General features: G+C 47.3%; 26 protein-coding genes and 2 pseudogenes across 37 annotated transcripts in view; 14 read left to right on the top strand and 14 right to left on the bottom strand.

The window, feature by feature from the left end:
* Nucleotides 1–246: 246 nt before the first annotated feature.
* Nucleotides 247–4,043, top strand: LOC112887144 (peroxisomal membrane protein PEX14-like). Of its 4 annotated transcripts, none has more exons than XM_025953241.1 (11): nucleotides 247–419; nucleotides 543–751; nucleotides 847–898; nucleotides 1,017–1,192; nucleotides 1,279–1,462; nucleotides 1,534–1,704; nucleotides 1,900–1,931; nucleotides 2,025–2,067; nucleotides 2,160–2,227; nucleotides 3,138–3,182; nucleotides 3,287–4,043. In XM_025953241.1, exons 1-11 carry the CDS (start codon nucleotides 362–364, stop codon nucleotides 3,722–3,724), a joined length of 1,476 nt encoding a protein of 491 aa, XP_025809026.1. In that variant the 5' UTR covers nucleotides 247–361; the 3' UTR covers nucleotides 3,725–4,043. The 4 variants fall into 4 exon arrangements, with proteins under 4 accessions (XP_025809026.1, XP_025809027.1, XP_025809025.1 ...); XM_025953242.1 differs by having other exon boundaries at nucleotides 248–419; nucleotides 546–751; XM_025953240.1 differs by having other exon boundaries at nucleotides 248–419; nucleotides 546–751; nucleotides 2,157–2,227.
* Nucleotides 4,044–4,461: 418 nt separating this feature from the next.
* LOC112887145 lies at nucleotides 4,462–6,098 on the bottom strand. Its single transcript, XM_025953243.1, has one exon. It carries the CDS (start codon nucleotides 5,849–5,851, stop codon nucleotides 4,730–4,732), a length of 1,122 nt encoding a protein of 373 aa, XP_025809028.1. The 5' UTR covers nucleotides 5,852–6,098; the 3' UTR covers nucleotides 4,462–4,729.
* A 203-nt stretch (nucleotides 6,099–6,301) lies between these two features.
* On the bottom strand, nucleotides 6,302–9,043 carry LOC112887143 (abscisic acid 8'-hydroxylase 4-like). The gene is made up of 7 exons (XM_025953237.1): nucleotides 7,664–9,043; nucleotides 7,475–7,554; nucleotides 7,274–7,360; nucleotides 7,092–7,170; nucleotides 6,917–7,023; nucleotides 6,701–6,825; nucleotides 6,302–6,578 (listed from the first exon to the last, which is right to left on the bottom strand). Exons 1-7 carry the CDS (start codon nucleotides 8,745–8,747, stop codon nucleotides 6,485–6,487), a joined length of 1,656 nt encoding a protein of 551 aa, XP_025809022.1. The 5' UTR covers nucleotides 8,748–9,043; the 3' UTR covers nucleotides 6,302–6,484.
* A 566-nt stretch (nucleotides 9,044–9,609) lies between these two features.
* LOC112887146 (SNF1-related protein kinase regulatory subunit beta-3) lies at nucleotides 9,610–13,288 on the bottom strand. 2 transcript variants are annotated; one of them, XM_025953244.1, is made up of 4 exons: nucleotides 13,036–13,288; nucleotides 12,696–12,754; nucleotides 10,320–10,364; nucleotides 9,610–10,244 (listed from the first exon to the last, which is right to left on the bottom strand). In XM_025953244.1, the coding sequence occupies exons 1-4, from the start codon at nucleotides 13,271–13,273 to the stop codon at nucleotides 9,936–9,938; spliced, it is 651 nt and encodes a 216-aa protein (XP_025809029.1). In that variant the 5' UTR covers nucleotides 13,274–13,288; the 3' UTR covers nucleotides 9,610–9,935. The 2 variants fall into 2 exon arrangements, with proteins under 2 accessions (XP_025809029.1, XP_025809030.1); XM_025953245.1 differs by having other exon boundaries at nucleotides 10,320–10,369; nucleotides 13,036–13,142.
* Nucleotides 13,289–13,585: 297 nt separating this feature from the next.
* LOC112887236 lies at nucleotides 13,586–19,301 on the bottom strand. Its single transcript, XM_025953363.1, has 7 exons — nucleotides 19,182–19,301; nucleotides 18,952–19,002; nucleotides 17,364–17,489; nucleotides 17,204–17,262; nucleotides 15,329–17,101; nucleotides 14,507–14,648; nucleotides 13,586–14,418 (listed from the first exon to the last, which is right to left on the bottom strand). The coding sequence occupies exons 3-7, from the start codon at nucleotides 17,479–17,481 to the stop codon at nucleotides 13,727–13,729; spliced, it is 2,784 nt and encodes a 927-aa protein (XP_025809148.1). The 5' UTR covers nucleotides 17,482–17,489; nucleotides 18,952–19,002; nucleotides 19,182–19,301; the 3' UTR covers nucleotides 13,586–13,726.
* Nucleotides 19,302–19,788: 487 nt separating this feature from the next.
* Nucleotides 19,789–25,481, bottom strand: LOC112887396. The gene is made up of 7 exons (XM_025953556.1): nucleotides 25,366–25,481; nucleotides 25,136–25,189; nucleotides 23,548–23,673; nucleotides 23,388–23,446; nucleotides 21,513–23,285; nucleotides 20,702–20,843; nucleotides 19,789–20,612 (listed from the first exon to the last, which is right to left on the bottom strand). Exons 3-7 carry the CDS (start codon nucleotides 23,663–23,665, stop codon nucleotides 19,921–19,923), a joined length of 2,784 nt encoding a protein of 927 aa, XP_025809341.1. The 5' UTR covers nucleotides 23,666–23,673; nucleotides 25,136–25,189; nucleotides 25,366–25,481; the 3' UTR covers nucleotides 19,789–19,920.
* Nucleotides 25,482–27,595: 2,114 nt separating this feature from the next.
* Nucleotides 27,596–29,282, bottom strand: LOC112884200 (annotated as a pseudogene).
* A 6,116-nt stretch (nucleotides 29,283–35,398) lies between these two features.
* On the top strand, nucleotides 35,399–37,126 carry LOC112884201 (protein NEN4). The gene is made up of 2 exons (XM_025949565.1): nucleotides 35,399–36,005; nucleotides 36,134–37,126. Exons 1-2 carry the CDS (start codon nucleotides 35,738–35,740, stop codon nucleotides 36,757–36,759), a joined length of 894 nt encoding a protein of 297 aa, XP_025805350.1. The 5' UTR covers nucleotides 35,399–35,737; the 3' UTR covers nucleotides 36,760–37,126.
* A 537-nt stretch (nucleotides 37,127–37,663) lies between these two features.
* Nucleotides 37,664–39,799, bottom strand: LOC112886148. Its single transcript, XM_025951945.1, has 4 exons — nucleotides 39,657–39,799; nucleotides 39,208–39,445; nucleotides 38,390–38,450; nucleotides 37,664–38,280 (listed from the first exon to the last, which is right to left on the bottom strand). Exons 2-4 carry the CDS (start codon nucleotides 39,411–39,413, stop codon nucleotides 38,008–38,010), a joined length of 540 nt encoding a protein of 179 aa, XP_025807730.1. The 5' UTR covers nucleotides 39,414–39,445; nucleotides 39,657–39,799; the 3' UTR covers nucleotides 37,664–38,007.
* A 3,242-nt stretch (nucleotides 39,800–43,041) lies between these two features.
* On the top strand, nucleotides 43,042–47,703 carry LOC112884547 (E3 ubiquitin-protein ligase ORTHRUS 2-like). The gene is made up of 9 exons (XM_025949954.1): nucleotides 43,042–43,682; nucleotides 44,755–45,287; nucleotides 45,383–45,508; nucleotides 45,721–45,820; nucleotides 45,936–46,000; nucleotides 46,101–46,203; nucleotides 46,283–46,421; nucleotides 46,516–46,730; nucleotides 46,828–47,703. The coding sequence occupies exons 1-9, from the start codon at nucleotides 43,257–43,259 to the stop codon at nucleotides 47,398–47,400; spliced, it is 2,280 nt and encodes a 759-aa protein (XP_025805739.1). The 5' UTR covers nucleotides 43,042–43,256; the 3' UTR covers nucleotides 47,401–47,703.
* A 330-nt stretch (nucleotides 47,704–48,033) lies between these two features.
* LOC112884545 (protein MEI2-like 3) lies at nucleotides 48,034–55,497 on the bottom strand. Of its 5 annotated transcripts, none has more exons than XM_025949948.1 (15): nucleotides 54,958–55,497; nucleotides 53,685–53,899; nucleotides 53,539–53,584; nucleotides 52,559–52,918; nucleotides 52,027–52,421; nucleotides 51,766–51,924; nucleotides 51,488–51,604; nucleotides 51,262–51,413; nucleotides 50,645–50,724; nucleotides 50,175–50,552; nucleotides 49,308–49,902; nucleotides 49,125–49,209; nucleotides 48,968–49,036; nucleotides 48,669–48,848; nucleotides 48,034–48,540 (listed from the first exon to the last, which is right to left on the bottom strand). In XM_025949948.1, the coding sequence occupies exons 2-15, from the start codon at nucleotides 53,790–53,792 to the stop codon at nucleotides 48,436–48,438; spliced, it is 2,829 nt and encodes a 942-aa protein (XP_025805733.1). In that variant the 5' UTR covers nucleotides 53,793–53,899; nucleotides 54,958–55,497; the 3' UTR covers nucleotides 48,034–48,435. The 5 variants fall into 5 exon arrangements, with proteins under 5 accessions (XP_025805733.1, XP_025805738.1, XP_025805735.1 ...); XM_025949953.1 differs by having other exon boundaries at nucleotides 52,559–52,819; nucleotides 54,958–55,493; XM_025949950.1 differs by having other exon boundaries at nucleotides 52,559–52,882; nucleotides 54,958–55,490.
* Nucleotides 55,498–58,613: 3,116 nt separating this feature from the next.
* Nucleotides 58,614–61,425, top strand: LOC112887498 (vacuolar protein sorting-associated protein 60.2-like). The gene is made up of 7 exons (XM_025953679.1): nucleotides 58,614–58,930; nucleotides 59,015–59,166; nucleotides 59,738–59,831; nucleotides 59,927–59,998; nucleotides 60,125–60,236; nucleotides 60,375–60,511; nucleotides 61,003–61,425. The coding sequence occupies exons 1-7, from the start codon at nucleotides 58,862–58,864 to the stop codon at nucleotides 61,051–61,053; spliced, it is 687 nt and encodes a 228-aa protein (XP_025809464.1). The 5' UTR covers nucleotides 58,614–58,861; the 3' UTR covers nucleotides 61,054–61,425.
* Nucleotides 61,426–61,711: 286 nt separating this feature from the next.
* LOC112887499 (translocon-associated protein subunit beta-like) lies at nucleotides 61,712–64,011 on the bottom strand. Its single transcript, XM_025953680.1, has 6 exons — nucleotides 63,786–64,011; nucleotides 62,944–63,042; nucleotides 62,745–62,853; nucleotides 62,301–62,372; nucleotides 62,154–62,159; nucleotides 61,712–62,065 (listed from the first exon to the last, which is right to left on the bottom strand). Exons 1-6 carry the CDS (start codon nucleotides 63,962–63,964, stop codon nucleotides 61,946–61,948), a joined length of 585 nt encoding a protein of 194 aa, XP_025809465.1. The 5' UTR covers nucleotides 63,965–64,011; the 3' UTR covers nucleotides 61,712–61,945.
* Nucleotides 64,012–65,428: 1,417 nt separating this feature from the next.
* Nucleotides 65,429–68,148, top strand: LOC112886460 (photosynthetic NDH subunit of lumenal location 5, chloroplastic-like). The gene is made up of 7 exons (XM_025952362.1): nucleotides 65,429–65,565; nucleotides 65,649–65,852; nucleotides 66,343–66,493; nucleotides 66,594–66,682; nucleotides 67,362–67,416; nucleotides 67,506–67,591; nucleotides 67,716–68,148. The coding sequence occupies exons 1-7, from the start codon at nucleotides 65,533–65,535 to the stop codon at nucleotides 67,866–67,868; spliced, it is 771 nt and encodes a 256-aa protein (XP_025808147.1). The 5' UTR covers nucleotides 65,429–65,532; the 3' UTR covers nucleotides 67,869–68,148.
* Nucleotides 68,149–68,776: 628 nt separating this feature from the next.
* Nucleotides 68,777–69,597, top strand: LOC112885149 (zein-beta-like). The gene is made up of 2 exons (XM_025950815.1): nucleotides 68,777–68,799; nucleotides 69,012–69,597. Exons 1-2 carry the CDS (start codon nucleotides 68,777–68,779, stop codon nucleotides 69,595–69,597), a joined length of 609 nt encoding a protein of 202 aa, XP_025806600.1.
* A 2,283-nt stretch (nucleotides 69,598–71,880) lies between these two features.
* LOC112885009 lies at nucleotides 71,881–72,483 on the top strand. Its single transcript, XM_025950674.1, has one exon. The coding sequence runs from the start codon at nucleotides 71,882–71,884 to the stop codon at nucleotides 72,251–72,253; it is 372 nt and encodes a 123-aa protein (XP_025806459.1). The 5' UTR covers nucleotide 71,881; the 3' UTR covers nucleotides 72,254–72,483.
* Nucleotides 72,484–75,139: 2,656 nt separating this feature from the next.
* Nucleotides 75,140–75,993, top strand: LOC112885010. The gene has a single exon (XM_025950675.1). It carries the CDS (start codon nucleotides 75,456–75,458, stop codon nucleotides 75,678–75,680), a length of 225 nt encoding a protein of 74 aa, XP_025806460.1. The 5' UTR covers nucleotides 75,140–75,455; the 3' UTR covers nucleotides 75,681–75,993.
* Nucleotides 75,994–78,624: 2,631 nt separating this feature from the next.
* Nucleotides 78,625–80,184, bottom strand: LOC112885008 (leiomodin-2). Its single transcript, XM_025950673.1, has 2 exons — nucleotides 79,958–80,184; nucleotides 78,625–79,558 (listed from the first exon to the last, which is right to left on the bottom strand). The coding sequence occupies exon 2, from the start codon at nucleotides 79,542–79,544 to the stop codon at nucleotides 78,972–78,974; it is 573 nt and encodes a 190-aa protein (XP_025806458.1). The 5' UTR covers nucleotides 79,545–79,558; nucleotides 79,958–80,184; the 3' UTR covers nucleotides 78,625–78,971.
* A 527-nt stretch (nucleotides 80,185–80,711) lies between these two features.
* Nucleotides 80,712–84,875, bottom strand: LOC112883950 (tankyrase). 2 transcript variants are annotated; one of them, XM_025949224.1, is made up of 14 exons: nucleotides 84,732–84,875; nucleotides 84,565–84,627; nucleotides 84,315–84,488; nucleotides 84,075–84,206; nucleotides 83,849–83,988; nucleotides 83,179–83,265; nucleotides 82,703–82,828; nucleotides 82,134–82,286; nucleotides 81,970–82,023; nucleotides 81,645–81,746; nucleotides 81,346–81,516; nucleotides 81,169–81,248; nucleotides 80,995–81,060; nucleotides 80,712–80,915 (listed from the first exon to the last, which is right to left on the bottom strand). In XM_025949224.1, the coding sequence occupies exons 1-13, from the start codon at nucleotides 84,757–84,759 to the stop codon at nucleotides 81,000–81,002; spliced, it is 1,371 nt and encodes a 456-aa protein (XP_025805009.1). In that variant the 5' UTR covers nucleotides 84,760–84,875; the 3' UTR covers nucleotides 80,712–80,915; nucleotides 80,995–80,999. The 2 variants fall into 2 exon arrangements, with proteins under 2 accessions (XP_025805009.1, XP_025805008.1); XM_025949223.1 differs by having other exon boundaries at nucleotides 80,712–81,060; nucleotides 84,732–84,874.
* Nucleotides 84,876–85,106: 231 nt separating this feature from the next.
* LOC112886240 (casein kinase 1-like protein HD16) lies at nucleotides 85,107–92,518 on the top strand. Of its 2 annotated transcripts, XM_025952067.1 has the most exons (17): nucleotides 85,107–85,477; nucleotides 86,752–86,886; nucleotides 86,969–87,042; nucleotides 87,157–87,226; nucleotides 88,017–88,072; nucleotides 88,157–88,228; nucleotides 88,314–88,408; nucleotides 88,528–88,594; nucleotides 88,702–88,831; nucleotides 88,925–89,143; nucleotides 89,319–89,461; nucleotides 89,531–89,705; nucleotides 90,278–90,368; nucleotides 91,376–91,533; nucleotides 91,655–91,843; nucleotides 91,923–91,983; nucleotides 92,068–92,518. In XM_025952067.1, exons 1-16 carry the CDS (start codon nucleotides 85,388–85,390, stop codon nucleotides 91,980–91,982), a joined length of 1,824 nt encoding a protein of 607 aa, XP_025807852.1. In that variant the 5' UTR covers nucleotides 85,107–85,387; the 3' UTR covers nucleotide 91,983; nucleotides 92,068–92,518. The 2 variants fall into 2 exon arrangements, with proteins under 2 accessions (XP_025807852.1, XP_025807853.1); XM_025952068.1 differs by lacking the exons at nucleotides 85,107–85,477; nucleotides 86,752–86,886 and having other exon boundaries at nucleotides 86,968–87,042; nucleotides 88,925–89,022; nucleotides 89,109–89,143.
* A 1,062-nt stretch (nucleotides 92,519–93,580) lies between these two features.
* On the bottom strand, nucleotides 93,581–95,254 carry LOC112885148. Its single transcript, XM_025950814.1, has 8 exons — nucleotides 95,183–95,254; nucleotides 94,983–95,092; nucleotides 94,723–94,858; nucleotides 94,578–94,646; nucleotides 94,255–94,297; nucleotides 94,079–94,161; nucleotides 93,910–93,957; nucleotides 93,581–93,742 (listed from the first exon to the last, which is right to left on the bottom strand). Exons 1-8 carry the CDS (start codon nucleotides 95,252–95,254, stop codon nucleotides 93,581–93,583), a joined length of 723 nt encoding a protein of 240 aa, XP_025806599.1.
* Nucleotides 95,255–97,464: 2,210 nt separating this feature from the next.
* Nucleotides 97,465–101,951, bottom strand: LOC112887547 (cytochrome P450 90D2-like). The gene is made up of 6 exons (XM_025953738.1): nucleotides 101,020–101,951; nucleotides 98,976–99,125; nucleotides 98,611–98,883; nucleotides 98,410–98,499; nucleotides 97,977–98,293; nucleotides 97,465–97,864 (listed from the first exon to the last, which is right to left on the bottom strand). The coding sequence occupies exons 1-6, from the start codon at nucleotides 101,626–101,628 to the stop codon at nucleotides 97,777–97,779; spliced, it is 1,527 nt and encodes a 508-aa protein (XP_025809523.1). The 5' UTR covers nucleotides 101,629–101,951; the 3' UTR covers nucleotides 97,465–97,776.
* A 3,042-nt stretch (nucleotides 101,952–104,993) lies between these two features.
* LOC112888166 lies at nucleotides 104,994–105,617 on the top strand (annotated as a pseudogene).
* Nucleotides 105,618–105,769: 152 nt separating this feature from the next.
* On the top strand, nucleotides 105,770–107,051 carry LOC112887317 (PRA1 family protein F3-like). Its single transcript, XM_025953458.1, has one exon. The coding sequence runs from the start codon at nucleotides 106,018–106,020 to the stop codon at nucleotides 106,291–106,293; it is 276 nt and encodes a 91-aa protein (XP_025809243.1). The 5' UTR covers nucleotides 105,770–106,017; the 3' UTR covers nucleotides 106,294–107,051.
* Nucleotides 107,052–108,352: 1,301 nt separating this feature from the next.
* LOC112885894 (PRA1 family protein F2-like) lies at nucleotides 108,353–109,317 on the top strand. The gene has a single exon (XM_025951587.1). The coding sequence runs from the start codon at nucleotides 108,494–108,496 to the stop codon at nucleotides 109,085–109,087; it is 594 nt and encodes a 197-aa protein (XP_025807372.1). The 5' UTR covers nucleotides 108,353–108,493; the 3' UTR covers nucleotides 109,088–109,317.
* Nucleotides 109,318–111,540: 2,223 nt separating this feature from the next.
* LOC112885893 (thioredoxin-like 2, chloroplastic) lies at nucleotides 111,541–115,043 on the top strand. The gene is made up of 4 exons (XM_025951586.1): nucleotides 111,541–111,938; nucleotides 112,641–112,826; nucleotides 114,159–114,323; nucleotides 114,618–115,043. Exons 1-4 carry the CDS (start codon nucleotides 111,753–111,755, stop codon nucleotides 114,753–114,755), a joined length of 675 nt encoding a protein of 224 aa, XP_025807371.1. The 5' UTR covers nucleotides 111,541–111,752; the 3' UTR covers nucleotides 114,756–115,043.
* Nucleotides 115,044–116,249: 1,206 nt separating this feature from the next.
* On the bottom strand, nucleotides 116,250–118,581 carry LOC112887539 (putative transcription factor bHLH041). 2 transcript variants are annotated; one of them, XM_025953727.1, is made up of 5 exons: nucleotides 118,434–118,581; nucleotides 118,270–118,354; nucleotides 117,575–118,090; nucleotides 117,137–117,493; nucleotides 116,250–116,614 (listed from the first exon to the last, which is right to left on the bottom strand). In XM_025953727.1, exons 1-5 carry the CDS (start codon nucleotides 118,493–118,495, stop codon nucleotides 116,495–116,497), a joined length of 1,140 nt encoding a protein of 379 aa, XP_025809512.1. In that variant the 5' UTR covers nucleotides 118,496–118,581; the 3' UTR covers nucleotides 116,250–116,494. The 2 variants fall into 2 exon arrangements, with proteins under 2 accessions (XP_025809512.1, XP_025809513.1); XM_025953728.1 differs by having other exon boundaries at nucleotides 118,270–118,345.
* A 1,146-nt stretch (nucleotides 118,582–119,727) lies between these two features.
* LOC112884000 (probable beta-1,3-galactosyltransferase 12) overlaps nucleotides 119,728–121,896 on the top strand; it is a 4,740-nt gene continuing 2,571 nt past the window's right edge. Inside the window, exon 1 of the mRNA XM_025949281.1 lies at nucleotides 119,728–120,276. Coding sequence (XP_025805066.1) covers nucleotides 119,831–120,276 — 446 coding nt within the window. The 5' untranslated portion in view covers nucleotides 119,728–119,830. The remainder of the gene's footprint in view (nucleotides 120,277–121,896) is intronic.

Here is a 121,896-nt window from a genome sequence, read left to right as displayed (position 1 = left end):
AAACATTATAACAGAAAACTAATTATGAAAATGTAATGGAGTATCCAAACATAGATTTATTTATTATTAGTACACTGCATTACAAAAGGCACACAGAAATTTTTTTTTTCGTTTGTAAAGGAGTAGTTTATTTTCCCGTGCCAAAAATATTTGTTGCGAACAGCAAGATAATGTTGGGGGGGAAATGCACGCGCCCACACAGCGGCACGGCGACCCGTTTCCGTTTTGGAGTCCACGACTGAAGTCTGAAGCAGCAGATGAGGACATGAGGTGATTGAAGTAGTTGAGAAGCACAAGGAAACGACGGCTTCCCCGTCCCGTTCCGTTCCCGACGACTCCCGCGAGAGGCGTGGGCGAGGCCATGGCCTCCGCCACCGGCTCCGGCTCCGGCTCCGGCCAGCAGCAATCCCCAAGCACATGTACCTGTCTCTCTCCAATTCGATCATCTTCCCTCCTCTTAGTGTTCGATTCGACTCAATTCCCAACTCTAGAAGGGTTTGGGATCCTGATTGATGCCTGATTGGATGGGATCCTCGCCCTAGCAGCAGCAGATGCTGACCCGGGAGCTGGGGCCGAGAAGCTCGTGTTCGAGGCGCCGCCGCAGCCCATGAGGGAGGACTACGTCGAGAACGCGGTCAAGTTCCTCTCCCACCCCAAGGTCAGGGGCTCCCCCGTCGTCTACAGGCGGTCCTTCCTCGAGAAGAAGGGCCTCACCACCCAGGAGATCGACGAGGCCTTCCGAAGAGTCCCTGTAAGATACCACGCACCGCCTCCTTGGATCCACTCCGATAAAGGCCGCAAGCAGCTTTACTCATGCCCTCTCACCTGCTTCTGATTCTGCTGCAGGATCCGCAACCAAGTGCTACTACTGCGACTGCTTCACAACCACAGCAGCAGGGTAAGTAAAACTACTAGTTAAATTGGTCGGTCCCTCTTGTTTGTCTCATACTCTCATCTCAACAGGTTGATTTCAGTCACTAACGAGCTTGCCTTGTGTCGCTTTGCCTGCTTTTCAGCAAACATCCAGAATCAATCCACTGGAGTCCAAACTTACACACCAGTGCAGTCTCTGCAGCCAGGAACTGCTGGCCCTGTAGTCCTACGTAGGCAGCCCAGGTTCAGCTGGTACCGAGCATTCCTTGCTGCAGGGCTGTTGCTTGGTTTTGGTGCCAGTGCTGCTGTCTTTGTCAAGGTATTTCTCATTGCTGCCCAGAGTCCCAGACTACTCTAAACGTTTCCAACTTTCTGGCTGACTAAGCGAGGCATGTTTGCTTGTAGAAACTGTTCCTTCCCAGGCTCAAGTCTTGGATACGCAAAGTTGTAGCAGAAGGCGATGAAACTCAAGGCAACCAACTTAAGGCCAAGATTGATGAGGAAACGGCAGAGGCTGTAAAGGCTTCTGCATCTGCTGTTTCTGCTATTGCTAAAACGAACCAACAACTGCTTGCTTCAAAGGATGAAGGTTTCACTCCACTTGCTCATGTTTTGCTTCTTCTTTGTTGCCAATAATGTTTATTGTATTCTTGTTGGCAGAAAAGAAGATACTTGTGACATTAACACAAGCTCTAGATTCCCAAGCCAAGGAGTTAAAATCTTTGAGTGAGTCACTCAATCATAGCAGGGAGTCCATAAACATTACCAGGGAGGATAGGTTTTCTCAGTACCGTCCACTGGAAGAGCATGCCTCTCCTGCTATAAGGAATGGTCAGTGTCGACAGTTGATGTTGCCTTTCATGCTTCAGTGCTTGGCTCTGTTATCAGAACAATACCTCGTGCTGTGTAAACTTATCTGCATGCAGGCCATAAATTAGAAAATTTTGCTTTGTTGTTCCAATATAATTGCTGACCCTTATCTATGAGAATCTAACAACACTACTGTTTGTTTGATTGCAATTCCAGGGCCAGTTAACAGTTCATGGAGAGCTTCTCAGGTGTGCACTTAGAATGTCCATCCCGTATTCCTGTTCCACAAGCATGCTCTTGCTTTGAATCGGTGTCCTATTTCTAACTTTCCCTTTTTGTAGCAAACTAACATGTATGGCGCATCAAACGGCGACTTTGGCTCTGGTTGGTATCTTTTCCGATATCCTTTTTCTTTCTTTGCCTTCGGAGTGTGGTGTTTCCTTGTTTCTTTACCTACCGTTGGGTTTTTTTAGCAGGGAGGTCTTCATTTGCGCCAGCACCTATCGAACCTATGTCTGGGTCATTTTCAAGATCATATGCGGAGGTAAGGAGCTGACCAGTTTATATTTGACATACTGTGCAACCATAGATAAATTCAGCTGGTTAGCCCAAAGGTGTGTGTACTCATGAGTCCTGAGACCTGAGGTTGATCCCCAGGTGGAGAAACAACCCAGTCAAAAGAAGCAAAACTAAGTGGCATCCATATAACATCTGTAAAATTAGTTGGATTGACTTGCGCACAGTCTGAGGTGAGGTGGCACATCCAGTCTAATCAACTATCTGAAGCATATAGTATTTGCTGGCCGCCAGCCTTCTTTCAAGTTTCTGAACAGTTTAAAACTTAGTTGGTCAGCTCCAGAAAATTTTGCATCTTGCTAATCAGTTCGATATGATTGTGTACCAAAGAATTGTTTGCAAATCCATCATACACAAATGCTTGCTTCTGTATTTTTCTTAGACATTATCTGATCAGATCTAAAATAGTTTATTTGATAAGATTACATGGCTGAAATTTAAAAGATATGTCATTCCTTTCTAACCAGGTATATAGAGGTTCATGTTCTTGACAAAGCTGGTCCTTTTAGAATATATTGGCTATTATCTTCTCAATATACATGTTGCTTGATCTCCCAAATACGTTTATTCGTGAGATGTGCATATGGTTTAACATATTTTCTTCTACGATTTCTTTATTGATCAGTTGAAAGCTATTCAGCTCTGTCACGATGTCATCTGTTTCTATAATTTTGTGGAACTCTTAGCTAAATATATGCACCTGCATAATTGATAAATATCTCACATATTTGTATTATTGACCATTCTCGCATCTATAACTGTAATGCATAACAGCATGTACTTTATCATCGACCATTTAACTTATCAGTTGTCACTGAAAGCATGTGCCCTACTATGACTTAACTACTACCCTGATTGTATCTGTGTGCTTTGAGCAGACAATGTCCACTGCGCAACGAGGGGATAGGTCTTCTGGCAGTAAGGTGAGGAGATGTCCTGTGTCTGTTGCATTTACTGACAGAATGATGTCTTCGAGTTGAACTGACTTCCACATCATTTGTGTTTTTTCCCTGAAAAAAAATTACAGCCATGGGAGATGCAGCAGTATTCACAGCAGAGGCCTGGTTATGGATCCAACTCCCAGTTGAGTGATGATGGATCATACACTGATGCCCAGGAGAGCTATCCTCCTTCCTATCACCAGAATGGAAAGGCCCCTGATTTTCAAGCAGATGAGCCAAGGCCTTTGACCTACAACCCTGGGGTTGAGGAAAGGCCTCTGCCTCAGCGCCGCTGGGTGCCCCCTCAGCCTCCAGGTGTTGTCATGCCAGAAGCAGTGGCTGCCATACGTCAACCAAAGACCCTTCCTAAGCAGCCATCCAGCATCGTCTCTGAGACAGCTAGTGAGATGCAGGTGAATGGTGCTTCAAGTGCGTCGGCTGTTGTCACCGAGGTGCCTGTTAATGGAGCTGCTGCAAGTGATGCTGGACGTAGCGAGATCGAAGAACAATCAGAGGCCATCTAAGTAAAAGTGAGGTCCACCAAGAACCGAGAAGCAATCTAATCTAGATCCGGGTACATCTGGGAGTTTGTCATATATTCCTGAATAATATCTGTATCAGAACAACAGCACAGCAGCGGAAGATGGATACCCATAATTCAAGAACTTACAAATAGTTTCTATATTTAGGTTAATGCTACTTTGTACACAGAAAACGTATCAATAAGATTATATGGTTGTGCATTTGGGGGTTCTTACAAAATGTGCTTGTGAATTGTTGTCTTTGGATCGTGGGATCTGTTATTAGCACCATAATGAATAAAATGGAGATGCTTGTTTGTTCGTTTGCTGTTTGCCATTCAGGTGAGCTGTTATCTTTCTTGGTCTTCCAAGGTTGAGCACGACTGACGTGCACATGGATAGTCATCGTCAGTTCATGCTCTCCTCAGACCCCCGTCCAGCACGTATCATTTAGATTCAGTTGGGCATTTCTGTTGTGCATGCATCATATCATAGGATTTTTTTTTTCAAAAGGCATACCCATCTCATTTCAGTGGGAATTGCACGGAAGGATTCAATTGTTTGATAATTACCGTTAGCCTGCTAAAAGCTTCCCAAATACATGCTTATTCTTTTCTTTAGACGAAAAAACACGTGCTTATTCGATTCTTGTCTTTAATTTTGGACTAGATGGGAACAAAAAGCAAAGGGATTAGGGATATTACCCTGAAAATGGATGATAAAGATATATATATAGCAGAGTCTAGTACAAGTTACCACTAAATGGAGCAGCGATGCGTGCAGCAGTTTTACCATTTACACGACTAAATGAGATGATGACAACTAGTATTGCAGCTGCTGAAATGGACCTCAGGATCTACACTACAACTACCAAAGACTGACGATCAGCAGCTAGAAAGAACAGGGGTCAGTACAAGAACCTAGCAAGGGGTGGTCAGGCAGAGATGCACGGCAACCATACATGCTTCTGGAGTGCCGGGTGCTGATTGCTGACTTGCTGAGCTGAGCCTAATGGTGATGACGGCCGGTAGCAGAACGACCCTGCAGCATCTTGTCAACCTTGGCCAGAAGACCTTGCATTTCTCCCACAAGGTTGCCCATGGCCGGCACCGCTTCTTCAGGTCCTCGTCGGTTCAAGGACGCGATCATCTTCTCAAGGTTACTCCTGATGTCTGTGAGCGGGAGCTTCGGGACGGGCGGCGGCGCGCCGCGAACGGTGGGAGGGAGGTCCTGGAGGCTTGGCACCGCAGATGGAGGTCCGAACGCGCCGAGAGCTCCCGCGCAGCTGAAGGCGGCCTCCGCTTCAGCCCTGGTGGCGAACGCCACGCGCGCGCTGTGCTTGTCCTGGGCAATGGCGGTCTCGGAGTCGATCACGGAGCCGAACCTGCGGAACGTGGAGACGAGGTCCTCCTTGGAGGGCAGAGGAGTTCCCGCTGCGAAGTCGAGGACAAGTGCCACGGGGTTCCCGAAGTGCTGCTGCTCGTGCCCAGCGCTCCTCATCCTTTTCTTGTACTTCTTCTTCTTCGCTGGCGGAGAAGGATTAGCGAGACCATTTGCTGCATTGACAGCAAAACCAGCCGATTTGGGTGCCCGAATCTGTCCATCGGCAGTTTTTCCAACGGCAGGAGGAGCTTGGGGATTCTTCTTCGTCTTGGCTGGGGCTGGGGATCCATCACCAGGCCTGGGCATGGCAGGGCCTGCACTGAGGTTGGCCATCGTGTGGCCGCCGCCGCCACCACCAGCAGCAGCAGGTGATGGGGGCTTGTTGCTACCACCGCCGGCGGCGGCACGGGAACCGGGGTGAGTGTCGAAGGTGAGGGTGGTGGCCCTGTTCCTGTTCCTGTACAGGGTCAGGAAGCGGAGGGCCTCCGGATCCACCCCCTGCCCCTGCTCCTGCCGAAGCGCGGCGGTTAGGACAGCGGACAGCGCCTCCGCGGCGGAGACATTGGGCGGCGGCCCCTCCCCGGCGACCTCCTCCTCCCGGACATCCGTGTCGGTGTAGGGAGGGGAGAGGTACCTGCTCCTCTTGCGCGCGCGCTTGGTGAGCGCCAGTGCCACCTCGTCGACGTCCTTGGCGGGAGGTGGTAGGGCCAGCGGGCGCGGGCTGCCGCCAATGCCAACCCCCTCCATTGAAACGGGCGGCAGCCGGGGGGCCGGGGCGCCGACGGTGAGGGAGAAGAAGCTCCGGCTCAACGGCAGCGAGGCAGGGTGGCGTGGACTCCTCGACTGTGGACTTGGAAGTGGAGGGTGGGACCCGCCACTCCTGGGAATAGTTAATGATGCGCTCTACCTCCCTTCCACGTGTACGCCATGCTCCGGCTGCCAACAGACACTCCGTGTCACTTGGCGTACATTGTTCCTCCCCGCTGATCGCGATTATTTTCAGAGAGGTCCAGAAATGAAATGAAATGAAATGCGGTTGGATCATTTCGCCATTACAAGCTAAGCTAGCTCCTTTGGTCGTGGGCATAGTTTTGATGACACGGAGGCAGAGATCGAAGTCCATTTTGGGAAGTCGGCCGGGGCTGTTGTTTTTGTTGAATGGGATCATTTAGGAGTATGTACATGAGCATGCCATTCTTTCCCATACAGATTTAGCAGCGTGCTTGATTTGTTCATTCATCCCATGAGCGCGACTCTAACACGGTCTGATGAGCGATGATGATCTACTAGCTCCAGGCCATATATGAGAAACAAAACCTTACAGGAGACCCATTCCTATTTCCTACCCCCAAGTTATTATCCGATCCGATCCATAGTTCATCATATGGGCGTAAGGTGAATGGGGCATCCGTTCTTGAGCCTAGGGAACATTGCCCACTTCTCAAGGCTTGTGTCCTCGTCTGCCATCTCCCATCTGCAACAATACCCAGTAGCATCGGTTAGCCTTCCTGAATTCAGTCCCTCCTGTCCTGTTGATCGGCTAAACAGATTTCGATCATTCGCCGTCGTCAGCAAGTACTGCTAAATGGTCTGAACCTGAAGGTCGTAACAAGCCGGTGCAGGAAGATGAGCATCATGATCTTGGCGAGGCTCATCCCCAAGCAGGTTCTCCCGCCTGCTCCGAACACCAGGAAGCTGTACGGCGGCTTCGTATCCTCCCCCTGTTCAGTCCAATGCGCACACGTGTTAATCTGCCAAAACTAAACTGGCTCTATCTAGTTGCCTTCTTCAGTTCATCTTAGGCTTACGCACGTTGAACCTCGAAGGATCAAACATGGTGGGGTTGTCGTAGATCGTCGGATCGTAGTGCAGGGACCTCGCATCGACGTTCACAATCCAGCCCTTGCTGATCTGAAACCCTGTTGCGATACGTTCAGTATTCTACTTTCAGACCGATGGCTTTCAGAAGTTCGAGCAGATCGAGTACCTGCAACCTGGCAGTCCTCGAGTGCTACCCTTGGGAACCAGGAAACTATGCTGGCCATCCTCAGTGATTCTTTCACCGTCTAGCATGCGCAGTGCAAGAACACCCAGATTATTCCAGTGCATACTGCTGATGGCATCAGAAAATTCAGATGGGCAGCTGTGATGGATGCTCAGGATTCAGACCTTGTATGCAAGCTCCATGCTGCTGAGATGTTGGAGCGTAAGGGGGGAATCCTGGTGCTGCTTGGGTGCCAGCTCCAGCTGAACCGACTGCATACATTACATACACATCAGTATCAACAAGAAATTCGTCAGGCACCTTGAATAAGATCCAGACGAATCGGATTCGGATTGGTGGACTGACGGACTGGCTGATTGACCCACCCTTAAGGTTTCTTGGAAGTCTCTGCTGTCAGCAAGATACTTGACCATCCATGTGACTGCGGTCGCTGTTGTTACCTGGCCTGTAATCAGCACAAGCAGGCAGTATATATAGACGTCCTCTGAGAATTATGATACGTTGCAGCACAGCAGGTGTGCTCAGCTCGAGCATGTCGGATCTCAGGCACATACCGGCGATGATGAGCGTCAGGATGTTGTCGAGGATCTGCTCGTCCGTGAGGAGCGCCTCGTCGTCGGTGCCCGCTTGCTGCTGCTGGCTCCGGAGGAGAAGGCTTTGCAGGAAGTCCATGTCGTCGCCGCCGTGATCACCACGCTGCCGCAGCGAGCCGTCCCGCCGTCTGGAGGCGATCTCTCGCCTGAGCACCTCCATGATCCGCTTCCGTGCCTGGAGGCCCGCGTGGAACCTCGTGCCCGGCAGCCTGAGCGGGAACGCCAGCATGGCCCGCGTCACGGCCAGCACGTCGCCCTGGAGCTGCCTCTTGGCGTCGCGCGGCAGCGTGGCCACGAGCATGTCACAGATCGCCTCGAAGGTTACGCCGAGCGCGGCGTCGAGCACGACGACGGCGGCGGAGCGGCCCGAGGTGGAGGCCCAGTCCCGCATGAGCCGGAGCGTGAGGGCGTCGAAGGCGGCGGCGAAGGACGCGGTGGCCCGGGCGTTGAAGAGGGGCGCGACGGCGCGGCGCAGGGAGCGGTGCGCGGCGTGGGAGGCGCAGAGGAGGCTGTGCTCGCCGAGGAGGTCCGCGACGGTGCGCACGTAGCGCTTGGAGAAGCCGGCGGGCTCGGCGGCGAGGAGCGACCTGGCGGCGTCGGGCGAGGAGACGAAGACGTGGGTGGCGCCGAAGAGCGCGGTGCGGAAGCAGGGGGGCCCGTGCCGGCGGTGGCGCGCGTGGACGAAGCTGTAGAAGCCCTTGCCGCTGCCGTTGGCGGCCACGAAGGCCAGCGTCTCCACGACGGACCACCACCAGCCGCTCCCCCTTCCCGGCGGCTCCGGCGGTCGTGCATTATCGTCCTGATGCCGCCGGTTCTTCTTCTCCTTGGAAATCCTGCCTTTGAGCTTGAGGAGGAGGCTTTCATTATTAGATGAGATGATCACGACACAGAAGCAGTAGATCGCCGACGAAGCGGCCAAGAGAAAGAGGCAGACGGCGGCGACCAAGGAGATGCCGCAGGAACTGGCGCCAGCAGGGGGAGGAAGAAGACTCTGGCTTTGGCATGCTGCTGCTTCGAGCTGGTGGTGGCGCATGCCGCCGTCCATGGATACGACGGTGAAGAACTTGGCTTCCCCAGTGCTCGTCCGAAACAGCTCAAGTTAAAGCCTGCCTAGACCCTCGAGTCCGTCAAGTGGCGGCACAGTGGGGTGACTTGTCAGGTCAGGATCAGGAGGTCAGCTCGGCCACTACTGAAGAAGATAGATGCTCCTTGTTTCTTCGATCGGTAGCCCATGGTCTCGCCGCCTGGTGTCAGTCAATCACGTTGATGCAGGTTGCAGGGCACGACAGGCCAGCCACCAGCCGCGAAAGTTGCGGCGCGCGTGCCGGAGTTGAACCGCGACAGTCCCCGGCCCCGACATGGATCGACCTGCTGAGCAGTGATCGAGCACTAGCAACCGGGGCACCTAAACCCTATTGATCCACCATCCATCCATCGTTGACGTCAAGCAGCAGGAGAGCCGGCCGAGAGTGGTGGTGCTTTCCGTCTCGCCATGGCACACGTCTCCTCGATCGATGTGTGGATATGATGTGATGTGACAAGCAGCATCATCACTCCCGCGACAGATGTTTCCAGTGCGCGCGCCTTTGCTTGGATGTCGTCGATCATGCGTTTCCGATTGCTTGCTTGCTTTATAGCTGCACCTGGAGGGTGCAGTGGAGGCCACCTTGCCAAGCCTTTCGATCCTCACCATCACGAATCTAGCTAGTCCGCACAAGATCGGACCATCATGTTGACCGCCACATGGAAGTAGCATCTAGCTAGTCTGCACAAGACTACTGCCAAACAGCACTACTAGCAGCAGCTGGTGCCTAAAATGCACTCTCGATTGAGCTTCCAGGTTTCTGCCCACAGGCCACACTGCTGAAACCATATCGAGGGGAAAAAGTTTCAGTCACACACCCACGTACATCACCAGACAGATTCTCACTATTTTGTCAACGACACAACACTGAGTTAAGCTGCGCAGATCATAACTACAACAGGACCATCATTGCCACCACCAACAGCCAATTAAGTACACGGCTAATCATTCGAAAATGACGGGCAGCCTAGGTTTCTTGCATGTTTCTGCACCGACTACAACAGGGGTTTCTTCTGTTTATGCAGAATCTGCACAACTACAACAGGAGAGGGGTTCTATTTGTTTCGGTGGGTCCCAACCCAAGCGTGTTTAATTACCATTCCTGAGCAGAGAAATGGAAGCAGGAGCAAGGCACAGAATAGCCACACCCTACCGCCTCAGCACTGGCTTGTAAAGAACAACTGTCACAAACTTCGCCCTGAACCGGTGTGTGATCCCCAGAGCAACCACGGATCTTGTGTTCTCTTTCTCGATGTAAAGGTGGTTGAGCACAACGGTCTGGGGTTGAGGTAGGGGGCTTGATTCATCTTGGCTTGGTGGGAAGCTCAGTACCGTATGCTGGAGATGAGGAGGGACCAATGGGGGCTCCCGACCTTCATCTTCATTTCCAGGAACAGGGTTGTTGTAGCTAGCATCCGGTGAAGGTGGGACTTCAAATCCAACAACATGGACCCCTTCCTGCATCATGGTTAGCCATCATAAGCGAGGAAGTAATTGGGAACCTATGCAAGGTTATATTCTGATAGTTCTTACATGGTCATCCCTGCCATGTTGGTCCATATTCCAACAGCTTGTTGCCTACACTGGAGAAATAATAGAAGATGTTCATGTTAGTAAAGAATTTAAAGAAGTAATCTGCACAGGGACATTAGAAAATACAATCCAAATGCCATGATCATACTAACTACAAGATTTCAAGTAACAATATGGAGCTAAATGCTATTCCCAGAGATCAATTTTGGACTAAAGTTCTTGGGAAAAGATCATGGTCATATCATATACTAGTTAAATATTAAAAGGTACTAAAACCCTGTAAACGGTGCTCCCTCTCACACTTGATCTTGTAGTGAGCACAGGAATCATCCTTGCAAGTTGTAACTGATTTTTCTCTTTGAATTGAAGTTATGTCTATTTATATACCATAAAAGATATGTAATGTATCACTCTTGATGATAGAAACTTAGGAATTGTCAACAATGGCATCTAAGACAAACGGCGCAGTCATAAATCATCTCAGCTACTTGAGCACTCCTGGATCATGCAACCAAGCCGTAGTAGCCTGTGAAATACCCTTCAAACTTAAAGTAATCAGGACCCCATGGAAATGACCCCTTTTGGCTAATAGTTCAGTTATTAGAACACTGATTTCAAGTAAACACATGAACCAATTGGTAATTCGTATTATCCTTGGCCAAATTTGACTTGGAACTATGGCAATAGGAATAGGCAGGAACCAACGAGTTAAATTATTTTAATTGAACACATTAAGTCAAATTGGGTAACCACCTGCAACAGATAGAAGGGAGCAAAATAACTGCCTGTGGTTGCCGGAAATTAGGTGAATCAATATTCAACGCATGTCAATAGAGAGCGAAAACAAGACAAATTGAAGGAAACATCATCAATGTAGCCGGAAATAACTTTATTAGAATCCAAGAAACCTCTTAGCCTAAAAAAGTAGGAAAAAGACAGATGAAGTAAACTATTATATGAAATCTACATCAACACTCAGCAATTGGAAGAACCATCAAAGTATTTAGAGTTTAGAGGTTTGTAGTATTGAAATGATAACCAAACTCAAAACCTAACGGATTCACAGAAAACATTATTACTAAGGAAAAAAAAAAGCCAAAGTTACTCACATTCTGCACCAACATCTTACAGGGTATGCTAGTATAACTAAGAAAAAGTGCCAAAGTACTCACAATCAGCACCATCATTCATTAACTTAGGAGGTCTACTAGTTTAGAAGCTACAGATTTTATGGAAGATAATTTTTGTAGCTAATTTTTGTTGTGGGGCAACAGCACAGGAGTTATTTGTAGCTTCTAAACTAGTAGAACTAAGTTAAGTTTTGTAATTTTACCTGCAAAACAATTGGTTCAGTCGGATTGAATTTTAGGGTGGACCTCAAGGGGCGGTGGCCAAATCATCTCTCCACACAGCTCTCCAATAGCATAGAGAATTTGGTAAAATAACAACTGATTGTTTCCAAAACTCTTCTAAAATTGAGCGATCAACCTAAACCTACAATTGTGGACAACCACTTGCAGAAACGTGGGAACTTGTTCCTCAATTGAGCTGTTAATTATGTCTGTAAGCAAGCGATTTTTGTCCTTAGCAATATGCACAAGTGGAAAAAAAGGCTCTCCTCATGAGAAGTTGTTCTACACAGCGCCGGCTATCATTGTGGAAAATGAACCTAGGTTTCAACCCTAATTTTCTCTTTCAGATAAGGGACCGTAGCAGGATGCAAGTGGGTACCCAATAGTGTTTTTAGGGTCAGCTAATTAATTATGATGGCATGCCACTTTATTTCATTTCTCCTCCCAAATTATTTACGCAGAATGCCATTCTAATTCATTTTATCAACTTTTTGGGTCGACCCAATGACCCAAAATATATATAATTTGCATCCCTAACCGTAGGTGACAGGTGGTCTATGGCACAAACTGCATCTATGCACATTGTAGCAACAACTCTAGCAGCCTGACCAATAATTTTGCACCGCTTGACAGCCAAATCATCCATCTAAAACATTTTAACCAATGATAAATTGCAATTAGAAATTGACAGATACAAATCAAAATCACATATGAAAGGAAAAACAGCCTCAGAACTCATCCACGTTGTGTATTTAGCATGAAGTTCAGTTAAGATTGGAATAATTCAGATAAGCTTAGAGTTATAGCCAGGATTTGACAACTCCCTCCTATGAAAAAGGCATCATGACAATATTACTTTGCAGTTTTTTTTTGCGACAAACTCATGCAACTAAGTATGTTCGAGTGCTCAAAACTGGTATGTTCGAGTGCTCAAACTTTATACTACTAACAACTGGTATGTTCGAGTGCTCAAACTGGAGAGTGCAGCGAACGCCTGGTATATGAGGAATCCAGCAGGGCATACCTTGTTGCTCCGGAGGGGATTGCGATTTGCGAGGCCTCCTTGCTGGCGGTACACCGGATCTGCAGCAAGAGGAAGAAAAAGTCAGGATGGGGAGGATCTGGGCGGTCGGAGGAGGGCCAACCCTAGTCTCCATGCGCCATGGGCGGACCCAGTGTACACCAGGGGCGGACCCAGCATAGGACATGGGTGTACACATGTACACCGATAACTTTCGCAAACGAAATCGAAGTTAGTAGGTAATAGATTGCAACTGGATCAGATCCGAATACAAATAGTTTTGTTAGGGTTTGGAGTGCTCCGTCTCGAACAGCAGAAGGAAAGAGAAGGGGGGCGGGCATACATGGTGGATACTCGTCGCCGGCAAAGGGGTGGGCGAAGACGTGGCGAATGGCGCCGCCGCTCGCCCAGTCGTCGCCGCCAGGGAAGGAAGACCAAGGGAGCAGAGAGTCAGAGAGAAGGGAAAGGGGGGAGAAACAGAGATGAGCCTGAAGCCCTGAGCCCTGAGTGGGGAGGGCTGTCAATGAGCCGAGCTCGAGCGAGCCTGCCACCTCAAGCTGGATGCTGGAGCCCGATAGCATCCCGAGCCGAGGTCGATGTGAGCCTGAGTTCCCGCCGAGCCTACAGGGTTTGAACTGTCGGCGAGCCCATGAAAGATCTGATGGCGCTTGCAACGGTCGAGTTGTGCAGGCCACATTATTCCGACAGCTACAGGTCCATCGCAATGCGCCACAACGTGGGAGGCGCAATGGTTGCAGCATACGCAGGCAAGTTTCGCATTGAACTAGCACAGTAGAAATGGTCATCGAGTTACGGAAGACAGAGGTAAAATCTTCAGGAGCCATGCCAAGCAGAAGCAGGGGAAGCACATTCAGTAATCGAGCTGAAAGCGATCCATGAACTGTCTATGCAACAGGGTAAATAATAACATTTATCACTGAATTGAACAACAGGTCTGGGTTGACAGAATAAATGGGAGGATACGTAACAACTGAACGAAACAAAATTACAGAGCAAAAGCTACAGCATTCATCTCAAATTACAAATTTACACTCCTGCCGTCGTCTCACGGCCATGTCGCCGATCACCTCGTCGAGCAGGGAGCTCAGTATCTCGCTCTCCACCTCCTCGCCGGCCTCAAACGCCTCCACCCGGAAATCGACCCACGTGCCCAGCCCGCTGCTCATGTCCTTGTCGACAAGCTCATCCTCCACCCATTCCCCCATGCTCTTCCAGCTGGTGATCTCGTTGCAGACTTCGGTCTCTACGCCCCCGCTCAGCGATGCCACCCCTTTGCTCCATGCTGCATATCCTGCCCGGAAGTAGGTACCGCGTCTTGTCTCCAGGCACTCATTTACGCAGTCGAACAACAGCCGCCGGTAGCCTCGACGACCAAGAGGCTCTTTCCCTTGTGTATATACATGCATATTCTCCACTTTCTCAAAGAGGAGCGGGTCCAAAGCTGATCCATCCTGATTGACAAAGAGTGACGCTAGTTCATCTGTTGTCAAGTTGACGCTGCTTAGCACATCTTCAACATACTCCAGCTCTGTGTGTCTTGATTTCTTCGAACATTGGGTGACATCTGAGATATCTGAAGTATCTACTGATGCGGAAGAGGCTGAGTCTGTAGTCTTTGCCTCAATGTTAACTGATGGTGGATTCATTAAGAAATTCACTGGGATAGTCTTAACTTCAGAATAAGATGAATACGCCACCTTACTCCCTGATATAAATAAAATGAATACTCTTCAGGGGTAAACAATGTCAACAGTTCAATTAGAAATTGCAGAATTCCATGCTAGGTGAATTACCATCGCTGCTGACTGAACACTCGGAAGACCAGCAACTCTCGCTTAGAAAGGTGGGTTCAAGCACGGAGAGGGGACTCAGATCTTCATGCTCCTGTTCCTTCCTTGCATTAGTTATACTGCAGCATTCTTCTGGTTCCTCAACCTAAATCAAAGAGAAATATGCATTAGAACTGCAACTACGCTAGAATGTGGCACATAAGGAGTCATGCAACTAAGAGAACACTAGAACTGATTACTTGCCACAGTACACGTCCAATGTTACCAAGAAACCTTTAGCCTGTCCAACCATAAAAGAAAGAAAACTGAGGACTCCTGCCATTTCTATCATTTCACATATTATTTATTCCTCATTGCTGGAATCAACAGAGCGCATCTCCTGCATATTAATTATAAGCATTCTTCACAGAAGCTAAAACGCAAGCATCACAAAAAGAAAATTTATATTATCCAACCACCAGAAAGTGTAACAGTGCAGAAAGTTCAAGAGAAACTTATTCATGCTGAAGCTTGGTGTCATGTCATGATTATGTCAAACACAACATATTGATGAAATCCAATTCCAGATAATGAAGTTGACTTTAGAGTAGCCCAACAGAGAAGCTACTCATGTGCCTTTACTCATTTCACAAGAAGGTTTTAGTAATAACACTTTGCCACAAACAGTATGTGCAGTGAGCAAGTACATGAGGTATACAATTCTATTATGACATAAAATCTTTTCCAAGCTCCACTACTGAAAGAAATAACGTGTGAAATGTAGAACTGTTGTTGTGCAATCATGTTATTTACAAAAGATCATGGGGAACTCAAACAGATATTTACCTTTAATTTACTGCCACGAAAAATCTGGCCTTTCGTAGATGACTGGGCTGATGGGCAATAATCATATTGAGAAGGTTTGACTTCAGAAGGGCTACAGTCAAATACTCCGCTTTCTGAGCCCCAATTGCTGCAGGAAGAGCTTGGTGCTTCCTCCAAGTTAAAAGTAGCAGCCGTAAATGTGTCACCCCTAGTGAAGGTGATGGATGGATCAATTTTTGATGTTAGCTCCTTCAGCTTCTTTTCTAGGAGAAGGCTCAAGGCATCACCATTTACAAAGTTCAGACCCACAGATGACGGCCCTTCAGTCTTACTATCTGAATCATCTTTATCACATCCTGCATCCAGATTGAAATTGCTTCTTGAGTCCCATTTACCCGCCAACCTGGAGGGTCCTGCTGATGGTTTGACCAAGGGTGAGGTAAAGGTAAATGACACAACATCTGTAGTGTCTTTACTTTCCTTGTCCCACTTAATGTGCTCATCCATAACAACATTAGGTTGAACCTGCTTCTGAAGTTTACCCACTGTTTTTTCAGGAACAAATGTACCCTTCTCATTGGTGGAGTTCCTCTCGATCAAACGTTTCTTTTGTGGGAAGTCCTTGTTGTTTGATGATGATCCTTCCCTATCGCCAGTTATGCTTTCCACAATGTCTTTTCTCCCACCACCTTTAGATACCTTGCTTCCATTCTTGATCTTCCCAGAAAACGAATCTCCTGCCATCACCTTTCTGCCTTGCTGCGTTGAGACAGATTTGTTCGGTGCTACCTTGCCTCTGGTCACTAGAGAATTCTGTTTCTGACTATTTTGCCGAAGGACAGGGGACGAAGTGCCAGATGATGATGCCTTCTTTTGCTGCTTGTTTCTCTGGTGATTAGACTGACTCCTAAAAGGTTGGTTTGTTCTATGGTCATCATGCTCTTTCTGTACTCCTGAATTCCTCCCAGAACTTGCGCCTTCCCTCTTCTGCACATTGTTCTTTGCTTGGACTGCCAAAGAAATAGACTTTCCCTTGTTGTTCTTTGAACAACTAGGATTGTTAATCTCATAAGAATCAATCGATGGTCTGAATATGACAATATCTTCTTCACTGTTCCAGCTCCGGCTCATCTGCTGCCCTCTGGAGAACCTCACATCTGGCAGCTCAGGAGTGTTCCTGGACGACTGTGCTCTCTGAGATACAGTCCTCTGAGAAGCAGATATGCTTTCTCTTGGCTCCGAAACCCTCAAAGGAATTCGAGCTGGGCTGAATGAGCAGATTTTCTCCCTAGAACTGGATTGCGCCCTGGGCTGAAGAATCTTGGCTGCTTCCTCCATGATCTGAGCAGCATTCCTCGCTGAACTGAATCCTGGATTCTTGATGGGAGACAACAGTCTGTGATGAGACATTGGTAGGGGCTTTGCGGACCTCGGTGGCAATGCTTCTATCTGGAACCTTTCAATCGGGCTGCTTGGCATCTTCTGTGCTCTGAAATCTAATGGCTTCCTCATATAACCATCAACTCTTCGAGGAACATAACTGAACTGGTCATTCATGGAGTACTCAGGACTCCTCTTGAGGCTTTGGTTGTCCCTGAACGATCTTGTGTCACGGAATGGTGTGCAGTATGGTTCTGGAACACCTGAGGTGGGCAGGGCGTCCAAGCCCATGAGCCTGGCCACCACACCAGGCGCCTTCATCTCACGCCCTTCCTCATCTGTCACTGAAGAAGCACAGCTGTAGTCACTGCTCCCCTTGAAGCTTGTGACACCAATCCCCTCGTCGTCATCAACCTAAAATTTATCCAGCAAACGTAGGTGAATACAAGCCCCTGCACCAGCGCAACATCATCGAATCGTTCGTGGCGACGAGCGAGACCTAGAAATATCACTCACCAACTGGAGACGCCCGGATGGCAAGGTTTCTTCACTTCTCCTGACCAGCTTGGCGCCCTCTGCAAACAGATAACACGAACAAGATAAGAAAGCATAAATCAGAGGGACAACAGCTCTGCCGGGAAGGTTCAGTGAGAGAGGATTTCTTACAAACACCTACCTGGCGAGTTGGAGAACAGCTTCTTGCGCGACTTGCGCTTCCAGTCGAACAGGTTGAAGATCCCACCAGCACCTCCGCCGCCGCCAATAACCTTCGTTCCACCCTTCTCCGACCCCATCGGCCCACCTGCAACAGATAGAAGATAGCAAAATAACTGTCTGCGGTTGTCGGAAATTAGGTGAATCAATATTCAACGCATGTCAACGGAAAGCAACAACAAGACAAATTGAAGGAAACCCCATTAATGTAGTAGGAAATATCTTTATTAGAATCCAAGAAACCTCTTAGGATAAAAAGGTAGAAAAAAGACAGATGAAGTAAACTATTACATGTAAACTACATCAACACTCAGCAGCTGGAACCATCAAAGTATTTAGAGTTCAGAGGTTTGTAGTATTGAAACGACAACCAAACTTAAAACCTAATGGATTCACAGAAAACGTACTAATGCAACAAAATAAGCCAAAGTCACTCACATTCTACACCAACATCTTACAGGGTATGCTAGTATAACCAAGAAAAGGCGCAAAAGTACTCACATTCAGCACCATCATTCATTAACTTAGGAGGTCTACTAGTTTAGAAGCTACAGATTTTATGGAAGGTAATTTTTGTAGCTAATTTTTGTTTTGGGGCAACAGCATGGGAGTTATTTGTAGCTTCTAAACTAGTAGAACTAAGTTAATTTTTGTAATTTTACCTGCAAAACAAATGGTTCAGTCGGATTGAATTTTAGGGTGGACCTCAAGGGATGGCGGCCGTATCATCTCTCTCCACACAGCTCTCCAATAGCATAGAGAATTTGGTGACATAACGACTGTTTGTTTCCAAAACTCTTCTAAAATTAAGCTATATCAACCTAAACCTACAATTGTGGACAACCACTTGCAGGAACATGGGAACCTGTTCCTCAATTGAGCTGTTAATTATGTCTGTAAGCAAGCGGTTTTTGTCCTAAGCAGTGTGCACAAGTAGAAAAAAGGGGCTCTCCTCATGAGAAGTTGTTCTACACAGTGCTGGTTATCATTGTGGAAAATGAACCTAAGGTTTGGATCCTAATTTTGTCTCTTTCAGCTAAGGGACCCTAGGTGACAGGTGGTCTGTGGCACAAACTGCGTCTATGCACATTGTAGCAAAAACTCTAGCAGACTGACCAATAATTTTGCACCGCTTGACAGCCAAATCATCCATCTAAACGTTTTAACCAATGATAAATTGCAATTAGAAATTTGACAGATACAAATCAAAAGCACATATGAAAGGAAAAACAGCCTCAGAAGTCAGAACTCATCCATGTAGTCTATTTAGCATAAGGTTCAGTTAAGATTGGAAATAATTCAGATAAGCTTAGAGTTATAGCCAGGATTTGAGAACTCCCTCGTATGAAAAAGGCATCATGATAATATACTTTGCAGTTTTTTTTTTTTTGCGACAAACTCATGCAACTAAGTACTACTGAGCTAATAAATAACCAAACCAATAATGCTATAAACAACTAACTTTATACTACTAAGAACTGGTATGTTCGAGTGCTCAAACTGGAGAGTGCAGCGAGCGCCTGGTATATGAGGAACCGAGCAGGGCATACCTTGCCTTCCGGAGGGGCTTCCGAGGCCTCCTTGCTGGCGGTACAGCGGGTCTGCTGCAAGAGGAAGAAAAAGTCAGGATGGGGAGGATCTGGGCTAGCAGGGCATACTACGAAATCGAGGCTAGCAGGTAATAAATTGCAACTGGATCAGATCCGAATACAAATAGTTTTGTTAGGGCTTGGGGTGCTCCGTCTCGCACAGCAGGAGGAAAGAGAAGGGGCGGGCATACCTGGTGGATGCTCGTCGCCGGCGAACGGCTGGGCGAGGACGAGACGAAAGGCCCCGCCGCTCGCCCAGTCGTCGCCGCCAGGGAAGGAAGACAAGGGAGGAGAGAGTGTTTTTTGAAATGGAGGGAGGAGAGAGTGTTTTTTTTTTTTTTTGAAATGAAGGGAAAGGGGGAAGAAGCAGAGATGAGCCTGAAGCCCTGAGCCCTTGAGGGGGCTGGGCTGTCAACGAGCCGAGCTCGAGCGAGCCTGCCACCTCAAGCTGGATGCTGGAGTTCGATAGCATCCCGAGCCGAGGTCGATCTGAGCCTGAGATCCCGCCGAGCCTACAGGGTTTGAACTGTCGGCGAGCCCATGAAAGATATGATCGCGCTATAATAGTGCAACGGTCGAGTTGTGCAGGCCACATTATTCCGACAGCTACAGGTCCATCGGAATGCGCCACAACGTGGGAGGCGCAATGGTTGCAGCATACGCAGGCAAGTTTTGCATTGAACTAGCACAGTAGAAATGGTCATGGAGTTACGGAAGACAGGTAAAATCTTCAGGAGCCATGCCAAGCAGAAGCAGGGGAAGCACATTCAGTAATCGAGCTGAAAGCGATCCATGAACTGTCTATGCAACAGGGTAAATAATAACATTTATCACTGATTTGAACAGCAGGTCTGGGTTGACAGAATAAATGGGGCGATATGTAACAACTGAACGAAACAAAATTACAGAGCAAAAGCTACAGCATTCATCTCAAATTACAAATTTACACTCCTGCGGCCGTCTCACGGCCATGTCGCCGATCACCTCGTCGAGCAGGGAGCTCAGTATCTCGCTCTCCACCTCCTCGCCGGCCTCAAACGCCTCCACCCGGAAATCGACCCACGTGCCCAGCCCGCTGCTCATGTCCTTGTCGACAAGCTCATCCTCCACCCATTCCCCCATGCTCTTCCAGCTGGTGATCTCGTTGCAGACTTCGGTCTCTACGCCCCTGCTCAGCGATGCCACCCCTTTGCTCCATGCTGCATATCCTGCCCGGAAGTAGGTACCGCGTCTTGTCTCCAGGCACTCATTTACGCAGTCGAACAACAGCCGCCGGTAGCCTCGACGACCAAGAGGCTCTTTCCCTTGTGTATATACATGCATATTCTCCACTTTCTCAAAGAGGAGCGGGTCCAAGGCTGATCCATCCTGATTGACAAAGAGTGACGCTAGTTCATCTGTTGTCAAGTTGACGTTGCTTAGCACATCTTCAACATACTCCAGCTCTGTGCGTCTTGATTTCTTCGAACATTGGGTGACATCTGAGATATCTGAAGTATCTACTGATGCGGAAGAGGCTGAGTCTGTAGTCTTTGCCTCAATGTCAACTGATGGTGGATTCATCAAGAAATTCCGTGGGATAGTCTTAACTTCAGAAGAAGATGAATACACCACCTTACTTCCTGTTATAAATAAAATGAATACTCTTCAGGGGTAAATAAATGTCAACAGTTCAATTAGAAATTGCAGAATTTCATGCTGGGTGAATTACCATCGCTGCTGCCTAAACACTCGGAAGACCAGCAACTTTCGCTTAGAAAGGTGGGTTCAAGCACGGAGAGGGGACTCAAATCTTCATGCTCCTGTTCCTTCCTTGCATTACTTATACTGCTGCATTCTTCTGGTTCCTCAACCTAAATCAAAGAGAAATCTGCATAAGAACTGCAACTACGCTAGAATGTGGCATATAGAACTCATGCTACTAAGAGAACGCTAGAACAGATTACTTGCCACAGTACAAGTAGCATGTCCAACCATAAAAGAAAGTAAACTGAGGACTCCCTGCCATTTTTATCATTTCACATATTATTTATTCCTCGTTGCTGGAATCAACAGAGAGCATCTCGTGCATATTTATTACAAGCATTCTTTACAGAAGCTAAAAAGCAAGCATCACAAAAAAATATATATATTATCCAACCACCAGAAAGTGCAACAGTGCAGAAAGTTCAAGAGAAACTTAAAATTCATGCTGAAGCTTGGTGCCAGGTCATGATTATTGCAAACACAACATATTGATGAAATCCAATTCCAGATCATGAAGTTGACATTAGAGTAGCCCAACAGAGAAAAGCTACTGATGTGCCTTTAGCCCTTTACTCATTTCACAAGAAGGCTTTGGTAATAACATTTTGCCATAAACAGTTTGTGTAGTGAGCAAGTACATGAGGTATACTATTCTATTATGACATAAAATCCTTTCCAAGCTCCACTACAGAAAGAAATAACGTGTGAAATGTAAAAATTTTGTTGTGCTATCATGTTATTTACAAAAGATAATGGGGAAGCAAACAGATATGTACCTTTAATTTACTGCCACGAAAAATCTGGCCTTTCGTAGATGACTGGGCTGATGGGCAATAATCATATTGAGAAGGTTTGACTTCAGAAGGGCTACAGTCAAATACTCCGCTTTCTGAGCCCCAATTGCTGCAGGAAGAGCTTGGTGCTTCCTCCAAGTTAAAAGTAGCAGCCGTAAATGTGTCACCCCTAGTGAAGGTGATGGATGGATCAATTTTTGATGTTAGCTCCTTCAGCTTCTTTTCTAGGAGAAGGCTCAAGGCATCACCATTTACAAAGTTCAGACCCACAGATGACGGCCCTTCAGTCTTACTATCTGAATCATCTTTATCACATCCTGCATCCAGATTGAAATTGCTTCTTGAGTCCCATTTACCCGCCAACCTGGAGGGTCCTGCTGATGGTTTGACCAAGGGTGAGGTAAAGGTAAATGACACAACATCTGTAGTGTCTTTACTTTCCTTGTCCCACTTAATGTGCTCATCCATAACAACATTAGGTTGAACCTGCTTCTGAAGTTTACCCACTGTTTTTTCAGGAACAAATGTACCCTTCTCATTGGTGGAGTTCCTCTCGATCAAACGTTTCTTTTGTGGGAAGTCCTTGTTGTTTGATGATGATCCTTCCCTATCGCCAGTTATGCTTTCCACAATGTCTTTTCTCCCACCACCTTTAGATACCTTGCTTCCATTCTTGATCTTCCCAGAAAACGAATCTCCTGCCATCACCTTTCTGCCTTGCTGCGTTGAGACAGATTTGTTCGGTGCTACCTTGCCTCTGGTCACTAGAGAATTCTGTTTCTGACTATTTTGCCGAAGGACAGGGGACGAAGTGCCAGATGATGATGCCTTCTTTTGCTGCTTGTTTCTCTGGTGATTAGACTGACTCCTAAAAGGTTGGTTTGTTCTATGGTCATCATGCTCTTTCTGTACTCCTGAATTCCTCCCAGAACTTGCGCCTTCCCTCTTCTGCACATTGTTCTTTGCTTGGACTGCCAAAGAAATAGACTTTCCCTTGTTGTTCTTTGAACAACTAGGATTGTTAATCTCATAAGAATCAATCGATGGTCTGAATATGACAATATCTTCTTCACTGTTCCAGCTCCGGCTCATCTGCTGCCCTCTGGAGAACCTCACATCTGGCAGCTCAGGAGTGTTCCTGGACGACTGTGCTCTCTGAGATACAGTCCTCTGAGAAGCAGATATGCTTTCTCTTGGCTCCGAAACCCTCAAAGGAATTCGAGCTGGGCTGAATGAGCAGATTTTCTCCCTAGAACTGGATTGCGCCCTGGGCTGAAGAATCTTGGCTGCTTCCTCCATGATCTGAGCAGCATTCCTCGCTGAACTGAATCCTGGATTCTTGATGGGAGACAACAGTCTGTGATGAGACATTGGTAGGGGCTTTGCGGACCTCGGTGGCAATGCTTCTATCTGGAACCTTTCAATCGGGCTGCTTGGCATCTTCTGTGCTCTGAAATCTAATGGCTTCCTCATATAACCATCAACTCTTCGAGGAACATAACTGAACTGGTCATTCATGGAGTACTCAGGACTCCTCTTGAGGCTTTGGTTGTCCCTGAACGATCTTGTGTCACGGAATGGTGTGCAGTATGGTTCTGGAACACCTGAGGTGGGCAGGGCGTCCAAGCCCATGAGCCTGGCCACCACACCAGGCGCCTTCATCTCACGCCCTTCCTCATCTGTCACTGAAGAAGCACAGCTGTAGTCACTGCTCCCCTTGAAGCTTGTGACACCAATCCCCTCGTCGTCATCAACCTAAAATTTATCCAGCAAACGTAGGTGAATACAAGCCCCTGCACCAGCGCAACATCATCGAATCGTTCGTGGCGACGAGCGAGACCTAGAAATATCACTCACCAACTGGAGACGCCCGGATGGCAAGGTTTCTTCACTTCTCCTGACCAGCTTGGCGCCCTCTGCAAACAGATAACACGAACAAGATAAGAAAGCATAAATCAGAGGGACAACAGCTCTGCCGGGAAGGTTCAGTGAGAGAGGATTTCTTACAAACACCTACCTGGCGAGTTGGAGAACAGCTTCTTGCGCGACTTGCGCTTCCAGTCGAACAGGTTGAAGATCCCACCAGCACCTCCGCCGCCGCCAATAACCTTCGTTCCACCCTTCTCCGACCCCATCGGCCCACCTGCAACAGATAGAAGATAGCAAAATAACTGTCTGCGGTTGTCGGAAATTAGGTGAATCAATATTCAACGCATGTCAACGGAAAGCAACAACAAGACAAATTGAAGGAAACCCCATTAATGTAGTAGGAAATATCTTTATTAGAATCCAAGAAACCTCTTAGGATAAAAAGGTAGAAAAAAGACAGATGAAGTAAACTATTACATGTAAACTACATCAACACTCAGCAGCTGGAACCATCAAAGTATTTAGAGTTCAGAGGTTTGTAGTATTGAAACGACAACCAAACTTAAAACCTAATGGATTCACAGAAAACGTACTAATGCAACAAAATAAGCCAAAGTCACTCACATTCTACACCAACATCTTACAGGGTATGCTAGTATAACCAAGAAAAGGCGCAAAAGTACTCACATTCAGCACCATCATTCATTAACTTAGGAGGTCTACTAGTTTAGAAGCTACAGATTTTATGGAAGGTAATTTTTGTAGCTAATTTTTGTTTTGGGGCAACAGCATGGGAGTTATTTGTAGCTTCTAAACTAGTAGAACTAAGTTAATTTTTGTAATTTTACCTGCAAAACAATTGGTTCAGTCGGATTGAATTTTAGGGTGGACCTCAAGGGATGGCGGCCGTATCATCTCTCTCCACACAGCTCTCCAATAGCATAGAGAATTTGGTGACATAACGACTGTTTGTTTCCAAAACTCTTCTAAAATTAAGCTATATCAACCTAAACCTACAATTGTGGACAACCACTTGCAGGAACATGGGAACCTGTTCCTCAATTGAGCTGTTAATTATGTCTGTAAGCAAGCGGTTTTTGTCCTAAGCAGTGTGCACAAGTAGAAAAAAGGGGCTCTCCTCATGAGAAGTTGTTCTACACAGTGCTGGTTATCATTGTGGAAAATGAACCTAAGGTTTGGATCCTAATTTTGTCTCTTTCAGCTAAGGGACCCTAGGTGACAGGTGGTCTGTGGCACAAACTGCGTCTATGCACATTGTAGCAAAAACTCTAGCAGACTGACCAATAATTTTGCACCGCTTGACAGCCAAATCATCCATCTAAACGTTTTAACCAATGATAAATTGCAATTAGAAATTTGACAGATACAAATCAAAAGCACATATGAAAGGAAAAACAGCCTCAGAAGTCAGAACTCATCCATGTAGTCTATTTAGCATAAGGTTCAGTTAAGATTGGAAATAATTCAGATAAGCTTCGAGTTATAGCCAGGATTTGAGAACTCCCTCGTATGAAAAAGGCATCATGATAATATACTTTGCAGTTTTTTTTTTTTTGCGACAAACTCATGCAACTAAGTACTACTGAGCTAATAAATAACCAAACCAATAATGCTATAAACAACTAACTTTATACTACTAAGAACTGGTATGTTCGAGTGCTCAAACTGGAGAGTGCAGCGAGCGCCTGGTATATGAGGAACCGAGCAGGGCATACCTTGCCTTCCGGAGGGGCTTCCGAGGCCTCCTTGCTGGCGGTACAGCGGGTCTGCTGCAAGAGGAAGAAAAAGTCAGGATGGGGAGGATCTGGGCTAGCAGGGCATACTACGAAATCGAGGCTAGCAGGTAATAAATTGCAACTGGATCAGATCCGAATACAAATAGTTTTGTTAGGGCTTGGGGTGCTCCGTCTCGCACAGCAGGAGGAAAGAGAAGGGGCGGGCATACCTGGTGGATGCTCGTCGCCGGCGAAGGGCTGGGCGAGGACGAGACGAATGGCGCCGCCGCTCGCCCAGGCGCCGCCGCCAGGGAAGGAAGACAAGGGAGGAGAGAGTGTTTTTTGAAATGGAGGGAGGAGAGAGTGTTTTTTTTTTTTGAAATGAAGGGAAAGGGGGAAGAAGCAGTGATGAGCCTGAAGCCCTGAGCCCTTGAGGGGGCTGGGCTGTCAACGAGCCGAGCTCGAGCGAGCCTGCCACCTCAAGCTGGATGCTGGAGGTCGATTGCATGCCGAGCCGAGGTCGATGTGAGTAGTGAGCCTGAGATCCCGCCGGGCCTACAGGCAAGGTCGAACTCGGTTCGCGATAGGCTGGCCAAGTCTCGAGCTCCACTTGATATTTCTGATTATAATCGGACGTGGAGATTATGATGCATCAACACTGCAGAAGAAATGGCCGAATTTGTTACCCTGTGAAATGCGCGGCAGAACGTCCAGTTCAATGATCATCCAAGCATGCATGATCACCTGGAAATTCAATGGACGACTTCAATCTCAGCATACAAACTCCAAGGAAGGAACATTTTGCTCTTTTGTTGCCAACTCAATATGGCAAGCGCGCGCTGAAGGGAAACACAGGTTCTTCATCGTATGTTATAGTTGAAGAAAAAATGGCCCAAAATTTTAATTCAGTCTATTGCGGTATGGCACATAAATCTCAGCTTAATATTTGAACTTTCAAGCTGCAAAAACTTAAAAATTAAAGAGAAAACTAAACATTTACACAGTGGTAAGACAACCTCCTAAACCAGCCAACTCTTTACTCCACTGCGTCGACGTGTATGGGTCAAATCCCAAACACACAAATCCAAGCCATAATATCATATCAAGACGTAGCTCTAGACGGCATATTTAAGGTTTTCTTTGCGCAGCTTCGTGGATAGCTTTATGGAAAGCTTCATTTAAAGATATGCCAAACGGGTATTTTTCTAGCAGCTTCATCCACGAAGCACCTGGTGAAGCTGTTTCCAGCTTACACCGGGGAAGAGGAGCCGGACATCGTAGCTTCGCCTAACTTCTCCCGCAGATCCACCTTTCGCCAAACGATTTCGAAAACAACTCCACCTTCATCAGAGAACTTGCTTCACCAGAAAAGCCGCTTCAGGAGCCATTTTAGGAGAAGCTGAAGCTACGCCAAACAGGATCTAAGTCGTGAGAAGATCTTAGCCCAGATCCAACAGTCGATGTGATACTCCCACCATATTATTTTCTTAGATCTTCTTTACTTGCATGGTGAACGAGATGGTGACAACCATAAGTAAGCACACGTCTTAGCGGAGAGTTGCACTCCACAGGAGCCTACTCATGTACACACATGTGCGTGGGGAACTCATAGCGGTGCCTATTTTTTAATTATACAGTACAACTCAGATACCACAATGTATATACTTATCTCTATATACTCATCTCTATAAACACACGTACTTAAATCATATCTCTATAAATATCTTCAAAAACTAAGCTGGCATATCTACCCTTGACAGCGGAAAAACCTCACACGGTGGAAAAAGCTCATGGTGTTTCCCTTGACAGCAGCAAGCCAGCAGCGTTACACGACAAGCACGTGGAAAAAAAGCTCCGACATGGGAATGACGTTGCCGATCCTTATGTTCGTATGCATTGACGAGGACTTCAACAGTAATGGAGGCGCACGCGAGGTAGTGCCTTCTTTTAACATTTTCTATTAGTATTTCAATTATCAAATCATCTTCCTATCAGTACAATGGAGAAAGCATGATGCAGCAAATAATGATGCTAGTTTACAATAAAGTGGGTGCTCGCGTTCTAGCACCTCCCGCTCGTGGTATATGTAAGAAATCTATTCATAGAGACAAAAAAAATCAATATACTTCATATAAATTAAATAATAATGATACACTGTTTTGAATATATATATAATGTTTCTAAACTTTAATTTGATGGCACATCACGAATGAGAAATAAAAGATGAAGGAATACGCAGTCGTGCAACATCAAAGATAGTTAATAAGAGAGCGGAGCGTATCATGCATGAAGGGAGGTCGGAGTGTAGGTATCACGTCTTTTTAGAAAAAAAGTGTAGGTACCACGTCCCCCACCCCCACCCTCTCCTCTTGCTGCCCAGGCCACAGCCATCGGTTGCCACGGCGAAGCCGCTCCACATGCGATCCGCCACCGCCTCGTCATCATGTTCTACCCTAATCAAATTCAGGCGCGCCCTCATAACCTACCCTTCCACCTAGATATCTCCCCCTGCTTGACCATTGGTGCTCCGCCACCTCATTTCAGCTGCCCAACTCGCCGCTACCGCAAACCAACCATAAGCCTCTAACGCCGGATTCGAACCCCGACACCAAATTGCGGACGACCGTGATAGAGAAAGAAGACGCGCGGAGGAGGAAGGAAAACAGTGGAAGAAGAGCCGATAATATGGGACCCACCAATAGGAGAGAGAGCGAAAAGGATGGGCGGAGGCGCGTTTTCTCACGCATGGGCGGACTATAGTATTGCCCGCAGGGGGAGCTAGCTAGTAGCGTTGTTTCTTCTCGAGGACGAGGAAGACGTTGGTGACGTCATCCTTGTTCCTGGTAGACTTCCTGCGGTAGTATGCCTCGAGCAGGAGGCGGTACTTGCAGAAGAGCCCGTCCATGGCGGCCCAGCCGAAGTGGGTCCGCAGCATAGGCTCTACGACTGCCCTGACGGTAGGTGCCCGCCGTCTCCGCGGCCAGCCACCGCGGAAACTCATCGTCGTCATCGCCGTCGCTAGTTGGGTGAGAGGGGCCGAGCAGGCGGCGGCGCGTGGTGTCGAAGAGCTGCATGGTCCTGAGGGCGAAGGAGCCCTCCTTGGCGATGACCCTGGCGAGGTCGTCGGGGCAGGGTGCGTAGTAGGGCGCGTTGAAGGAATGGACCTTCTCCTCGTCGACGAGCCCGGCCGCGGCCATGTCCATGAGAGCGTCGGCGAGGAGGTCCCAGAGGTAGCAGTCGTGCGCGGTGGGGCGCGCGTCCCTCCTGGCGACGAAGGTGAGGAGGAGGAGGCCCCGGGCCCGCGTCTCGGCGGCGCGGCAGCTGAGGAAGGCGAGGAAGTCGGCGTGGAACTGCGCCCGGTACGCGTCCAGCACCGCCGCCGGGCCGGCCTCCGTCACGTGCACGCGCCCCCGGTTCAGATGCTCCGTCGCCATCGACGGCGCCTGCACATCATGCATGACAGGGGCAGTGAGTAGCCAGCATGCATGGTAGAAAGACGATCGAAGCTGTGTGGCAATACCAGTACGCGTGGTACCTTTGAGAGGAAGTGGAGGCTGGAGGAGGAGACGACGTAGTCCAGGCTCGCGTCCGGGAAGACGCGGCGGTAGAAGGAGCCCGGCCAGGCCGAAACGAGGCAGCCGGTGCCGGCGAGCGGCGACGACGGCAGGAGGCGGAAGACGGCGTTGAAGTCGTTGGCAGGGAGGTCGTTGAGGAAGACGTGCAGCTGGGGCGCCCCCTCGTCCCCGCCGCTCTTGCTCTCCGCCAGCACGGCGTCGACGGCGTCGGATACCATGAGCAGCGCGTTGGGCCCCGTGGCGCAGCCCAGGTCGGCGATGGCCAGGGAGGCCGGGCGGCCCCGGGCGCGGTACAGCGCGGCGGCCATGTCCCGCCTGGCCTTCCTGGTGACGGAGGCGATGAGCTGCTGGAAGTTGGAGTTGTCGGCGTAGCTCGTATTGCCCTCGCCGCCGCCGTTCATGCTCACGACCGCCGACGACGAGCTGGCCAGCAGCACCACCTCGTCCTCCATTACTAGCTATAGAGAGAGAGAGAGATATTGTTAATTCCTGATGAGATGAGGATGAGCTGAATGGTCGTGCGGAGGAAGGAAGCTATGCATGCATATGGGTGATGAATAGTCGTCGTTCCCCACAGCAATGCAAGAGGAGAAAGATCGAGTGACGAGAGTGGCCGTCCGTGTGGTAGACAGTAGATACTCGTGCCCTGTTAGTTCCATCGGTGGGTGTCTCGCCGTTGCGCGTCCTATCTTCTTTTTTAAACGTGCCGTAGCACGTGTTTCATTAAGAAAAGACGTTGAATACAAATGCCCGGTTTCAACGTCCCCGTCATTGTGCTAATGCAGCACTAGTACCTGGCCATCAGCACATACAGTGATCCATGCGTGAGCATTCGTTTTCTCCGCAGAGTGTGTTTTAGATCCGTCTGGCGCCCTACCGTGCCAAGGAATTAAATCTAAAAAGATAGTATACTCAAAATAGTATACTTGTACACAGCACACCCATGCATAGCACTAATGCACGTCACTGCCTACTTTACTACGCCGGCCAGTTCAAATCCTAGCTAGGATGCCAATTTCAAGCGAGCTGATCGATAATGGCCCGGGACTAATAAGGAAATGCAGTTCAAATTCTAGCTAGGCAGCCGATTTCAAGCGAGCTGAGAGCCTGAGAATGACCTGGGCCTAATAAGGAAACGCAATGCCAGAAGAAAAATCTATCTATCAAGAACGACGAATTGAAAAGATTATAAACATATGGATGAACAATAATGCAAGGCACTGCTCTTTTCATTCCAAATTATAAGTCGTTTTGGTATTCTTTTTACGCACCTGGATATATTTTTAGTTTGGAACGGAGGGAGTGCTTCGCGTTTGCACAAACTCCGCTTAGTTCCTACACGTATACATTCTTCCTGCTGCCTGGGGCATGCATGTATATATATTTGTATATAATATATATAATTCTTCTCAAGTTAAAAGATAATAGAGAGACAACAGCTGTCCGTTGTGGAAAGGATCGATAATCAGAATCACGCGTGCCTACGTGGACACGGTTAGCTAGCTACATCGCCGTGAAGGCGTGAACACGTACATACGGGATGGACGATCGATGTGGACTCATCCAACGCCATGGACGGGGATACTTTCTTCTCTAGTGCTTGCTTATTATTTCCTGCGTGCAGCCACACAGCCAGCAGAGGAGCTTTCGGCCGAGATGGTTCCACGCGTACTACACCACCAGTAGCACGTGGCTCCAATTTTTTGTGGAAGGAGCGAGTATGACGCATCAGCATCAAGAATCGTTTTATTCTTGCAACGAGTAAATCTTTTTCCTTCCAGATCGAGTATAGTAGTCACCACTGGTCACCGAAATTGTGAACCTTGCTCACCAGTCACCAGGCCGAGTAAACTAAAGACAAAAATAGATGAAGACCAATTCGTATTATTTCAGTTTGGCCATCATAATAGACATATGGCCATTATTAGCCCTAGAGGTGCAAATTGGTGATCCTCAGGGCACCTCCAACCTTTTTTAAAATAGGATCTTATTTTAGAAAAATATTTGAACTAAAATTGGTTGAAGGGTTAAAGGTGTTTCTAAAGGTCACCAATTTGCACCCCTAATTAGCTCCAATTTAGCCATACAATATTTGGACGACATGGAGTAAGCTTCATCGTATATGCCTATATGGTCATCCAACGTGGCCAAATCGTGGCACGCACAGAGTTTTTTCCCTTTTTTTTCTTTGCACCATGTACAATTAGTGAACAATTACCTCTCATCAAAAATAGCGAACGCTTATACGGGTTAAACGATCCGAAACATAGTTAGATTTGATATTTAGTCGTATATCCATTCATGGCTCTGGTCCACAGTCCACTAATTGCTCTTTGAGTCTCTTCTATCTTCTTGTCTTCTTTTCCTCTATAATTTTCTTGTCCATGCATGATGGAGAGTAGCGGCAAAACGGACCTCAAGCTATGGCGATGGGTTCGGAGAACGTGGGTATGCGGATGTATATTGGTGGGCTTCGCAAGCTCATGCTGCTTCGGCCTTTGCGGATGCAGGGTGAACTTCACTGGTGAGGCGAGCTTGTACAAAGCAAAATCCTTACTGCTGACAAGCTGGTTGCCAGAAACACTGGCCTTGTGATACTAATTGTGCCTTGTGTGATCAGGTCTTTGAAACAGCTGCACACCTCTGTTTTGCATGGCCCCTTTGCTAGGCAGGTTTGGCTTGCGATGAGCAACCGGGCAGCACGTGTGATACAGGTACCGGTTGATCCAGAGGAGGGCGTCGATCCAGGAGTGGTGGAAGAGAAGCTTAGCGCTGCTTCCTGCAGCACAGAAGCGTTCAGCTGCAGCCATCTTGATGTACACTAGCTGGAATCTGTGGAAGGAGCGGAACAGGAGAATTTTTTAACAAAAATGCTTGCAGCCGCACCAAGTCATCCAGCTGATCAAGGAGGAAGTTAACTTGAGGAGGGTGGCCTGTGGGACACTCGTGGTGTGTTCTAATTTAGTCCCCATGTTTAGAGGAGTTTTAAAGTCTTTATGTAAGGCTAATTACAATGGAGGGTTTTATATCCCTGTTTTCAAGAACACCACATCAGCTTAGTGAATGAATGAAACACTATGCCTCAATGGAGAGTTTCATTTCACTGTTTTCAAAGCTAACCAGTGTAATTAAATACTAGTTGATCTATTGGCGCACGGGATCCCCCATGAAACAATAGTGGTCACAGGGGTCGTTTCACGCTATTTCCAACATCTTGGAAACGAGTTAGCAGAGTGTCATGGGGATGAAAATGGTTCTTTCTCTTCCCTCATTAAATTAGTGCCACATCATCAAAAATGCTGATGTGTCATGGTAATTAATGTCATGAAACTCGCCATAAAACCCCCACTGTGATTAGTCTAATACTAACTGTTCTTGAACTGAACTTGCTTGCTTCCTTCTTAAATGCATCGGCAGCTCTCCTGCCTAATTTTTTTTTAAAAAAAAGACATGAGCGAGTTGCAGGAATTGATAGTGGGTGTATTAGTGTATATGGCAACTGGCTGGGTAATTAAGGAAACAACATCAAGGTGCATTTATTAGTTGTTGAGTTAGGCGGTAGCAGTGTTGGAGAATGTGCAGTCTGTAAAAGCAATGCGATTAGCTAGGTGTCTTTGTTCATGTTGTGACATGCCAGGGTGATGTTTGAATGATTCGGTCATAGTATCCAAATAGAAGGAGACTATAGAGGACTGGGATAGATACAAGAGCTAGGGAAGGGGAATAATTGCAAAATTAAAATAATTGTGGAAGGAAGCGTGTTTGGCCATCTTGGACCGCTAGTCTTTATACTGACAACACATTTACTGTACTGAACCTCAGTCATTACATGCACTGATGTACACCACATCATCCAAATATATCATGCTTGGATCTTCACATTAGCCAGCTAATTTATAATAACTTTTTAGCTAGCTAAACTTAGCTAACTAATCTTTTGATGCTACCCCTATGTTGGGGGTAATATGGTCTTTTGATGTTTTAGCTGGGATTAGCTGGGTTCAACCGGCTAATGAGATAATAATATTTCAATTAGCCAATCCATTAGCTGATATGTTTGGATCCATAGTAGCTGAATTTAGCTAGCTAACCATTAGCTAGAGGATCCAAACATAATCTATATAGAATTATATGTAGGGCTAATAATGGCCGCTGCGACGTGATCGCACAATTTTCATTTGTTCCCGTAAGTACCATGACCAAATTGAAACACCCAAGTACAGCAACGCATTTAACCTTTATTGATTCTTTTTTCAAATAGGGCACTGTGTATAATACTTACCAGCAATGGCATGTATGAGCAACATGTTCAAAATAGTTAATTGCCATCCTATCAAAGGAAATAAATAAACTCACAACTGTTAGTTTGTAGCATCATAGCTACAGTAATGAATAACTGTTGCCTTAATGAGAAAAATGAATCTCCAAAGGCACTTTCGAAGCCAAGCATATCAATTTAAGAAAGAAAGCGACACTAAAATGGAATGTGCGCACATAGGCCTTACTTACTCAAGTTTGAGTAATATAGTGGACCCACCTTTTCATAAAATAGGACTGTTGGCCTGGTAATGGCATTTCTTTACCCCCGAATACCACGGCAGGTGTGAATACTGTGTATGGGCAGTCATCTACTGATAAAACTTATTAGCTAATTGTTGCTAATGCTGTGGACGTGTAAGGATTTCAAAAGATTGTCTGATACAGGAGATCAAGTAACTACTCACTAACAGTTTGCCTTAAGTTTTCTTTTTTTCAACTGAACACCTGTTTTCACATATTTCCCTACTTTTCCCAGTTTTTATTCCTTTTCGCCCCTCGATCATGCCTGTTCCACGTCAGTTGGAGGCGTAGGATATTTAGAAACACGTGAAACTTGCAGGAGTAGTACCGTAAGGAAGCTAGTGAGGTCATCAGCCTGGGTATTAACAAGCCCCTACTTATATTATTAGCTTGCAGGTGGGGATTTTGCGAAAAAAATCAAAAATTGACCTATCTAGACACATATCCCATACCCTTGCAGAGCTACGTACTTTCATTCTCTTTAATTTAATTAATTACGTGGCCGGAAGCAAAGAAGCCCTGCTTGGTCAAATTCTCACAAGTTTATTATATCGGCAGCGAGGGTTAAGCAAGAAGCATGCATGGTTTATACATCAATCAGCCACGGCGGGCAGGTTGCGTGGGTAGAACGGCGACCCATGCACTCACGGAAGCAAATACTCGCTCCCTCCCTCTCCTCCTAATAAAGTTTGCTTGCTTTCCTTCCATCCCTTCCCTTGCCATGGCGGAGGAGAAGAGAATATTCCTGTCCTCCCTCCTGCTGACTTATCCCCTGCATGCATCGACCTGAATTGAAGTCGTGTGGATCGGAGATCCAAGCCGCCGCCTGTAACCGCGCCTTGCTTGCGCAGGCAACAAGCAAAGCAAAATTAGAGCAACAGATCGATCGATGATGATCTATGACGAAAGTAATTATTAACGGTAAGCGCTGCACGGTGGAACCTCGCTTCACAACACAAAACATATCGCATCGACGTCGTCCCGGCCGTGCCGTGTTGAAATATAATTATATATATACACGTATTTGTACCTACTCTTATATATATATATATATATCATGATGCAGGACGTATCTGATCCAACAAATAGCATGTACGTGAAGCATGTAATCATACTTAGAACATGTATAATAATATATATACTGGGGATGTGACCATACATACAATATGTGGATATACTAATTTTATATACTAGTACTAAGGTATAATTATAATATATTTAGAAAATAGGGGTGCTTTTAAAATTTTTGTATATTATCTTAGAATTAGTATATGAACATACGCACAGTGGTATACTAATGGTGAGAGTAGCTATATGCGAGTGTAGATAAAACTTGTTATATATAGAGAGAGATAGATAGGAAAAATCCATTTTACATACGCTTGTAGCTACTCCTATATATATATATCTTATGCATGTGTAGGGCGTATCTAGCCCAATGAAATGCATGTACGAGGTGTATGTGATCATATTAGACCATACATGGAGCATATGGACATACTTATTTTTATATACTAGTATAATTATGATATATTTAAAAAATAGGGATGCTTAATTTTTCGTACGTATCCCTTTGAAGTATCTTAGAATTAGTATATGAACATACTTTCAAAATGAGTATGTGGATATACGCACGGTGGTATACTGATGGTACAGCGAGTGTAGATAAAACTTGTATATATATATATATATATATCCTATTTTCCCAAGCGACTTGATGATAAGTAAAGCGCGGATTTTTTTTTGATCGGACGATTGCCCATCGTTGGGAGTTGCTGATTTTTTTGGTCTAGAAATCGTCAGCGAAGCATGATGCTCCACGACTTGATGATCGATGATGAAGCATGATTTTTTTGGTCTGCCAGCTGGGACAGAACGCCGCCAGCCGGGGACTGCAGGCTTGCCGGCGATCTAGGGCATGTAGCCGCATGCCGGTTGCGTCGCTCCATGGGTTTAGCTTTTGGGTTTGCTTGGGCCTTGCTTGCACGCACTGTTAGCTAGCTATCGGAGCGCATTGCAATTGTTGGGAGGACTCCGCCGCCGATTGAAATTGGCAACAGAGCAAGCAAGCAAGGGAAGCACACGAAATGAATGAGGCAATGCACGCAAGTCCGCCGCCAGAGAATTGAGAGCACAACTTGAGCTGCAAGCGAGCCAAGGCGGGCAGTAACCCCCCTCCACTGCTAACCTTCACCACCGACGCAAATATTCGCATCCCCTCTCCTACCGTCGGCTTCGATGATATATATATGTATCTATATATGCAACGGTACAACGAAAGAACACGGAGATCAATCAACCGACAACCCATTTCCATCCAGGGATCGATCGATATAGCGGCTAGATCATAGGGACACCAACAAGGAAGCAACGAACTCGTGCGTCCCAGATTAGACCAGCTTCTAGATCTTCTTCCTTCCTTCCTTCCTTCGATTCCTAGACGACGTTCGTTGCATCCGATCGATCCATGAACGGTTGCGGTAACAGGAGGATGAGCGAGATCGTCTTCTTCGACGTCGAGACGACGGCGCCGTCGCCGGCGGGCCGGTGGTGTCTGCTCGAGTTCGGCGCCATCCTCGTGTGCCCCAGGAAGCTCGTCGAGGTGGCCAGCTACGACACGCTCATCCGCCCGGGGGACCTCTCCGCCGTCTCCAGGCGCTTCACGGACGTCGAGGCCATCGCCTCCGCGCCCACGTTCCGGGAGGTGGCCGACAAGATATTCGACATCCTCGACGGTACGCGCGCCTCTTCTTCTTCTTCCATTGGTCGTCGGGCAACCATGCCTGATCATATTGCTGAGTCGACGACATGAGCTTCGCTTATTAGCTTTCCTTTGACGCACGAAACCTGCTGCCGGACACAGGCCGCGTGTGGGCCGGCCACAACATCCAGCGCTTCGACTGCCCGCGCCTCCGGGAGGCCTTCGCCGATATCGGCCGCCCCGCCCCGGAGCCTGCCGGCGTGATCGACTCTCTCAACGTGCTGGCCGCCGAGTTCGGCCGCCGCGCCGGCGACCTCAAGATGGCCACTCTGGCGACCTACTTCGGCATCGGCAAGCAGAAGCACCGCAGCCTGGATGACGCGCGCATGAACCTCGAGGTGCTCAAGCACTGCGCCACCGTCCTGCTGCTCGAGTCCAGCCTGCCGCACGCGATGCAGCTCGCCGGCCGCGATGGCGCCGTCACCAGGAGGAGCTCCACCGCCTCCGCGCCTGCCGCCGCTCACCGCCACCGGCCCGCCATGTCGCAGACCAAGCTGCCATTCACCCCTGTGAAGGCCGTGCCGGCGCCGGCGGCTGGCACTCCTCACAAGAGCGGCGGCAAGCGGGATAGCCTGGGCAAGCCGGTGGGGAGGGCCAACGCCACCAGCAATAAGCCGGCGGCGGAAGCTTCTGCTCCAGCAGCATTGAGCGCCAGGCCGCCCAGGCGCCCAACGGTGGTGACGCCCTTCCACATGATCCTCAGGCACTCCAGGGCCATCCTCAGATGATGCTCTACCACATGATGTTTGCAAGCGTGCATTGCTTTGGGGAAAACATGGAGCTGACAGATTTGAGCTCGGTTCATCTTCTCCCCAGCTCTTAGCTTACTAAATCGAAGATCGATTCGGTCGCAACCGGTCCATCGACTAATTGGATTCATTTGTACAGATCATTGATTCGTTTCATCCAAGCACCTGATTCAGTTACCTGTTCTGTTCATGTGTATATGTATGTGCAAGCAGCAAGCTAGTTGAATGACTCAGATTCAGGTTCATGTTCTTGTATTGGTTCATTTGTAAATTGACATGGCACGCCATTCTTTATTCCATTTGTAAATCCCTTCCCATGTCCAGCACCATTGGCTGTTGTAAATTACGTACAACTATATTGTTGCAAAATGCTCTCTGCTTGCGTCCTAGGAATTTCAGGAAAAACGTACCATACCTGCTGATGACACCAAGGGACAAGGGTTAACAGTAGTAACTTCTTGTCTTCCCTGCGCACGCACATTACTTTTACTCGGAATTCTTTCACATGATCGATAGGGACAAAAGCTAGCTCTGTACGGGGGGCTGGGCCGGCAGAGATTCTTCTTTACTTCCGGCACGTTTTTCAAAAGGAAAAACTTTTTTGCTTTTGCACAAAATCATACCGTACACAGATACAATACTGTTTTAATAAGGTCCATACCAACTTGCATGATATAAGCAGCTGCGAAGCCCAAACTAGCAAAACACCAGGAACGAACATTTTGTATTTTGCCAATCCCAGACCAGGAAATCAGAACGCGCATCTGGCATCTCTAACAGAGCCACACTTCAGAGCCACATAAAACAGAGACATTCAGAACTATTGTTGCAGCAGCATCACGATGCTCATGATTCATAACCAATGAAGAGCACGCCAACAGAATAAGATAAATTTCATATTTCAACTTAAATCCAAATGTACCACGGTATTTACAGACACCGACACATGGACCCAACCTTACTGCATCTACTAGACACATACAACATCTACTAGGTACAACGAACAACTCATATGTACATTCGAAACCTCTGCTCCCTGCGATTGTGCAGTTTCAAAAGCCACAACCGCAAGGGCATCAGGCACTGGACTCAAGACTCTGACTCAGCTCTTGAATGAGCAGCTAGCAGCTTATAGAAAGAAACTAGTTATATCCTCAGGTGGGCCAGACAATGTACAGGTTGTGAGGGTGCAAAACAGCGTTAGGGTCAATGGGGATCATCAAATGCTCAGGCAAATGTAACTGCACAGTTGGTGGGCTCTTTGTTCCCGCAAGCAAAACCTTCGATTCTTACTTTTGGGCTGCTCGCCCCGCAAGACGGAGAACCTACTTCGACTCTTCCAACTCCCATTTTGCCGAAAGAGCTCCCTAGAGGAGAAAAGGATGGTGTTTTCTTACCAAACAGGGGGTCGTGGATAACAGGGTTGTTAGTGCGCACAGGAGGTGAGCCGCAGAAAAAGCCCGCCTGGCTGCTTGAATCAGTATCCACATCAGGGTCATTCTGAAACAGGGGAGAGCAAGTTGTCCATCACTCTAGATATCCAGAAGAATACAATAGTGCCAAAAACATGCAGTCTCTAAATTTTCAATACCAAGAAAACCACTTATACCTTGTTAAGGATGAGGTCAAGGATATCACAAGTGGAGTCCGTTCTATACAGTGGGAGTGCCCTGCCATCACAGAACACACACTGTCAGCAAAAGGGCCAGTCTTTTGCTTGGCTACTGCAACTGTCAAGCATCCAAAGTTTGCCAATCCTATATTCAGCGATCTGGAACGTACCATGCAAAATACAAAATCCTATCCATTGGTTATTACCTACTTTACCAGTACATGTAACCGCACCCAACATTTCCAGTTTGCCTAACTAATAAATGTGCACGATTGCAATCGTGACTTTGCAACGTACAGCAGTCTATCAGCAGGTATATTGAGTAGCATGTGCAACACTACATAAAGTAAATCGCCTGATTTTTGTTGCTAAATAAATGCAAATGCTGCTGACAAGAGCTTGTAACGGACATGTGTGAAATCCTGCCTGAATGAGTACCCTTTGTCGCCACATGTAACCCTATCCGCACGCAGCTAATGTGAACGTATCTCACACCATTTGTCGCGTTATACTGCATCATAAATTTGAACTTTTGAAGCAAGCTTGCATATCTATAATAATACTATATCTGCTGTCCTCGCTATCAGCATACGCAACTAACGCCCAACCAATTGGCGTTCAAAATCTAGCAGGTGCGCAAGCATGCAACCTATGCCCTACCAATCGGCGCTAAAAATCATTACACAAACATGCAGCCTATGGCCTATCCAGCAGGTGCCACAATTTCAGATAAATCAACTAACAGTAACCTAGAATTAAAAAATCCAAGGTTCATGCAAGTACGTGGTGGGTAGAGGAGACAGGAAAGAACTAACCCGTTAGGCTTGGGGCTGGGTCTATTGAGCGAGTCCATGAGGAAGGGCGGGCGGGAGGCGCGGCGAGGCTGAGGGCAGATGAGGTCTATTCGAGCCCCAGGCTGCGCATCCATCTGCCAAAACCTCGACCTTCGGTCAGGTATCGGCTCTACCCTGGAGAGCTGCTGGCCGCCCCCCGTGCCGAGCCTCATCATGTAGTGCTCCATGCCCCCAGCGGACTCCTGAAGTAGAGTGGCTCCTGAAACAGAGGCGAGATGAAATCGTTCAGCGGCTGGATCGACGAGCACCAGGTGCGGTATAGATCGTATTAACGTAGCGAAAAGCGCCAGACAGTAAGATCAGGGGCGGATCTTGCAGCTGGGTCAGATCCGAATAAAAACAGCTGACATTAGGGTTTGGGGAGCTCGGTTTCGCGCGGGGGGAGGGGGTGGGACGGAAGGGCGGCGTACCTGGTGGATACTCGTCGCCGGTGCCGGGCCCGACGAAGACCTGGCCGAGGATGGCGCCGCTCGCCCGCGCAGCCGTCGCCGCAAGGAAGGGAAGGCCGGAGCCCGGAGAGATAGAGAGGGAATGAACGGGAGAGACGAGAGAACAGGTCGGGTCAGGTGCTACGAGCACCTCAGGGGCGGTGCGGCCGTGTTGCCGTCCAGCCACGGCCACACGATGCGGAAACAACGGACCAGATCGATGCGGTGGGAGTTCTCAGGATATTTTGCATCGAGCCCCTTGAAGAAAACCCTCGATCCCATTTTAGTACTGACGTTGGCGCATTTCCTTCTCCGCACCTTGGACGGTTCGCAATGTCAGCGGTCAGCCAGCATTGCAAACCGTTCTCTTGCGGTCTTCCTCAAGGACCTGGACAAACAAGATCCAGCCTCCAAGGCAAACCGAAACAAAGTGTACAATTATTTTTCCAACAAATAGGAACCAAAGTCACTCGGGAACTAATTAAATTGAGCTTAGAAAGCGACTTCAACGTGTCAACATCCATACTAATATAGTATAACGACTTCTCCAAGGTTTGTGATGGTGTTTGAGATTTGATCCCGCTATATTCTAATCTTATACTCTCTCTGTCCCAAATTATAATTCATTTTAGCTCTTTTAGATACATATATTTTGCTATACACCTAGAAATTCCAAAACGAATGTAATTTGGGATGGAGTATTAGGGAGGATCCACACGACCAAGAGACTCGGAATTCTAGGTAGTCTATTATGATAATTTATGATTCGTTGGTACGTGCATTATGAAAAGTGTTATAGGTGCCACGAAATGTAAATTGTTAGACTATGGGATAGGTGAAACATTTCATTTTATCAACCTTTTGGATTTTTTTATGATCCAATTTTTTTGCATAATCCAGCGGGTCAGCGCACAAATAAGTCCCTATTTGCTGCATGAATGACCTAGTAGACATTTTTCTTCTTTCAATAATATTTTATCTCAATGGTTGTTCCCTATTGGCAATTGATTATTAAGCAGACAAGCTATAAAATAAACTAGATCGCTAGGTTACTCGTTGGCGTATGAAATTATCTGGCTGTGGATGAAAAATCTGCCTATAATTTAATCTATCACATCAAAAGAGTTTTAAAAGATTGCCACGATAGGAAATTCATCTCTTTTCCCTTCCATGCCATACGAGATAGTAGCACTAGATTTTGCCCTCATAATTTTTGATGCAGTGTGCACGTTCATATAAAAGATGAACAGTAAGAGAATGAATATGAAAAGTCTCCTGGTGTTTCTTCTCTTTTCCCTTTTCCCTTAGTATATCTCCGTTGGTTGGGTTGGGAATCCTTAAGGCAACATCATGTCTCCTTTTCTCTCCATTTTCCATTTCTCTATACATGAAAAAAAAGCAGGGAAGGAATTCGCTAGCTTATGCATGTATACTTTTAGATTGCATGGTATCTACTACAAATAGCAGTAATCATCAAATGGCTGATTCTACACGGAGGCGAGTGATTTTATCTTTTGAAAGGCCTATTGATACAACAAATTTGATATAGAGAGAGAGAGAGAGAGAGAGAGAGAGAGAGAGAGATGGAATCTCTCCAATACAAAAGTTGGAGAAGAATAGATAAGAGGAATAGGTTCAAATGCATAAAAAGAGGACTTTCTGCCAAGATAGTACAGGGAGAGAAAATGCCTCTGTTGTTGCTATCATCACTTCAACATATCGAAAGGCAACATTTAGAAAAGAATTTGGCAATGCCACTGTCCACCGCAGCTGCTTACCTGAATGGCATGGCAAGCACAGATTCAAGCTGGGCTAACATAAGATGAAGCAAATTATTTAAGGGGATGTTTGGATCTAGAAATTTAGTCTGGATCATATCGGATGTCAATAGAAGGATTAAATATGAGCTAACTATAAAACTAATATACTAACTGCATATGCTGGTGTTAATTCATGAGATGAATCTATTAAATCTAATTAATCCATCATTAGTATATTTTTACTATAGCATAATATGGTCAAATTATGAACTAATTAGACTTAATAGATTCATCTCGCGAATTAGTCTCTATTTATGCAATTGGTTTTGTACTTAGACTATATTTAATAATTCTAATTGATATTCAGACATCCGATAAGACATCCGATATGATATGATGAGACTAAAATTTAGTTCCGAGGAACCATGCAATTCTTGAGCTTGAGGTTGAGGACCTGACCGGTCAAGAGAGAGGGGACACTGTACACTGTCGTCATGTGATTTCGAAGCCTGTCACCCCCTGCGCGGGCTCCCCTGTTTCCTATTGATGACTCTTGGATCTTGCCAAGTGTCAACTGAAAAGCTTTTTAAAGAGAAAAAAGATTTGACCTTTTATATTGAAAAGCCTAACATACGTCTGATACATGATCCGTTTGAAATTATAAGATTTATTCGTTTCATTAGGATAAGTCTTTGACTAACAATTGCTTTAGTAATAAACCATTTTTGTGGTAACAAAAACAGCTCCGTCTCCCGCTAAAGCCGTTTCCAAAAAATTTGGCAAAACGGCTTCTTCAGTTCAGCTTTGTCTCCACCAAGATGGAAGCTGTTCATGAAGCTGCCACGACTTCATAATAGAAGCTGTTTCCGGTTTCATGGATGGCTTTAGACAAAACCAGTTTTCGAGCCGTTTTTAAAATCCTGCTAAAGAGGCTCTTACTATTTTCCACACATGCATATAATACCCTTAATACTTGTGGGTTACTTGTGTTAGAAAAGGAAAGAGTTGAGTAAATATTCGCTCGACGGTTTCTTACATATTTGCTATATGTTGAACTAAAAGTTAAATTATTAGAAAAATGATCTTTTGTACTGATGATTTTTTTGGCACGATCAAAATCTATAATGAATATTGAATGATTTATGACTAACCGTTTCAAACTGATTGAGGTGCCCTTTTCTTAAAAAAACATTTTCTATGCCATCGCCCGGGTGCGAGCATTTTTCGGTTTGACTCAAATTGAAAGGGGCGCGGACAAGAGTGTTCGGAGTATGCGAGAAATCAAATCAAATCAGGAGGAGGGGCAAAGGCGTCACTCCACGAAGCCGCCCAACGACTCTCCCCACTCCCCGTCTTTCCAATTGGCGCTCCCTTCCCGAAAGGCTCCGAAAACTTCTTTCACGGTCCGCACAGCGACTTCACATCCACTGAGCGGTGGGTCCGAACCTAAACAGGACCCGCTGGCAGTCAGAACACTGGCGAGTTTTACCGGAGAGATGCGGGCAGGAGGGTGCGACGTTTAGTGGGCCCCACCACCTCTCCCCCTCTTCCCTGCCGGGCCACCCATCTCATTTCCCCTTGCGCGTCGCAGCAGGGGGAGGAAGTGGCGGGGGGAATTGGAGAAATTGGAGAGCCGCCGCGCCCGCCCGCCCAGCGGCAAACCCAAAAATTTGAACCCGCCCCTCCCATCGCCTCCTCCCCTCCTCCTCATCTCCTCCCCCACTCCTCCCCGCAATCCCCACTCCGCATTCCGCCCGCGCAAAACCCTAGCTCCACCACCCCCGCGAACCCTCTCTCTCTCGCAGCCGCCGCCACCTCCACCATGCCCAACCTCCCCTGCGACGGCGATGGCGTCTGCATGGTCTGCCGCGTCGCCTCCCCGCCCGAGGTCGACCTCCTCCGCTGCTCCACCTGCGCCACCCCGTGGCACTCCCCGTGCCTCTCCAAGCCCCCCGCCCTCGCCGACGCCGCCAGCTGGAGCTGCCCCGACTGCTCCCCCGACTCCTCCCCGGCCCCGGCTCCCGCCGGCCCCGGGAACGACCTCGTCGCCGCCATACGCGCCATCGAGGCCGACCAGACCCTCTCCGACCAGGAGAAGGCGCGCCACCGCCAGGCCCTCCTCGCCGGCTCCGCCCCCGCGGCCGCCGATGAAGATGACGACGACGACGCGGCGGACGACGCCCTCGAGATCGTGGGGAAGAACTTCAGCTGCGTCTTCTGTATGAAGCTTCCTGAACGCCCCGTCACGGTAAGTTTCCATTCCGATTTCGTTCACCCACGCCTCTTCTCTAGTACCAGATCATCTTGCTGCTGAATGTCACACTGCGACTGCTCAGATCACATGCCCGTAGTGCTGATCAACGGAGTCATCTTCCGCATTCCTTTTACTTTTGCCCTTAGATCTTCTCCATTCCGATTCGATTCGGCCTGTTCACATCAAAATGCTCCTTCCGTATGTTCACGCCGTCTATTATTTATTTATTTCAGATGTGAGGATATGTTCCTAGTGTTTTTACCGTCACGTTGTATTTCCGTCTATTCTGCACATATATTCCGCTTTCCAAGCTAGAGCTACTGTGAGTGGAGTGGCATTAATCCCACGTTTGCTTAAATCTGATACAGAGAACGTTTTCTTAAATTTAGCATCTCTTTTATTTCCCACGTTTAGCTGCTCACCTATGTCGCTTGCTCACTTCCCATCATAATGTTGTTTGCTTAAATGTAGCATCTGTTTTTATTTCCTACGTTTATCTTAAAATCTTTCAAAAACGTCACCTGCTTGACAATGTTGTTTGCTAACTTCCCATATGAAATAGACTTGTTCGTCAGCATTCAGAAACATTAGCTGCCCACAGAGTTTGGAAACTTTCTGTAAATAAATAGGCTGTCCTTGAAAGTTAGCTGTTTGACAGTGCTGTTTGCTATCTTTCCATAACAAATAGGTCGCAGTCTCCTATCTTTGCTACATACTGCTAACTTTTGTTCAGAGCAACATTTCTTTATTTAGCATGCTTGTTCATTGGTAATGGTTTATTGCGCTTCCTACTCTCAAACTTACCGGGTAGCACGAGACATTCATAACCTGTTAGCTGTCATCATCAAACCATTCATTGTTTTCATTGTTCTTTAATTGGTAACTTATTGTCAGGATCTTTAGAAGATGACTAACATTGCAGTTTGAGAGTTTTTAACCCTTTGTTCTATACACATTCTTTGTATATTTCACTTTGTAAAACATAGTATGAATGCAACGTTTTATGTACCATCTATTCAATAATTGCTTGTGCCATTTCTAATCTACATACACTTGTCTTTTGCAGACACCATGTGGCCATAACTTCTGCCTGAAATGCTTCCAGAAGTGGATTCAGAATGGGAAAAGGACGTGTGGGAAATGTCGGGCGCATATTCCGGCCAAAATGGCTGAGCAACCAAGAATTAACTCTGCACTAGTTGAAGTTATCCGGATGGCCAAGATTTCAAAGAATCCTAACTCATCAGGCTCTACAGCTCCATATCACTATATTCGGAATGATGATAGGCCTGACAAGGCATTTACAACTGACAGGGCTAAGAAGGCTGGGAAAGCAAACGCTTCTAGTGGCCAGATCTTTGTGACCATTGCACCTGATCATTTTGGCCCCATTCTTGCAGAAAATGACCCCCGAAGGAATATTGGTGTTCGAGTTGGGGAAACATGGGAAGACCGTCTTGAGTGCAGGCAATGGGGTGCCCATTTTCCTCATGTAGCTGGTATTGCTGGCCAGTCTACATATGGTGCACAATCAGTAGCCCTCTCAGGAGGGTATCAAGATGATGAAGACCATGGAGAGTGGTTTCTTTACACCGGAAGGTAATAATAAAATTTTACCACTTGTTCTTTTTCATGAGGATCCCAGATGTGCTCTCCTTATTGAAACATCTGCAAAATTATATCTACTAATGCAGTGGTGGAAGGGATCTAAGCGGGAACAAGCGGACAAACAAGGAGCAATCATCGGATCAGAAATTTGAGAAGCTGAATGCTGCTTTACGCATTAGTTGCTTGAGGGGCTACCCTGTCAGGGTTGTGCGGTATGCTTCCTTTTGCCATTCTTACACTCGAAACTGTGATGTGGAGATATGACTGTAGAGCCCTGCCTGTGCTCAATAATGCCAATGGTCTTTCCTCTGTCCATTTCTTAGTTTCCTTAATTGTTAAATCCTGAGGTTTCTAATTTTACAGTCTATATTACTCCGTATCCTACAATCTTTGAAATTTTGTCTCGCTACATTCTCTTAAATAGGTCGCACAAAGAGAAGCGTTCCTCGTATGCTCCTGAATCTGGTGTGAGGTATGATGGAATTTACAGAATTGAGAAATGTTGGAGGAAGATTGGTATTCAGGTAATTTTGTTCTCCTGTGTACAGAGTGCAGATGTAGCTCCATGCTTGCATACCATGAGCTGACAAATCGAATAAATATATTGAAATGTAATGAATACTCTGTCTTTTGCCATAGGGTAAGTTCAAGGTCTGCAGGTATCTCTTTGTACGCTGTGATAATGAACCTGCTCCATGGACCAGGTTTGATGAAATACCGTGCCTTGTGGCTACCAGACTATAGCTCCTGATCTTAAGGAAAAGGGGCATGTTCTTGCTGACATCTTATGCTTTGGCTTTTAAGCGATGATCATGGTGACCGTCCAAGGCCATTGCCGAAGATAAAAGAGCTGCAAGGTGCAACTGATATAACAGAGAGGAAAGGACGCCCTTCATGGGACTATGTTGTATGTACCTCTGTCTCTTCTTCCAATGTTGCTGACTTACTGTACCATGTTATGAACTGCTTATATTTCATTGTGATAGGAGAAAGAAGGCTGGAAATGGGTGGTGCCTCCGCCAATCAGCAAGAAGCCCGTTCTCTCTGGGGATCCTGAGACTGACAAACGAATCCGGAGAGCAACAAAGCGTGCTCATATGTCTGTGGCTGAGAGGCTACTGAAAGGTTTGTGTCCTTCTGTTTGACCTATTTTGAGGTGACTCTTATGATGTTGTGAAAGCATTATCTCAGAATTAGTTTACATCCTCTGGTCCTGCAGAGTTTGCTTGTTCTATCTGCCGGGTGGTGATTAAAGAACCCCTTACTACTCCTTGTGCTCACAACTTTTGCAAGGCTTGTTTGCTTGGGGCATATGATAGCCAGGCGTCTATGAGGGAAAGAAGCCGTGGTGGTCGGACCTTAAGGGCACAGAAGATTGTGAAGAAATGCCCTTCCTGCCCAACCGACATCTGTGACTTCCTAGAAAATCCCCAGGTATGATGAAATATAAGTTTGTTGAGAGGCATATATGGTGCACAGATGGTAGAGTTGGTCACATGCTTTGCTTTGTGATGTTTTTTTTTTGTTTCAGATCAACCGAGAAATGATGGAGCTGATCGAGTCTTTGCAACGCAAGGCTGTTGAAGAAGGTGACACCAAGGTGGCTTCAGATGATCCTGAGGAATGTGGTGATGGCGAGTCAGAGGGAAATGATGGTGCTTTGGCAAAGGAAGAGGATGAAAGCAGCATGAATGAGGATGAGCAAGACAGTGCTGATGCTGATGGCTCTGTGAAAATTGTGGTTGAAATCAAGGAGGAAGGAAAAGATGATAAGAAGACCAAGATGGATGTGACTGAAGTGGTGGATGTGTTAGTTGAAGAAAAGGCTGTGAAAGAGACAAAGAAGCGCAAGGGTGATGTTGAGACTGGCACAGATGGTGCCCCTGCTAAAAGGATGAAGAAGAACATTGCTGCTGTGGAAGAGGCTACTTGCACTCCAGTGAAACGGATCAGGAAGAGTGGTGATGTGGATAGTGAAGGTAATGGTAGTCCTGTTGTGAGCAGTGGCCGCAGGGTGACTCGGAGCAGTGCAAATGCTAGTGAAGCTGATGATAGTCCGGCAAGGAGGACCAGAAGCCGTACCAGAGCTGATGCTGGTTGCTGATGGTGACGGATGCAGGGAAGTGCGGAAGCTGGTGGCCTGGAGCCGGATGATGTTGAAGGGAGGCTCCATTTTTTGGGGAGGTTGTATATAGTCTGGGAAGTTTGCTTTCTTTTGGTTGGGGTGATTGCTGCGCTTGTGGGGAACTGGATTGCGTGCAGCGCTGCATCTTGTTTCTTTTGGTTTGGTTTGGGGAAACCAATTGCCGCCTTGGGGATTCCCTGGTCGCGCCTCCTGGAATCCGGATGATTGTTTATCCAATATGCTTATAACCTATCTAAGTTACCAGCTCCATTGGACGTACAATTCCTGTGTATGCCTATGCCTTGTTTTTTGCGCGTTTGGTTTTTATCAAATTTGCTCGTTCGTTGCAACTTGCAAGTGCTGATGAGCTCCCTTCGAGCATGCATCATCACATTTCCCAGTCTCCTGCAACTAGAGGATCCCTGAGTTTGCTTGGGCCCGTAGATATCGCTATCGGTGGGGTTGCCGTAGATACACGAAGCAACCAGCAATCTTCAGGAACAGTACAAAGGACCAAAACACTAGGAATCAAACGTTTGGTCCACGACAATTCTTTACACACCGAAAGCATGCACGGATGAAATGAATGCAAGGGATGACAGCATGGCAAAATGAACCATAAAACAAACAATTCAAATCGATTAGCGTTTCACAATCTCAATAATTCTGCTGTACAAACTCATTTTCACCCGCCTGTCCGCCTGAAACACAGCACACCTCTCTACCATTTCTGCTCTTCACCTGCTTGCTCTTCTCCGTACATATAGGTTGCTCGATGATAAGGCAAAACTGAGGCATAATTTAGGGTGAATCTTCAGCAGGCCCATGCAGAGCAGAGTTCTTGTTAATCGTCGAACTCATGTCACAGCCTTGCCGATGAGGACAAAAAGAAAGAGAAAGAAATCAAAACAGGGAATGGTTTATTACAGGTTCTTCAGCCTCCAGTTAGTGATCAAACATTACTTATCCCCAGTTGGGAGCCGACTTGAACTGGGCTCTCTTGCTATGGTTTTCTTAGTTAGGTGAGGTCGATGGACTTCCCTCTTTAGTGTCTGAACCAGTGAGCGGTCTGTTTCTCCCAGAGCGAGTCCGGACATTGTTCCCCACAGGGAAAGGCTCCTGAACAGAATGCGTAAAGTTAAGGATTGTTAATCTTAATGTGGGACTGACCCATGGACACAATATGGTATTCACTACTTGTAATCTGGAGGTTTACAGCGATGACAACAGCAGCAAGATATACGCACCTGATCTCCAGCATTTGGACCATCTTTGTGGAAAAGCATAGGACGGCACCATTTTTCTTCATTCATCAGGCTAGAATTCTGAAAATGGGAAATCAAAGCATTCCTTCCTTGGATCCTGGCGTATGCAAGTGATGCCACTTTCTCACTATTGAACTTCTCCCATTTCTTGCCATTGAATGTCTGCACAAAATTATCAAGCTCCAATTACTTCCTCCCAACATATGTTCAATCCAAAAGGTGAGTTAAACTGGCGAATGCAAGTGAGTTATCTAGTAAGGCCTGAGGACATAGCCATATACCTTGTAGAATGGAACTATGTGCTGTGGATCAGTCATATTGATGAAAGCATAGCCCACATTACACTTGTTCTGAGGAAGGCAGACATTGCAAGAGTCAGTGCCTGGAATCTTACTGCAAGTTTCAACCTTCATATTTGGGGGAAAAAGAATAACATACCTTAAAATCAATTGGAAGATAGATGAAATCATATGTTCCTCGGTGATTCTCGTCAATGACAGCCAAAAGTAGCTTACAGTTGTACCTGTTGATAGCATCGAGGGTAGTAAGTCCAGGGAAGAAAGAAGGCCAAAATGATACAGGTAACACGGAATTAAAAAATGGCACAAGGTGTACACAAACTTGTTAGGAATGTTTTTGATCATCAGTGTGGTGCGCGAGTCTTCACCCTTCGCAATCCGGTCAAGGTCAAGGTCAAATTGCTTCTTGTTTTCAGATTGGGCAGCATTTCCATCATGCCTGCGGCTCCTGATCCGATCATTAGTGGCATCATATGAAGTAGAAACACGCATCATTGGACCCCTTCCGTTGGTTGCATGAAATATTTGTTGAAGTGATGGAAACCCAGCATTTACAGGGGAGAACATGGTCTCCCTGTAATTTCCTCTGGCAGGTGCAAATACAGAGATATCTGATGGATAGAGTTGAGGGCTACCAGGAAACCCTACGTTTTCAAGTGATCCTGGATGAAAGGAATGTACATTTGCAAAACCACCAACATTGCTTGGAGCTGAACCCAGGTGATGTTGGTCCATAGGATGAGCACCAGTGTTCCGCATATGAGGTGGCATGGCAAGGTAACCATGCATATGCATTGGTTGATGGAAGTTGGACCACAACATTGGAGCAGAGGGGCTCTGAGGAAAACCATTTGAGTTATTCCAGGTGTGGTGATGTCCATGAAGGGGGCAGCTTCCAATTTCAGTAACTCCAAGTGCTGAAAAAAATTGAACTAATGAACTTTGGAACAGAGGAACAAAAGAAAATCCCAAGAAGTATAACATCGGCTAACACATCAACAAACTTATATCTATATAGTATATACCGATGCCTCGAAACAGCACAGACATGTAACACAATCTAGTGCCAAAAAAAGTGTACTCTTGTCATAAAGAACTCCTATTTTATAAATCCATGTTAAACATGAAAAGCAATTAAACAAAGTTTTGCAAAGACAAAACTACAAGCAGTTCGGCAGAGAATTTTTACTTTCACTTTGATCAGACGAATGACCATGATGATCACTGGAGCAGATTTTATGGTTATTATAGTCCACTCCTTCAGTTAGCCTGAAGCCCGAATTCCTGGCACTTAATGTCATGGACTTGCCATTGCAAATGCCATTATGACACTCTGGCAGTGAGTGTGGGTGCAAGGCTTGCAGTCCACGTCCAAAGCTTCCATGACCGAGCGACCCATTAAATTCACCAAGGGTAGCTTGATTGTTGTGCTGACGTGTAGGTTCAATTCTGATAGGTGATGACAACTTCTGAGAACCATTCACAGAGAAGCCATGGAGCTGTGGTCTAACTGGAGAATATAAATTATGAATGGTGCCGTTCTCCCAACTTTTAGGGTCTGACTTTCCTGTTTAACATGTGAAAAGGAGATGCAGGCTAAAAATTTATGAACAGAAGAGGTAAATCATGTAAAAAATAGCTAAAACATATATCACATACCAATAGTCCCAGGTGGAGAGTTCTTAAGTTGGTGAGTTACAGTATCCTGTTTCCATTCTCCAGAACATTGCTCCGTGAAACTGTTAAAATACACATGAAACAAGTTACTTCAACACACAAACTGATAGGGTTTGGTGGCAACATAGTACGACTTGCCAAGCAGAAAGCATGAGATCGGGAGTTTAGAATTCAGATGCAACTGTACAGCCACTCATTCATTAGACATGATAAAAGTAATAGTTGCCTGGCCATTTGGTTGGTTCTCATGCAAATACTAAAAGTTAAAAGAGTGAATTGTGATAGTCAAACAATTACATCAGCACAATAAATGCTAAGTGGAACTGTAAAAAATATGAAGGGGCATTCATCTGCTCTACGTCTATGAGCATTTGCAGTATTTTATACCCCCACACCCCCCCCCCGCGCCCCCCCCCCCCCCCCAACACCCCATCCCACCCAAAAGGTTACTGTTATATTAGTCCAAGACTCTCATGCCATGAAGAAAAGTGCATCTCTGACAACATAATCAGTCCTTATGAAGGTAAACAGCAATGTAAAATGCCGGTACAACAAGATGTTCACAGAAACAGTGAGGAAGTGCCAGCCAAGCTAATTACCATAATCCTGCTCCTTCAGAACGGCTATGCTCAACCTTGATTTTTGAGCATGCCATATCACCCTTGTTAAGGTTATTCAGCGCTACTTCTGCTGCTCTGACATCATAGAATTCTACAAATATCTTATTGCTGCCTGTAGGGGCCTTGCGAATCTATAACTCAAAAGGAAAAAGATGGTCAGAAGATTGGATATCAAATTTCGTAAGGCAGAGTTCAGAAATACTACCTCCTTGACATCACCATAAACACTAAATATTTGGAGAAGATCATGTTTGGATATGGAAGAGTCAAAGATAGATACAGCCAGTATTCCGTTGTTGGCATCTCTGTTTAGAACATTTTCCTAGTGAAGTATCATAAAGAGAGAGCATCAGTACATTTGATAGATTCGCAGCAGCATTAAGCTACTCTAGTCTTAGTCTACCAATTGAAGAAGATTTTGAACCATATTATCATGCAGTTTATGAAACATTTCCACTTCGATAAAACTGTTAGTGTGTTTACCTTAGTAATGGAAAATTGAACATCAAGGTTCATCAGCCCCAGAGGTGTGTTATGGAGTGCTCTCATTGCATTCTGTGCAGCTCTTATGTCATAGTAAGACACTGTAACAAATCCATGGTTCTTGCAGGACGTGTGAAGTGCTCGTATGTCCCCATATTGCTGGAGGTCCATATGAAAAGATGTTACATATCTGAGCCCCAAAGGACAGCATTTACTAAAGCAAAATGAAATATCAATAAAGAATGAGGAAAGAGTTCAAACCTGAAATTGAACCCTTAGCTCAGAATCTTCAATGCTCGGGTTAATATTTTTTACAATGAGAGCTCTGGAAGGGTGTTTACTAATAGAATGCTTCCCAGAAAGTTGACTCTCAAAGGATCTTTCATGAAATTTGTCACAATTGCTGGAATCATCATTCTCTAGCTCCATACCTCCTCCAGTGTAGAATATATCTTCATCAGCATCATCCTGGTTAGACAAGCCAGCGCATTCAAAGCCATCAGTGATTCCAGATATCAAATCATCGTCATCAGGAAGGAGGTCTCCAATAGTTTGAGCTTCCATTTCTTTCATGGACCCTAGAGGTTCATCTCCCTCGCAACCAGAGTTAATTGCATCAGCAGATTGGCCAGGAACGCCACCTACCATCATCCTTGCTGCAGAAGCAATAAGGCAAGGGGAACAAAACATTGTCAAGGTAAGTAAAGAAACTGACTGATGATGTGCCAGCTGTCCAGCCCCCCAATCTCAAGTAACACAACCAAGTTTTTTGAGAAGTGCAAAGGGAACTCACATTTGCTACTGAACACTTCGGATAAGGAGCTGGATGAAAGGTAGTTTCCATAATCATGCACATGTTGATCAGCACTAGTTGGTTCAACAAAAGCTGTCCCTCTAGTAGACGAACCAAAACTGGATCTGGAGCTACCGAGGATATCTCCCCATGAAATTGATGGTAGGCTTGAAGCATTTTCTTCTTGCCCCATCAAATTACCGAGGCTAAGCATGTCCAGTTGGCCCTTGAAGGCTTGCCCTCGTGGATGTTCCAAACCACCTACAGGATTTGCGCCCATGGAATGGACCTTGTCAAGTGGAGAAGCGAAGGCTGACTTGCTTCCTGACATTAATGGACATGAACGAATACACTCAGTGCCTGAAGAGCAGTTCAAGCTATTGACTTGTCAAGTTACAGCCTTTGAAACGTGAGTCGGATGATACGTCAATCAAGGCATTTAATTGCTAACTGCGCTTACTGAACCTTCCAACTAATTCCTACCTAACTGTCTTGATCAGAAATTCTATAAACATTCCAGTGTAAGAAAAGCTCGGGCACATTCCCTGCCCAGTTGCGTCCAAAATTCTTACTAAATATTGGATGCTGATGAATTATGCTAGCTTCTAAATTGTTGCAACAGGCCAGCAGCCTAACTTTCTAGGTTTAGTCAGTTAGTTAAGGTTTGAATGAATAGGCAAGAATCGAGCAGGAGAACCAGCAGGCAGAATATCCCCCCTGGTGCATAAACATGAAGCATGAGTTTATGAGCTGTTTTTCTGCAGCATGAGTTGGACAAGGCAAGTTAGGTATGCATCATTTTAGGAGATTTTATTGAAGGCACAATAACTCTGCTAACTGCCAACAGCTAGTATGGAAAGGACCATACGTTTTGTAAGGGTGTATGAGGAATTGAAAATATAGCGCCTAACCGACGATTTCAATCATGCAAGAAGCAAGAATCATGAACAAATTAAAAAAAAATGAAGCATGATCCGCACCTTTGTGGTCGACCCTTGACTCTGATTTCCAAAATCCGACTTGCCTCTGCATGAAACATGGAAAGTAAATCACGTCGATGTAGTGCTAGAGATATTGCATTTTATCAGAGAAAAAGAGAGAAAACAACAAGGTTTTCATTGCTAACCTCAGCAGGGACGAGATCCTCTGAGAAGAATGATGAGGACGATGATTCTGGCAGTGTGGCAAAGGGCGACAGGTGGCCCCTGTCGACAGCTCCAGATGCTATCACCATAGGTGCAGGAACTCGTGCCTCGGACTCACTTCCCTTTGCTTGTGTATCCCAGTTTGTTGACCTCAACTCAATCCCTGGATGTTATGGCCCCTCTCATTAATTGCCTCCTGCTTAAGAAATTTCAAAGGTTAAGATGAAAGAAATATAAAGGCAAAGATAGCAGGAAACGAAGATGGGATTTGTATCTTGTGCAATCGCGGGCACGCACTCCCCTCTGAAGCACAAACTAGTAATTCCTAATTTTTATCAAGGCAATGGAAACAAAAAGGCGTGGGAGAGTGGAGAAAAGGTAAGGTGAGAAAGAAGTTGCTTCCTTGTTTCCCTAAGGAAAAATAGCAAGTTCAGGTAGGTAGGTGCTTTGTCCGTCACATAGAAAGGATTGTCCTCCCAAAATTGGAAAAGAAGAAATGGGATCGGATTTAAACAGGGGTGGGGAGAAGGGAGGAACAAAGAGAGGGACAGAGAAGGGGGGAAAAAAGAAAAGAAAACTAACGGACCTCTTGCTGATGCACTGCTGGCTCCTCAGGCTGCCTCAAACAAATAACAGAGGAGAGGAGAGGAGCCTGCTCTGTTCTACTGGCGGGTTCGGGTCTGGGCTCTCTCGATTATATGACGAGCAGGCCGGCAAGCAGAAGCGCGCTCGAGATTGTGTGGGGGTTTGCTTCTCCCTGGGCGTAAGGCAGCGGTGGATTGGAGGCGTGGAGAATGAATCGCGAACGCAATGCGACGCGGCGGGGGAGGGGGGATATCTGGGGATAGGCTACGCAGCACGCCTACGCGATTCCAAAACCCCACCACCCCCAAATCCTCCCCGCAAGCAAATCAGCAGGTGGTGTCCCGCGAAAGCAAGCATTCCCGGTGGATTTGCCCCCTTCCCCCGGCCGGCCGTCCGGCCGGCTGCCTTGTGTTTTTTCTTTTTCTTTTTTTTGTTTCTCCCGCACTGCAAGCAAGCTGAATCTTGGAGGCAGGCAGGAGCACTAACGCCCTGCCGCCGCACGCAACGCAGACTTACTAAACCGCTCTACTTGTTCTTGTTAGTGGAGTAGCATCGCATGCAAGGCAGAGCAGGGAGTAGTAAAACGACGAGCTCTGCTGAATCACCCATTCGATTCGGAGTAGTCAGGCGCAGAGTGTAGAAGATGGTGTGTGTGTGCCATTGCCATACCTCTGCCATGCTTGGTTGCTTGCGTTCTCTCTTTCCGCTTGCTTGGGCCGACGGCGGTGAGGTGAGGTGGCTCGCCGGCCGTAGTCCAAGGAGGAGGCGAGGCGAGGCGAGGCCTTTCTTTTCCTTTTCCTTTCCTTTCTTTTCTTGCTCTGTGCTCTCACTCCTCGTCTCCTTGGCTTTGATTTGACTGATGAGAGAGAGGGACGGAGAGAGAAACAAAACAAGGGGAGTTGTGCGATGTTGGGTGGGGAACAATAATGATGGAGAGAGAGAGAGAGCAGAGCAGAGCTGCGAGCTGCGAGGAAGGAAGACAAGAACAAGCAAGCAAGGAAGAGAGGAACGACTTGTCTCTCTCTCTCTCCCTCCCTCTCCCTCTCCCAGTCTCTCTCTCTCTGGCTGGTCGCGCGAGGAACACGAGGCGGGAGCTGAGATGAGCGGCGCGATGGAAGGAAACGGCTCCTGCTCCTCCTCTCCAAGCCACGGCCATTACTCGTGCCTGCACTGCACGCCCTTGCCATCGAGAACGTCATCGCTAGCCACGGGCACAAGCACACATCCTTTGCCATCGTTCCTGCTAGCTCATAATCAGGTCGCTTTGGATCATCCAGATCGGAGGGAACAAGAACGCTCAACTCGTGGATCAAATGCAAATCCTGGGATCTCTCTGTGATTTCTCCGTGCTGACATGCATCCGATCCGTCCGTTCCCTGTCGCTGTCCCACGGTTGGAACCAGAAAATATTATAATCAATCAAACAAACATACCGGCGTGGGCCCGCGCGCAGGCATATCCTTCCTCTTCTATCCGCTTTTTTATTATTATTATTATTATTATTAGGCCAGCTAGTTGTCGATTACTCCACTCCACAAGCGAAAGCAAGCGAGGCTGGATGGGGAGCAGGCATTCCGCTTCGCCACATCACATTCACATACTAGTAGGCTTGCGGAAACAAGCAACCGCAAGTATATGGCAGTACAGCATCGGATTTTCTAACGAAACACCAACAAGAGAATCCGCCGGTGAAGTGAAGGTGGAGGAGTGGCGGCTTGGCGAGTTGGTTTTAGGAGGGGTCTTGGTCGCTCTTCGGTCGTCTTGGCCTTGGTCTGGTCTCGTGGAAAGAGGAGGGCACAAGTACACCAGGACAGTGGACAGGCACACATCGCTCGTGAAGTTCCGATGCGAGCACTCTCGCCCCCTTTGTTCGAGTTTGACCACCAGGCGGTCCTCTGATTAGTATTGATCACTTCAACTTGAGAACTACTCGTAGATATATAATGCACAGTAATTAGCATTAGGACTGTCAGGAGTGTACTGTGATTAATCGAATGGAGCGTGGAGAGACAGGGATTCATAGTTTCGTAATCATACTGCTGGGTATGTCCTCCACTATTGTCACGGGCAGTGGCAGGGAATGGCGTGGTGCCATCTCCTCTGCAGATGCGAAGACTTCCGAGAGCAAGGAAACGGACGACTGCAAAGGCAACTGCAGTCTGCAGAGAGGTATTGACAACCCCTGCTCCGCTGCTCACGGATATACGGCAGAGAAAACAGCACGCTGCTACAGTACCACAGGAGAGAGAGAGAGAGAGAGCTGTATTATTGTATTAGGAAATAACGTGACTGAAAGTTCCTTTCAAAAAAAAAATAACGTGCGATACATGTGTGTGCTATTACTACTATGGGCATGGTATGGCTGATCTGCCATGCCTACGTTGGGCGTGACAGCCACACATGTTTAATCGTATCAGTCTTAGTTAGAAATAACTAAATCGTGCCGGTGGTTTTCACTTGCATGATCGCATAAGGCTATCTCCAGCCAGGGCCTGTAAATGGTTCGGTACCGTATCGCTGAAGGATACTGTAGCACGCTAACGCTCCATCGGTGTTCTCCAACGCCCGCACAGACGGAGGCAGGAGCGGCGTCCTCCGTCGCCTTTGCCCGCCCTGTTCGCGCTCGAGGCGGCTCCCGCGCGCGGGGCGGCAGGCCGCGGGAGGGGCGGCGGGGCTGCGGGGGCGGAGGGGCGCAGGGGCGCCGGGGGGAGGGGCGGAGGGGCTGCGGGGGCGCAGGGGCTGCGGGGCGGGGCGGCAGGTTGCAGGGGCGACGGGGTGGGGCGGCGGGGCGGGGCGGCGGAGCAGGGGCGCGGGCGGGGCGCGGGAGGGGCGGAGCAGGGGCGCGGGGCTGCGGGGCGGTGGGGCTGCGGAGCAGGGGCGCGCGCGGGGCGCGGCGCGGCCGGCGGCGGGGCGTGGGAGGGGCGGAGCAGGGGCGCGCGGCGGGGCGCGGGGCTGCGGGGCTGCGGAGCAGGGGCGCGGGCGGGGCGGCGGGATTGCGGAGCAGGGGCGGTTGATGCTCGGGGAAAGTGAAGTTGGAAGAATGGATAGAAAATTGAGATTATGAGGTAAAGAGGATGGAAATAGAGGATGTTGTTGGAGTTAAGTTTGGTATAGAGAATGAAGTTGATATGGAGGATGGATATAGGGGATAGAATTTGGAGGATATCGCTGGAGATAGCCTAATGAGTAGCCGGCTAGGTCATCTTGTCTGGAGCACTATTAATTGGTCATCTTATTTTGTTCTGAGATGCCGCGCGTCACAGATGCTCTAAGCTGTGGATGACACCTGGTAAAATGCATGGTAAACACTTCCAGCACAGTGAACATTTCATAAGAGAGAGAGAGAGAGAAGAAGATTTCGGAATATTTGTCTATCTAAATACATTTCGGAAGTCGAAAATAACCAAATCAAGGTATCCACTCAAGCGACATATATTATGTTATATAATATTCAAAACAGCAACTGCTTTTGGGTGAAGCAGTACAGGTAGCAATCACACTATCTGACTACCTGCCATGTGCGTGCTATTCCGTTTTGGTTAATGTTGATTGCTTTGCCTTTCTCTGCTCAGCTTGGCTGCTGCCATGGATGGATAAGGTTGAAGGAAGAAGCACATGCATGAGGCATGATTAGAGGCGCCATGACGGATTAATTACTCTATTTGGCTGCTTAAGAGGGTGCTTGTTTGGTTTAAGAAAAAAAGGATAAAAGACAACTTGAATCACTAAAATAATCTGAAATAAGCCGCTCACGAGGAGCTTACTTTATGTTATTTTACTTATTTAGGATGTTATTGTTTTTAGTCATAAGTTAGATTACATAATTTGATACGGAACAACGGATCTAAAAGATAATTGTTCGATTTAACCACGTCCTTGCAAATCTTCGTATTGTGATCCTGCTGGATTATATATTCTTCCCGCGGTAGGGGTAATGATGTGAATGTGTTAGGACCATAATATGCTTTTCTTGAAAGGATTAGTACCATATATTTTAAGAAAAGCACCTAGAAGACTATAAGAGTGTCATATGTGGTATTAGTACCATATATTTGCAAACACAGAGAAATTGAAAGGAAAATAAAGGAAAGAACTCCGGTAATGAGTTGGGCCACTGATACAACACACCACTGATTCAACGGGGAAGAAACCAATACGTCAGCCTGGGTATGTTAGGAAGAATGACATTTGTATCTATCTTTGCATAGAGAACTATTTTCAAAGGCATTTATAATGTGTCAAGAAAATTCTAGGAAAAAATTAGTAGTACATCAGAAGTCGTCTTGTCTAGTTGTCTTCTTGTGTTTTCCTGGCCAAGGAAACCGTGTGGTGTGGTGTTTTGATGTTGTGGCCGAGGTCGAGGCGGAGACGACGGACCAAGTCGCGAGAGGAAGCTTCCACACAACTAACTAGATAACCGCTTCAGAGGAAGGCGGAAATTTCCCCTCCCTCGATCGACTTCAGCGTCCCCTTCCTAGGATCGACCCCAATTACGCGTCGCCCAGCAATCGCAATCCTGCGAATTCCCCCCTTCTTCGACTCGCCCCGCCCCCTTTGGATTTCGCCGGATTCGATGAAGAAGATCTTCGGCGCCAAGAAGAACAAGGACCCGCCGCCCAGCATCCAGGACGCAACCGACCGAGTATGTGCCAAAATCACTTCCTTGTTTGCTGTTTTTCTCCTTCCTTAGGCAGGGCTAACCTCTAATCTTGCTCCGCCCAACCAGATCACCAAGCGCGGCGACACCGTCGATGAGAAGATCAAGAAGCTCGATGCCGAGCTCGCGCGCTACAAGGAGCAGATCAAGAAGACGCGCCCAGGCCCCGCGCAGGAGGCCGTCAAGGCACGGGCCATGAGGGTCCTCAAGCAGCGGAGGATGTGAGAAACCAAATCTCTCCCCATCTTTCTCTTGCCTGCTCCAATGGACTCGTTACTTTACTATTTTGACAAACCAAACCGGCAATTCCTTTACTCGTGCCAATTTTATACCCTGACCTAGCCTCATATGAGCCTACCTAAAATGCTGTTTGCGTGTAATCTTCAGTTGAACTGCTTGCGATTATGCTGAATCAACATATGAGCTATGACTTTCCAGTTTCCACCATATGTTAACTGCTCCATCGCATTCAATAAACATACCTGCAGTATCTTACTAGATGCATACATACATTGGGGTCCTATTTACAAATATACCATCATACAAACCAACCATCTAAATTGTGCTTTTGGATGTGGTCAGTCATCCAAATTGAGCAGCAAGAATTTCTTGTAGGCAGGGTGAAATTCTTGTGGAATTGGAATCGCTATTATACCACCTGACAATATGCTGAGTCGTTTAGTCTTCCACTGACAAAATTGACATTTTGTCTCCACAGAGAATCTCTGTCGTGTCCATTTGCCAATTATCTCATTATTCACCTTCACCCTCCGTGGGCTGCTAACTTTACAGGTATGAAGGACAGCGTGACATGCTGTACAACCAAACATATAACCTCGACCAAGTTTCTTTTGCAGCGGAGGGACTTAAAGATGCTCAACAAACTGTATAGCTCTTGGCGCTATCTAAGAAAAACCTTGATTTGTTGGTAGCTTCCATCTAGATTCCTAGACTAACATCCTAGTGTTTCTCACTGAGCAGATGACTGCAATGAAGGCTGCCAACAAAGAGCTGAAAGGAATGATGAAAACTGTCAAGCTCGAAGATATAGATGTAAGTAGCATTCTTCCGTCCTACCAGATTCCTCATGCTTCCAATATTCACACCTTACTGCAAACTTTGTTGCTTATATTCCCGGTTTGCTTTTGCATCTGAATATATACCTCCTGTAATCTGTAGAGCATGCAAGATGAGATGATGGATCTTATGGACGTGAGCAATGAGATACAAGAAACTCTTGGTAGAAGCTACAACGTCCCTGATGACATCGATGAGGAAGAACTTATGGGCGGTAAGGCTCATATTGGCAGTTTGATTTTCATAATTTGCATGGCTATGCATATTTACAAACTGCATGCCTTACTGGAAAAGTGGAAGAATAAGTTAATTCTGTCTGCCATTCTCATATTTTGTTTCTTGAAAACTGCAGAACTTGATGCTCTGGAAGCTGACATGGACTTTGAATCAGAGTCAGTCCCATCTTACCTTCAACCGGATCAAGAATCTGATCTCAACCTACCTGCTGCACCAACTGGCCATGCAGCAGCCCCACCACACCAGCAGCAGGTAGTGAAAACTGTGAGATTGATCCTAGATATTTGCATACTTGGATTTTGGTTTTGCTTTTCCATGTTCATCATAGTAATTATTTGGTTTTCTTTAGCTTGTCATGTGCACCAGCCACCAAGTAGCTAGAAACTGTATATTTAGTTGGCACACACTTGTATTGTAGCCTGTAGCCTGCAGGACATTATGGAAGCCTAATGCAATCACGGGGGCAGAAATTTGAGCACAACAAACTTTATCTAGTTTTACAGAGAACAAAAACGTGATGAGCATATAAAAGATAAAAAGAAATTGAGACACAATCTAAGGGGTAGCTAGGTCATATTGTTGTCAAGGAGAAAATGTGCACCTGAATTGCATTTGAAGATTTACCTAGGAAATGAACATGGGAAATAAATGGTGCAGCATTCAGCTGGCGCCTAGTTTGGTTGTGGCTCCATGGTGACCAGTACTGAACGGTTTGTTTGTTTTTCTTTTTTGGTTTTGTGCAGGAGGATGAACTGGGATTGCCTACAGTGCCGCAAGCATCCATTCGTACATAGTCATGGATCTTGAACAAGATGGAATGATATTCACAGTTGAATGCAACCTTCTTTTGTTATGTACCACTATGATTTGTGGACGGTGTAAATTTGATTGAATTGGATTGGTCGGGACATAATAAGCAATAGCATCCTCGTGTACTCTGTGATGGTCCTGACGTTAATGATTTGATTGTGGAAAGGATAATGAACGATACCGAGGGCCATGCTCTGCCCTGCATGTATGTGTATACATACGTTTTGCTCTTCATTTTTTTTATGTTGGGCCGAGTTTTGGAAAGGTTCGCTGGTCACCTTTCAGAAAAGAGTTTTGTAAAGGTTCGATGGTGGACACTTAATGTTGTAACATGAGAAGAGAGGTGGTATTTTGAAGTTACTCGTCTATTGGACCTGCCCTTCAGATTGAACGTAGATGATTGCAGCTTGCTTGTGCAGGAGAGAATTGAGCTGAGGCGTTGAGCTCTGCGTGACAGAAAGCAAGGGAGGCAACGATCAAGGCACCAGGCACAGGCAACTGACTGACCCTCTATGTTCTCTGCAAGCCCATGGTATTGTTCAGTTCAATTCCAGTTAATATTACCATCAACTTCTTGCGTCCAATGTCGGTGATAGATTGCAAACATATCAGGAATTAGTCATCCCATAAAGGAGGAAAAAGTAAACTAAAGCTAGTGCTCAGGAATTCAATTGGTTCAGAGTATTATAACATCTACTCTTGTCAGAGACAGCCAGCTCAGATTTCACCTTAGACGCTCAACTACAAAGGGCCAAAATCAATGACATTTTATTCCTCACTTCATCACGCTAGCACATGGAGGAAACTCAAAATTTGTAAAGTTTCTTGGATCCAAACCAACTACTGTAAAATGGGGTGATAAACAAACATATCTATTCAGCGCTTCTTCTTTCTTCCTTTCACAGCACTCGATTTTGAAGGACTGGTGACAAGGTACACAAACATACCAACAGAAGAAACGACTGACACCAGAGGGCCGTATTCTCCAACAAGTCTCTGCAAGACAACAATTGTAATAGCCCATGAGTTTGTGATACTTTGGTGCAATATTAAGGTGACTGAAAATAGAGGATAATCAGATTACCTTGGCCTGGAAGGTCCATATGCAAATGGCAGAAGTCCAGAAAGTTGAGTGCCAGCACCAAAGGTACGACAATTAAACATCAGAATCAGAAAAGGATTCTGTATAGAAGTAAACTAGTAGTCTAGTACAATATTACGCATTACTAACCCATTCAAACTTCTGCTGTGGGGGTCTCTCAGCAAGGATGTCAAGTGGGAGGGTAGGGGTTGAATAGGCCTCCTTCAGAATAGAAAATTAGCTAAGGAACAGAAAATAGACACAAGAACACAGTTCACAATATCTTTAGGCATATTAAGAAGCAGTTAGCTATTTTGGCCACCAGATAAGCCCCTCATCACTGATCCATGAAATGACAGGATAACACTAGCAAGATCTCCATTTTACTCTTTGTATGCTTATTACCAGTTGCCACTCATATATTAATTGTTTGCAATGGCAAGTCTTCTTAAAGTTGTAACCAAATTCAAAGTGATAGCTGGTTTACTGTAACCAATTCTCTAGTATTCATCTAAGTGCTCTAGTTAGACACAAAACAACTATCAATCACAGATATACTGTGCATAAAATATTAACTACGTAAAAGAAGCACACCTGAAGTGCGGCGTGTGTGAGAACACGGTACTTAATAACCGCAGGGGAACCCTGAAACCTGCCCTGCACTTTCGGCTCCAAAACAAAGTTGTGAGAAGCAGAAGCACCACTGGAAAAAATAAAGTCAAAGGGTTAGGAAAAAAGTCTAGGCGTGTCAATGGCAGTAAAATGCATTATGAATTGATTCCTCAGTCCTCACGGATCAAGCTTTTCGACTATCTTGGAGGTGCTTCCAGAGACAATCTCAAATGCTTCCTGTGGCCATGAGTCATCATTCAGGCTAACATCATATGCAGTCCTGCAAAATTAGAATTTATAACAAATCAGTGGTGACACCAATGCAGAATATCACGATGAATTGCTTAGTTTTCCTGCTGAAACAACAAAAGAGAGAGAAAGATGCAATCAATTTGTGATTGAGGATTAGTATTCCCATGTGAATGTTTGGGTGCAATCTTGGCTCCAGATTCCAGGACGGTAAGAAAAACAGTAGACCAAAATCAAAGTACGTGTTTGGACAGTGTATGCTAGATCTAGGACAGTAAGTAACATATAGCCTCCATACCGCTGATGAAATGGAGTTAATTTATTTGAATGAGAATTCAGTTGCATTTTCACTCAGACACATTTAAGTTACAGGCGTCGATAACTCATTACAACATTAAGCGTTGTAGACGTTCATGATCAACAGTGGCCCCTAACCAGTCTAAATAACACTTAAAATCTGCAAACTCCATACGATGTGGTAAAATACAGGTGTTACAATCCCGATAATATTGGAGAAGCCGTCAAATGAGCGTCATTTTAAGGGAAAAAATCCAGAATTGAGAATGAAAGATGCAGTTCAGTGAAGTGATAGTTGCTGACACTGTAAGGCTAGCTAATGCTAATCGTCAGATAAGAAACCGAGCCGTCCTTGTTTGCCTAATTCCAGTCATTGCATGCTTCTACGTGGCACTGGAACCTGTGACTCTGTGAGGGAGATCTGGCGAGGAAAGGCGCGGATCGGAGGAGAGGGAAAGAGAGACGAGGAGGACTCACGCGGCACCCTGGTTGTAGAGGTTGAGGGTGACGGCGAGGCGCTCGACGCCGGGGCCGGGGCGGGAGAGGGCGACCTTCTTGTGCGCCACCACGAACGGCGCATCCCCTACGGCGGCGGTGGCAGTGGCGGCGATCGCGGCAAGGACGAGGAGGAGGAGAGATCGCCGCGACGACGCCATGGAATGGGGTGGAGGTTCCGAGACTCTGACTGGTGGGAACTGTGCAAACGCCTGCCCACCCTGGTGAATGGTGACTTGGACATGCTGACTCGCAGTTAGCTGCTTTCTCCCAAGCTTATATCGTTAAACCAAACTTTCCTAACTTTAAATATAATAATTCGAAAATATATGAAGCTGAATACAAAGTTTTATAATTTCTGAAAATACTTTTATGTAATGAATTTAGTAAAGGTAATCTTATGTTCTCAATTTATACAAAATTTGAATATTGTGAACAAAGCTTAAATACTTTGACTTAAGACAAATCTAGAAAGATTATGAATATGTAAACTAAAAAGAGCATGAACATGAAAGTTTAATTCTTTGATTAGAAATTGGAATCTGAATTATGGCATCTAAGAAAGCCCTGCATTTGAAATAATGGATCACGTGATCTCCTCGATACAATTCCATGGTTCAAAGATATGTGGAATGCCATTTGGTTTGAGTAATAATAAGTGTTTATTGATTTTTAGTTTGTAAGAAGATGGATCCGTCTTATAAGTTTGGCTTATGAATTTGTTGGTTCATAGAGAGTAAATTATATAAGATTGAAGAACCTCAAATGAATGGTATCAAATCCGGAATGGCCAAAGCCAAGTTAGCCATATATTCGGTCTCTTGTTCTTAATAACCAAATGTTATTTCGATTATGAGTCTTATATATTTATTATACTAAAATATATCAAATATATCCAAAAACTAATATTGTGTCCGTGAGGGTAAAATTCTATGTAAACTTATGAACCTCGTATGTTGCCTCGTTCCCATCCATCCCATTTAACTATGTCTGAGTAGCCATCTCCCTGCCCCTCCCTATGTCCTAGCCTCACCATGGTCCACCTTCTTTCCAACCTTGCTTCCAAGCGCGATGATGGAAATAAAAATTTAATTCCACCTATAACCAAACCTTAACCAATCTCACAAGTACTCGTGTGAATCTCGAGTAGAAAGAATGAGTGCCTAACTCTAAAATCCTTAGAACACTATAGCGATGTTTAGATTCTCTAAAAAATAAGCATACATAATATGTAAATTTTGATAAAATTGCATAGTATTTAGTATCCAATCCGATGTTGGTATCATAAGCATAAGCTATCGAAAACTTCAAATGGAACAAACTCCATATACGGTCGATTCAAAGAAAAAATTTAGAATCACGAAAAAAAGAAAGAATGTTAGAAGGATACTTCTAAAATATTGAAAGGATATTTTTGAGCCCTACATACTTTTAGAATGATGGAAGAATACTTTTGAACTCTGCACAAGACTCCAATATGTACATGACGCAAACACTAGCGTGACTGCTAAAGAAATGATATGGTTTTGCCCTTACCGGGGGGCTCCCAAACTCTCCGTGGAGTGTATGCGCATTCAGGTGTAATGTAAGGACCTGTACGTAATTTTCACGATAATATCTGAGGGGTCATGTGTAAGAGAATTTTGCCTTATCTGTTTGTTATCTACTACCCCCGGCGGAGTTGGGTCTCCATTCTCCAGCAAACATCTCCTCCTCTCCAAACCCCTCAATGGCGGCTGCTACTACCTCCTTCGCAACCCTCGTAACCTCCCCCTCCCCCTCCTTTATCTGCGCGCCACCTCTTCCAGAGCTCTCAATCCCTGGACCATCTTGTGTTGTTTGCAGGCCATCGCGCGACCGGCGACGGCGGCGGCGGCGGCGGCGGCATCCGGGCAGCGGGCCCTCCTCGCCTCCAAGCCCTCCTCGCCGATTCTATCCTTCCGCGGTGCTCGCCTCCCCTCACAGGCCGTCACCTTCTCCGGGGGCCTCGCGCCTTCGCCCTCCCACAGCCGCGCGCGCTTCGTCACATCCGCCAGCGCCGAACCCAAGGTTACCGCTGCTGATTACCTCTTCCTTTGTTTTCATCCATACCTGGAGCGGGAGATTATCGTTTATGGAAACTAAACTGCGATCCTGGCCATTTGGGCAGCTTTGACCATACATCTGCCTTAGATGTGACATTTCCTGGTATCCATTTTACTAAATTCGATTGGTCTTTAATTTAATATAGTCATGTGAAATTGAAGCCACAGACTTGAATTTCTGGGGACAGAAGTGCAAATTTAGGTTCATCATTGATGATTTATCTTTATTATTCTCTCCGATAAATTGATTGAATCTTATAGTTGTATGCATGATTACCACTCAGCCATTACTAGTGTAAAGAAGCAAATGTGCTGCTGTATTTAACTGGAACAATGGGCTAGGCAGTTTTGTGGTTGCATCCAGTTCATGTATACCTATGCTATCTCAGTTTGTACGCAATAGGATGGATTGGAGATATTTCATGGTTTTGATTTGGTTCTTCCACCCTCTGCAGGAAGCAGAAATTCAGTCCAAAATCACAAACAAGGTGTACTTTGACATAAGCATCGGGAATCCTGTGGGGAAGAATGTTGGGAGGATTGTCATTGGCTTGTATGGGGATGATGTTCCCCAAACAGCAGAGAACTTCCGTGCTCTTTGCACTGGTATTAGGGATTACTTGACTACCTTTTTGTCGTTCAATCTTCTCCATTTTGAGTATTGCCTTGCCCAGAAGAGAAACATAACAAGGTTTTCTTTTTGCAGGAGAGAAAGGGTTTGGATACAAGGGATCCAGTTTCCACCGTGTCATCAGGGACTTCATGATTCAGGGTGGAGATTTCGACAAGGGCAATGTATGTATTGCCTACTATCACTAAACTCTGGTGTGCACTTGGATATCTATACCATTGTGCACATTCAGTTCAGAGAAATTAAAGAATATTTTCATGCTGCTATGCTGATATGTTCTATCAAAAGATTGAATGGTTCCTTTTTACTTTTTTTTTCTTATTATACAAATGTACATGTTTAATCTTGTTGGTTGTTACTGCTAATTATTTTCTCATGTTGGGGTTATTGTTCAGAGTACTTTATGCCAGACATTAGTCATGGATAGGAGTTGTCCTACAAAAGTTTCTAGATAATCTCATAGCTTCCTGTTATACGGCAACCTTTGTAGTCCTGCTAAAATTTTGTCACAATACGTTATGTCCATGATCATATATGCATTTTCATACTGCTTTTTTTACGATTAATGTCTTAATTCATGAAATTATAAGTGATTGTCGTAAAGTTATTGTTTTCCATACTGATGCACACAATTTCCAAGTGGAACTCTATGTGGCCTAATTGAAAGCTACACAGTATAAGGTTGGGCCACCCAATTTCTTGTGTACAGCCTCACAGATTGGTTGTTAGACACTGTATAAAAACTATGATTTTGTGTTTGAATGGTTGAACCTAGAGATAAACTAGATTGGAAGATGAAGGTTTCAGCTATTGCATGTGATTGAATATAAGCTACATTTGCAGGGTACTGGTGGGAAAAGCATATATGGACGAACCTTCAAAGATGAGAACTTCAAATGTATGCCCTTCATCTGAAATAGTCTTTGATATGGTATGTGGTTTCTAGTCGCCTGCTAAAACTTATGGCATGCTGTTTTCTTGTTTTAGTGGTTCACACTGGACCTGGAGCGGTCAGTATGGCTAATGCTGGACCAAACACCAATGGCAGCCAGTTTTTCATCTGCACTGTCAAGGTAAATCTTGTGCATACCAGGGAAATGGCATTTTTTTTTTGCCGCTTCTGCTACTTTGTTGATTTGCTAATGTGCCAGTGCCAAAGCTAACCCAGAACTGGTATGCCCGGTGCCTTGGATGCAGACACCTTGGTTGGACGGGAGGCACGTCGTGTTTGGCCAGGTCCTGGAAGGCATGGACGTCGTGAAGCTGATCGAGTCGCAGGAGACTGACAGAGGGGACCGTCCGAAGAAGAAAGTAGTCATCAGTGAGTGCGGGGAGCTTCCGGTGGTCTAAGTTTTACATATCTTACCTCGGACGAGAAGTTGATATCCCCCCACTTGAGTTGACATGAGAATGTCATGATACTGTGAACTTATCGTGCTGTCTCCCACTAGTTATAGAGATTATTTTGAGTTAAAGCCAAGGCCACAAATCTGAGGCATACTGTTGCTTCTCGGCTGGAATAAATGTGCTAGTTTTCCTTGCCCTGTCGTGGGGAAGCTTTTGTTCACGATTGTTACCTTCTAGCCTTGTATGTTTCACGCTTTAATTGAAGGTTCATTGTACGCCAATATTCTGTTGTTGCACATGGTGCTCCCAAGGGTTCTTGATCGCCCAGAGCAATATGTTCCAATCTATACCCTGGGCATATTGTTAGGTCGTTGTAAAGTTAGCATTGTCAGTATAGGTTAATCTCTGACGCTCCATCATATTCGTACGAACTGACAGTAAGTCATTTCTGGTGCTGTGGTAGTCGAGAACTTGGAAGAGGCTGCCATAGCTATGTGTATGGTACTCGCCATATTCTGTAGAACAATCTGTTATTACAAATTTATGAAGTACTTAAACATGCATGCAGAGTGCTGAAATCATGTGAAGCCTGCGCTATTCGATTTATCCAATCAACAACTCGCACGACATTACAAACTTAGTTTCACCGAGGCAGTAAGCACTCTAGGACGCTTGCATGAATCGTTTAGAGTCATAGCTAGCTTGTACTATGAAATTACAGTAGGATAGATAGAGAACGACAATCTTGGGCGTGTAAAGTGAATCGATGCTACTTCAAAGCCATAACAAGCTATGGATTTATCTCAACAACATCCACAACACTACAAAATCAGCTTCACAAGCGTATGAAACCCTGAACAAACCTTGACATGTAAAGTGAGCGCGTATGTGTGTGCTGTAAAGGAACCTGGATGATGTGGACATCCAAATCCAAGTAAGAAGATGTTTGCATCTCCACGTAATGCAATGCAACGTTCCAAAATCATCAGCAGTAGAATCCAATAAAGCAAATGCTGGAGAACGGAAGCCATGGATGGATCGATCGCCGCCGGCCCGGCTATAAATTGCGCCCCAATATGCAAAGCACTCATGATCTTGATCAGATCCATCGTCCTTGTTTCATCGATACAATCCATTAATATACAGACACCAAGCTACAGCAAAACAATCATCCTGGTTCAACAAGGGTACCAGGGCAAGCGGCGTGAAGATGTTCATGGTGCTCGCCGTCCTTGCTCTCGCCGCCGCCGCCTCCGCGCAGCAGATCGGCTGGGAATGGCCGCAGCAGGGCGCGTACGCCGCCGCCGCCGCGCTGTACCCCTGCGCCGAGTACCTGCGGCAGCCGCAGTGCAGCCCGGTGGCGGCGCCCTACTACGTCCGTCGTGGGCAGACGATGTGGCAGCCGAGCGCCGTCTGCCAGCCGCTGCGGCACCACTGCTGCCACCAGCTGGGGCTGATGGACGCCATGTCCCGGTGCCAGGCCATATGCAGCGTGGCGCAGTCCGTCGTGCCGCAGCTGCAGCTGCAGGGCGCCGGCGGCGGCGGCATGTACGAGCCGGCGGCGGCTCTGACGATGCAGCAGTGGCGGCAGCTCCTGCCGCCGGCCGAGGCCCCCATGGCGGTGGCGCAGGCCGCGCAGGACCTGCCCGCCATGTGCGGCCTCTACCCGCTGCCCAGCTACTGCACCATCCCCTGCGCCCTTTCGGTTGCCGCTCCTCCCTACTATTATTGATTTGGAAATCGAAATCTCTCTATTTATATTTTTTGTAGTGTTGTAATAAGCCTTTTCACATCATCATGTATGGCCAATAATGTGTGAGTAAACTAATCTAGTGCTGAAAGTTTGTGGGGGTATCAAATTAAAGCAAGACCAATTTGGGTTTGATTTCGTTGTCGATTTGGAGTGGGATGGCAGCAGCGTCTTGTTCTCCCTTTTGAATTCCAAAAAACCAGTGCTATTCATGCTGTCAATTGTCATGGATCAAGAACCTGCAAACGAAGTGATAACTTTTTGAGTGTTCCTCACTACCACCTCAATGGTCCAGCAACCAGCCCGCAGGCAGGCATGACATCCACATTGGCAGCAGGCGACGGAGCGGTCAGCATCGGCGTGGCCCTGCAAGTACAAGCAGCGGTCAGGTAGTCGCGGAAGGGCTGCAGGCGGCGGGGGCGGTCGATTGGTCATCGGTGCCGTACCGGGTTCCGCCGGCCGCGGGCACGAAGGCGGGAGGATATCGGCCGCCAGCCGCCGCCGCCGCGGAGCGCAATGCGGCGAGGTGAGGCGCTCGGGGAAGAGAGCAGGCGGAGCCGAAGGCCGCGGAGATGACACCAGGGGAGGTTCCCGTGACGTCGCGGACGCCGGCGATGCCGAGCGCGCGCGGCGCGGCGAGGACCAGAGTGCGCTGCGCGCGCGAGGCGGACGCTCGGGGTGGACGGTACTTCATTTACCGTCCAGGCCCGGGATATTTCGAACCGTTGGATCGGAACTCTGCGGCCACGATTCGATCTGTTGAAGTGAAGCGGCAGCGTTGCTGGGCCAAGCGGAGGCCCACCTACTTTGAGCCCATCCTTCTTTTGTTGAGGCCCGCATCCGGCAATTTGGTCCGCGTGGCGCCGTGGCCCTCTCTCTCGCTCGTCGTCGACTCCCGCCGGCCGCCGCCATGCGGTGACCTGACAAGTCGCCCGCCGACGGCGTGGCGACGAGCACCGGAGGCAGCATCAAACCTTTTTTTTTTATCACGATGTGATTCCCCAAGAACGAATCGGAAGAAAGTCGTTTTGTTGGATGCATGATCCTCTGAAAAGCGATCAGCTCACACTCTTCTGTACTAACATACAGAGGGAAAACTGGGAAGATCGTCGAGGCTACCGATCCCATTTGACATGAGGGGACGAAACTGCAAGTCCTCATTCTGTTTCAGAAATTAACTTTCAGAACAGCAAACCATGAGCTGCGTTGTGATCTCTGCTCCAGTTCGAACTACACACCACTTGATCCTCAGAACATGATCTGCTGGTGCTCCAGGACCCTGCTCTTTGAGCAGTCGGACCTGAACAGCACCTTGCCCGGTCTGCTTGAACTCTGGGCTGCAAGACAGAATTGGAGGCAAATGCTGCGTGACGCCGTGACCCAAAACAAAATTGTCAGTTCCTTTTGGTTTCATTCAGAGTATAACCAATACCAACAATTATGCATCCAACTCCCAGGCAGAGTACTAGCTCAGACAACAGAATCAGAGCAACAATGCTGGTACAAACGCAGAGCAGCACGAGAAACTGAACCGAAGCCTTGAGCCAGTAGCATTCCAATTGGGCTGTATGTATGCTGGTGCACTCAGTGCACTATTAAGCAGTTCCAACCGTACATTCTCTAAAATAGTAACTATTCAAGTTCACAGACGCAAGTGTTACCAAAAAGCTGCATAACGTTTCAACTAAAGAATTTAATTTGCCAAAACAATACCCTCCTGCAACTACAAACCCCAAAAAAATTACAGCAGAATAAATCTGCAAAAGAGTTCAAAATAATTTCCCCATCAGAAGCAACACAGCAGCATCAACCAACATTAGCAAGAACACTGCACGAACTAAGCACTGCACATGATAAAGAAAAACAAATAGAAAAGGAAAACACATTCTGATTATTGATTTGGAAATCGAAATCTCTCTATTTATATTTACGCAGTGTAATAAGCCGTTGCACATCGTCATGTATGGCCAATAATATATGAGTAAACTAATCTAGTGTTGAAAGTTCGTTGTCGATTTGGAGTGGGATGGGAGCAGTGTCTTGTTCTCCTTTTTGTATTAAAATAAAAGAATCAAAATGCATTGCTCCTGCTGCTTTACAACAACCACACTTAGCCTGCAATGGCCCACGGTGGATGTCCACCATCGGCCTGTTCATCCGACGGACCAACAAGAAGGTTCATCTCCATTCCAGTCGGGCCATGCATCTACAACGTCACAGTCACAGCGAGAGAAAAAGTTAGCTATATGGCTATAGCTACCTCTCCATGATCACACAATTTGTCTCTAAAGCGAGAAAGCGAGCGAGCGAGCCAGCCATAGACGCGGCCTGTCGTCGTCTATCTTCAGAGGGAGAGAGAGATAGAGTGGGAGAGAGGGAAATAAGCAGGTTGGGGAAGGCTGAATTGGAGGAGGAGGAGGAGAAGATGCAGGACTGGGCGCCCGTTTTCATCTCGTTCGTGCTCTTCATCCTGCTCTCGCCCGGGCTGATCTTCCAGATGCCCGCCAAGTCGCGCTTCGTTGCCCTGGGCAACTTCCAGACCAGCGTCGCCTCCATCATCGTCCACACCATCCTCTTCTTCGCCCTGGACGCCATCTTCCTCGTGGCCATCGGCGTCCAGATCCAGCTCGGCAACTAGGCAGTCACCTAGCTTCGTTCCTCTGATAACTCGTCCGGTTTCGTAGTACGTGTATACATGGAACATGCACAGATTTATGCTGCCTTTTAATCAACTCAATTTGCTGCTTAGTTTCAAGGTCTTCCGAGACTATGATTCTTAAGGCCTTAATCTGTGTACGTGCAGTATGGAATTTTTTTTTTCTGGTAATGGCAACTGATGTTCTTTAATCTAGTCGTTCTTGGTCATTTCATAGCTTCAGTTACTAGCTATGTGGAGTAGTTATGTAAGATGGACGCGAATGCTTGTTTCAGTTAATTTCTTTTTTCTGTCCATCCGATCGAGTTTAATTACTTACATGCATGATAATATGATATGCATTGCCAACCACAAATAGCTTAGCTTCCTGATCATCTGAAGAAAACCAACCTGTGCTTATTTCTTTGTGGCTATCGATGGAAGGCACGTCTCCGCCATACATGAAGATATAGAAAATTGGGGTGGATGCGAAGGCGCACAAGAGAACAAACAAGATCATCATGAACAACACAGCACAGTAAGCGTGCGGCCATACGTATCCACCCAATTCCAGTTCGATTCCAATTGCATTTCCAGCCATGAGAAAATACTGAAGATGGGTCTCACGGATCGGAGCAGCAGTTGTATCGATCGACGCTGACAGGATCAGCATGCAGCCCCTCTCCCTCTCAGCGTTAATTTTATCTGATCTCTTAACTGAATTACATGACTGCGTTTTAACTGAATCTACGCAGTGCATCATTAGTTAGCTAGTTGACACGCATTAGCGATCTTGTTGACCCTTGAGATCGATTTGAGAAACGATCACTCCCTCAACACTGTGCAGCGTAGATTCAGTTAGCTGTACAGCGTGACGCAGGCTGCAGAGCGTGCGAGAACGGCCCAAGAACAGTCGGTAAAGGTTGCATTATTAGCACTTTAGCAGCATCCCTGTAGAGATATAGTGACAGACGCCTCATCTGTGTGAGCTCACAGCATCGCCGATCGATTATATTATGTCACAAATGCGTCTAATTTCCAAGCATGATTAGGACATGCACGTGCAATCACCATTCACCAGTGGTCTCTTGAAAGAGCGAGGTGGAGCTGCGGAAGAGCCGCCTCATGGAGGAGGCGACAGGGGTTAAAGGTTGTAAGAGGAAGAGATTCCTTGCTTCACTCTGACGATTTGATGTGGTTGGTGATCTGTTTGATTGGACCTGTCTTGCTTGCAGAGAAAACAGTCGTCAGTCGATCGTAAGGAAGAACTGATAAACGGCAGGGAGGAATTGAACTGAACAGCCCGGGTCAGAGCTGCGTCGCGCGCGCGGCGGCGACTCCAAGAGGAAGAGCAGGGATGAGGGCTAGCGATGGTCAGACGTCGGCGGCTCTATCCGGCAGGGCTCGAGATCGAGTGACCGCCGACGGGTCGCTAGAGCTTTGTGCGCGCTCCGCGTCTGCCACACATGCCGTCCAGCCGTGCTCGGCCAGCACCCACCGTCGGTCCCCTTCACCTCCATGGCTCCAGGCCAAGGCCATTCATCACGCCAGCGCCGGTCAGATGCAAGGGTGCCTACGAGGAAGGGGGAGGACGCCATGGACGGCATGAGTTCGGCGCCGCTCCGGCGCGCCGTAGCCGGGCTGGACCCGATGTAGGGGCGTGCCGGGGACCGGCGCCGCTGCTGGAAGGAGGCGCGTGGGATTCCTGGCGGCCCGGCTGACTGCGGTTGCCAGCGCCGGCGACGGCGTGGCCTCACCTGCAGACATGCTGCAGGGCGTGAAGCGGCAATTTTTGCAAAATACCCCATACTTGGGATCGCGATTACTAATCGCGATCCAAATATTTACAATTAAGCCCCTAATAATTTACATAAAGATCCCTAATTTGGATCGCGATTATTTAATCGCGATCCGAGTATCTGCATAGAGGTCCCAATATGTTACAAAAAGCACCGTACTTTTGGATCGCGATTATTTGTAGATAGCCCCTTGCCTCGGTGCTGTTCTGTTCCCGGCCGTCTGCCGTCTGGCGCAGGCGTCCTCCCCGGCGGCCCGGCTCCCCGCTGTCCGCCTGAGCTACTCAAGCAGCTGCGACCGGACTCCGGAGACGCGCTCCTTTTGCCGCTGTCCCGCGCCCATGGCTGAGCTCACACGGCCGGGTTTGGGGCACGGCCTGGTCGATGTTGCCGCCTTCGTCTCCTCCCTGAGACCCTGACCGCGGCAAGGCAGGCGAAGAGGCGATGGCCGGCGGCGGTTGCTGCGGCTGTGACATGCTTTGAGCAAGAGCGAATGCGAGTACCTAGTCTGCGATTCGTTGATGGTCTGTGATCTTCTTCCGCAGCTGCGCATTGCCTGAATGAACCTGGGAGATCAGGTTGCCTGTTCCTTGCTTTGGACGTGCAAATCAAGCCCCAAGTCTCAGTGTGTATCTCGTCATCATGATCGATGGGATTGCAACACAAAGCTGCACTTCTCAACATCTGCCAATTCTGAACTCATTGGCAGCAGCTGCTAGTTGGCTGCAAGCCTGCAATGCACTTCTTAATTTGCGCTCTGCAGCACTGCATGTAAACACACAGCAACGTGTTCCTGAGTTAGCCAGCGATGACTGGTAGTCTGGTACCGAAGCTCGCGAGGAGGAAGCACACCAGTTTAGAACAACAGTGAGTTACCTAGTTCTCCGGTTAGCAACTGCTAAACTTAATTCCCTTAGCTTGCTGCTTTTTACTAATGCAAGTGGGGATTGTATTATACAACTGTATCCCAAAAGGTTTTGTGCATATTTTGTTACTGTTCATGTATACTAGTGCATGCCTTCTGAAGATACAGAGCAGTGCAGTATATGGTGTGGTTAAACTTAGAATGAAGAGAAACAGGAATTGATCGAGAGGAGGCGCGAGGGCCGGCCGAGGGGCCATGGAAAGCGAAACACCACCGGCCGCAGCAAGGCGGATCGGGTGATATCATGCCAATCAAATAACAAGCCAGAGCTCGCGTCGTCTCGAGAGAGCGAGCACCAGACGAAAGCAAGCCACACGATCATCAGCTCACCTCGCACCTCGCCTTCTTCCCCTCCACCCCACAAGCCAAGAACAAGAAGCAGATAGCTCTAACTGTTCTGACAGCCAACCAGCAGCCTGCAGGTGATCTGAACAGCAAAAAGGAGGAGCCCTCATCAACCGTCACCTGCTAGAAGCAAGGCAGGATGTCGGACTGGGGCCCCGTGGTGATCGCGGTGGTGCTGTTCGTGCTCCTCTCGCCGGGGCTGCTCTTCCAGCTCCCCGGCCGCTGCAGCTTCGTCGACTTCGGCAACCTGCACACCAGCGCCGCCTCCATCGTCGTCCACTCCATCATCTTCTTCGCGCTCATCGCCATCTTCGTCATCGTCATCGGGGTGCACATCACCACCGGCGACCAGCCTGCCTACTAGCTACCTGATGATTGGCTCCTCCGATCCATTGCTGGATATGTACTCACTGCTATATATATGTAGCCACACAATCTTATGATTTTACTTCTGTTTCTCAATTGTTCTTCCTTTCTTTCTTTCTTTGCATGCATGGCTCTCTCTGTCCTTGAGAAATATACATAAACTGCTTCTTTTCTTATTTGCCACAATTAAGCTGGTCTATATGTTGATTGATTTACATGCATGCGTACATGTAAACTACTAGAATGCCATCATGTATGCTCCACAAAGCTTGTGCCAGGCCCCAATAAATATGTAAGGTGTACATGTAAAAGGCCTTGTTTTTTCATTCCTTTTTCTTGTTTTTTTGCCCCCATAAAACAGATGAAAGGAACAACTCTTTCCTTCTTCAGGTACTTACTACTTGCATTGTCCAAGATTCTATAATTTATCTTGTAAATCAACTAGGATTTGTAGGAGCATATGTTATCTGTATATGTGAACAACACATTGTGTGCATGCTATCCATCCTTGGAGTCTTGAGCCCAGTTATTAGCACAATTATCTAAAGCCCCTTGCAAATAAAGTGGTTTTTGATTGCAAGTCATTTACTGACACTTTTATACTATTTTAGTTGACTAATAAATATTTTATAAGCCTCCCTTACATTTTTGTTCTTTTTTTTAAAAAAAATTCGGCATATAAATGCATGCTGTGTAGACGTGTGGCAGAGACGAAGACCATCGTCCACTACTTTTCTCCTCAAGATGACGAGATGATTCTTCACCACTAACGATAGCTAGGTGATATGACCGAAAGCTCAATGGTAGCTTGTGTGAAGATAAGAGCAAGCCAAGCCATAGGTCCCAACCTTCCCTTTTGGAGCACCACCTCTCTCTCTATGTCGCCATCTTTCCTCTCGAGAGACGACACACGACGGGAAATGCTTGTCTTTGTCTCCATGTGCAGTACATCTCAGTTTCTCAATGATAACGACAACATAAGGTTTAAGCATGCATGACATGGTTGCAAAACGCAACGCTTTTCATTCACTCTTTCTTTCTTCACTCTAGATTATTTTGGAACATTTTGCTATTACGTTCCTACTAAAGATAGCATAGCAGCTCTGCGCCATCTGTTTTTTAGGTGCTCATCACCTCTCTAAATATAATATCTATAGTAAAACGTTGCCAGCATTGCTATCTGAATACATATATATACCATCGCAACCAAGTCACTTCTTGCCGTGATCGAACAAGGAGGCAGCGGACAGTCAGACACAGGTCGATCGGCGATGGCCAAGCAGGCATGGAGGGTGTCGCCGTCCTGGCTCGCGTTGGCGCTGCTGGTGGCGCTCCTCGCGGCCGCAATGGAGCACTCGCTGGCTGCGGCGGCGGAGGAGGCGACGTCCGCGCAGGGATCCGATGCGCCGGCGGCAGCGGCAGCTGTGGACGACGAGGAAGCCCCGGCGCCGGCGCCGGCGATCGAAGCGAAGGAGAGCAAGTCGCTAGGCGCCAAGGCCAAGGCGGGGCTGCACCACATGATGGAGGGGCTGTCGGCGGGCAAGGCCAAGCTGGAGTGCAAGGTCCTGAAGAGCTGCCCAGCCTCCGACGCGCCGCCGGCGAGCTGAACGGCGGCCGGACCCGGACATGTATACAGATGGTCGATCGATGAGATGCATGGTCGTCCACAGCCGCCACCAAAAACCAGCGATCTGTTTATCCTTTCCACGAGCTAGCTACCTCCATCGTCAACTAAGTGAACTAACCCATCGATGCATCCTCTTCCGCTAGGAGAGGGAGGGGATAATTATGTATATTTTTTTGACCGATTATATTGGAGACTGGCATATTTCTATGTTTGCTAGTTTCATTTAAGTTCGACCAAATACTAACCAGCATGCTGCAGCAGATGACTTTGGAATACAACAATCCAAAACAATCCAACAGTTGGATGAATACTAGCAAAGAACAACGCTGTCCATGCTCTGTTCTGTTGGAGGGCCGATTCATTTAGACCCTGGAATATATGACTGCAGCTAGCAGTTAAACCATGCTTGCCACAGAGCAGCAAGCAGTGGCAAACAATCACGCATGGTCGAGTTGCAATACAGCACAGAAATGAAAGAAAACAGTTGGGAAAAAAAGGTACATACCATGCACCCTGTTTTTCTCGAACAGGCAGGAGAGCTGCGCATCAATATATTAAGAAGGAAAGAGGGGGGAAAGAAACCCTAGTACAAAATGTTACAGGGTTAGAGGGTCTGTAACGTACCCTTAAAACAACAAGATGATTCTCTTTCTAAGGATTGGAAATCAAGTTCAGGAAATTAATTAAATTAACTAAAGACCTCTCCTCACATGTGTGAATGAAACTCAATGTTATAAGAGCAAGACAAGACAAGTTACACCTAGCTAGCTAGCATCATTCCATAAGCAAACCAGAGTGGTAACATCATATATTATATTCTTTTGCCAGAAGTAAAATCAAATCAAGTTTTAGTTACCACCTTGGTGCAGACCCAACAAATTAAATGGACAGAGGTTTCTAGGTTGTTAGGCCCCAATCAAACTCTAGCCATCCAGCAGTTTTTTAGAAAAAGCATGCCCCTATAACAAGAGAAGAGAACATACCCACACTTTGCAACCACTGAAATAATTATCTGAAACAAGCAGTAGTAAGAAGCTATCTAGATCAAACTATCTATCTAAGTATATTTCACCTGGCGATGGAATTGCGGAAGAGCATCTGTGCCTTGCCGTTGGCGCTGGCACTACTGGCAGCAGCCATGAATTTCTTTCATGGGTTCAGGGCGCAATTTGACCAAAAAGGTTATCAGCAGATCGTAATGATCCACTTAGGGTACAATGCTACATCCCAACAGCTGAGTGAATATCAAAAAACAGAGCTGCTGCTACACTGTGTCAGTCTCACAGAACATGGAAAAGAGGTATACAGAGGCGCAAGCAAAAGTGTATGACTGACAATAGCCCAATCATGATACCATATACAATGCAACAATAAGTAGTTCAGCCAGTGGATACTGATCTCACTCATGACATCTCATTCAGACAAAAAACTTCACAGCAGCAAATGATATTCCCATTGTGCCAAATATATGTAATACGGAAGCTCTAAACTCAAGGCTATCCAGCCTTACCTAGCCCAGTGCAGCGCAATTAAAAATCTACAATGATGTTTTCTTTGGTTCCCATGAAAAATCCAGGTTATTGGATCACCTCAAAAATGTAAACGACAAGGGAGAACAGCATATCAGGTCACCCTGACCCACAAAGCTTCATGGGCTACTTACTAGTCGGCTTTGGCGGTGGTACTCTTCATGGCCATGAGAGCGCATGCCTCAAATCTCCTGACTGCTTCAGCGCACTTGAGCGGGTCCTTTGCATTGCTCTTGTAACACTCAAGGCAGCCTGCTCTCTCCTCAGTGCAGGGCATGGGGTTCTGGTACGGCAGCTTGAACTCCTTATCGTGCAGCTCCTTTGCTCTCTTGCTAAGCTCTTGGCGTGCCCCAGCCTCCTGCTTGTCCAGCTTCTCCAGAACCGCCTCGCTTTCTTTAAGAATGGAACGGATGGATTCCACCTCTGGCATTGCAGCTGGGGGTGGTGGGGGCGCAGGGGTCACTGGCAGAAACATTGGGGGAGGCTGCACAGGCCACCCAGGAGCAGGAACAGGGGCAAGGGCAGGGCTGCTGGTCTTGGGCTCGCTTGGGAATTCCTTCGGTGCGATGTCCTGGGGTTCTTCATGCTGTTGCACGGTGGTCTTCTTCTTAGGCCTGGGCTTCCTGGATTTCCGTTTGACCTTCTCATCGTCGCGAGCAAGCTGGTCGATGAGCTTCGTGCTGATCTGGATTGTGTAGTCACCCATCGCTGAGACGTGTCCTGCACCAAATTGCATATCATTGGCATCACCTTGCAATAATGTTGATAATTCCGAGCAAGATGTAAGTAAAAAGGATCGTCTAAAAAGAGGTCTTCACTGAATACTCCGTTGAGAATAACACGAGGGTAGAATTAGAAGCAGGGGCGGACCCAGTATAGGACATAGGTGTACACATGTACACCCAATAATTTTTGCAAAAAAAATCGAAGCTAGTAGGTAAAATCCATGGTCACATCCGAATACAAATAGCACACATTATGGGGTTTGGGTGTTCGATTTCGCACAGCAGGAAAGGAAGGGAAGGGAAAGGGATCCATGGTCAGATCCGAATACAAAGGGGGTTTGGGTGTTCGATTTCGCACAGCAGGAAAGGAAGGGAAGGGAAAGGGCGGACATACCTTGTCGACCGGCGAAGCGTCCGACGAAGAACTGGCAAGGGCGGCGCCACTCCCCTGTCGTCGCCGCTTGGGAAGAAGGCGGCCGAGCGAGCGAGAGCGAGAGAGCGAGAGAGGAGGAGGAGGAGGAGGAGGAGAGAAAGGGGGTTTTCCGTGCTGACGTGCTGTGTTGGGCTCACCCCGTGTTGGGCTGAGAGCCTGAGACCGCCGAGCAAGCGAGTGGAGGGAGAGGGAGAGGAGAAAGGAAGGGGGACTTCCATGCGGCGCTCCGCCGCGCGTCGGGAGGAGAAGCCCACAAACCCAGCGGGAGGCAGGTGTGCTTCGCTTTTTTTTTAATTCTGCTGGTTACTTTTGTGAAGATCTTATGACTAGCACATTTGAAATATTAAACTAATGTAGTTAGTTTAATATTCACGGTTTGAGGAAGAAAAATATGTTTCAAGATCACAAAAATTAATTTAAATCATTTGCTGCCTACCAATCTCATCGCAAAAAGTCCAGTTTGACCCAATGCGTAAGAAAGGCCAACCTACTTTAGTTATTTTTTATTCCGTCTTTCTTTGGGACACATTTCTTTTTAACACTTTCAATAGTTCATTATTTCGTAAATATGTACCTTTCAAAAATGTAAGTGCTTCATTCAATACTTTGTGAAGGATATTTCAACAATTTTAACATTTAATGTTCAAACTGTTATATGCTGCTATATGTTCAACTGTGATTTTTTTGGTAGGCAGAAAGCCAAAGGATCAGATTGTATCGTCTCGTTGCAATATGTCATGATTTTTTCATCCATCATCTCAAGCTACCAAGCAAAGCATCTCGACACCCGTACAAACCTAAACACGGCAAAAACCATCACACAACTCAAAAAACTTTGCATACATTCGAACCTCCTGGTCGTCCAACACTCCAACTTGAGTTCCTCATCACCATCCCATCAAATTTCATCTAAACATTCCTGAAAATCCAACTAGACTGGTTACTCATCAACATCTCTCTAATCAAGGCAAACAGTACAGCCTCAATTCACAAGATACTCGTCTCATTGCGCTGGATTCGGCTTGTCCACCCCATGGAATTTCCTCCCAGCTTCGATGGCCTCTCTGTTTATTGTTTGTTTCATCAACATTAGAAACATCAACGTGTACAAGAACAAAGCATAGCTCAGCATGGCCATGACCATAACGAAACAAAGCCGGGGATGTTTCTACCTGAATGCGCTGACCAGCTCTTTGTTCTCCGGCTCAAGTTGCACGCCCTCATAGAAGGCATTTGCGGCTTCCTCAAACCTCTGCCAGGGTCACCACACACAACAAACAAATCAGCCACCGTCTAAAGACAGCCCAGCTGTGGGTGAATTCCCAATCACATCTCTCAATCTCACATACCTGTAACAGGCGATGGGCTGCACCTTCCCTGTAGCAAGCTTTCGCCCAATCTGGCCTCAATGCTCGGCATGCTTTCGCATCCTCCAGAGCACGCTCAGCTTGCCCTGCCCGTAGCCAGCAGAGGCTTCTGTTTGAGAGCACTGCTGCGTCATTTGGGTCCAGCTCTGTAGCCTGATGTGATGCCGTGCCAATGTTATGACAATGAAGAATAACAGTCGAATCTCAGGTACAGTAAGAAGCCCAATTCCTTCGTTTTCGTTGTGCTCTTTCTATGTGAAAAATCATTCAATCTTAGTTACCTGCGTGTAAGCATCCACTGCTACAAGGTAGTCCTTTCTTCTGAAGGCATCGTCACCTCTCAATTTAGCTTCCAAGGATCTCTTTTTTGCTTCGGATGACACCTGCACAGCATTTTAACTACTGTCAGATTTCAAATTTTAGCTAATCTCAACTGTCACATCAAGTCTATCTTTATTTAAGAATTAAATCTTAAATAAAGATAAAGCAAGCCCTGGGTATCCTTCCTAATAAAGATAAGTATATGGCTTGACTGTCTAAGACAATGCAAGCCTTGATTGTCAGTTTGTCACCAAAAGTATGTATGAGCATGAGTGCATGACATACCTCAACAGGCTGTGGTCTGCCTGATTTCAGAGATGTTGCTTCCTTCAATTCGGACTGCAAAATTTGTTCAACGATTAGCAGACGCTGGAAACTTGTATGTTTTGCAAGAGGTTTATGGAACCTATGAGGATGCAAAATAGCTAAAATGATGATTCAAGCAGCACCTTTTCCTCAGTCTCTTTAGCTAGCATGTATTCTATAAGTCCATCTACGCTCCAGTTTGAAACACCTGGAATTGGGGATGTTAATGGTAAAAGAAGTTCCACAACTTCATGGTTATTTCTCCAAGCGGCGACCTGTATTGGCTTTAATCCATCCTGAGGAAGGAAATCACATGGCAATCAAATGTTCGCTTCACTTGTCTGTATGACAGAACAATAATGAAACATGTACTATTTAACGGCATGTCAATGTGATTTGAGCTGCATTAACACCCAACAAAGATTCAACTTTCAGCACACCAGGTGTGGGAAGTGCTTACAGAAGCAACAGAAAGGCAGTTGCTCAATCCAAAGCTACCACTAATACAATCTGTAGTTTCGTAATATGATGATGGTATATAAATTATGTAACAGCTGCACCATCAAGTTAAATTTGGTGCGGGATACAAAGACCTAAAGATTAGCTGCATCTGATGGATCTTAGAAACAGGTCAACATATATCATGAACCTGGATATTGAAATTTCAATGTAACACTACAACTTATTTTATTTAAGATGGAATGCAACTTACATCATCACAGGTATTTGGGTCACCTCCAGCTTTAAGTAAGCATTTGATTAATTCTATATTTCCACTATCTGCAGCAATATGCAATGGCGTTGCTCCACCAGCCCTGATATTTGGGTCTGCACCTGCCTACATTGCAAATTATTCGGTTAGTTTCTGAGGTAGAAAGCATAGTTGATTACTAACAGTAACTAAGTAAATAGAACCATATTGTGTAGTGTGTATCAGTCAACTAATACAAACAGGGTAGCCAACAAAGTGAAGAATAGAAACATTTTGGCTCTTTTTGTCGAAACTCTCTTATGCTAGCAAACAGGCATTATAGTTTGCACTACATAGTATAAGCAAGATTAAAAAACAGGGCTACAAGAAATGTGCTTAATTTTATTTATGTGTGTGTTCCTACAAATCCTAATAACAAAGGATACACAGTAGGGGAAGAAAGAACAGGTATTCCAGTCATCATTTAGACTGTGTACCTCAATAAGAACCTCCAAGCATGGGAGGGAACCTGCGGCAACAGCAGATAATAATGCTGTGATACCATCAGCATTTTCAATATTTGGCTGCACAAAAAGGTAAAGGATTAGCCCAATAATTAACATTGCAGGAATCCTAACTAACTTCAAGTGTCACACAGCAAATCGGAAAATATTTCTTGGGCTTTTAGATTGGCACATCTGGATCCAGTGAAACATATGCATCTTTTATATAGTGCCAGGAGTCACGTTCAGATGAAAGATATCCCAGCTGTCTGGTAAAGTAAAAGGTTTGAAAGAAATTTTCGCCTCATTTACTGACTTGGTTACAAGATAAATTAACAGAGATCATCTTCGGTGTTTATATTATAGTCCCATTGAGATCTATCAGCCTCATATACCTATGTAATTTTGTTTCTGTAATTGTAGACTCTGAGCTCTGTTTCATATTTATACAAAAAAGGGGGAACCTATTGCTAAATGTTTTTGTCGTTAATTGGTTCAAATCAAGGAGAAAGGGTTGTGGTCATAAAAAAATGATTGTGGAGATATATAGTAAGGCGAAATGATAGCATCGGAAGAACTGCAAGCTTAGGTGACCTTATGCTTGTTACTAAATTCGCTATGAAGTCAATGGGGTGACAAAGAAGAACCCAAAAATACTCAGTACCTTAGCATTTTGTTGAAGCAGAAGTTTGACTGCATCTTCCTGTCCATGACCAGCAGCCCATACAAGGGGAGTACCAGCATCACTTTCTGATTCGATATCAACTCCCTTGGAGAGTAGAAGCTTCATGAGCTCCGTGTTTCCTGCTCAATCAGAAGATGCATGATTTGGTGATTGATTGGTATTGCGAAAAGAAAAAAAAATGCTGCACGGGGAGGGCGCATCTTACCTATTCCTGCAGCATGATGTAGCGCTGTGGCTCCTAGGCTGGAGGCTACCGAAGGATCGGCTCCATGGTCAAGGAGATACTTGACAGTGTGCAGATAGCCTTGGCGCGCAGCATGGATGAGTGGGGTTTCGCCTAGCCAGGAGGGAGCGGGTACATATGAGATGGCATACATACAGAATCACAGACACAGAGTCGTGTTTGCATTGGGGTTCAGAAGATGAACAGCGGAGGATGCATTACCATCATCGTCCCTGGGGTCGACGGGGAGGCCGAGCTGGTCGATGAGGAACTGGCAGACGTCGGTGCGGCCCTCGCGCGCGGCGAAGTGGAGCGCGGTGCGCTTGTTGGCGTCCCGCACGGCGGCGGCGACGGCGGCGGCGCCCGTGCCCTCCTCGTCGAGCGCGGCGACGAGGCCTGCAAGTAGCTAGGCTTGAGAAGATGAGCGAGACGGCAGTAACGGGTAGTGATTGGTGAAACCGGAGGCACGTACTCTTGAGGGAATCGAGGTCGCCGGCGCGCGCAGCCTCTAGGAAAGCTTGCACCTTGCTCCGAGCTGCGGAACCGGTAGAACCCAATCAGACGCGAGCACACTGAGAGCGAGGGAAGAGAAGCAGAGGTTGAGGGAGAAGAGAGAGTGGAGGTTGGATCCAGCGAAACCTGAGAGAGCGTCGGCGGCGTCGGCCATGGCGAGAGCAACCCGGGGAGCGGCGGCGGCGGCGGCGGCGGCGGGGAGGGAAACAGGAGACAGTAGACAGACCCTGACGGCTGACGTTGCTGACCCACGACGACGGCGAGAAAGACTAGAAGTTGAACGAAAAAGTCTCTCTCTGGAAAGGACTGCAAGGCCCATTAGAGCCCATCCTATGCAGTCAAATTAAGCCCATTTAATCAGTTGGATTGATGTCCGTGGGTGGAGTTTCTCCGCCTCTCCGGTGATACCAAAGGCGTAACCTGTTGAATACGTATTCCTGGAACAGAGGCAGCACGATAGCTCTACGCTGTCGACGAGGGGGAGGAAGGAATCGTCTGCGCTAGGAGCCGAGAGAGATCTCCGTCCAGAATCTTCCAGCCCCCTCCTCCCGTCTCCTCTCCTCTGCCTTTGCTTTCCATTTTGTTCTCTCTCATCTCCTCCCCGTCGCCGACCAGTCCACCGCCGCCACCTCAATCTCGCGCAGCCGACCTCTTACCGTACAGTGTCCCGGTCTCTCACGAGGGAGCACCCGCCGAAGCGAAAGCAGCAGTCGCCTGGAGGAGGAGCCACCCCCGCCGCTGGAGTAGGGACCGGGACAGGGACGGTTGCCGTCCGCGCGGGGATGGACGACGGCGACAGCGTCGTCCGGAGCGTCGACAGGGCCGGCGCCGCCCCGGGCGACGACGGCAGCGCCACGCCGCTCCCCGAGACGGTCAGGATCTCTCTCCTCTCTTTCGCTAGCTCCCGCGCGTTAAGAATTGGGCGGCGTTCGGGGATTGGGACCCCACGATTAGACGCTGGCAGTAGTTGGTTGCGGGCGGATTGGGCATTGAGCGCGCGCGTGAACTCGAGCGGTGCGCATGCTGGCATGAATAGGCGGCATTTGAGTGGTTGATGGAGCTGTCCGGATTAATTCCCATGTTAAGGGCACCGGTACGGATGAATTCGGGTTCTTCTTAGGTTAGGCCCGGCATTGGTGCAGCGTTGCTGCTCTAGTGTCTGATGTTAAATGAGCATGCCATTTTGGGAAATATGACACTCTTCTCATGTTTGACATTTGTGGAGTAGGTGCTGTTTTTCGTTTTTCCGTATCTGGCAAAGCAGATGAGCAAAAAAAAATCCGCCTTTGTATTCTCCAAAGTAGTAGCCATGCAAATTATAATGTTGTAGGTAATCTATGGAGGGAGCCATTTGATGCAAGGAAGTATGGCATTGCCGTTTGTAATATTGTAAGGCTCCATCAGAATATGATGCGCCAACTATGTGCTGTTTATAGGGCCACGAATCTGCAGTTATGATGTGGAAATCGAAAAATTATCTAGGCTGTTATGTGTAGGTTGGCATCCCTGCATGGCAGTTTTTTCTTTCCAAAGCACCAGATAACTGTGTTTTCAATAAGAATAATAGCACATCCTACGGTGTTTTCAGAAAGAGAAAGGAACGCATGAATGCCTGCATGCTGCAAAGATGTGTTTTGCATGTTATGCACTATAGCATCCCAGAAAGGATAAATTTCATCTAGTGAAAATGCAGAACATGTGTTAGCTTGTAATATAATAGAACCTACTCAACCTAGAGAAATAGATGCATAACAACTTTGAAGTTGCTCTATCCACATTCGTTCTAAATTCTCTTGATAGAAATTATGAAATCATTAAATAGGATGAGTGCTGTGTAAGGGCTGTAAGAACAGGACTTCTGTTGTAACATGTGTTTCTCCCGACTGGGAATGAGAGTTGCTCAATCTAGCTGTTGAAGATTATGGCATATTATTATCATTACACTATTGACAAGTCAGGTCATCTTTGTATCTACATGTAAAGGGCCTATACCTGTAGTAGACATTGACTGGTCTTTGTTCACTTCTCATGTGTAGTGGTGTATAAATCTGATTTGAGCCCTTGCAATAGTAATCAGCTTTCAAGATAGGATGTTGTGTTGTACTATTGGTGGTATGACATATGTAATTCTCTGGTGCTGGAGCAGGTTCAAATTGGCAATTCACCTACCTACAGACTTGACAGAAAGCTTGGAAAGGGAGGATTTGGGCAAGTATATGTTGGTCGCCGTATTTCCTCTCCTAGTGTTAGTGACAGGACACCTGGTGCAAATGCTTTGGAGGTCTGTACGCCTTTTCTGGAACTTTATTTGTAATTTGATGCTATCGTTGTTGCATCAGTATTCATGCTTTGCTTCACACTAGGTTGCAATAAAATTTGAACATCGAACCAGCAAAGGTTGCAACTATGGTGCTCCCTATGAGTGGCAAGTGTACAAGTAAGTGACAATTTTGCCCTATTTCCCTTGCACAATTTTCTACATTTTTCTCTTTGGCGTGCGACTGAATTTGCATGTTAACTCTTGTGTTTTTATAAAACATACATCCTGCAGCACCCTCAGCGGAATTCATGGCGTACCAAGAGTACACTACAAGGGGAAGCAGGGAGAGTATTATATCATGGTAATAACTAATAATCATGCAATCTTTCCTCCTTCATATTTTGTATCGTCGTATATAGTGCATGCACAAGTACACTTGCTAAACTGTGATACTGTCCCCATTATTCGTGGCACATGTATGATGTATAACCTATTTTGTTTCAAATTTTCCTTCTATTAATGTTTAATCCAATTAATCCTTTTCTTGCTCCCGCCTCAGTTTTCTAAATAACTAAAACTGGCACCAGCATTAATGGCATTATTAGGTATAGGTAAGGCATAATTGCTAGTATCGAATCATTACAAACATAATGAGTTGGCATCTTGATCAGTTAGAAACTTTAAAATCCATTTTTTCTCCAAGAGAGGCACTCACCTTGTGATTGATGAGGTGACTTTGCTATGTCCAGGGAAAGCCTTGCCCTTTAATACAACGTCTCAAAAACAGAATAACGGTTTTTTAATGAAAACCAATCAATAACTTAGTTTCCACTACAGTTTTTCAGGATATGATTGCTTAAAGAACTCATAATATTTTTCTAATTATATCCCTATTCTAATTTAGCTGGTGACTGTACTTGACACCACCTAGCATGCTTCATACTAACTAACTCCATTCATCGCTTCTCAAGTAAATAATATGCACTGACCACTGAATAAAATGATACTGTCTGAGCTGTCCATATCCATAACGCCCACCCACCTCCACCCCATCCCATAAACCTCCTGCTGTACCCATGTATTGACTATTGAATAAATGGCTTGGGCACTTAATTACCTAGAAAATCCTGTTCACTGCTACCTCTATGCAGATTATGGACATGTTGGGACCAAGCCTCTGGGATGTTTGGAATAATAACTCCCACTCGTAAGCATCTAATGCTGTTCCATTTTCTTAATGTTTTCCAGCTTTCTCAGCTTATTATTTGATTCTGGTTTATTTTGTTGGCAGCATGTCTGTTGAAATGGTTGCTTGCATTGCCATAGAAGCAATTTCCATATTGGAGAAGATGCATTCAAAAGGGTATCTAATATACTCTTGTCAAAGGAGACTAATGTATGTTGCATACTGTGTATAAAAGTATAGCTAAAATCTCTTTTTATGGTAGGTATGTCCATGGAGATGTAAAACCTGAAAACTTTTTGCTTGGACCTCCAGGCACCCTGGAAGAGAAGAAACTGTTTCTTGTTGACCTTGGTTTAGGTGATTTCATTTGATATTCTAATTCAGAGAAAATTTTAGTGTCATATCGGGCCATTGGGCCTTCAAATATATGTGTTACTTTATTTCACTTGATATTGATTTAATGATTTTCAACACAGCTACTAGATGGAGAGACACTGGTACAGGAGAGCATGTCGAATATGATCAGAGGCCCGACGCCTTTAGGTTTGTAAGAGAAGTACTTTCCTAGGTTCTAACTTGTAAGGGCTTTATTCGTTCTTATGTCTAAGCTGACAATTTATTTACATTCTTGAATTTTTTTAACTGAACAGAGGAACTGTGCGCTATGCTAGCGTGCATGCCCATTTGGGAAGAACTGGAAGCAGGAGGGATGACCTTGAATCCCTTGCATACACACTTATTTTTCTTCTGCGCGGTCGCCTTCCTTGGCAAGGATATCAGGTGAAGTTTGTCTAGAATTTTTCTTCACTGACTTCAGTGTTTTTCAGTTTCTTTTCTTTCCCCTTACTAGAGTTTTCTACAAATTGATTTTAGGGGGAGAATAAAGGTTTCCTTGTTTGCAAGAAAAAGATGGCAACTTCCCCAGAATCTTTGTGTTGCTTTTGCCCACAACCTTTCCGACAATTTATCGAGTATGTTGTGAACTTAAAGTTTGATGAAGAACCAAATTATGCAAAGTGCATTTCTCTTTTTGATGGCATTGTTGGTCCAAACCCAGAGATAAGGCCAATCAACACGGATGGGGCTCAGAAGGTACTATCCTTTTCCAACCTTGTTGCTTCTTATTAAATGAAGATTGCTCCCAGCTATCGCATTCTTACGAAGGGCTTGCACGCCTTTGCTTATTCTAGAGTTGTACTCTTTTATACATGATTGTATGTGTATGGATTATGGATACTAATAGACTAATTTGTGAATTTTCTACCAGCTTATATATCAGGTAGGCCAGAAGAGAGGCCGTCTTATGATGGAGGAAGATGATGATGAGCAACCTAAGAAGAAGATTAGGATGGGGATGCCTGCGACCCAATGGATTAGTGTTTATAATGCCAGGCGGCCTATGAAACAGAGGTATGATCGCGTAAGTGTATGCTTTAGTTGGAAATAAAATGCTTCACTCTAACAGTGGTTCATTTGCAGGTATCACTATAATGTTGCAGACAGTAGGTTAGCACAGCATATTTCAAAAGGGAACGAGGATGGCTTGTTCATAAGCTCTGTTGCTTCTTGTTCAAATCTGTGGGCTTTGATAATGGATGCTGGCACTGGATTTTCTTCTCAAGTATATGAACTTTCTCCATATTTTCTTGACAAGGTAAGCAGTAAGCTAGGCCCGTTCTTTCTGTATTTGAGCATTCTCATATGTTATGGGCTTTGGGCCTGTGTGACTGCGCATGGCCAAGGAGAAAGGGCTGACGGCATGTCCAACAGAAGCTGATCGCGTCCATGCATCTGGCTTCCTTCTTATTCTCTTCTCAGTTGCCATTGAGTTGCCGTGTGATCTCATCTGTTAGTTTGTTAGATAGGATCCTTGGGGATAAAGAAGTATATATTAGATTGGTTGTTAACAATGTCTGTTAGGATCGACTCTGTTTGTGGAGATCAGGAGCACTAGTTTGAGCGCAAGCAATGAATAACGAAGTAAAGTTCCCAATAATCCCTCTCGTGTTCCATCAGCCAAGTGCCTCCCCTTCCTTAGTTCCCTTCTTCCTCTAGCGCCGTCTTTGAATAGCGCTTTCTACCACAAAGCCATCACCGTCTGGCTCCCCTCAGATGTTTATCCCCCTAAATCGAAGTCCATATCGTCATAACTCTTTTACTCTGTGTTGCAAGATTAGTAGCATATATTGAAATTTATTTTGTTTTTCTTGTTTGTGTTGCTTTCAGGAATGGATAATGGAGCAGTGGGAGAAAAACTTCTATATCACTGCACTAGCAGGTGCGAACAATGGGAGTTCACTGGTGGTCATGTCCAGAGGTAATACAGTTGGTGCCTGGGGCTCAAGAAAAATACTCCCTTACTTGCATGCTTAGTACCAGGAATATGATAGTATGTCCTGGTACAGTTTCTCTGGAAGCTTGGAGCTTCCCCCATTACTCAATATAAATTTCAGCTTACTTTTACAGGAATAAACTCAAGTATTGACATTGTGTAACACTTGTGCAGTACGGCACTGACAGATTGTCCATACAAAATCCTCCTTTTCTTTCCAGAAGTTCTGTATAGTGAGATAAACCGGACTAGTTTAATCTTTTTGGTCAAGCTGCAATTGTAACTCAGGATGCAGATTTCCCTGGGCCGACCCAGTGACCCAATACCCAAAATAAAAAATTCAGTGTAAATACCCATTAGGCTGACCCAAAAATATTTGGTGTCAATTAGTGCCAAACCCTTTGGGTCATTCGGGTAACCCGAATCGCAACAGATGATATCCTATCCCGATCTCCCGGCTCACGTCCGCGCTCAGCCGCAGGCCTGTCATTGACCTCGCCCCTCCGGCTTCCGCAGACCGCAGGATGGACTCGGAGCTGGAGCCACATCGCCGGCATCACCTCGTCTCCCAGTGCAACCACACCCCTCCAGGCAGCCGCCGGGCCCATCCATCGAGGCTGCCAGACCTGTTCGTTGTTGTATCCAGGGGTGATGCCATCCCTCCCCCCCCCCCCCCCCTCCCTGTGTGTGTTGGTACTGATCACCTGGAAGCAGCGTTCACCTAGCACCGGCACGGCTGCAGCGTTCACCTGGAAGCAGTAGCAACTATGCCTTTTGGTGTAATTATCGGGTACACTGGTGCCACTGGTTTAAGAATTGTATTGGGTCAAGCCAACCCTAAACCCAAATATAATTAAGTGGGTAGTGTGGGTCAGTTTTTGGGTCAACCCACTTGCATCCTGAATTGTAACCTTTTAGTTGGAGGCTCTTACAGTTTAAGTTATTGTCCCTGTATATACTATGTAGATTGGTTTTGACTTTGAACTCTCCAGGAATACAATATGCCCAGCAATCATACAAAGTAAGCGATTCCTTTCCCTTCAAGTGGATCAACAAAAAATGGAGGGAGGGTTTCTATGTTACTGCTATGGCCACTGCAGGAAGTCGGTGGGCCGTGGTCATGTCTCGTAATGCTGGCTTTACAGCTCAGGTATGTTAACATGCTTTGTCATTGCTGAATCTTGATCAGAGCATTGTGAATTCAACAGAGCATGTGCTAAAAGCTACATGGTTTAGTTTGATGCTTAATTTTTTGACATTTTCTGTTGTAGGTTGTGGAGCTTGATTTCTTGTATCCTAGTGAGGGTATCCATCGGCGTTGGGATAATGGATTTCGCATCACCTCGACAGCTGCGACATGGGATCAGGCAGCATTTATCCTGAGCATCCCCAAAAGAAAGCCTGCTGATGAAACGCAGGAAACCCTAAGAACATCTGCTTTTCCAAGCCAACATGTGAAGGTGACTTTGATACTCTTGCCCCTTTTCTCTAACCTCAGATCGACCATCCATTTGCACATACTAATTAATATGTTTGCAGGATAAATGGGCGAAAAATCTGTACTTAGCTTCCATTTGCTATGGAAGAACGGTGTCATGAGGTCTGCACTGTTTGATACTCTTGCCCCTTTCCTCTAACCTCAGATCGACCATCCATTTGCACATACTAATAAATATATTTGCAGGATAAATGGGTGAAAAAATCTGTACTTAGCTTCCATTTGCTATGGAAGTACGGTGTCATGAGGTCCGCCCTGTTTGACTGGTGATCTTTGTAGAGTTTATTTACATGGATTACTGAATAGATTTGAAATTTTGAAGGGCGACCATAGTTCTAATTTACGACCTATAATTAACTAATCCGATAGATGCAGAAGCCTGCCTCTGTTCCTTCAATAGTTGCCCTTGCTGCCTAGCATGGTTGTAAGAAATGTATGTTGCAGTGTTTGGGTGTTGCACTTGCTTGTCCATAGATTGTGCTGTAAGCTGTAAACTTGATTACTTATCATGCATATAGTTTCAAGTTAATATTTAACCCTGGAGATAGGTGCCTAGATTGTATAAACTCAAGCCGTCTCCGCCTCTTGTTCTGTTGCCGTTGAGGCTTTTCATGCTTGGTAATTTGGACCCTTGAAATGGTACCTCGATTCTGTAGACCTCTATTGAGGCTTATCTCACGTTATGTCTTGTGCTGTGTATGCTTGAGAGCTTTGGCCCATCCTTGCATTGGGTAATTTGGGCATCTGTACTGAATCTATTACGTGATTAATTTCATATAAGATAACTCTACTTTCTGCAACTGTTCCTTTTCAGCAGTTTAGCATTATGTGTATGCAGGGGGGGTACTGTTCTGTTACTCTTTACTCGTTTTTACTGCCCCCTCTGTTCCAAAATGCAGGTCGTTTTAGCCTTGTAGATTCATAGATTTTGCTATGCATTATATGTTATATGTTATATCTAGGTGCATATTAAACATCATGAATCTAAAAAAGTCAAAACGAACTAAATTTTGGAACGGAGGGAGTATGTAATTGAGCCCCCTTTCCCTGCGCAATTCTGTTTGTGAAGGCCACCTGATCTGTATTTGACCCGCATGGCCATTGTTTGTGCTCTTTGTTCTTACTTTGTCTATTACTTGGAAGTGCTGTGATCCCTTAAAAGAATTAAGTTTCGTTCCATGTCCAATTTCGTGAATGGAAACAAGGATGCACTAGCTTCTAGCTGCAGTATGACGGGTCGGTGACGAGCGGGCGGGGTGAGCGCGCCGGCCTCGACGTCGGCGGCCATCCGCTCCCAGTGCAGCTGGAGGAAGCGGGCGAGGGTGGAGTCGATCGAACACGGCGCCGACGCGCAGCACGCCAGCCCGCAGATCATCATTGCGCGTTACATGCTCTGGAACGCGTCCTCGCAGTCTCGCAGAGGATGGCCGCCGTCGGGGTCATCTTGTAGTTGCTGTAGGCGTAGGAGGGCCGGTCGCTCTTGTAGTAGCTCATCCGGGTGGATTGCAACGGCAGCCCCCCCCCCCCCCCCCCCCCCTCCGCGCCGTCTTCGTCCCCTGGCTCACGAAGGGGAAGTAGAGGCCCTTCCCTTCGTCAAGCCCAGGCGCATGCCTGCAGGAACAGTAAGCAAGCCGCCATGTTCATGTGCAACGAGGCAGGTAGGTAGAGGCCGGTAACGGTGGTAGTCAGCAGTCAACACTCACAGGTTCTTGATGACTGGCGCGACGAGGCTGAGCAGCGACTGGCGGCGGTCGAGGAGTTGCAAGTCAGTAGGTGCTCCCCCCTGTTGGGGCTCAAGCTGGCTTCGGACACGGATGGCATCGAGAAAAAAAGAATCCCAACTGCTCACGTCGGATGGGGACTGGAGCAGAGGCGAACCGAAAATGAGACTGGAGGTACATGGTAACTGTCTTTACTGAACCGAAAATGAGTTTAGTTCAGGAGTGACAAAACTATTGTCATCCATACTTGGAGACTCCACAGATGCTCAAGATCTAAAGCACTATAGCTACACTAGTGACAAAGTACCTTGAAGAAGGGCGGATTAGGGAAGCAACCAACCATCCTTGTTGTACCCTGAACGGCATTATAAGAACCATAAACACCGAATATATAGATAGGGCTTCAAAATCGAATAACCAATAAAGGAAATAAAAAAAAGAGTTTTCCTTGAAACAAACCCAAAAGGAAAATATACCTGATTTGTTAGCTGATTTTTGAACTTGCCTGGATCTCTCTTCCTTTCAGAGTGGAATTCACATGATACTTGTTCATCCATTCCTGCAGTAAGTTTAAACTATGATGATCGTGGCTAGTTACCTTTTCCGATACTCAAATCAGAATATTTGAGAAATTGCAAGACAAACAGCTTACGATTTTTGGTCACTGGGACATCGCAGTTCTCTGATACATAGTCCTGATTAGCAATGGTGGAAGTTTCAGTCTACTGTATGAGAAGTACACCAACTAACATTCTTGCCGAAACAATTATGGTTTGAAGTGGTAGGTGGAATGACCAGAACAACTCTTACTCATGCTAAAATAATTTGTGGTAGCCCTCCAGAAAAAATAAAATAAAATAAGATGCTGGTATATATTATAAGCCACTCAAATCTGGAGAGTGACTATCAAAGGCTGCTTTTACCTTAAAATTCAAAACAAGTAAAAAAGGGTGGCATCTGAAAGAGATTTCCTACCACATCGAGAGAGTCGCAGGATGGTGCACGGTGGAAGATCTTAGGAGCAATAGGGTCACACGAGCCTTCCTGTGGTATTCGCTTTCTCATGAGGATGTGCCAACTGAAACAGAACTGTAGCCTATTTGAATGTTTTCTTCCGTACGCTGGATGGCGGCCGGAGCAGCGTGTCCGTGGAGAGGGCGGTCGCGGTGGAGAAGCAGAGGAGGGGGAAGGCGCAGAAGGCCGAGAACGTGATGCACCTCGTGTGCTGGGACTCAACTAGCTGTGTTCTTGCTGTCCTGTTTCTCGTCGGTCATCACGAATTCGAGCAGAGTCAGAGAGACGTGTCTGTATAAGATAAGATCTGCATGTGTTCACTGATGTAAAAATGTCGGACGCATATTAAGTCACAATGTAACTTACCATCTATCTATACCCTCTAAATCGCATCCAACGTCTGTCCTTCCTCTTGGATCAAAATAAAGGAAAAAACAATAGTTGAGCCCACATGTCAGCCTCAGCTCGTTCTTCTTCTACCTCCACTTGTCCGGCGAGCTGCGGCCTGCGGCTGCGCGACCTGCGCATCCTCCCCGGCGAATCTCACCGCCGCCGCTTTGATGGACCTGGAGGCCCTCGACGTCGGCGACGAGCGGGAGCTGCTTGCGCCCGCCGGTGATGAGGTTGAGCAGGCACATCTCCCACACCTCCCTCGCCTCTGCGGCATGCCGTCGGCGTTCCGGTCCTGCAGTCCTCTTCTCCGATGCAACAAGGCGTGGCTCCATGCGGGGGAGTGAGTCCACGGCGGCGCGGACGAGCGCCGCGAGTACCGAGCGGTCTTCCTGAGTTGCTTAGTATTGGCAGGAAGGACGAAGCTTGAGTGATAAATTATAACCAGCCGTTGGATGTGATTTGTACGGTGGATGCAGGCAGGTAAGTTGCAACCTGACTTGCTCTGACTTGCTGAAGGAAAGTGACTAAATCCTCCTCCGTATGGTCACAGTAGCAATGAATTTGTAACTGCAGGGTGTTCGTGCTCTATGCATGATATAGGGGTCACCTGCTAGCACACCGCGAATAATCGAAGGCGCCGTGTGGTCTCGCGCGCCCCATTAACCCAACGATGGCCTGGCAGATCAACGACGATTCGTAACATTAGAGCCAGGGGATCTTTTTTGGAGCAGAAGAGGGGAAGAGCCGGCGCTAGGGTTTGGAGGGGTTTGGGATGGAGCTTTCGCATACACTGGACGGACGAGAGGCGCGGCGGCCATCGGCGCCGGGCAGCCGCCGACGGATCGTCGAAGGGGAGAACGAAAAGCCAAATGGAGGAAGAGGGCTTTTCTACATAATATTTATCCAAGTGAGGGGTGTTAATGAAAAATATCGGATCGCGATTGTCCAAATCAGAGGTTATGTGAAAAATAATGACCTGTACTTTTTATAAAATCTCCTAGTTTGGATCGCGTAATCGCGATCTAAAACAGAGGGTTTATGAAAAATACCATAAGGTAGTTTCTGCGAGTATCAACGGCAAGACTGCCAGAGACATGCGGCCGACGAGGCCGCGCTGACGGCGGCGGGCGGCGGCGGTCGACACCCCTGTCGCATGAAGCCCACGCCACCTTCAGTCAGAGACGTGCCAATTCGTGCCGGCGGCGCCGCACGCCCCATGCGCGCTGCTGTAACCTCGGAACCAAGACACCGCCTTTCAATTAGAGCCATCCTCACCGTGAGCCACCATCGACGAGAATCAGCATTCAATTAGAGGCAAACTATTATGAATGGTCAGATCAAAGAGCACACTCCCGGTATGCCTGCACTCCCATCATATCCTCTGTTCGCAGTCACTGTTCGTTATCCGTTAAATTCTGGTGCCACGATTCAGTGCTCTCTGCCTGGTCCAAACGGATCGGTCAGCTTTTAGGCTATCTCCAGCGATATCCTCTAAATCTCATCCCCTATCCTTTTCCTCCACATCAACTTCATTCTCTATACCAAATTTAACTCCAACAACATCCTCTATTTCCATCTTCTATACCCCACAATCTCAATTTTTTTTCTTTTTTTCCAACCGCCCGCCCCTCCCCCCTCCTCCTCCTCCTCCGCCCGCCCCTCTGCCTCCGCCCGCCCCTCCTCCTCCTCCTCCGCCCGCGGCCCTCCGCCGCCCGCCCCCCCTCCTCCTCCGCCTCCCGCCCCCCCTCCTCCGAGCCCGCCTCCCCTCCTCCTCCGCCGCCCGCGCCCCTCCTCCGAGCCCGCCGCCCCTCCTCCGCCGCCGCCCGCCCCCCCTCCTCCGAGCCCGCCGCCCCTCCTCCTCCGCCGCCCGCCCTCCTCCGCCCCTCCTCCGCCGCTCCTCCACGCCCGCCCCTCCTCCTCCTCCTCCTCCTCCGCCCGCCCCTCCTCCGCCGCCCGCGGCCCTCCTCCGCCCCTCCTCCGCCGCTCCTCCGCGCCCGCCCGCCGCTCCTCCGCCGCCCGCCGCTCCTCCGCGCCCCGCCGCCCCTGCCCCGCCGCCCCTCCGCCCGCGCCCCGCCGCCCCTGCCCCGCCGCCCCTCCGCCCGCCCCGCGCCCTGCCCCGCCGCGCGCGCGCCGCCCCGGCCCCGCCGCCCCTCCGCCCCTGCCCCGCCATCGCTTTCCCCTCCCCGGCAGTTTCTTCCCGCGGCCGCGCGAAAGGCGCTGGCGGAGATGCGCTGGAGGGCGAGGCGAATGGAGGACTCCCTCTGTGCGGGACGCAGTCTCCCTCCCCCATTTTACCGCACGCTTTGGAGAAGCCCGCTGGAGCGTCCGCTCGCTACAGTATCCTCCGTTAATACGGTAGCGAACCGTTTACCGGGTCTCGCTGGAGATAGCCTTAGCAGCAAGACAAGGAGAACAAAGACTCCATAGCCGGCCATCAGGCATGAAGCCGCAAGAGTTTCAGTAAAATCATCATGTACTTTGCAGACTGAACTTGGCACCAGATCATCCTGGTCTCTTTGGTCTACTTTGTCCTCCATTTACACATGTATTTCTCACCTATTAATTCAGTTGCGTACCGTACAACGATTCGAGTACAACTCTGGTCTGCAACCATGCATGCATCTCAAGTTTGTACTCAAATGGTTTCTTTCATTACAGTATGATTTTTCTTTTCTGCTTTGAAAAAGGAAACTATTCTAGTTCGTCAAACACTTGGACAGACGAGGCTGCGACGAGCGGAGCGTTCCTGCTGGGCAACCTGTGTTCATCACGTTCTGGGCGTGACTGCGATTGGCATCCCTCGCCTGAGCCGCACCGTGGGGAAGTTGACGACGGCGTCCTCCTCCGCCACCCACCTGCAGCAGCAGCAGCAGCAGGCGTGCAGTGCATGGAGCGTCAATGTCCAGCAAAACGCATTGGTATATATGTAGCTTTTTTTCGTTCACACGTGTGTAGAGTTGGCCGTACCTGAAGTTGGTGACGAGATGGTGCAGGAAGATGGAGGCCTCGAGCCTGGCCAGGTCCAGCCCCGGGCAGAGCCTCTGCCCGCCGCCGAAGGGCGTGAAGCCGCCGCCGGTCATCACGTCGGCCCTCTCCTTATTCCACCTCCATGGGTTGAAGGCGTGCGGGTCGTCGTGGACGGCGGCGTCGAGGTGGACGGCGCGGAAGTAGACGAGCACGCGCCAGCCCTTGGGGATGAGGTGGCCCCTCACCTCCACGTCCCGCACCGCCTTCCGCATGATCCCGTTGATGATGTTGCCCATCCGCAGCGTCTCCATGATCACCTGCATCGCATCGCAAACATGTACAGTGTGATGCTATGCTGCTGATCGATCTCTCTTTTGCCGGCCGGAAGCAATTTCAATTCTCGATCTAACTCTAGCTATATATATGTTCTTACGTGCTGTGTGAAGGTGAGCGACATGTAGTCTGTCCATTCTAGGGTTTCTCCAACCCCCGATTTCCGCCTCTTCAGCTCCATGTTCTCCTCCTGCGTGTCACCACCAAAAGCTTCATCAACTATATATATGCATATATGTATCTCCTCTAGTAGTGTGAGAGATGATCTCAGTTTGTGGCAACAAAATTAAAGCGTACGCACCTCCAGCTGCTGTAGAGCCTGTGGGCACTCGCTGAGGTACTTGACGGCCAGCGTGATGAGCACGGGCACCGAGTCCTCCGCAGGGATCATGAAGTCGATCATGTTGTCGGATATCAGCTCGTCGGTGAGCTCGTCGCTGCCATTGCCCAACAGCACGTCGATCATGTCACGCGGAGGTTGATGAGTCCCATGCGGATCCTCGCACTCGGCGATCCTTCTCTTCCTCTTCTCCTGGATGATCTTTTGGATCAACTTTGTCATTCTCTTCTTAGCCTACGTTCGTAGTTGATGATGCAGTTTTTCATCAGTTCATCAAGAAATCAAACAAAAAGGGAAAATAATATAGGGTTGATATTTCCTGTTACCTTGAGGGATCTGTAGAGCTGAGTCCCGGGAAGCTTAACCGGAAGTGATATCAGACCGGCAATGAATTCTTTGAATTGTTGCCTGAGGTACTGCATTTCGTGTCCTTCGTCTAGCCCTATCAGTGCCCTCACCAGGATTTCAAACACAATCTGCAGAACATAGCATTGATAAAAAAATACAATTAGAAGTAACAAATTAAACCCAGTAACAATTAATTAAATTGCCTTCAAAATGTCAACAGAATATGTAAACACAAGTGGCTTATTTTGTGGAGAGTTTGTTATATAGGTAGTTGTGGCAACGGATAAGATATCCGTGGATATCGACTCTGGATATCCATACGCACGACCTAAAAACCATACCCGAACCTATACCCATTATCCGCAACGGATAGCAAAACGTACCCACATCCGTTACCCGCGGGTAACGGATATCCGCGGATATATCCATTTGTCCAATACGGAGAGGGGCGGCGGGCGGCGGCGCGCAGGAAGGGGAGAGGGCGCTCAACGCGGGCCGTGGTCACGAGAGGCGGCGCACAGGCCGGAGGAGGAGGAGAGGGGCGGCGGGAGGCCGGAGGAGGAGGAGAGGGGCGGCGGGCGGCGGCGCGCAGGAAGGGGAGAGGGCGCTCAGCGCGGGCGCACAGGCCGGAGGGAGGATGTTCGCGGCCGGACGGCGGCGCCAAGCCCGAGCAGCATAGGGAGGAGGGGGAAGGGAGCGAGGCGGCGCACAGGCCGGAGGAGGAGGAGAGGGGCGGCGGCCAGCGGAGGGGCCAGCGGATGGCTTGGTGACGGGGGCTGGGGCCGGGGGCTGGCGGCTGGGAGTTTGGGCGGCTGGGCGCTGGCAGGTGGGAAGTGAAATTGTGAAATCCTAAATTTGTATATATATATATATAAGGGTACTCGGGCCCACATGTCAGCGGGTCTTGCGGGTTTGCGGGTTTGGGTATCATTTTTTCATACCCGTTAGAAAATATCCATTGGGTTTAGAGTTGTACCCGCGCCCGTACCCACGGGCACAGATCCAGACCCGTATCCGCGCCCACCGGGTATGGTATCCGCGGGTACGCGGGTATTTCGTACCCGTTGCCATCTTTATATATAGGTTTACCCTTAAAATCAACTTTAGCAATAGCCCCTAAATCAGACCCTTCAAATGCTGAATGGAGATTATCTCTATTTTTTTGCTTCAAATTTGCTTCAATTCTAGCAATAGCCCTTAATTTTAACTTATAATAATAGAAAGCTCCCTAGAGGACCCCTAGAAATGGAGGGTGGGGGAGGAGATTTGGAGATCTCCCCAAGATAGAGGGTCTACTAGAGGGTCTGTTGGAGTGCATTTTGACCCTCTAAATTTAAGATAGAGGGTTGTTTAGAGGGTCTGCTGGAGTTGCTTTAAAGAGCTCTATCAGAATATCTTAGCCAAAATCATTTTTAGAATTGATAGAATTCTACGTGATCCTACAAAAATATTCAGATTGGGCAGACACTCAAGCTTGGTGATGGGGAGTTCAGGATATTTTAACCCGCTAGTAAAGCAATCTGGACCCTTCATCACTTCACACCGACTGTCCAGCTCTGTCCCTATCCGTATCGCTATCCCGCCTCTATCCCTCCATCCAAACATGTCGTTTGGCACCCAGTTGTGCAGGTAATCTTTTGCGATGGCAAAGCAATGCTGTCCATGACTCTCCATTGGCATATGGACAAATGCTAACTCCCAAGCCGCGAAGCATCACCTCGCATGTCGCGTATCCACGCGCACGGGCACGGCCGGCGCCGGCCCATCGATTCACCTCCCTCCCCGCCGCCCCCCCCCCCCCCCCCCCCCCGCGGGCACGGGGACCTCCCTCCCCTAGGGTAGCGACATGGGGGCGCGCACGCGTGCACGAGCCCACCGGCACACGTGTATGTAGTATGGACACCAGCTAGCTAGCACACGAATCGATCGATCGGCAATGGTAGTTGTAGTCAGCGAGACAGACAGAGAGGCCGGGGAGAGGGACGGCGGCGGCGGCGGCTCGCACCGCGTCGCGTCACGTACCGACTTGGCCTCGTCCTGGACGCGCACCACGGGCGCGGCGCCGGGCCACGCGGCCATGGCGCGGGCGACGCGGCGGTGCATGTCGGCGGTGACCCGCGCCTTGAGGTGCGGCGACTTGAAGAAGGCGCCCGCGAGGCCGTGCACCCGGCGCTGGAGGCCGCCGCCGAGCACCAGGATGGAGGACCGCCCCATGAGCTCCATGAGCGAGCGCGGGTACCACGGCACGAACGCCGACGCGTCAGCCTGCAGCACCGCGCGGCTCACCTCCGGGTCCGAGCTCACCACCGCCGGGGAGCCCCACAGGTGCGACGCGAACACCTTCCCGTACAGGAGCCGCCGCCGCTCGACGAAGGACTCCGGGCGGGCGGAGTACGCCGCGAGGATGAACGCCGGCGTCTCGCCGAGGAGCGGCCACCCGAGCGAGCCCGCGGGGAGCCGCGCCGATCCGGACGCGCCGCTCTCCGGCCCCCGTCGCTTGGTCCCTGACGACGGCTGCAGGCGAGGGACGAAGAAGAGCCGCACGATGATGACGGCGGCGGCGAGCAGCGCCGCCGCCGTGACGGGGCCGGCGGCGGACGCCGGCCAAGGACCGTCCCCGGGCCACATCATACCGCGCGCCGGAAGATGGTGGTTGATCAGCTCCGATCGTCGATCGGCGCTGCGCGTTTGCTGCGAGAGGAGTGATGGTTGTGGTGCTGTTTGTGAAGCGAGGCCTCAACCTGTATATGAATTGAAGCGCTGCTGCAGGAAGGAGGGAAAGCGTTTCAGACAGATGATAAGGAGCCTCAGCAGAGGTAGAGTGGCGTCCCGGCTATAAAATACAGCAACTACTCCTACCTAGCTAGAGTCTTGTTTCTTTATTGCTAGTGTCTTTTTTTCCCCTATTTAATTTCTTTTCTACTATCTTTTTTTCTCTTAATATTGTTTATTATTCATTTTCTTGATGCATGAAACCAGAAAGGACTTGCCACTTATTTTGCCTGAAAATTCAGAAGTATGTGATGGCGCGACTGAAGTTCTAACCTTTGCTTGAAAATGTGCTGTCTACTAGGTGGTAGTCGGCATGCATGTTGATCCAGCGCTGCCATGATGATGATTAGGTAGTTAAGAGAGGGATGGGACCTCTTCCTTTTGTCTGCAATCATGCCTTCCACGCGTTCGTGAAGTTGCATGTGTGTGTATGCACTGTACGTGTGCGCCGTGTATGATCACGATGATTAGCCAAGAGAGAATGTCTCTCAATTCTCAAATACACCAAGCATACATTGGACCGAGCGCTTGCTCGCCTACCTATGCATGCCATGGAGCATTCGCATAGTTGTCCTCTGTTTGTTTTTTTTTGTCATCTTCTCTTATTGAGATATGTGTGCTAGACACCTTCTCGAAAAAAGGACCCAGGGGTATCTTCTTTTTCAAGTGTAGAGAGAGGTAGAGGGAATAATTTACCCATACAAGGCGCATGGGTCAGCAATTGTTTTTTAAAATTTTCACTGGAAAATATGAATTGGATATCAAATTCAAAAGAAACATTATAATTAAGAACGGCTTTACCCTGCATGCATGATCATCAGTCGTCTGGCAGCTAATATGGTAGCGCGCGCCGCGCGCCGGCATGACAGAAATCAAACTTTGGGGCTCGATCACTTGAGTAGAAAGCGAAGTTTGCATGGCCTTTAGTTGCCAAAAGATTCCAAGCATCAAACTTCAAGCGGCGCACGCGTGGTTGACTCAGAGGTGTATGATCTATCCAACTGCACGTGACAAAGCACTCCGAAATGTAGATACGCACGTGCTTAAAGAAGTTCAATGCCAACGGTTGAGACCGAGGAGCCGTTACGGCTTCACAGGTTAGCTTCATCCTACTTTTAATTCATTTTAGTATGGTTTATAAAACGGCTTCACGCTGCAATATCTCGATTTGCGTGAAATAGGTGAAGCGGAAGCTGAAATAAGCCATGCCAAACAGGCTCGTTATTCCTACCTACAAATTATTGAACGGGTGTTCAACTACTACCGTGTGGTTGTGCTTGTGTGGTGTATGTGTCCAGTGATATTCCTTGAAGAAAAATAGTACAGTGATATGTAATTCAGTCCAGGAGAAGTAAAAGGAATATAATGGTGTATCTTCATCGTTTCTATGTAATTATAATTAGTTCCGATCCTTCGATCTAATACACTGTTCATATCTTAAGTATTGTATATGTTGATGACAATAGATTGGCATTACTAAATTCATGATAGAAAATAAATTTATAATATACCAGTATCTCTATCTAACATAATACATTTTTTATGTATTGGTAGTCAAAATGTCATGTTGGAGACGGTGTTGATCATGATGTCCTAACTCACTAATATATGTGCTAGAAGTTAGAACATACATATGTGATAGCTCACCGTAACTGATCAAAAGCATGCATCATACAAGTAGCATATGGCTCCCGTATGCGCAAATAAAAGATCCCCTCCTCTTGTGAAGCTCAAACAAGTAAATAATACACCTTCGCTCTCGTGCGCACCTTTAACCAAACGGTGAATAATAATGACCCAACCCTACTGTGTATGTGAAAGTGCTTGATCATACCCAAGCCATGATGTAACCGGAGACCCAGACCAAAAGCCCATATGCCCACAAAAGTGACTAATCATGACCCAATCACTTGTTTAAGGAGCTATCGCCGGGCCGGTATGAGTACGCCACACACAGGCCGGTTAGGGCTGAGGCTGACGCTCTCCTATTTGGCCCTTGCAGCTTGCATGCTTCTGTCCTTGCTTTGCATCAAGGATATGATTAGACAGAGTGGTCAAAGAACTGGGTTAGGCCTGGCAGACCTAAATGAGCTTTAGATATGATTCTATTGTGAGGCGCCAAGTGATGAAATCATTAGTCACTGCAGCTTTTGGGAGAATAGTGTTACTGGATGGAGGAAATTATTGGCCAGCACTTGATGCTAAGATAATTAACACACTCGTCTCGCCGCCTAGTGGGACAGTGGGGTTACTTGCTGTTCAATAACATAATTTATCTACACCAAGTTAAGTATATATGTTAATCTGGAACACTATGTTACATGGAAGCTTTGCACCAGTTACCATGGCTTTGGAATCTTGGTTCTAGTCATATAATTTCAAATGGATAAAAATGCAACCGAGGCCCTTAATTTTTCCCATATTCTCATCTAGGTCCGGACTCTCAAGGTGAACATATATATGGGTCCTTCAAACTTTTCAAGTGATTCGCTCTAAGTTCGCTCAAGTTCCAATTATGGACCCACTGCAGTGCACGCGTGGTGTCTCAGACCAAAGAAAAGATTCAAAAAGAAAACATTTGACGCAAGAACAAAGAGATTCAGGCAGGAGCAATATTCTCATTGCATGCTCAAGCGCTATTCATTGTCATTGCACGGACTTGACTTATGCCAATATTAGAGCATACCGATCATGTTGGACCCATCATGGGTCCATATTTCTTTCATGAGTCTAAAGGGGTGCAAGAACTTGTGTCCAAAGGTGGGTCCCTTCCACAGTGGCATTGACCAGAGGAGTGTTCCAACTACAATGCTACATACAGGTACAGCTCACAGGAGCACTGGTGAGATACTGTACTGTCATTGAAGAAAGAGTGAAAAAAAAACGGGGTAGTTAAGTTTTTTATTTATTTTTTGAGAGGGACGGGTAGTTAAGTGTGAGCATAAAAGAGAACATTGAAGAGGAGAAACGACGATACTACTTGAGGCCGGCCGTGTCACTGGAGGCTGCTGAAATTCCACCTCACAACATAAATACCCAGCCCAAGCCCAACATAGATTTAATGGGCCAGCCCAAAATTTGGGCTTGATCTCACGATTTTTGTTAGATGCTGATGTCATGATCTGATGATGGATGTGTAGTCAGCTGTCAACGCCTTCTCTGCCCATGAGACCAAACTAGCGCCTTCTCGCCGGCGCCCGGCCACCGCGCGCATCCAGCAAGCCATGTCCAAGTAAGTAACTATCCCGGCCTCCTCATCTGCTCGGCCGCCCGAGGGCTCGTCCACCGCGCTCGACTCCACCTCCTGCGCTAAGGCCCCGGCCAGCGGCGCGTCCGCGGTGGCCGCGCGCCGTGCCTGCTGGCCCCCTGGCGCGAGCTCGCGGACCCGTGCGCGCTCTCCGTCCCACGGGGTCTCGCCGACGCCTGCCACCGCACGCACCGCAACCTCGCGCGCTTCGCCGCGAACTAGGAGCTCGTCTTCCTTGCCGTCGTCTTGGTCTCCCTGCTGTGGCGGCCCACCTGCCTGGCCATCGTCCTCCCCTGCTTCTTCACCTCGTGGCAAGACCTTCCCCGTGCTTCTGGTGCTCACGCTCTTCCTGCTGGTGCTCACCGGCGCCACGGCGAGCGTGCTTGTCTCGCTGCCCGTCGGGCTCCTGCTTGTCATGGGCTCATGGCTCACGCCGTGCTGCACCGGCCCGCGGACAGCACCGACGAGGAGGCACAGGTGGTGCGACACGACGACGCTCACCGCCGTCAACCAACCATCGTGAGGTGGTCCTAGCCTCCTAGGTTCCTGCTAGTCGATCTTATTGGATAATGTTAGTGCATGGTCAGTGGATACTGCAGAATGCAGATGTTCTTGATCGGTTTGTGCACTTGCTCACAGATAAATTAAAATTTTGATTAACAATAATTCTAGGTCTTCACAAATTTTCAAGGGATCATGAAAAAAATAGATCTTAAAATAATAACCAATTTTGGTCGTTGTTTTGTCAACAACATGTACTATCTTGCACCGTACCACTAGAGCCAGCGGGAGGGAGGACCGGAGGAGGGAGGACTCCAGTGCCCGTGGCAGTGAACGGGAAATTTTCCCGTGGCTGTTATTGGTCGCAAGTGTGAGACAGTCACACATGTATTAGCACAAAATCTTCGGTAAGACCTGAACCACGTCAAAGTTCACCCACCGCGTGGCGCTCGAGTTCCCCGTCCTCGCCGGCGCCGGCCACCGCGCGCATCCAGCTAGCCATGTCCAGGTACGGAACCATCCCCGCCTCGTCCTCCACCCCGGCGCCCAAGGGCTCGCCCACCGCGCTGGACTCCACCTCCAGCAGCGCTAACGCCACCGGCGCGTCTCCGGCGGCCGCGCGCCGCCCCTGGCGCGAGTTCGCGGACCCGCGCGCGCTCTCCACCCCGCGGGGTCTCGCCGACGCCCGCCACCGCGCGCGCGCCAACCTAGCGCGCTTCGCCGCGAACTACGGGCTCGTCTCCCTCGCCGTCTTCTCGGCCTTCCTGCTCTGGTAGCCCATCCTCCTGCCCGTGGCCGTCTTCTTGTTCTTCGCGCGCGCCTGGTGATGCCCTCCGCTTGGTCCCGATATTCACGCCCCTCGTGCTGGTGGTCACCCGCGGCGCGGCGGGCGTCGTCGTCTTGCTGCTCCCCGGGGCCCTCTTCGTCGCGGTCCACGCCGTGCTGCACCTCCCCGCGGACGGCAGCGCCGACGACGAGGAGGCCAGGCTGTGCTCCAAGCCCGAACCGCCGCCGGCAAAACTAGCGCCGGCCGTTCCTCGTCGACCTTATTGGCTCTCTGTTAGTTGATGTTATTGTTGCAGGTGTTCTTTTAAAAAAATAGTTGCAGGTGTTCTTGATCCGTTTGTGGACTTGCTCAGAGACAAAATGTCCTTAAAAATATGTGCTCTTTGTCCTCCTTCCCGTGCTCGCGCTCGTCGTTCGTGCTGGTGGTCACCCGCGGCGCGGCGGGCGTCGTCGTCTTGCTGCTCCCCGGGGCCCTCTTCGTCGCGGTCCACGCCGTGCTGCACCTCCCCGCGGACGGCAGCGCCGACGACGAGGAGGCCAGGCTGTGCTCCAAGCCCGAACCGCCGCCGGCAAAACTAGCGCCGGCCGTTCCTCGTCGACCTTATTGGCTCTCTGTTAGTTGATGTTATTGTTGCAGGTGTTCTTTTAAAAAAATAGTTGCAGGTGTTCTTGATCCGTTTGTGGACTTGCTCAGAGACAAAATGTCCTTAATTAGATAGATTTGCTATTGGCAGACCTAGACTACGGGACTGCGCATACGACGTACGTATTCTATGATAAGGGATGAAACATGGTCCACGCCCTATATCATGGCCCACGTTCTACATCAGTTGTAACTACTCGTACCGTAGTAAAAGTAGTTGGAACATAAGAAAATTACCCGAATAGTAATTGGGTAGGGCTCCTGAGCTCATGTCTGGCTAAAAACTTTATGTAGCTCTGTTCCCCCCAAACTATATAAGGACGGATAGGGACCTCCTTCGAATAGACAACACTTAAGACAATATAAGACATCACATAGAACGTAAAGGTATTACGCTCTTGGCGGCTCGAACTTGTCTAAATTTTATTTTCGTTGTACTATAGAGTTCCTAATCTCGGCGATACCCCACCTACAACTCACCACCTCGAGGGTATCTCTCAATAGATTTGACGGTACACTATGATATTGTTACTCGAAACGCGTCCTTGAGAATGGGAGCTACATGATCAAACTGGAAGAGATTGGCCTTGTGATCTACCCGGGTGTCCAGAAATAACGAACTTTGAGTTTCCCGTGAGTGGAGATAAGACAGCGATTGTGTAACATATTAGCAAGCTATGAGACAAGACAACGAACTTTGAGACATTCTTGGAAAGGCGAAGCTATATATCACTTAAAGTGATGATAAGAAAATCATCATCGCTCGCAAAGGCGGCCCAATACGACGGCCCAACAACATCATCATCTTCCTCCCGACGCGCTGCATCTCCTCTGCTTTACCCGAGCGCTTCTCCTCCTCTGCTCGCTCCTAGGTCCTCCCCCGCCCCCGCGCCGCCGCCCTCCTCATCTCCGGCGCCCGGCGGATGTCCTCTGCCACCCGCGGCCGGTGGCGCCCCGCCTCCCCGCCCACAACCTGTCGCCACCGCCGGTCCGCAGCCACCAAGGACCCTCTCTCTACATCCAGGGAACATCACCGGCGATAACCTGACCCTAAGGCCCCCGATCCTGAAGCCTCTAACCCTAACCGTGGTGAGAAGGCCCGCGAGCATGGTTTAGGGACTGGTTACTAGTTAACCCGCATGGTGTGAACCAATGTCCATGTAGAATAGAAGTGGCCATGATCGAAAAATAAGCATTCTACGGGCTAACGGGCCAAGCCAAAAATGGGCTTTGAGGCATAATTTGTGCCATACTTAGCCCGCAACACAATCCTCACACTATAAACCCATCATCTACAGCTAAATCAACAAATGAACGGTCCGGATGGTGCCACACGTACATCTCCGGTCTCCACCTAGGTGTATGTGTATGTGTGTTCTCGCTCACTCCATAATTGCAGAAATGCATCCCCAGTTGTATAATTGGGTTACCTTGCAGAGTCCAGCTACTGCACGTCAAGCTCTTCGCATTACCCCACCGCGTCGCATAGCTTCCCCACCACTTCGCCGGCGCCGACGACCGAGCCGTCCCCAGCCAGGCAGCCAGCCATGTCCAAGTACGGCACTATCCCCGCCTCCTCCTCCCCCACGCCGCCGGGGGGCTCCTCCTCCTCCTCCACCTACCCGCTCGACTTCATCTCCCGCGCCAAGGCCCGCGGCGCGTCCGCGCTCGCCGCGCGCCGCCCCTGGCGCGAGCTCGCGGACCCGCGCGCGCTCTCCGTCCCGCGGGGCTTCTCCGACGCCTACCGCCGGGCGCGCGCCAACCTCGCGCACTTCGCCGCCAACTACGCGCTCGTCGTCCTGGCCGTCGTCTTCGCCTCCCTGCTCTGGCACCCCGTCTCCCTGCTCGTCTTCCTCGCCTGCTTCGCCGCCTGGCTCTTCCTCTACTTCCTCCGCGACCGCGACGCGGACCAGGCGCTCCTCATCTGCGGCCGCCCCGTCGGGGACGGCGTCGTCATCGCGCTCCTCTCCGCGGTCACGCTCGGGCTCCTGCTGCTCACCGGCGCCACGTCCAACATCCTCATCTCGCTGCTCGTCGGCCTCCTCGTCGTCCTGCTCCACGCCCTGCTGCACCGACCCGCCGACAGCATCGACGAGGAGGCCGGGAGGTGGTACACGCCCGTGCCGCCGTCCAACTACTAATCAAGCCAGTGTGAGCTGCTCTTCTTCCGTTCTCCGGCTTCGATCTTCTTGCTTCCTCGGCTATTAGTGGATTACTGCAGATGTTCTTGATCCGTTTGTGCACTTGTTCATAAATAAAATGTGCTTAAATTGGTGTTCTTTGTGCGTTTACTGCATACAATTGGTCCAACGGAAACATTTGCCCTCTCTAGAGATGATTTGTCAGTGAAATTATGATTCGTGAGTGATCATCAATCTGAAGTCAGTTTATCTGGGCTGAATCATGTGGCGCTTGCACAATGGTTTTTATTCAGAACGCGTCGTGATTAAGGGATTGCACGGTCAAACCGGAAGAGATTTTGCCTTGTGATCCACGGGTTCTAATTCTAAAAGCAAACGGGTGTTTCCATGTGAGACGGAGACAGACATCGTGTGAGCATTTCAGCCACAACCTAGAGCCAGCCACTTTGTTGATAGTGTCTGACCAGTAACCGGAGGACACTTATGCTTATCCGCATATAGCCGGCCAAGCTCGAGCTTGGTGATGGCGACTCATGGGCTCGTACAATGTGGACAAATTGTGAGCTGGTATCTCATTTTATCTTCTAGAAAAACAAGATCTAGTATGCTTTGGGTCGGCGGGGCACTGTTTGTTTATCTACCAAATCACCTCTTCCTCATATCCAGCAAACATCATATGGTAGTTTATTCAGCTATCGTATCAACTCTTTGTGTACACGATTTGTTTAGTAATTGGCTGGCGGTTTCCCAATTTCTTCTGCGAGAGGGCAATAATTGGAGTGGCAGCTGTTGGCGGGAGAACAGTGGTATTATTATTAGTATACCCTGAAGGAATTTTTAGGTATATCCTGATGTGAATTTTTTATGGTTCAAAAAGGATAAGCTGCTGTAGCGCTCTGGTTGTGCCTATCCAGTTGAATGCATTCAAGATTCAGCTCCATCAACAACAAATCTTCCATGAAAACATGGGAACTACACTTGCTGCCTGCCTCCATTTTGATATTTGAAGACTATACAGCTGCCGCACTTGCAACATGTTAGTTTGCGCCATTTTTTTTTTCTTTTGGCGAGGGAGTGTGAGCCATTTCAGCAGCGGAGAGAATGACCGAAATCCATGGTAACTATAAAAAAAATGTGAGCTTACTCTTGATTTTCATGGGAACTGGGAACGGTTTGTTTGTTCATGAATAGCGTGAAGCAACCTCAAAGCTATTTGATGACACGCTCTTGAGTTCTCCCAAGTCCATCTGTTCCTAAAAAAAAAAATCAGTGCGGATGTATCTTAACCAGTTCCTAAACAGCAGGGATATCAATGCCGGGATTCTCAAAGGTGAACACCTCAGAGTATCGCCCATTCAGATGATCTCTTAAAGGTAGGAAAGTTAGGTGACAGTACACCATGTAAACGTGGTCACTTATCATGTGACAGGTCTGCATGATTAAAAGTTGGTTTAGCCTGACGCGGGGGGAGGACATCGATAAATGCATGGCACAATGACATTCAATTTGAAAATGCTCTGTTTCTTCCTTCCCTGTTAGTTTCTAGTGGCAAAACATGCAATGACTATTGAAACTCCTGTTGTGTTTTATTGTGGTTTTCCATGAAATCCTTCCTGGTTTTGGGGTCGTCTTCCCAGCTGGGGACTGGAAATACCAGGAAGCATTTTTGTGGTTCAATGGTGATGGAACAGCTTGTGCATTGGCTTGCTCCGATGAAAATCTCCCCAGGTGCGTCTTCAGCTTGTAGACCTCTTCTTCTAATAGTTGTCCGGAACGGCAGAACCAGCCAAAAGGACTACATCAAGCTTCGTCGTTAGTGAAAATCCAGCATTTCCTCATAGCTGAAGAAACGGAATTCGTGCGAGAACCCACTGAACTGAAGCTGATTTTTTTTTTATAAGATATATTGCTTGCAACGTTTGTGTTTGAACAGCTCCGAAGCTTCTCGTTGTCCTATGTTGGTGCTCCATACTGTGCTTCCATCCCTCATCATGCCACGAAACTTCTGTGCTTAATTAAAACATGCCATGGCAACCTCAGTTATCTAATCTTGGCGATGGTTTTGGAATTGTGTTTGTCCTCTGAACCGTGAGAAGAGGAAGTGCCCGTTAAGATAGAGCCTCGCTGCTAGCATAATATTTGCTTTAGTACAAAGACATAAATTTAAACTAGCATAAGTCTGATGCAACCCGCTGACTTTTGAAATAGAGAGAAATCAATTGGTGACGCCACTTGACAAATATGACATTCTCATCCACCTTTGATCGCAAAATGAAGCTTCAATTCTGCAATAATCTCAGCGAAGTCGGTTCCTATTATGGGAGTAGTAGAAGTTCCTAGTTCAAAAATTGGCAAGTTCTCGAACAGCAGAGCTACTCATGCAGCTGCTGGGCCCACCCACCAGTGACAGCCAGCAGGACCTTTCTCGTGTAGAGCATCATTTTCCCTGCCCAAATCCCCCCACCCAGTCACGGCGACGCCATCCGCCTGGCAGCCCCATCTCCACCACACCCTCCCCGCCCCCGACGACGCAGCGGAGCGCGGCAGAGGCGGCCAGCGCTGACGCCTCACCAGTAGCTTCCGCCTCCCCGCACCCGGATGGCCCCCGGCGCTAGCGCCTAGAGCGGCGGCGGACTAGCGGGCGCCCGGAGCGCCTAGAGCCCGGATGGCCGACGCTCTCCTCCTCCCGCGCCGCTTCCTAGCCCCGTCCCCCTCAGCCTCCGCCTCCTCGTCGTCCGCCTCCTCATCCGCGCCGTCTCGCTGGGCGCTCTCGTCGCCCGGCTCGCCGCGGCGGGCGCGCCTGGCGGCCGCTCGCCCGCACCCGCGCCCTCGCCGGCTCGCTCGCCACAAGGTGCGCGCCCTCTTTATCCGAGCAGGAACTGGCTTGGTTGCCTGTCGGCCCGCGGAGATGTGGCGCTCCTTAGGGTTTCTCGGCGGTTTTTCCTCGTGCTGTGGTTGGGGGCGACCTCCTGACTCCTGTGTTGACCATGCGGAGGGCGGACGCTTCGTTTTGCGATTTTGTTGGTGGGTTGGGAGGCTCGTGGTCGCTGAAATGCTTTGGACTGTACACGCATCGACTTCGGTTTAGCCTGTGATTCTACGCCATTTAGATGAACGACCAAAATCTTAGGTGTATTTCATGGTTTGTCATGTTCCATTAAGGTTTTGATCCTCATTAGGAACTTTTGTTTATAAGGTAAATTCACTGAATTGTCGAATTACACCTGCTTGTTGTGTTGTTGAGTTGGATTTGGGAGTGCCTAGTGTTTAGTTCTGAATTTACAGTCATTTCTGAGGCCATTACATCTGAAAAGGAAATGCATAGTCCCTATCCACAGTTGTTGTCTAAGTTGTTGGGCAAGATGCGTGTGGTATATTCAATTGTTTGAATTGTCAACTGCGCTTTATTTTAGTTAAATTGTGCTAGTCTTGATTGGTTGAACTTGTGTGTGTTTTTAAGAAAGGCTTGCATCCTGTATTTAGTCAAGAGGGATGTCGTTACTTGGGTTATACTGCAGGGTGTTTGATGGTTTTGTAGTGTTGGCTGTCCCAGGTTCATGCGGCAGACCCAGAGAGCGGTGAGCAACCAAAATGGTGGGAGAAAAATGCTGGACCAAACATGATTGACATCCACTCCACAGTGGAGTTCTTGGATGCACTGAGAGATGCTGGGGACAGGCTTGTTATTGTCGAGTTCTACGGAACCTGGTGTGGTTCATGCCGAGCACTCTTTCCAAGGGTAATGTCGTGAATATAACTACTGGATGTTTGATTTGTCCTGCCTGAAGTGCGTCTTATTCCTATGTGTTCCTCACATAGTTAATTATGACTTTACATTGTTACACTGCTCATATAATTTTGGATGCACACAACACAATTAAATATTGTTTTTTAAAACAATGTAAATCGTTAAAAGAATGTGAAAGCATTAATTTGGTGTGATAAGATTAGGAAAGCACTAATTGTCAAATTATACACACTTTAGCAATGCCTAAGTTTAGTTCTGGTAGGTTCCACATTGGCTCAGTATTTGTCGGCCTTTCTTATTTGTCAAGAGTTTCATTTGATTAACTGAATTGGGAGTATTGTGGCAATTGGAGTTATTGCCAGTGACTTATTTTTTTTATCAACCCAGTGACTCCTAAGATGCTTGCAACAGTGTAATTTATTTCCTGGGGCAACTTAAAATGCATGGATTTCCATTGTGACAACTTTGAACTTTGAAGATTGTCATTAGGCTAATACTAAATAACACGGTCCTCATTTCTGGACTGTTTGGACTATAACATTGAGTAATGGAACTCCTTGGTTTCCCATTGTTTGTAGAATGTGATCTCAGGAGTTTCCATGGTTGCATGAAGGTATTGGAATCTTTTTAGAATGAAAGGAGCATAGGTATTTGCATGTAGGTCATGTGACACTCAGGTTGGTTATTTTTTTCCAACATTGAACATTTAATAAGCTCTCAAGTTTTATGGAGGAATTGACACTTGAGAAGCTGCCTGAAAAATTCACTGGAACTAAAAGATATTTAAGATTTTTTGTCTTTGCTACAATCCCTACTTTGAGCACAGTATCATTGGTCATCTAAGTAACCTACTTAGGTGTGCTGTGGATTTGTGTCCCTGCAACTGGCTTGACCTTTCCATTGATCTATATGCTCTGGTTATCAACTCGTCAGAATCTAGCTACTTTCTGCTCCACAATTCTGGTCTTTTTGTGGCTGCAACTATGAGCTGACTAAGATGCCTTAGGAGTTTGGATGATTACTAACAAAGCCTTTTAGTCTCAAGTAAGTTGGGGAGACTCCAAATTCTCCACAACAACATTCTCCTATCAACCCTGTCCGACTCCCATCAACTAGTACCTCATCGTGGACAAGGAGCATACACCAAGCAATAGACACTTACAGTGTTTGATCATGCTGAATATCTTGAATGTTTTTCTTTACCTACTTGTTATTCTGACAGTGTATATTCATTTACAATGCCATCTGATAATCTTGAAGTAGTGTTTATTGTTTCTGTACTTCATGACATCTGTTCTAAATTTGATGCTCTCATGACACCAGCTTTGCCGGACAGCTTTGGAGAATCCTGATATATTGTTTCTTAAAGTAAATTTTGATGAAAACAAACCAATGTGCAAACGACTGAATGTCAAAGTCCTTCCTTTCTTCCATTTGTATCGTGGAGCTGATGGGCTACTGGAGGCTTTCTCCTGTTCCTTGGCTAAGGTATGAACGCCTCACCTGTTGCTGCATGATATTGTTAGAGATAGGATGTTTCTTTACACATTTCCATGCCTTTTATTAATATCACTTTGCTGTGTTGGACAGTCATGTTTTACAATTTAGTAGATATACTATTTTAGACTTTTTTCGTTGATTTCATCCCTTCCATATGTTTCCATCTCAAAAGCTGTGCAAGAAGATGAGCTACACTTTTCTTTTTGCAACAGTTTGGCTGGAAATCATTCCGATTGTATTACTTGTGCGCATGTTTAAACCTAACTCCATTTGCAATTGCAGCTTCAGAAGCTGAAGGATGCCATTGCAATTCACAACACAGCCCGTTGCAGCATTGGTCCACCTGTCGGAGTTGGGGATGTTGATTTGCTGGACAGTGCGAGCCCACAGGAGAAACCTGCAGAAGCTAGCCAACGGTAGATTCTACAAGATTAGCTCGCCACTGTCCATCGCTTCTCCACCATCCTGCTCATTTTTCCCCATTCTAGATCTTACTGTAATCAGCTCAGGAGAATCTTCGGTGTCCCCGGTTAAAGAATCGGGTGTTGTATGGATTATTGTTTCGCATTCTTGAATGGGAAAGTTGTGTATTATAGCGTGTGAAACTTTTCCTTCTGTTGGACAGAAGAACCATAGAGTTGTACATCATTTTTCGAGTAAGGTACCACGAAGAATTAAGGGCCATTGTGGACCGTTTCATGTAGTCAATTCATTGTTTTTCGCCAAAGACAAGCAGCAATTGCTTGCGTGAAGTGAAGGTAATATCCGCCTAACATCGGCTTGAGTGCTTTTAATTTCTTCATCAGAAATTGAATTCCCATAGCTATAGTAATAATCTAAATCTTCTGACCCTTATGCTCAGGACCTATTTTGTTACCAGTGTTTGGAAATCAAAATTGCCGGATTTGAAATCTGTTATAGAAGCAGGCCCATAAAAAAAACATCGGAGGGTTACAGACTAGGAGTAAACAGTATGCGCGTATGAAAAGGGCAGAGTTTAGAACACTTTTTTTTTCCTTCTAAACGGTGATTTTCTTTCTGCAGAACAGCACATAATGCCAGGATGTACCTTGGACAGTTACATTATAATGAAAACAAACACGGCCGCATCATGTGAGCTGGTGCATCGTTTGGTCCAATCGTCTCGTCCGTTGAACATTAGCCATAAATCCCAGTGGCTTCTCCTCGGAATCTGCTGATCCCGTTAGGCATCTGCTGAGTGATGCATGGTTTCACATGTCATTATCCACTCTCCCTCATGAGACGGGGGTAATTTCCACCATTGAATTATTGATGACCTACTGCTATAGTGCTATAGTAGTCTAACTACTGGATATTCCCTCCATTTCAAATTGTAGGTTGTTTGGGTAAATCTAAATATAGATTTTGCTATGTATTTAGGCATGACGTATATCTAGATGCATAGCAAAACTTATATATTAAAAAGCCAAAAACGACCTATAAGGAGTATTTGTTATTAAGCTATATATTTTCCGTGTAGTTAATATGTAAACTATGATGCAAACTATTTGTTGGTGTACCTAATTTGTTCGAGAAATGAAGAAAGCTAGTTTCACGTGTGAATTTTCAGTGGTTTTACTGTTTAATTTCAAATATTGTTAGATTTTTGTACTTCCTCGTGTTCCATATTTGAATGAACATTGCGCTCAGCATCTTCATCATATTTGATAGTGATGTGGGAAAAGATGGCATGCCGGTCAGAGAGAAACATAGAATGTCAAGTGATCATCTTTCATCATTGCTGCTATGTACTTATATTTTCAAACTCTTCAGACAGCTCAGTGGCGTCTACTCGTAAGCATTGTCGTAAGTCTTCAGCTTCACAGACAACAAGGTCTTTTTCAGTTTTGTTTACATGCATGCATAGTTCTTTTACATGTTCATATTTTTTTGTCACAGGTTTCTTCTGTGAAGTAACTGTACTGTTACAAGAACAGTCTCATCAGGATACGAATCAAAATTGAACATCATCACAGAGCTTTTTCTTCGTTACTCCATTGACCTCCACATTCAGCTCAAGAATCAATAATAGTAACTCAGTCTCCTTGAATATGTCCATATGTTGGACATTTTGGTTGATTCCATTCATTGCTTGGTCATTTTGCTTATTTGGTCTTCTTAAAAACCACAAAAGTCAATCAGATACCCATTTCGACCGAAGGATCAAAGAAGCTTAGACTGTCTATCTTTGACTGCATCACACCCTTGACGCTCTTGATAACAGATTCTTTCAGGAAAATATCATCACATCTGCTAGTCTGCAGTGTTAAGCAAAAAAATTATGAGGTCACTTTTCTTAGAATCTATCTAGGAAAGAAAAAAATATTTTCTACCATTTATATTCATCAACCAAGGGTATACATCATATCAGGATGGAAAATAGTCATATACCTTTTCACATTATCCTAATCAAATGGTGAGGACTGATCTCAATTGAGAATCCCAGTCGTGTGATGTATCATTATATTTGAAAAAGTTGCGCTAATTGCAAACTCTAAAATAAAGTGTTACATTTTATTGTATACTTAGAGTTGTAATGTCCAAATATGTTCAACTAACTCAAAATCATGTGGAAATTTACTATGTTAGCCCGGTGTAAAAATAATTTATTCATAAGTCATGCTGATGGTTATATTTATAGCTTCATTTCATTGATAAACTATGCATGCATGACGAGTACTCCCTCCATACCAAAATATGCATCTAGATAAACATTGTGTCTAGATGCATAGCAAAAATTATGCATCCCATATTTTGGAACGGAGGGAGTATATTTGTACCTTCATTTGTAATGCTAAGGTTGTGCCTCTGCTGCCCGTGTCCATGTCCGCCAATCTGACATCCCCTAGCTCCTTGAGGCACTCAAGTATACCAACTACAGCATCCATGGCATTGCAACCTGACCTCACCACAATCTTCAGGTGAAATTCCTGTGATGTTTCCTCTGCTGCTCCTGCTGCTGCTCTATTGATATCGACTTCAATCTGTTCATCGGAAACATCATCTCGTTCACCTCCGTCGTCGCATTGGTGCTGCAATTCTACTAGCGTTCTGTTTCTCTCCTCAAGCTCAGATAATCTAGACTTGAGAGTGTTCACATAGTCCCTTGCTCTGATCAGTATGGATGCCTTATCTTTCTGCCATGACAGAAACAAAAAACATGATCAATTGATGCACATGCACGAGAAAGATGATGAATCGAATGCTTAATAAAGTACCTTGGGTGCAGGGGGGAGCACTGTCTTGAGAGCCTTGAAGCTGTCGTTGAGCTTCTCACGCCGCTTGCGCTCCGACAAAACGTGCTGCAGCTGGTTGCCGCAGATGCTCCCAGTGGGCGGCGCCACTGCCGCCAGTGCCATCTCCATCTGGTAACGCTGCCACTGGGCAAGCCTGACCTTGTGCATCCGTGCCAAGGCTGACATGGCCGCCTTGATCGCCCTCTGCCCGCCGGCGCCGGCGCCTGGCTTGGGCTTCTTCTTCGTGCTGAGGTGGCGGCTGTACGGCATGAACGCGCCGCGAGCATGGCCGTTCCTGCGCCGCGCTTGTTCCTGACGAGCTTCTTGGCATGTAATAAGTTCTTCCAGATTTGGGATCGTGTCAAGGTTGCTGCTCCCCGGCACAAGCGACGAGGCCTCGTCGGGACTTGCAGAGAAGGAGGCAGCAGGGAACGTCGACGACAGCGACGAGGGGGCCTCTGCGTGCCCATGCTCCTCCATGTCCATCAGCAGGTAGATCTGCGCTCACCGTGCAAGCAAGCAAGCATCATGCGCCCGCGATTAGTTCCATGAAACAGCCATATTTCATTTTAGGGCCGGGGTTACTAGCTAGATCGATGATTAAGATCGCGTCTTAATCTCACGTAGTACAAAGTTAACAAATGATGAGACTATATATGAGCGTGATCGATCGTTGCCTGTTCAAGCTGAAGCTGCTCCTCCACAAGCGAGCTGATCGGCAGGTCCTGCTCCTGCTGCAGCTCCGAGCCACGGCTGCGCTCACTGCAGAAGCAGAATAATCACCGCCAAAAGAAAAGAAGATGTAAATAAGACCCCATATAGCTTGTGCCAGCGTTCACACCTAGCTGCGCCCTCGCCAATTCCGCCGCTCTGGAACGGCGACCAGATGCCGCAGCCGTCCATGGCGAGCTCGCCGGCCGGCGAGGCGGCGAACGCTACCTTCCTTCCTGGCGGTGACCGATCCACCTACTGGCGGATACTGAGAAGACAAGTGAGCGAGCCCTGAGCAGGCGCAGTAGCTGTTCGTGCACGGAAAAGGTGACTATATATATTAAGATTTTGAATAGCCGGCTATTCTATATCTGCTAACCGCTATGATATTTAGCCCGCTAATACCGACTATAATCTATTAAATACAGCTATTTTATAGTCTGTTAGACGTTGTAACGGCAGTTCTGTGGCTAAACGCGGCGATTTAAACCCTCGTTATATATCGTCGGCGCGGAAGGGCTGCTAGCGCGGCGCCGGGCGCAGGCCGCGCAGCCGCGTAGCGCAGGCTACGTGGAAGCTTCAGGGCAAGGGTGTTGCGTCCTATTGCGTGCGTTGCTCTTTTTCACACACGCAGCCCGGGCCGGCAGCCGGGCGGTCTACTTGGGCTGCTGCTGCGGCTAGCTAGGTCTCGAGGTCGGCCGCGTTTTGACCCGGCGCCGGCGCCGGCGCTGTCATCTTGCTCTGCGCTAGCCGCCGGCCAGTACGGCGAGATACTAGGATGGCTACGGGCCGGCGACGAGGATTACAGGCAAGTGGCCTCCGATCCCGACCGTGCGTGTTTGATGTGATGCGACTGCTCGCGACCGTGCGTGTTTGATGTCATACGCCAAGATCAACAGTGTTCAGATGGTCCAAGCCGTGCAAGGACACATATGCCCAGCCAGTGTTGGAGGGTACTCCGATACAGTGCTGCGGTTGGACGAGTTGGAAGGATCACTGTTGGAGTGGGACGGGCACGGACTACGCTGGATGGAACTGGGCTTCCGCCCCGTGGCACCATTGTCCTGGAAGTGGGCTTCCATGTATTTGGGATAGGAGGCTTGTGGGCTGGCCCATTCTAACGAGTTTATGCCGCATAAAAACGAGATCAGCGAAAACGATCGGGATAAGGCTGAAACTGTTTCCTAATTTTTTGGCACCCATTTACATGGAGCTCCAACCTGTGTAAGAGAGGCAGAGAGCTAGCTAATCGCAACTGATTGTACTAATTCGATGTCCGATTAATCTTTTCCCCCCAAAAAATAAAGAAAAATCTGCAACTTTGACACAGATACAGTCAAATACACTCCTCAGATCACTGCTCGGCTTGGCAGTAGAAATAATAGTGTGTGGCTATCATATAAGCAAAGCTTAAACCCAAAGCAATGCCGCCCGGGCAGTCGGATCAGATCAAACCACCTCTACCTCCTCTGCTTCCGACCGGCGACCCCTACCTCCTTCTGGAACCTCCTAGAAGCAGCCGCAGCAATGCCGCTCCACCACCCCAAGCACCGCCACCACGACGACGACCTCCTCCCCTACCGCCGCTCCGACGACGAGGCCAAGCCGCGCCGCCCCTACACCCCCACTTTCCCCTCCAGCTCCTCCTCCCCCGGCTCCGCCAGCCGCCTCCTCGTCCTCTTCGCCGCGATCTGCCTCGTCCTCGCCGCCGTCTCCTTCGCCTTCGCCGTCTCCGCCAGCCGCGCCCGCCCGCCCCCGCCGCAGCCGCCTCCCGCGGCCGCCTTCCGCTGCGGCCGCGCCGAGGACTCGCTCCGGTCCTTCCTGGCGTCCTCCTCGCCTGGCCGCAACTACTCCGCCGCCGGCAGGGAGAAGGTGCTCGCCGTCGTGGGCGTCTACACGGAGCACGGATCCGCCGCGCGCCGCGCCGCGCTGCGGGCCACCTGGTTCCCGCCCAACCCCGAAGGCATCGTAAGGTTCCGCACACTCCCATAAGCTGGCTACCTTCTCCATTCGTGCTGCGTGGATCTGGCTAGATTCAAAATCTATGTCGATGCTGCTCGTGCTATGCTTGTACTAGAAGCCTGTAGCTGCGTTTGCGTGCCGAGCTGACACCACGATGGGATCTGTTAAAACATTACTTGTGGGCTTGCTGTTACTTGCATTTCTCCTCTACAGGTTTCTGGTAGCTTAGATCATTGCGTCGTCTGGTTCAATTGTGAATGCTCGCTCTTATGAACCTTGAAAAGTGGATGATTTTACGATTGTAGGTGTTGCAAACACAGGGCATGTACTATTCAATAGGGCAGTGCAGGGTGAGTCTTAGTAATTTTGGGATGTTTGGTAGCTGACTCTAGTTACCGTAATTTGACTTCTCGTGGGGCGTGAATTGATTAATAACATGACCTCCACAGAAAGCAGTTACAGCGTTCTATTGAATATAGCAGAAATGAGCAAATCAGCAGTCATGAAAAGTTGAAGTAGCAATACAAATTTGATTCCATCATGTGACACACTAATAAATTATATTTGCATATTGGAATTAGATTGCAATGCAATTCTAGTCGTTTATGAAGTAGGAGAGTGCACAGTGTTGTATATCAAGCGTCACAAATGCATAGTAAAAAGTGTACATCAAGACTCGGTTACCAAAATAGATTTGATATCTCTATCAGACCACTGAGCAAATGATCATTTCTCATTCAAAGCAGATCACACATGCAAATTTTCTTTTTCTTTAGATGAAAAAGTGTGTTGGAAGCTTAGTAGCTTGTTTATAGGGAAGATATGCTAGCTACTTTTTATTTGGGAGCTTTAAGTGGTGAGTGTGCATAATGCAATGAAATCGGCAAAAGAAAAGGAGGATAAAAACTTTTTACTGTGCTGATTATAGGACGATTTCTTGGCGCAGTTTTTTACATTTTACAGTCTAGTGTCAACACAGTAAGAAGAAATGCAAATCACTGTTTGAGGCTTTGCAATGTAGACACAAAAAGGCAAGGTGACTTGCTACAAAGCTAGTAATGTCACAAGCTACAGGGTTATTTTGGTTGCTGAGGACTATGAGACTGTCTCTGGAGGGTGTGGATATGGAACCAAATAGATTGGCACCTCGAAATTTTATAATCTTCTCGATTTTATGTTTTTTGTCATTTAGTTTAGAATTAACATTTTTACCGTTTGTTTCCAAGTTGCATTCAGGTGCATCCTGTGTTTCTTGCACAATTTTACATACATAACGAAGTGTTATGTTACAGTATATGCTTTTCAATGCAGAAGCAAAGAGGGTTGGAGTCTGCACGGGTCAAACTGTGCCTTAGATTTTGAGAAGGAGTATTTGATTATACACATGCTCATAACTGCCACTGTGACTAGAATCCTCCTTTCAAATATAAAAAAGAAAAAACAATTTTACCTAAACATCTGTGTCCTGAGTTTTCTTTTTATTTCTTAGTTTTTCTTTTCAAATCACATGTCTGAATCCAAGTCGGGTTTCGGACTTGTGCCCATGTGCAAGTTTTTCTTTCATCATTGCTAAATGAGAAAGAGATCTGAGTCAGATTCCGACACCGTTCTTGTGTCCATGTAATGCTGCA

Source organism: Panicum hallii, chromosome 3 (assembly GCF_002211085.1).
Source record: "Panicum hallii strain FIL2 chromosome 3, PHallii_v3.1, whole genome shotgun sequence".
NCBI lineage: Eukaryota > Viridiplantae > Streptophyta > Magnoliopsida > Poales > Poaceae > Panicum > Panicum hallii.
The sequence above is the reverse complement of the archived record's forward strand: the minus strand, read 5'-3'. Positions and strand labels throughout refer to the sequence as shown.

Excerpts from the sequence above, each read along its gene's own strand:
- LOC112887144 (XM_025953238.1), top strand. The coding sequence starts at position 362 with ATGGCCTCCGCCACCGGCTCCGGCTCCGGCTCCGGCCAGCAGCAATCC. Across the intron at positions 752-846 it reads AGGCCTTCCGAAGAGTCCCT|GATCCGCAACCAAGTGCTAC; the intron begins GTAAGATACCAC and ends ATTCTGCTGCAG. Across the intron at positions 2,068-2,156 it reads AAACGGCGACTTTGGCTCTG|CAGGGAGGTCTTCATTTGCG; the intron begins GTTGGTATCTTT and ends GGGTTTTTTTAG.
- LOC112887145 (XM_025953243.1), bottom strand. The coding sequence starts at position 5,851 with ATGGAGGGGGTTGGCATTGGCGGCAGCCCGCGCCCGCTGGCCCTACCA.
- LOC112887143 (XM_025953237.1), bottom strand. The coding sequence starts at position 8,747 with ATGGACGGCGGCATGCGCCACCACCAGCTCGAAGCAGCAGCATGCCAA. Across the intron at positions 7,555-7,663 it reads CCTGACGCTCATCATCGCCG|GCCAGGTAACAACAGCGACC; the intron begins GTATGTGCCTGA and ends TGCTGATTACAG. Across the intron at positions 7,361-7,474 it reads ACTTCCAAGAAACCTTAAGG|TCGGTTCAGCTGGAGCTGGC; the intron begins GTGGGTCAATCA and ends TAATGTATGCAG.
- LOC112887146 (XM_025953244.1), bottom strand. The coding sequence starts at position 13,273 with ATGCTATCGGGCTCCAGCATCCAGCTTGAGGTGGCAGGCTCGCTCGAG. Across the intron at positions 12,755-13,035 it reads CGGCGACGAGTATCCACCAT|ATCCGGTGTACCGCCAGCAA; the intron begins GTATGCCCGCCC and ends CTCTTGCTGCAG. Across the intron at positions 10,245-10,319 it reads AACATGGCAGGGATGACCAT|GAAGGGGTCCATGTTGTTGG; the intron begins GTAAGAACTATC and ends ACCATGATGCAG.
- LOC112887236 (XM_025953363.1), bottom strand. The coding sequence starts at position 17,481 with ATGGGGTCGGAGAAGGGTGGAACGAAGGTTATTGGCGGCGGCGGAGGT. Across the intron at positions 17,263-17,363 it reads GCTGTTCTCCAACTCGCCAG|AGGGCGCCAAGCTGGTCAGG; the intron begins GTAGGTGTTTGT and ends ATCTGTTTGCAG. Across the intron at positions 14,419-14,506 it reads GTGTTCAGTCAGCAGCGATG|GGAGTAAGGTGGCGTATTCA; the intron begins GTAATTCACCTA and ends TATTTATATCAG.
- LOC112887396 (XM_025953556.1), bottom strand. The coding sequence starts at position 23,665 with ATGGGGTCGGAGAAGGGTGGAACGAAGGTTATTGGCGGCGGCGGAGGT. Across the intron at positions 23,447-23,547 it reads GCTGTTCTCCAACTCGCCAG|AGGGCGCCAAGCTGGTCAGG; the intron begins GTAGGTGTTTGT and ends ATCTGTTTGCAG. Across the intron at positions 23,286-23,387 it reads CATCCGGGCGTCTCCAGTTG|GTTGATGACGACGAGGGGAT; the intron begins GTGAGTGATATT and ends GATAAATTTTAG.
- LOC112884201 (XM_025949565.1), top strand. The coding sequence starts at position 35,738 with ATGAACGGTTGCGGTAACAGGAGGATGAGCGAGATCGTCTTCTTCGAC. Across the intron at positions 36,006-36,133 it reads GATATTCGACATCCTCGACG|GCCGCGTGTGGGCCGGCCAC; the intron begins GTACGCGCGCCT and ends TGCCGGACACAG.
- LOC112886148 (XM_025951945.1), bottom strand. The coding sequence starts at position 39,413 with ATGGAGCACTACATGATGAGGCTCGGCACGGGGGGCGGCCAGCAGCTC. Across the intron at positions 38,451-39,207 it reads CCCAGCCCCAAGCCTAACGG|GGCACTCCCACTGTATAGAA; the intron begins GTTAGTTCTTTC and ends CTGTGATGGCAG. Across the intron at positions 38,281-38,389 it reads TTGACCTCATCCTTAACAAG|AATGACCCTGATGTGGATAC; the intron begins GTATAAGTGGTT and ends CCCCTGTTTCAG.
- LOC112884547 (XM_025949954.1), top strand. The coding sequence starts at position 43,257 with ATGCCCAACCTCCCCTGCGACGGCGATGGCGTCTGCATGGTCTGCCGC. Across the intron at positions 45,509-45,720 it reads TACCCTGTCAGGGTTGTGCG|GTCGCACAAAGAGAAGCGTT; the intron begins GTATGCTTCCTT and ends TCTCTTAAATAG. Across the intron at positions 46,731-46,827 it reads ACTTCCTAGAAAATCCCCAG|ATCAACCGAGAAATGATGGA; the intron begins GTATGATGAAAT and ends TTTTTGTTTCAG.
- LOC112884545 (XM_025949948.1), bottom strand. The coding sequence starts at position 53,792 with ATGGTGATAGCATCTGGAGCTGTCGACAGGGGCCACCTGTCGCCCTTT. Across the intron at positions 52,919-53,538 it reads GTCAAGGGTCGACCACAAAG|GCACTGAGTGTATTCGTTCA; the intron begins GTGCGGATCATG and ends ACTGCTCTTCAG. Across the intron at positions 48,541-48,668 it reads GTCCAAATGCTGGAGATCAG|GAGCCTTTCCCTGTGGGGAA; the intron begins GTGCGTATATCT and ends CATTCTGTTCAG.
- LOC112887498 (XM_025953679.1), top strand. The coding sequence starts at position 58,862 with ATGAAGAAGATCTTCGGCGCCAAGAAGAACAAGGACCCGCCGCCCAGC. Across the intron at positions 58,931-59,014 it reads TCCAGGACGCAACCGACCGA|ATCACCAAGCGCGGCGACAC; the intron begins GTATGTGCCAAA and ends CCGCCCAACCAG. Across the intron at positions 59,999-60,124 it reads TCAAGCTCGAAGATATAGAT|AGCATGCAAGATGAGATGAT; the intron begins GTAAGTAGCATT and ends TGTAATCTGTAG.
- LOC112887499 (XM_025953680.1), bottom strand. The coding sequence starts at position 63,964 with ATGGCGTCGTCGCGGCGATCTCTCCTCCTCCTCGTCCTTGCCGCGATC. Across the intron at positions 63,043-63,785 it reads CTCTACAACCAGGGTGCCGC|GACTGCATATGATGTTAGCC; the intron begins GTGAGTCCTCCT and ends CTAATTTTGCAG. Across the intron at positions 62,854-62,943 it reads ATAGTCGAAAAGCTTGATCC|TGGTGCTTCTGCTTCTCACA; the intron begins GTGAGGACTGAG and ends TATTTTTTCCAG.
- LOC112886460 (XM_025952362.1), top strand. The coding sequence starts at position 65,533 with ATGGCGGCTGCTACTACCTCCTTCGCAACCCTC. Across the intron at positions 66,494-66,593 it reads CTTCCGTGCTCTTTGCACTG|GAGAGAAAGGGTTTGGATAC; the intron begins GTATTAGGGATT and ends TTCTTTTTGCAG. Across the intron at positions 67,592-67,715 it reads TTTTCATCTGCACTGTCAAG|ACACCTTGGTTGGACGGGAG; the intron begins GTAAATCTTGTG and ends CCTTGGATGCAG.
- LOC112885149 (XM_025950815.1), top strand. The coding sequence starts at position 68,777 with ATGATGTGGACATCCAAATCCAA. Across the intron at positions 68,800-69,011 it reads ATGTGGACATCCAAATCCAA|ACACCAAGCTACAGCAAAAC; the intron begins GTAAGAAGATGT and ends ATTAATATACAG.
- LOC112885009 (XM_025950674.1), top strand. The coding sequence starts at position 71,882 with ATGATCACACAATTTGTCTCTAAAGCGAGAAAGCGAGCGAGCGAGCCA.
- LOC112885010 (XM_025950675.1), top strand. The coding sequence starts at position 75,456 with ATGTCGGACTGGGGCCCCGTGGTGATCGCGGTGGTGCTGTTCGTGCTC.
- LOC112885008 (XM_025950673.1), bottom strand. The coding sequence starts at position 79,544 with ATGGGTGACTACACAATCCAGATCAGCACGAAGCTCATCGACCAGCTT.
- LOC112883950 (XM_025949224.1), bottom strand. The coding sequence starts at position 84,759 with ATGGCCGACGCCGCCGACGCTCTCTCAG. Across the intron at positions 83,266-83,848 it reads TGCTTCAACAAAATGCTAAG|CCAAATATTGAAAATGCTGA; the intron begins GTACTGAGTATT and ends CTTTTTGTGCAG. Across the intron at positions 82,024-82,133 it reads CTAAAGAGACTGAGGAAAAG|TCCGAATTGAAGGAAGCAAC; the intron begins GTGCTGCTTGAA and ends CAAATTTTGCAG.
- LOC112886240 (XM_025952067.1), top strand. The coding sequence starts at position 85,388 with ATGGACGACGGCGACAGCGTCGTCCGGAGCGTCGACAGGGCCGGCGCC. Across the intron at positions 88,229-88,313 it reads GAGAAGATGCATTCAAAAGG|GTATGTCCATGGAGATGTAA; the intron begins GTATCTAATATA and ends TTTTTATGGTAG. Across the intron at positions 88,832-88,924 it reads TTCCTTGGCAAGGATATCAG|GGGGAGAATAAAGGTTTCCT; the intron begins GTGAAGTTTGTC and ends AATTGATTTTAG.
- LOC112885148 (XM_025950814.1), bottom strand. The coding sequence starts at position 95,254 with ATGTGCCTGCTCAACCTCATCACCGGCGGGCGCAAGCAGCTCCCGCTC. Across the intron at positions 94,647-94,722 it reads TGCTCCGGCCGCCATCCAGC|GAAGGCTCGTGTGACCCTAT; the intron begins GTACGGAAGAAA and ends CGAATACCACAG. Across the intron at positions 93,743-93,909 it reads CTAATCCGCCCTTCTTCAAG|TCCCCATCCGACGTGAGCAG; the intron begins GTACTTTGTCAC and ends CCTCTGCTCCAG.
- LOC112887547 (XM_025953738.1), bottom strand. The coding sequence starts at position 101,628 with ATGATGTGGCCCGGGGACGGTCCTTGGCCGGCGTCCGCCGCCGGCCCC. Across the intron at positions 98,884-98,975 it reads AGCTCTACAGATCCCTCAAG|GCTAAGAAGAGAATGACAAA; the intron begins GTAACAGGAAAT and ends CTACGAACGTAG. Across the intron at positions 97,865-97,976 it reads CATCTCGTCACCAACTTCAG|GTGGGTGGCGGAGGAGGACG; the intron begins GTACGGCCAACT and ends CTGCTGCTGCAG.
- LOC112887317 (XM_025953458.1), top strand. The coding sequence starts at position 106,018 with ATGTCCAGGTACGGAACCATCCCCGCCTCGTCCTCCACCCCGGCGCCC.
- LOC112885894 (XM_025951587.1), top strand. The coding sequence starts at position 108,494 with ATGTCCAAGTACGGCACTATCCCCGCCTCCTCCTCCCCCACGCCGCCG.
- LOC112885893 (XM_025951586.1), top strand. The coding sequence starts at position 111,753 with ATGGCCGACGCTCTCCTCCTCCCGCGCCGCTTCCTAGCCCCGTCCCCC. Across the intron at positions 111,939-112,640 it reads GCCGGCTCGCTCGCCACAAG|GTTCATGCGGCAGACCCAGA; the intron begins GTGCGCGCCCTC and ends TGGCTGTCCCAG. Across the intron at positions 112,827-114,158 it reads GCCGAGCACTCTTTCCAAGG|CTTTGCCGGACAGCTTTGGA; the intron begins GTAATGTCGTGA and ends TCATGACACCAG.
- LOC112887539 (XM_025953727.1), bottom strand. The coding sequence starts at position 118,495 with ATGGACGGCTGCGGCATCTGGTCGCCGTTCCAGAGCGGCGGAATTGGC. Across the intron at positions 118,355-118,433 it reads ATTGGCGAGGGCGCAGCTAG|TGAGCGCAGCCGTGGCTCGG; the intron begins GTGTGAACGCTG and ends CTGCTTCTGCAG. Across the intron at positions 117,494-117,574 it reads TGCTCCCCCCTGCACCCAAG|AAAGATAAGGCATCCATACT; the intron begins GTACTTTATTAA and ends CTGTCATGGCAG.